This window comes from Bufo gargarizans, chromosome 7, assembly GCF_014858855.1.
Source record: "Bufo gargarizans isolate SCDJY-AF-19 chromosome 7, ASM1485885v1, whole genome shotgun sequence".
Taxonomy (NCBI): Eukaryota; Metazoa; Chordata; class Amphibia; order Anura; family Bufonidae; genus Bufo; species Bufo gargarizans.
In genome coordinates, this window is record NC_058086.1 from 116824798 (window position 1) to 116968976 (window position 144179).

Genomic DNA, 144179 nt, shown 5'->3' on the forward strand with positions numbered 1-144179 from the left:
GCCCCCTCCGCTACGTCATGTAATTTATTCACCCCACGGTCCTTGCGTCCTCCTTTCTTGCCCCTGAAATCTCGCGCAGCCGCAGTATCAACGACCTACTGCGCCTGTATGATCCTACGGCTCATGAGGCAACAGCGCTCTGATTACGTCACTGGGCTCGGGTCATTCCCAGTGACACTATTGAGGCTGTTGCCCTCAGGAGCCGTAGGATCGGACAGGCGCAGGCAGTCAGCGATACTGCGGCTGCGCAAGATTTCAGAGGCAAAAAGGAGGACGCAAGGATCGTGGGGTGAATAAATTAAATGACGTAGTGGAGGGGGCGACGCTGTTCGGCTCAGATGTGGGAGTAAAATTTATTTATGAGGAGGCGTGCTGGGCACTGTAGGGGCGTTACTAGGCACTAGAGGAGAGGTATAATGCCCCTCTGGGCACCTTGAAGGTTAATAGCATATCTGAAAAATCGCTTTTTTATCAAAATGAAAACTTGAATAAAAGAAAGAAGACCCATGCTGGAATGAAGGTACTTTATTGAACATTGCTATGTTAACAGTTTAATATGCTCAAACTAGGTGACAGATTCCCTTTAAGGTCTGGACTCTGTGGTGGCCAATCCATGTGTGAAAATGATGTCTCATGCTCCCTGAACCATTCTTTCGCAATTTGAGCCCGATGAATTCTGGTATTGTCATCTTGGAATATGCCCATGCCATCAGGGAAGAAAAATTCCATTGATGGAATAACCTGTTCATTCAGTATGTTCAGGTATTCAGCTGACCTCATTCTTGGAGCACATACTGTTGCTGAACCTAGACCTGACCAACTGCAGCAACCCTGATCATAGCACTGCCCCCACAGGCTTGTACAGTAGGCACTAGGCATGATGGGTGCATCACTTCATCTGACTCTCTTCTTACCCTGATGCGCTCATCACTCTGGTACAGGGTAAATCTGGACTCATCAGACCACATGACCTTCCATTGCTCCAGAGTCCAATCTTTATGCTCCCTAGCAAACTGAAGCTTTTTTTTCTGGTTTGCCTCACTGATTAGTGGTTTTCTTACGGCTACACAGCTGTTCGGTCCCAATCCCTTGAGTTCCCTTTGCACTGTGCGTGTGGAAATGCTCTTACTTTCACCATTAAACATAGCCCTGAGATCTACTGTTGTTTTTCCTTCGATTTGATTTCAACAAACGTTTAAGTGATCGCCGATCATGATCATTCAGGATTTCTTTCCCCGCCACATTTCTTCTTCGAGTACAATGGGTCCCCACTATACTTCCAGTTTTTAATAATGCATTGGACAGTTCTTAAGTTTCCTAACCCAATTTTTGTAGTTTCTGCAATCTCCTTAGATGTTTTCTCTGCTTGATGCATGCCAATGATTTGACCCTTCTCAAACAGACTAACATCTTTCCACGACCACGAGATGTATCTTTCGACATTGTTGTTTAAGAAATGAGAAGCAACTCATTGCACCAGTTGGAGTTAAATAACTTATTGCCAGCTGAAAGATAATCGCCCATAATAAATTTAATAAATGAGACACAAGAGTGAAACTATAAAATATGTATATTACACAGTGTGAGAATATTGATATTCCAAGTATTATTATTGATGAGTATATATGGAAGTATAAAAGAACAAAAATAAATTAATATCACATTATATAAATGTAAATTTTAAAAAGTATAAATCTGAAGGTGTCGGCCCCTTAAAGAGTAATGAGGGGGGAGTCGCAGAGAGCGATGAGGAGAAAGCAAAGCTGTTAAATATTTTTTTCTCTAATGTATTCACTGAGGAAAATAAACTTTCAGATGACATGCAGAATGTAAAAATAAATTGCCCATTAAAAGTGCCCTGTCTGACCCAGGCCCAGGAAGAAGTACATCAGCGACTTAAAAAGATTAAAATAGAAAAATCGCCAGGACCGGATGGCATACACCCCCGTATCCTAAAGGAATTAAGTAATGTCATAGCCAGACCCTTATTTCTGAAATTTGCAGACTCTATACTGACAGGGAATGTCACACAGGATTTTATAACAAGACACGGAGGCTCCTATTGCTTTGACCTTCTTTACTGAATCTACCATAGCAGCAAAGAAAAAAGTACAACAAAGTGGAAACCATAGTATCAGCTCCTCCCCTTATCCCAGTATATCAGTCCTTGTCTGCCTGGGATCCTCCTCTTTCTTTGCTGCTACCAGGCAGATAAGTACTCTCCAGTAGAGATGAGCGAACCTCTGTTTTAAGTTCGGCGTGTAAAGTTCGGGTTTGGATTAGCGGAGAATCCCGATCTGGAACCGGATATGGATTCCGACTTCCGTTGTGGTCCGTGGTAGCGGAATCAATAATGGCCGATTATTGATTCCGCTACCACGGACCACAACGGAAGTCGGAATCCATATCCGGTTCCAGATCGGGATTCTCCGCTAATCCAAACCCGAACTTTACACGCCGAACTTAAAACAGAAGTTCGCTCATCTCTACTCTCCAGCTCTGTAGCTCGGTTCAGGGTCTGGAATAGCTGTTAGCTAGATTGAGTTTTTCTTTCACCTTTTGGTGTTTAATTGTTCATATCTCAGGATTTACTGTTCATTCTTATTGCTGTCTGTTATTTTATTTTAGCCTTGTTCTAAAATTGTTTCCCTACAGGTGATATACCCTTATTCGTTCCCTGGGGTTGTTTTTTCTCCCTTCTGGTGGCCCCTGCGGCTCCTCTGCCCTCCAGGCGTTGGTCGCGTTCCCTCCGTGTCCCTTACGTTCCCCCCCTTGGATTACCTCAGATCGCGTCCGCCATCTTTGCGCGCTCCCCGTCTTCTTTCTTCTCCTCCTTTGCCCGAAGTCTCGCAATCCGAGATTTCGGGCGCCATTTTCTTTAGTTCAGGCGGCCTAAGTCTCGCGAGTTCGGGACTTTGGCCGTTTGTCCTGTTGCGGGCGCCGGAATCTCGCAAGATTTCGGCGTCTCTGTGAGTATTGCCATTACTGAGCGCACTGGACAGCACCGCTCTTGCCGGCCGTTTTCGCTGCTACTTGTTTTCCTCAGTATCCCTGTGAGTACCTGTGCCTGTATACCATTACTCCCCACTATAGATATATATATATATATATATATATATATATATTACTCTCTTTCTGGTGCTACATTGCTGTTCTTTTCTTTCTTTCTTTCTAGTGCAATTCCTGCTGCTTCCTGGCTGGGGTGACTAACTCCTGCCGTCCCTTCTGTTAAAATGTCAGTTAGAAAGAATTCCGTAGCTTCTGTGGCCCCTAATGATCCCCCCCCCTGCTGGACAGGTTTCCCCTACTCAGGATAGGAGGTCCGAGGTGCTTCACCCGGATGATCATAATTTGGCGCTGCAACAGTCTATTTCTAACGCCCTCATAGCTGCCATGGGTTCCATGTCCTCTGCATTGACCCATTCTATTTCTCAGGCCCTCATAGCTCATCCTAACACCGCTACTCAGGGCCTGGCCCCCCCTCCACTGTCATTAACTACTACCTTCAGAACGCTTCAGACTGATGGGCCGTCCCCATCCCAGGATAACGCGCTTCGTTCGCGTAAAAGAGCTTGCACCCGCCAGGCGGAAAAAACGCGGGCATGGAAGACTGCCAGGTCTCTACCTGAGCCAGTGTCAGACACTGATAGAGAGTCAGAGGAGGAGGCGCATGATAATGATAATGATTTGATTTATGATTTGGAGGAGGATTTGGCGGATATCGCTGTGGACCCAGCACTTAATGTATGCCCGGAGCCCCCTTTACAACACCAGGGGTCGTCAGTGGATCTCTTAAAGGATCCTTCCGGAGAACCATTATTTAACCCTGATGAGCTGCACCATCCCCGCTCTGCAGAATGGATGCCCGCCACGCATGTGGCACAATATTTGGAAGCTCGCATACGCAATCCTCTAAGCAAGGAATCGCGTAATAAACTACGGGCCGAATGCCCTCGACCCTTGATACCACACAAAGTGTGTGAAACCCCCTCAGTGGATCCGAAAATGGTCCAATTTTTAGCGAAGACGGGTTTTAATCCCCACAAAGGGCTGGACTCTGCTTTAAAGGCAGTCCAGGATAAATTGCTTGACATTACAGGTCCCTTAGCAAAAATTTTTGACATGGCTGAGTCCGCTAAGGCGGCAGATAGCCAAGTGGACCCAGAAGAGCTGAGAGGTTGGGCTAAAAAGGGCCATTTGCGTGGCTGGTAATGTGAATGCCCCGCTCGCCATTGAAAGGCGTAAAGCAATACTGATGAAAATCAAGCCAAAGTTGTCTAACTTAGCTTTGACTGAAGCGGGCAAGGATGCCCAAGGATTACTCTTTGGCGACTCTTATCAAAGAGTTGGGCAAATATGTAGGAGCCTTTACGGCTCTTGATAAGGCCCAAACATCGATGCAAAGTGTCTTTCAGAGTCGTTTTTCCAACAGGGCCGGCAGTTTTAGGGGCCGACTGTCCGGCCGCTCCAACGTTCATGCCCGGGGCTCCGGCAGAGGCTCCCTTACGGATAGAGCATCTCTCCAGGATAAGAGGCACCAGCCGGCCTTTTTCCCGTCGCGAGGCGCCCCATACCGGTCACGTGGTTTCAGAGGAAATTTCCGAACTCCCGACGGCCATTTGGTAAGTCCTGTTCTTCGTCCTTTACCTTTTTTAGACCAATGTGTCGGAGGTAGACTCCGGTTCTTTTCTCATGTGTGGTCAGGCGTAACCTCCGACCAGTGGGTTCTTTCTACTGTCCAGGGGTTCACGATAGATCTGATTGCCGATCAAAGTTCCATCCCGGCTCCCCCTCTAATACAGCTGTCCAATTTGGCACGATCCCTCTTTCAGAGGGAGCTGTCGGATCTGCTATAAAAAGGCGCGATCGAACGCGCACCCGAGAATCGAAGGGGAGTGGTCAGCAGTATATTTCTGGTGCAAAAGAAAGGGGGCCAGATGCGCCCCGTCATCAATCTGAAAGCCTTAAACGCTTTCGTACAGTATCGGCATTTCAAGATGGAGGACATCCATCTTTTGAGAGATTTGCTCCTTCCAGGCGATTGGATGGCCAAAATAGATCTCAAAGACGCTTACCTCACGGTTACAGTGTCTCCCTCTTCAAGAGACCTACTTCGGTTCCTATGGAATAGACAAACTTGGCGCTTCACTTGCCTTCCGTTTGGCCTCTCCTCCGCCCCCTGGTGCTTTACCAAGATCATGCGCCCAGTGGTGGCGTGGCTCCGCAGCAGAGCAGTCCGTCTAATCGTCTACTTGGACGATATCTTGATCATGGCCCGATCCCACTCTCTCCTGCTGAAACATCTTCACATGTCGGTGTCACTCATTTCCAATTTGGGGTTTATCGTCAACCAAGAGAAGTCTTGTCTGACCCCCGCCAGGTCGATGGAATTCGGTGGAGTTATCCCTCAGTCTCCCTCTCTCGAAAGTCAAGGCCATTCGCAAAGAGCTGCGGCATGCCCTTCTACTGCCCCAGATGTCATTGCGACATTTGGCGAGGGTAATTGGACTTCTGGCCGCCTCAATCCAAGCCATCTTTCCAGCCCCCCTCCATTATCGGGCGTTGCAACGCCTCAAAATCGCTCATCTTCGGAAGGGGGCTTCCTACGCCGATTTCATCACATTAGATGCGGAAACGAAAGATGAATTGAGATGGTGGATCCACAACCTATCGGTCTGGAATGGCAGGGCTATCGTGGGTCCCCGACCGGATCTGATCATAGAATCCGATGCGAGCCTGCACGGGTGGGGAGCACATTGCAGCAGAGTATCCACGGGTGGTCCGTGGTCACAAGAAGAATCCCGTCTCCATATCAACGCCCTGGAGCTTCTAGCAGGGTCGTTTGCCATTTGCAGTTTGGCCAATGGGGTTGTCAGTACAGCCATCAGACTCCGCATGGACAACATATCGGCTGTCCGATATGTCAACTGCATGGAGGGCGGAACACGTTCGGTTGTTCTGACCCATTTGGCAAAGGATTTTTGGGAATTCTGTCTCGACAAGAACATTTCAGTGGTGGCGGAGTATCTTCCAGGCCTTCACAATACGCTAGCGGACTGGAGCTCACGCTACATCTCGGACTCCAGCGACTGGAGGTTAGACGAGACGGTATTTTCTACCATCTCCTCTCTTTGGGGTCCTTTTTCAGTCGATCTGTTCGCTTCCCGGTTGAATACCCAGCTGCCCAGGTTCTTCAGCTGGAGACCAGATCCATTGGCGGAAGCTGTAGACGCTCTACTCCAACACTGGGGAGGCGCGCTGATGTATGCGTTCCCTCCTTTCTTGCTCATTCCGAGGGTACTCCTTCAAGTCCGTCAGCAGCTGGCGGACCTGGTTCTGATTGTGCCTTTTTGGAGGACACAGTCCTGGTTCCCTCAAATCCTGGAACTTCTGGTGGATTTTCCGCTTCTTCTTCCCGATCAGTTGTCGCTGCTTCAAGGGCCCTCAGGAGAATTTCATCTGCTCCTACAGAGCGGATCGTTACGTCTCCTGGCCTGCAAGACCTCAGGAGTCCAGGAGAAGGCGCTGGCCTTTCAGGAACGACTAGATTCTTATTGGACTGCGCTTGGGCACCCGGAACAAGGCGAGCTTATAGAGCCGCCTGGGACTCTTGGTCTCGCTGGTGCGTTGAGCGGACTTTGGATCCCGTTGAAGCACCTGTAAATTCCATTATGTCCAGTGGCTTGTTTACGGAAATATGAAGAAAGAACCCGTCCCTTACGGTCTCCTTCTTTCCCCCACTTATTTATATCTTTTCGCAGTCCGTTTGCTCCGGTTACCAGCGTTACCTTATCTCGCTGGGTTAAGTGAATTCTCTCCCTTTCCGGAATTGATACGACCGTTTTCACAGCACACTCGGTTCGCAGTTGCTCCATTCCAGTTATTATTTTAGTTGCCTCAATGACGGCTTAGGCTACTTTCACACTAGCGTTTGGGGCTCCGCTTGTGAGTTCCGTTTGAAGGCTCTCACAAGCGGCCCCAAACGCATGCATCAGTTTGGCACATTTTGGCCTCCGCTCCGCTCAGCAGGTGGACACCCGAACGCAGCTTGCAGCGTTTTCGTGTCCGCCTGGCCGTGCGGAGCCAAACGGATCCGTCCAGACTTACAATGCAAGTCAATGGGGATGGATCCGTTTGACGTTGACACAATATGGTGCAATTTCAAACGGATCCGTCACCCATTGACTTTCAATGTAAAGTCAGGAGTCCCTATTAATATACCATCAGATCGGAGTTTTCTCCGATCCGATGGTATATTTTAACTTGAAGCGTCCCCATCACCATGGGAACACCTCTATGTTAGAATATACCATCGGATTTGAGTTACATCGTAAAACTCAGATCCGACAGTATATTCTATCACAGAGGCGTTCCCATGGTGATGGGGACGCTTCATGTTAGAATATACTGAGAACTGTGTACATGACTGCCCCCTGCTGCCTGGTAGATGCTGCCAGGCAGCAGGGGGCAGACCCCCCCTCCTCCTGTAATTAACTTATTGGTGGCCAGTGCGGCCCCCCCTCCCTCCCCAGTATTAATTGTAGCCAGTGCGGCCCCCCTCCCTCTATATTCATCGGTGGCCAGTGCGGATTCCCAGTATTAAATATGACCAGTGCGGCCTCCCCCTCCCTCCCTCCCCAGTATTAAATATGACCAGTGCGGCCCCCCTCCCTCTATATTCATTGGTGGCCGGCCAGTGCGGATTCCAAGTATTATGACCAGTGCGGCCTCCCCTCTCCCCCCCCCCTAATTAAAATCCGCACTGGCCACCGATGAATATAGAGGGAGGGGGGCCGCACTGGCTACAATTAATACTGGGGAGGGAGGGGGGGCCGCACTGGCCACCAATAAGTTAAATACAGGAGGGGGGGGGGGGTCTGCCCCCTGCTGCCTGGCAGCATCTGCCAGGCAGCAGGGGGCAGTCATGTACACAGTTCTCAGTATATTCTAACTTGAAGCGTCCCCATCACCATGGGAACGCTTCTGTGTTTAGAATATACTGTCGGATCTGAATTTTCCGAAGTGAAAAATCAGATCTGAAATAAACAGTTATGCAAACGGATCCGTTCTGAACGGATGCAAGCGTTTGCATTATAGAAGCAGATCCATCTGTGCAGACACCAGACGGATCCGCTCCTAACGCAAGTGTGAAAGTAGCCTTAGAAGACGTGATGAGATTGGCGGATTGGTCCAGGGTGTCCACTTTTCTTGAGTTTTACTTTAGACCGGCACCACACGCATTTGATTCTTTAGTGGCTCAGCTTTAAACGAGCAATAGGAGCCACCGTGTCTTGTTATAAAATTGCAGGATTTTCCTAAAATATGACGTAAAGTCATGATTTTATCAAAGACACGGAGGTGAGTATTGCCCTCCCTGGACCCACCCTAAGTTTACGGCCTGGGTGAGTATGTAATGTCTGTTTACTCTATGGTCAAGATTTTGAGATTGTTAGTACTATTCTACAGGTAGGTCCTATGTTTTATGGTACACTGTATTGTTGTTATAGAATATTTTTCTTTATATCCTTCTTCCTAGGTTGAGAGGCTAAAGCTTCAATCACTGGTGTTCAACAGTTCATGATTGGTCAGATGTCCGATTGTTCTCCGCGGTCCAAGCCGACAGGTTTCAAGAGGTGTTTTTGTTACCCTATTGTTTCAACGTCAGTAGTTTCGGTTTTGATCAGTGCTGGTTGAGGCGCAAAGAAAGAGGAGGATCCCAGGCAGACAAGGACTGATATACTGGGATAAGGGGAGGAGCTGTTACTATGGTTTCCACTTTGTTGTACTTTTTTCTTTGCTGCTATGGTAGATTCATTAAAGAAGGTCAAAGCAATACTCGCCTCTGTGTCTTTAATAAAATCATGGCTTTACGTCATAATTTAGGAAAATCCTGCAATTGGCGCATGGCAAATGTGGTGCCAATATTCAAAAAGGGTCCAAAAACAGAGCCTGGAAACTATAGGCCGGTAAGTTTAACATCTGTTGTGGGTAAACTGTTTAAAGGTTTTCTGAGGGATGCTATCTTAGAGCACCTCAACGGAAATAAGCAAATAACGCCATATCAGCATGAGAGATCGGCCATGCCAAACTTATTTAATCAGTTTCTATGAGGAGGTAAGTTCTAGACTTGACAGCGGCGAATCAATGGATGTCGTATATCTGGACTTCTCCAAAGCATTTGACACTGTACCACATAAAAGGTTAGTATATAAAATGAGAATGCTCGGACTGGGAGAAAACGTCTGTATGTGGGTAAGTAACTGGCTAAATGATAGAAAACAGAGGGTGGTTATTAACGGTACATACTCAGATTGGGTCACTGTCACTAGTGGGGTACCTCAGGGGTCAGTATTGGGCCCTATTCTCTTCAATATATTTATTGATGATCTTGTAGAAGGCTTGCACAGTAAAGTATCAATTTTCACAGATGACACTAAACTGTGTAAAGTAATTAACACTGAAGAGGACAGTATACTACCACAGAGGGATCTGGATAGATTGGAGGCTTGGGCAGATAAGTGGCAGATGAGGTTTAACACTCACAAATGTAAAGTTATGCACATGGGAAGGAATAATGCAAGTCACCCGTACATACTAAATGTTAAAACACTCGGTAACACTAACATGGAAAAGGATCTAGGAATTTTAATAAACAGCAAACTAAGCTGCATAAACTATGTCAGATAGCTGCTGCCAAGGCCAATAAGATAATTGGTTGCATCAAAAGGGGCATAGATGCCCGTGATAAGAACATAGTCCTACCACTTTACAAGTCGCTAGTCAGACCACACATGGAGTACTGTGTACAGTTCTGGGCTCCTGTAAACAAGGCAGACATAGATGAGCTGGAGAGGGTCCAGAGGAGGGCAACTAAAATAATAACTGGAATGGAGCAACTACAGTACCCTGAAAGATTATCAAAATTAGGGTTATTCTCTTTAGAAAAAAGACGATTGAGGGGAGATCTAATTACTATGTATAAATATATCAGGGGTCAGTACAGAGATCTATCCCATCATCTATTTATCCCCGGGACTGTGACAAGGGGACATCCTCTGCGACTGGAGGAAAGAAGGTTTGTACACAAACATAGAAGAGGATTCTTTATGGTAAGAGCAGTGAGACTATGGAACTCTCTGTCTGAGAAGGTGGTGATGGGGAGTACAATAAAGGAATTCAAGAGGGGCTCGGATGTATTTCTGGACTGTAATAATATTACAGGCTATAGCTACTAGAGAGGGGTCGTTGTTCCAGGGAGTTAGTCTGATTGCCTGATTGGAGTTGGAAAGGAATTTTTTATTCCCCTAAAATGGGGAAAATTGGCATCTACCTCAGTTTTTTTTTTTGCCTTCCTCTGGATCAACTTGCAGGATAACAGGCCGAACTGGATGGACAAATGTCTTTTTTCGCCCTTATGTACTATGTTACTATGTTACATACGGAAATACTTTTACACAATAAGATTTACAATTACTTAGACTACAAAATAAAGATACTTCCAAGACCATTTGGTAACTAAACAAATACCGTATTTTTCGCCCCATAAGACTCACATTTTCACCCCAAAGTGGGGGAAAATGTCTCAGTGTGTTATGGGGTGAATACTAATAAGCACTTCCTTTATGAGGTATGGGGGTCCCATCTGAGGTCTTATTTATATTGGGGCTCTTATCTGAGGTCTGAATGGGGATCATTCACATTGGGGGTCTGATTTGAGGTCTGATTGTGGTTCTGATCTGAGATCTTCTTGGGGTCTGATTAACATTGGGCGTCTGATTAGGGGGTCTGATCTGAGGTCTAATGAAAAATATTTTTTTCTTATTGTCCTCCTCTAAAACCTAGGTGCGTCTTATGGGCGAAAAATACGGTAAATTCCTTAAAGGGGCTGTCTCACTTCAGCAAATGGCATTAATCATGTAGAGGAAGTTAATACAAGGCACTTACTAATGTATTGTTATTATCCATATTACTTCCTTTGCTGGCTGGATCCATTTTTTCATCACATTATACACTGCTCGTTTCCATGGTTACAGACAATCCTGCAATCCATCAGTGGTGGTTGTGCTTGCACACTATAGGAAAAAGCATCAGCCTGTCTGGTGGCCGGGACCATGGGAGCTCACATAGGCCAGTGCTTTTTCCTATATTGTGCAAGCACGACCACCACTGATTGATTGCAGGGTGGTCTGTAACCATGGAAACAAGCAGTTTATAATGTGATGGAAAAATGAATCCAGTGAGCAAAGGAAGCAATATGGACAATCACAATACAATAGTAAGTGGCTTGTAATAACTTCCTCTTCATGATAAATGCCACTTACTGAAGTGAGACAACCCCTTTAATCTTTACAGTATAGAGTAGATACCATGCATAATTTTTTTGGTGTCTCTCCAGTCCTTTTCTTTCCTTTAGCCCCTCCAGGTTTCTCTGGCACTTCTATTTTCATCTGTGTTCTCTTGTCTCTTCTGCCTCTCCTCTTCTTCCATCTTTCCTTACTCTTCCTCCTGTCTTTCTTCTTCTATCCCTCCTGTGTCTGTTTGGTCTCACATCCTGGCTTTTTATATGATTAACAGCCAGTTCTAGAATCTTCTAGAATTTTGCCTTGACACATCTGATTGGTTGTTCCCTATGGTTTTTAAGCAATATCTGGTTAACTGTTGAAGATTGATAGAAGTATCTGGAATGCCCAGCATTTACCTGCCCCACTAGCCACTGTACCACCTACTAGACAACTGTCACACATTCTTTAGGCAGTAGACAACCGTTTGCTGCCTTTGATGTGTTAATGGTCCTTTGTCCAGATAGACAGTACCTATTCATACTGGCTTGAGAAGTATAGGCACAATTTAACAGAAAGTTGCTGAAAACCTTACATACATACAGGATACCTATACAATATATGACTTACATTATTTTCCTATAAATTCCAAAAAATCTGTATTTCTTACAACGGGCAAATCAGAAAACCATAATAAATGATAGTGATTATACAGGTCTGCAGCTCAATATACTGATAAGAACTCATTACCAGCATCTACTGTAAGCTGTAAAATCATGATAATTATCACCAAAATAATGTAGTAATGTGCCACCAACCCCCAATAAATTACAGACACATGGAAAAATTGCCTATTTTTATGGAAACCCAGGGCGTGGCACCCAGCAGTCCGTGTGCCTGTCCTGACACCTACTCCTGCCCCTGCCTGGCATAGAGTTTAGTGTTCTTCAGGGAAGTGGCAAGGCTGGAGGAGAAACACCACTTGGCACAAAAAATGCGCGCTCCTGCCCGTATGCACTGCTGCTGCGGACCCATTCATAATATATACGCTCCTGCCCGTATGCACTGCTGCTGCGGACCCGTTCATAATATATACACTCCTGCCTGTACACACTGCTGCTGCGGCCCCATTCATAAAGTGTCTACAGTCTGTACTCCGCTGAGCAGCGCACAGGGAATGGTGCACTTTAGGGAGGGGAAACTATAATAAAAATACAAAATCCATTAATAAAGTATATTAGAAAAACTATTATTAGGGCATTAGGGACATCTTTTTAAAATTTTACTCAAAAGTTGAGTTACTCTTTAATGATAGATCTGGCCCATTGTGTCAGTCACTACTTATTGTGACATTCTCTTTCACTGTGTGTACATGTTGTCTCTTCTGCAGAATGCACACACGTGATGCATACATGTCTCTACGTGAACATATGAAATATATAATAGTAACCTGCTTATGAAAATGCTGTACCTACCCGAAAGCAGTGATTACTGGATTTATCCACATGTGCAGGATTCTGCCGTCTTAATATGAAATAATTAACTGTACGCTATTGTGAGAACTCTTATTATAACTGATAAATGCATGCCAATGGGGCATAGAACTACGAGCACATTTAAAGAAAGGTTAAAGAAAGCTTTGGCGGCACTAATTCCAACTGTAATTATTCATTAGCGTCTTCAATGAGTAATCTTCCTAAGCACTTTGCCTATTTAGCTACAAGCTGTGCAGGAAGTAGGCGTAAATACTGGATTTTCTTGTTCCAGTAGTCCCCAGCATCGCAGTGATCTGTATTGATGACATGCTGAAGAGATCTTTATCAAGTACTGCATGTTTTTATGGGTTTTTTTTTTAAAAAGCTCAGTTGAAAAAAAAAGAATTGTATATTCAAGAATTTTTTTTAGCAATATCCCCTTCCAATACGCCTCCCCCTCCCCAACCCACTTCTCTTCCCAACCAATGAAAAAAAGCAGAGGCAATACTTTATGCAATAATTAAAGGGGTATTACAAAATTTCAACATAGATGGCCTATCCTCGGGATAGTCCGTGAATCTCAGATTAATGGGGGTCTGGCACCTTGATCGGCACCGATCTGCTCTGGTGCCGTTAGCAGAACTACCCGCAGGAGAGCTGCCTTCTCTTCACAAAGCTGAGCAGCGGGGGTGCCAGGAGTCGGACCCCTGGCGATCTGATATTGATTACCTATCCTGAGTATGGGTCATCAGTTTAGGAAACGGGACAATTCCTGTAATGGCAGTGCTGTAGGCTACTGCACGTTGCAGGGCCGCACGGTTTTCACTGCAGCATGGCGGTGTACGCACAATGGTCTCAAAATGCTCTACAAGTCCCATTGCCGTCAGGCTGTCCTTCAGGTGCTATCATTTATTATTAAAACCTTTCCTTTGGTTTGAAACACATATGCGTCTTGTGCTTTTTAAAGGGAACCTGTCGCCAGTTATATTGCTGTCGTATTGAGCGGACTCAAGTGCTTGGCTCACGCTGGGGCTGCTCAATACAGATTTTAGCAAAACGAAAGCGACCCAGTATTTTACTCAGAGTCATTGTCACCAATTTTTATTGTCCTCAGATAGGACAGTATGAAACTGTTGACAGATTTCCTTTAAAATGAACTCATAAAAGTGCCATTCATTTAAAGTGCCGTTCACAGTATAGCGGCAGTGCTTGGTACTCCAGCTGCAATTAGACCAAGTGACCAATGGTGACATCCCTGGTCTAGGATGGAGCACACAGCTGATTGGCGGGAATCCCGGTTGTCAGACCCCCAATATTATTCTGCCGATATAATGCTTTAGCCCTAAAACAAAGTCTGAAATAAAGTCCTCGCCTCCGCCATTTATAATACTGGTGTTCTCTTATGTGGCAAAGGGGTCTTCGGCCTCCTGGTGTCCACCTTTTATTAAGGGGTGAGCTGTGTCCACTACAAAGCTGACAGAGGACCAGTGTGTCCCCTCAGTCTCAGAGCAGTGGGCTGCAGCCTGTGGGAACATACTGGTCCCCTCTGACTGTACCACATAGCACTTCCCCGTGGTGTCAGTCTATACTGCTTCTAGGGAACACGAATGCGGTAATACGGAGCCCAACACTAGCTGACTGCTGTGTACTCAGCTGCACAGCACACGCCTCCTACAGTGAAGGTGCCGGGAGCGGTCTGCAGCGGAGGTAAGTGGTCCTGCCAGGGGACGGCATTCCATAGAAGGGACGGGCTCGGCTATCCGCACTGCTGGGCTGTGTGCCAGTACGGTGGGCATTGCAGGTACACTTCTACAACTGGCAGTGGTGGGCATGGGGTGAAGCTGACAGCACGTCCCACAGACGGTGAGTAACTCCTTCCGTGCCTGCATGTGATGGCTGGAGGCAGGGCAGCATTCTCCAGTACCTGTCTTCAGAGGGGCTCTGACTAATGCCACTGACAGCAGGGGCACAACACGATGGACCCAATCCTGCAGTGTGACTTGTCACTGCTGGACATTACTGGTAGAGTGACACAGAAATGGTTCTTGCCATAGGATCCCTTCACAAGTGATAGGATATTTGTAAAAATCCCTTCTGGATAAATAACCCCATTCAGATGTGTGCAATGTATAATTGGTTGCTGAAATTTCCACATTAATTCTTCTATTATAGACGAAAATAGCCCAGCTTCTCAGAATACATAAATCAGTATAATCAAATAACAAGTGGATGCATAAAGATCCAAAGAAAGTCTATGCGCTTCGAGCTTTTTCGCTGTTTTTCATATTCCGAGATGCTGGTCTATGGGAGCTCAAGGGAGGGTGAGCTGGCTACAAACTGTGTTAGCTATTAATCCTATAATACATGATGAACATACCCTAACCCTAAGTTCAGACCTGAGCGTTTTACAGCGCGTTCCTACGCGCTGTAAAACGCTCAACAAGGAGAAACCAATGATTCCCTATGGGAATGGTTCTCACCTGGGCGTTTTACAGCACGTACGATCGCGCTGTAAAACGCCCGACGCTCAAACAAGTTCTTGAGCTTTTTTAGGGCGTTTTGTCGCGCGTTCCCGTACATTAGACTTTCGGGAACGCGCGACAATGTGTGTTCGCTTGTCTCTGTATGCGCGATTGTAAACGCCCGTACAATCGCGCATACGCTCAGGTCTGAACCCAGGGTTAGGTCCAGTTGGTTGGAATACACTCACATTTTAGCAGATGTATTAACCCCTTCAGGACACAGTCATTTTTCACCATCCCCACACAGTCAAATTTTGCTAATCTTTGTCACTTTGGAATGCTTTCTCATCCAAGCAATTCTGAGATTGTTTTCTCATGACACATCAAACTTCATGTTAGGGGTAAATTTGAGTTGATATGCTTTATCTTTACGAATAAAAAAAAATTTTTTTTACTGAGAATGTACAAATTAGCTATTTTCAAAATTTTTATTTCTCTGCCTTTAAGACAGAAAGTGATACCTCACAAAATAGTTATCAATTATTGTCTACTTTATATTGCTATCATTTTGTAAATGTCATTTTAGTTTTTTAGGACGTTAGAAGGCTTAGAATTTTAGAAGCAATTTTTAAAATTGTTATTTCTTTTTCCAAAACACACTTTTTAAGGACCAATTCAGTTACAAAGACACCTAGTGAGGCTTACATAGAAAAAAAAACGATAAATGATTTTACAAACTTTGTTAAACCATTACATATTTCACAAGAATTAAAGGAAAATGGAGGTGAAATTATTATTTTTTAGCAGATTTTCCATTTGAATCCATTTTTCCCGGAAGGCAGCAAGGGTTAACTGCAAAACATACCTCAATATTTATTACCCCGATTCTGCAGTTTACAGACACATCCCACATGCTCTATGGGGACACGGCAGCGGTCAGAAGCCAAGGAGCGCCTTATGGTTTTTGTAGGGCTGATTTTGGTGGACTGGTTTTTGGGTACCAAGTCACAAGGAACACTAAGGTACCCCTACAGTAGAAACCTCTAGGTAACCCCATTTTGGAATCTACACCCCACAAGGAATTTGTTGAGGCATCTACTGACATTCTTTAAACCCACAGGCATTTCATAGAATTTAGAAACACCTGGCTGTGAAAAATTAAAAATTTGATTTTTTCCATTGAAATGTTGCATAAGCCCTTTTTCAATTTCACATGGGGTAACAGGAGAAAAGGAAACTGCTGTTTTGGCACATGCCAGGGAACAGAAGGGAAGGAGCGCCATATGGTTGTTGAGTGCAAATTTTGTTGGAATGGTTTTTGGGCACCATGTCACATTCAAAGAGACCCTGACCCTATTTTGGAAACTACACCCCTCAACGATTTATTGAAGGGTGAAGTAAGTGCTTTGACCCCACAGGTGTTTCATAGAATTTAGAAATGGTGAAAATTTAGAAAATTAGAATTTTTTTATTTTCAAATGTTTTTATTTCAGGTTGACATAATAAAGGAGTACATACGGTGTGATATGATAAGTAGTACTTTACAGCATCATTTACAGCAAGTCTTCGTTAAAAGTCCCAACATAGACAATCGGAGTAATATATAGGTTCTATTATGTCAAACTTCCGACACATGGTTTTTAGAAGGGGAGTGAGGGGGAAAGGAGAGAGGAAAGGGTAAGAATGAGTTATGGGGGATTAGTAGTACAGAAACAATAACTTGACTCCTTGCAAACCGCAAGGTAAATAGAACATAACAGTAGCCCAACATGTTTACCTCTCCTCCTCAATTAGAGGAGTTAGAATCCAAGCAAGTTCATTTGAATTTAGATGGTCACTTGGACCTGAGCGTACCTTTGCAACCTCACTGACTAAATTTAAAACTTACACTTTTATTTCAATTCTCATTAAAAGTCCAAACAAACTTCTATAGAACATGTGTTAAAACTCTCAGGAATGGAATCAGGGGCATATGCTAATTTCATTGGTACATGTGTATATGTATTCACGTTCCGTACTACAGCTGATTAGCGGGGTTATCCCACCTCTAAATATCAAATTTTATAGTGAATACCCTGCCTCGATTCCTGCCTAAAAACTAACTCCTGTGTCCCTACATGTTTCGCCGAGCCTATCGGCGTCTTCAGGGGAAATTATACAGGTAATCACTGGGGGGCGGAGTCTAAGCTTTTAAATCCTAGTTTATTCTGGGTGAGGAATTCTGGACCAATCAGATGGCCATTAGGTTAAATGATAGACACAGCCTCCAATGGGCGGGTGCCTACACATACGTGGCATCTGTCCGCCCTCTGACGTCACCATCCTGAGTCGCAGGTTAACCACCGCATCCATCCTCGCTGATGCCGTTATCCCAAATGCGCCGCTCAACACTCCCTAGTCGGCGCACGAATACATCGTCTACTGATGGGCTTCTGCGCCTGCGCGCTAAAACCGTGTGCTTGGCTCGCCGATCTAGTGCGCGTGCGTGCGCACTTAGTATCTCTTTTACTCCTCTCTTTACATTGCGCATGCGTCCGCACTTAGAAAATCAGCCGTGGGAATCCTGCTGTTTCCAGTCCCGTTGCCACATTGGAGAAAAGTTATAAGTACTGTGCTAGCAATGGACCATAATGTATGCCTAACTACAATAGTGCTCATTTTATTATAGATGTTAAATCATATATATATTAGGGCTGCATGATATGGGAATTTTGTGCGATTGCGATTAGGGCCTTAAAAATTGCGATAACGATATGCGATGCGATATTTTAAGGGAATTGTGCTAGAGGTCTATTTGCTTGGATTTTCCCATATGAGCCGCTGACGCGGCTGGGTATGACATAGTTATGGGGGATCTGTGGATGACGCTGTGTTGTGGGGGATCTGTGGAGGGTGCTGTTATATGGGGGGATCTGTGGATGGCGCTGTGTTGTGGGGGATCTGTGGAGGGCGCTGTGTTGTGGGGGATCTGTGGAGGGCCCTGTGTTGTGGGGGATCTGTGGAGGGTGCTGTGTTGTGGGGGATCTGTGGAGGGCGCTGTGTTGTGGGGGATCTGTGGAGGGCGCTGTGCTGTGGGGGATCTGTGGAGGGCGCTGTGTTGTGGGGGATCTGTGGAGGGCGCTGTGTTGTGGCGGATCTGTGGATGACGCTGTGTTTGTGGGGGATCTGTGGATGGCGCTGTGTTGTGGGGATCTGTGGATGGCGCTGTGTTGTGGGGGGATCTGTGGAGGGCGCTGTGTTGTGGGGGATCTGTGGAGGGCGCTGTGTTGTGGGGGATCTGTGGAGGGCGCTGTGTTGTGGGGGATCTGTGGAGGGCGCTGTGTTGTGGGGGATCTGTGGAGGACGCTGTGTTGTGGGGATCTGTGGAGGACGCTGTGTTATGGGGGATCTGTGGAGGACGCTGTGTTATGGGGGATCTGTGGAGGACGCTGTGTCATGGGGGATCTGTGGAGGACACTGTGTTATGGGGGATCTGTGGAGGACGCTGTGTTATGGGGGATCTGTGGAGGACGCTGTGTTATGGGGGATCTGTGGAGGACGCTGTTATGGGGGATCTGTGGAGGACGCTGTTATGGGGGCTCTGTGGAGGACGCTGTTATGGGGGATCTGTGGAGGACGCTGTTATGGGGGATCTGTGGAGGACGCTGTTATGGGGGATCTGTGGAGGACGCTTATGGGGGACCTGTGGATGGCACTGTTATAGGGGATGTGTGCTGTGGGGGATCTGTGGAGGGCGCTGTGTTGTGGGGGATCTGTGGATGGCGCTGTGTTGTGGGGGGATCTGTGGAGGGCGCTGTGTTGTGGGGGATCTGTGGAGGGCGCTGTGTTGTGGGGGATCTGTGGAGGGCGCTGTGTTGTGGGGGATCTGTGGAGGACGTTGTGTTGTGGGGGATCTGTGGAGGGCGCTGTGTTGTGGGGGATCTGTGGAGGACGCTGTGTTGTGGGGGATCTGTGGAGGACGCTGTGTTATGGGGGATCTGTGGAGGACGCTGTGTTATGGGGGATCTGTGGAGGACGCTGTGTTATGGGGGATCTGTGGAGGACGCTGTTATGGGGGATCTGTGGAGGACGCTGTTATGGGGGCTCTGTGGAGGACGCTGTTATGGGGGATCTGTGGAGGACGCTGTTATGGGGGATCTGTGGAGGACGCTGTTATGGGGGATCTGTGGAGGACGCTTATGGGGGACCTGTGGATGGCACTGTTATAGGGGATGTGTGCTATGACACATAGGGCCATGAGGGGGGCCAGCATAAGACATATAGCATCTTATGCTAGTCCCCCTCATGGCCCTATGTGTCCTAAACGGCGCACATAACTGCCTTTGCGTGTAAAGTATTTTACTAGTGTGTGTGTGTGAAGCAATCTCTCTCCTATTGATAACAGGTCCGGCCTCTGTACTCACTCACTATGAATGCAATGCACTGCAGCGAGCGGCAGGCGGCAGCGAGCTGGCCGGCCGGCACGTGACTGACATCACTTAGTAACGCTCCTCCCACTTCAGGAAGCAGGAGCGTTACTAAGTGACGTCAGTCACGCGCCGGCCGGCCAGCTCGCTGCCGCTCGCTGTAGTGCATTGATCATGACAGTGAGTACAGAGGCCGGACCTGTTATCAATAGGAGAGAGATTGTTTCACACACACACACACTAGTAAAATACTTTACACGCAAAGGCAGTTATGTGCGCGGGGCCCCTTTATATATAATCGCTGCATTTTCGGGTCGGCCAAATCACAATATCGCATTTGCCGATTATCGCGATTCGATTATTTTTTCGATTTATCGTGCAGCACTAATATATATATATATATATATATGTATAAATATGCCTATGCCTCACTTGGCATTTATTCTACTCTTCTCCTTTTTACACCGCACTTATATCTATACTTAAAAGATCCTCCAAAGAGGTCTTACTGTATCCATTAACTGTATCAAGATGGAGAGGAGTTATGGGTACTGTACTCCAAATGGGACATAATATGTGCCTAGCTGGGCATCCATTATTATGCAGAGATGTTATTATTATTATAAATGGTGATTCACATATTTATGTATGTACTTATACCCATAATAGCTATTATTAGAGGGCTCATCAGATCTTCTACGGATCCTTCTTGTATTCACCAGTATCTATCAATATTTTTATTTTTATCCACAGAACCATCCACTCAGCGTTCCAGAACCTCACACAAGATCTGCACAGAGGAAGGCTTAGTACCCAAGGTAAGTTCTATATGAGGATGATTTACTTTCCTATATGTAGGGCTACTGAGAATAGATGTATAGTAACAGCCCATTACTGATATCCCCTTCCCCTCAGATATCCCTCCCATTTCTCTATAGTATGAGAACTAGTTTTGGGGGGAATTGTTCTACTCAAGTTCCTTATATTATTTATTATTTCTTCTCATTTCTATTAATATTTCTACAAACCAATAAACGCCGGATAATTTAAGCTCACAGAAATGAAGCAAAAATAAATCCTTCATTAAGCTCATTTGGGGCAAGAGAATGGAAACAATAGATCCATTTTGTCTCCTCTTGTTGTAATTTCCGGTCCATGCTGCCCTGTCTAGGAGATCCCCTAAGTCTCTGTATCCCCCAAATCTTTAAACCACTAGTTTTGCCACCTTGGCATATCTGTAAGTGTCTGGATAGTGATGTCTCCTCACTTGTATTCAGAACACTGAGATGTTTAGAAATCCTCCTCTTCAGTTCTTGAATCGTTTTTCCAATGAATAATTTCTCACATTCACATTGTATGCAATATACCACCCCGGTACTCTTGCAGTTAATAAACTCGTGTATTTTATATGTTTTACCATCTTGGTGATTCCTAAATTCTTTCTTAGGAATCATAAACTTACAAAAACTGCAGGCCCCGCACGGGTATGACCCTACTGTTTTCAGCCATGTTCCCTTACTTTTGGGGGTTCTTTGGGAGTGACTTCTAACCAGCATCTCTTTTAAATTGGTACCTCGTCTGTATGTGATACTCTGATTTTTGGGAAGGATCGGTCTCAAATCTTTGTCCACTTTCAGGATATGCCAGTGTCTCTGAAGAATCCTATAGATCTTTTTTTTCCACACATCAAAGGTCCCTATACATCTAATCACCACATCACCCTCCACTTTTTTCTTAGTGAGGAGTTCCTCTCGATTAGTGTTATTAGCTCTATTGTAGGCTCGGTGTAAGGCCTTCTTGGGGTATCCCCTCATTCTAAATCTCGAATATAGATTTTTACTTTCTTTTTGAAAGGTCTCATCGTCCCTGCAATTATGTCTGGCCCTCAAATACTGGCCTACGGGAATGCCTCTCTTTAACCACTTCAACCCCCCTAGCTGAAACACCCTTAATGACCAGGCCACTTTTTACACTTCTGCACTACACTACTTTCATCGTTTATTGCTCGGTCATACAACTTACCACCCAAATGAATTTTGCCTCCATTTCTTCTCACTAATAGAGCTTTCATTTGGTGGTATTTCATTGCTGCTAACATTTTTACTTTTTTTGTTATTAATTGAAATTTAACGATTTTTTTGCAAAAAAATGACATTTTTCACTTTCAGTTGTAAAATTTTGCAAAAAAAAACCCGACATCCATATATAAATTTTTCGCTAAATTTATTGTTCTACATGTCTTTGATTAAAAAAAAATGTTTGGGTAAAAAAAAAAAATGGTTTGGGTAAAAGTTATAGCGTTTACAAACTATGGTACAAAAATGTGAATTTCCGCTTTTTGAAGCAGCTCTGACTTTCTGAGCACCTGTCATGTTTCCTGAGGTTCTACAATGCCCAGACAGTACAAACACCCCACAAATGACCCCATTTCGGAAAGTAGACACCCTAAGGTATTCGCTGATGGGCATAGTGAGTTCATAGAACTTTTTATTTTTTGTCACAAGTTAGCGGAAAATTATGATTTATTTATTTATTTTTTTCTTACAAAGTCCCATATTCCACTAACTTGTGACAAAAAATAAAAACTTCCATGAACTCACTATGCCCATCACAAAATACCTTAGGGTGTCTTCTTTCCAAAATGGGGTCACTTGTGGGGTAGTTATACTGCCCTGGCATTTTAGGGGCCCATATGCGTGAGAAGTAGTTTGCAATCAAAATCTGTAAAAAATGACCGGTGAAATCCGAAAGGTGCTCTTTGGAATGTGTGCCCCTTTGCCCACCTAGGCTGCAATAAAGTGTCACACATCTGGTATCGCCGTACTCAGGAGAAGTTGGGGAATGTGTTTTGGGGTGTCATTTTACATATACCCATGCTGGGTGAGAGAAATATCTTGGCAAAAGACAACATTTCCCATTTTTTTATACAAAGTTGGCACTTGACCAAGATATTTCTCTCACCCAGCATGGGTATATGTAAAATGACACCCCAAAACACATTCCCCAACTACTCCTGAGTATGGCGATGCCACATGTGTGAAACTTTTATGCAGCCTAGATGCGCAAAGGTGCCCAAATTCCTTTTAGGAGGGCATTTTTAGACATTTGGATCCCAGACTTCTTCTCACGTTTTAGGGCCCCTAAAAAGTCAGGGCAGTATAAATACCCCACATGTGACCCCACTTTAGAAAGAAGACACCCCAAGGTATTCAATGAGGGGCCTGGCGAGTTCATAGAATTTATTTATTTTTGGCATAAGTTAGCGGAAATTGATTTTTTTTTGTTTTTTCCCACAAAGTCTCACTTTCCGCTAACTTGGGACAAAAATTTCAATCTTTCATGGACTCAATATGCCCCTCATTGAATACCTTGGGGTGTCTTCTTTCCAAAATGGGGTCATTTGTGGGGTGTTTGTACTGCCCTGGCATTTGAGGGTCTCCGCAATCATTACATGTATGGCCAGCATTAGGAGTTTCTGCTATTCTCCTTATATTGAGCATACAGATAATGAGATTTTTTTTTTCCGTTCAGCCTCTGGGCTAAAAGAAAAAAATCAACGGCACAGATTTCTTCATTCGCATCGATCAATGTGGATGAAAAAATCTCTGCCCAAAAAAAAAAAAAAAAAAAGAGGGGAAAGGCGTCTGCCAGGATATAGGAGCTCCGCCCAACATCCATACCCACTTAGGTCGTATGCAATGGCAAACCAGATTTCTCCATTCACATCAATCGATGTGGATGAATAAATCATTACCGGGATTTTTTATTTTTATATACAAAGTGTTTGCCAAAGCATATGAACACCACCACCTCCTCAGCTCATATGCCTCGGCAAACGTATCTTTTACTGCAGAGGAGAAATCTCGTCTTGCAGCGCCGCATACACCAACTTGTGTGCAATCTGACAGCAGCGCAATGCTTCTGTCAGAATGCACATCAGTGCTGCAGCTAGTCGATCGGTTGGTCCACCTGGAAGGTAAAAAAAAAAACAAAACAAAAAAACCAGGCCACAAACGCAATAATTTTATTAACTTTATAATAACTTTTGAACAGAACATATAAACTTTAACTTTTTGAACTGAACGTTAACCTTTTTGCTTACTGGTGATTTTTTTTTACCTTTATAGGACAAACCTCTCCTTCCCCATGGGACAATGTGCAAAGCGCAAATCGCCCAAAGATGTGGCGAAGTGCGTTATGCACTTTGTCCCAGGTGAAAGGAGAGGTTTGCAGCAGCTCTGTGTGACTGGGCCCTAATAGCCCTGTGTGCCTGTCCTGGTGAGATGTGATCCCTATGCTAGGTGTACCTGTGTGTGGTACTTCCGGAAACACTCCCCTAAGCATAGGGCAGGGTGGTCAGGGCAGTCAGGACAGAAATAGCGGGTGTCACGCCTTATTCCACTCCTGCTACAGACACGACATCTTTTTCGGGGTGACGGTTGGGTTGAGGTACCGGCAACGACATTGGGGAAATGTCGCTCGTGTAGACGGCTAACTACACTGGTGGATGGGGCCACGGAACCTCCTGGATACAGGAGGTTCTCGATGATCTCTTCCTGAAATTTGAGGAAGGATCCTGTTCTCCCAGCCTTACTGTAGAGAACAAAACTATTATACAGAGCGAATTGAATTAAATATACAGACACCTTATACCAGCGTCTAGTTCTGCGGGAAACTAAATACGGAGACAACATCTGGTCATTGAAGTCCACCCCTCCCATGTGAAGGTTATAGTCGTGGACTGAGAGGGGCTTTTCAATGACACGGGTTGCTCGCTCAATTTGGATTGTCGTGTCTGCGTGAATGGAGGAGAGCATGTAAACGTCATGCTTGTCTCTCCATTTCACCGCGAGCAGTTCTGCGTTACACAAGGCAGCCCTCTCCCCCCTTGCAAGACGGGTGGTAACGAGCCGTTGGGCGAAGCCCGCGCGACTAGTTTGCGCGGTGCCACAGCAGCCAATCTGTTCTAGAAACAAATGCCTGAAGAGGGCCACACTTGTGTAGAAATTGTCCACATAAAGATGGTACCCCTTGCCAAATAAGGGTGACACCAAGTCCCAGACTGTCTTCCCACTGCTCCCCAGGTAGTCAGGGCAACCGACCAGCTCCAGGGTCTGATCTTTTCCCTCATAGATCCAAAATTTGTGGGTATAGCCTGTGGCCCTTTCACAGAGCTTATACAATTTGACCCCATACCGGGCGCGCTTGCTTGGGATGTATTGTTTGAAGCCAAGGCGCCCGGTAAAATGTATTAGGGACTCGTCTACGCAGATGTTTTGCTCTGGGGTATACAAATCTGCAAATTTCAGGTTGAAGTGGTCTATGAGGGGCCGAATTTTGTGGAGCCGGTCAAAAGCTGGGTGGCCTCTGGGACGGGAGGTGGTGTTGTCGCTAAAGTGCAGGAAACGCAGGATGGCCTAAATTCGTGCCCTGGACATGGCAGCAGAGAACGTGGGCATGTGATGAATTGGGTTCGTGGACCAATATGACCGCAATTCATACTTTTTGGTTAGACCCATGTTGAGGAGAAGGCCCAGAAAAGTTTTAATTTCGGAAACTTGGACTGGGCATAATAGCTTCCCGGGTTGGCGGTTATAAATTGTGTGGCATACCGGTTTGTTTCTGCCACGACTATGTCCAAGAGCTCCGCAGTCAAGAACAGCTCAAAAAATCCCAGGGCCGAACCGATCTGAGCTGTCTCAACCTGAACTCCAGACTGGGCGGTGAAAGGGGGAACTAATGGTGCGGCTGAAGTTGGGGACTGCCAATCAGGATTTGCCAGCACCTCAGGGATTCTAGGGGGTCTACGGGCCTGTCTTTGCGGTGGCTGCGACGGGGTAACTACTGCATGTGCCACCGTACCAGCTTCAACTGCCCTTCTGGTGCTCGCCACTTCACCATGTTGTACGGCAGTGCTGGTACTAGGTCCAGGGAGGGCTGCGCTGCTGATGTATGCCTCACCACGTAATCTGACAGCGCCAGCCCCACTCTGCTGCCCTTGAAGCAGATCCTGCGCAACCTGTGGTCTAGCGACACAGGGCCGGGTACGCCTGGTGCTATCAGGGACCTCAACCTCCTCGTCTAAACTTTGGGTCAGACTGCCACTGCTTTCTACAGGTTCATATTCTGACCCGCTAGATTCATCAGATGAGGGTTCCCATTCCTCATCCGACTGGGTCAGAAGCCTGTAGGCCTCATCAGAAGAATACCCCTTGTTTGACATTTGGGCAACTAAATTTAGGGGTATTCCCTGAGACTACCCAAGAAAAAAAGCAAGCCTGTCTTACAAATGGGAGGCTAGCGAAGTACCGGAGGCCGCTACGGTTGATAAAAAATATCAAAACTGATTTTTTTATCGCCACAGCGCTTCTAAAGTGATTGTGCAGTGATCAAAAAATATATATTTTTTGTCACTGCGGCGGGGCAGGCGTGGGTGAACGCACGTGTGGGTGACCGATCAGGCCTGATCGGGCAAACACTGCGTTTTGGGTGGAGGGCGAGCTAAGGTGACACTAATACTATTATAGATCTGACTGTGATCAGTTTTGATCACTTACAGATACTATAAAAGTGCAAATGCTGATTAGCGATACGCTAATCAGCGAATCAGTGACTGCGGTGTGGTGGGCTGGGCGCTAACCGATCGCTAAACTACCTAACCAAGAGGCTTAAAAACTGTCCTAAAACCTAACAGTCAATACCAGTGAAAAAAAAAAGTGACAGTTTACACTGATCACTTTTTTCCTTTCACTAGGTGATTGACAGATGCGATCAAGGGGTGATCAAAGGGTTAATTGGGGTGCAGGGGGGTGATCTGGGGCTAAAATGTAGTGTTTGGTGTACTCACTGTGATGCCTGCTCCTCTGCTGGAACCAACCGACCAAAAGGACCAGCAGAGGAGCAGGGAAGCCATTTAACACATCATATTTACTAATCTGATGTGTTAGATGGCTTCTGATTGGATTTTTTAAAAATCATCAGCTTGCCAGCCACGATCATTGGCTGGCAAGCTGATGATGTGACCCCCCTCGAACAAATGCCGGCCCGCGATGCGCATGTGCGGGCCGGCTAATCGCGTCAACTCGCGTCTCGCGAAATGACGCATCCGCGCGTGACTCTGCCTGCAGCTTCCGCCTCCGGACCGCGATCCTGCGTTAGGCGGTTCGGAGGCGGTTAATGGTGGTGGGTGATAACTTTGCGAATGCAAAAAGCTATTTGATTCTGTATACCTCTGTTTTAATACCTCCTTTTCTGTCCAGTGTTATTTTTAAATCTAGGAAATTGATACTGTCTGGTTGAATTTCTACGGTAAAAATAAGACCCAATTGATTATTGTTCAGTCTATCCGCGAAATCTGAAAACGCTGCAATCATTCCATCCCCAAAAATTAATGTCATCTATATAACGGCCCCAAAACAAAATGTGATCAGTGAATTGTGTGCTCTCTTCCATGAATACGTGTTGGTCTTCCCACCACCCAAGATACAGGTTAGCGAAACTTGGTGCGCAAACCGTACCCATTGCTGTACCATGCGTCTGCAAATAATATGTGCCATCAAACATAAAATAATTGTGAGTGAGTAAAAAACGTAACAAGTGAATAACAAAATCATTATGATTATAGAAGTGTGTCCCCTTGGTATATAAATAATGCTTCACTGCTTCTATCCCCATTTCGTGTTCTATACTTGTGTATAAGGCCTCTACATCGAGGCTTGCTATCAAGGTATTGGGGCCTACTTGGATGTCATTAAATTTTTTGACCATGTCCAGTGTGTCTTTTATATACGAAGGCAGGATTTCAACAAAGGGTCTAAGAAATATATCCACATAAGTACTAGTTCCTTCACATAGACTGCCATTACCGGATACGATTGGTCTACCCGGAATGGGGTCCCGCTTTTTATGTGCTTTGGGCAAAGCATAAAAGGTTGCAATCGTGGGATATGTATTGAATAGAATTTTAAATTCATCTTTAGAATCCAAGCAAGCACACGGTGCGCAGGGACCCCCGCTGAGCCCTCAAATAGGATCATATCCCTGAGATATCCCTGAGATTGGCGGATCGTTTAGTAAGACACGCATCTGTTACCAGAAAGTGAATTGAAAACATTCCTGGATGCATCTTCTAACCTGGAGGGGCAGTATATCTATGAAGCTCTTCCAGCATGCAAAGATTTGCTTCACATGGATCTCCTTCCTGGAAAACGCCTCTACGGCATACATATTAGGACATCCTCAGACATCATCCACAACTCCCTCCTCCGTCAGGCAAAACTCCATCCTCAGTCAGCCCAAACTCCCTCCTACCTCAGACGTCAGCCAAAACTCCCTTCTCCCTCATCCAAAACCCCCTCCTCCGTCAGGCAAAACTGCATCAGTCCTCCTCCCTCAGACCAAACTCCCTCCTCGGTCAGGCTAAACTCCCTCCTACCTCAGACGTCAGCCAAAACTCCCTCATCCCTCAGACGTCAGTCAAAAAATACCTCCTCCATCAGCCCTTAGCCCAAATTCCACCAGCCGCCAGGTGTCAGCTCTCAGCCGTCAGGGGTCAGACATCAGTTGTCATCCCTCAGCCTAAACTCCATCAGCCGTCAGGGGTCAGACATCAGGTGTCAGCCCTCAGCCTAAACTCCATCAGCCGTAGTAATAGAATGTAAAATATGTTTACAGCAAGCGCTAGCACCGCAGACCATTGTTTTCACACATTATATATACATATATATTATGGACACTAATACCAGGCACCAGTACTGGATACAAGTTTCCTTGGTGTATAATGGAGGCACGCCGTGTTCAGCCGCTGACATACGCGGGCTTCTCTCCAGCACACGTTACATCAGCAGTCGCTAGAGACTGGTTTGCCTACAAGTGAATGAGATTTCTTTCCTAACAGCAGATGGTTCCATAGTTCAGGGGTTAGAGCGCTGGCTTTGTAAACCAGGGGTCACAGGTCCAAATCTTGCTGGCACCTTCCCATTTTTTTTTTTTGTCTGTTAATATTTTTACTATTACTTATTCCGTTTAGTAAGCAAAAAACATTTTAGTGCAATTTATTATATGAAATATGCTTTCCGTTATCAGCGGCTGAACACTGCGTGCCTCCATTATACACCAAGGAAACTTGTATCCAGTACTGGTGCCTGGTATTAGTGTCCATAATATATATATGTATAATGTGTTAAGACAATGGTCTGTGGTGCCAGCGCTTGCTGTAAACATATTTTACATTCTATTACTACGGCTGATGGAATTTAGGCTGAGGGCTGACACCTGATGTCTGACCCCTGATGGCTGCTGGAGTTTGGGCTGAGGGATGATGGAGGAGGTATTTTTTAACTGACGAGGGAGTTTTGAGTTAGGGGGAGGGAGTTTTGGCTGATGTCTGACGGAGGAGGGAGTTTTGGCTGACAGAGGAGGGAGTTTTGGCTGAGAGAGGAGGGAGTTTTGGCTGAGAGAGGAGGGAGTTTAGTCTGAGGGAGGAGGACTGATGGAGTTTTGTCTGACGGAGGAGGGAGTTGTGGATGATGTCTGAGGATGTCCTAATATGTATGCCGTATGCCTCTACCGAGTCCATCTTCATTAAGAAGGAGACTTTCTCAAGAAATAGCTTAAACGGTGGGGGTGTGGGGTCAATCCACGTATGGAGGATAGTCTTGATTCCTGCTATCAGACATAACAATTTCCTACTACCAGGGGTGCACCGTGTATTAGTCGGGTCAATGTATCCAAAGATGGCCCATATAGGATTCAGAGGTGCTGCTGATTTCAAATGGGTGGTGGTAAACGTGTGGATTTTATGCCAGAAAGATTGTATCACCGGGCACAGCCACAAACAATGGAAAATGTCTGCTCCTGTCTCTTTACACCGGAAGCAGTTGTCAGATTCAAAGATGCCCATACGGGCCCCGAACTGGAGAGATATATGCCCGGTGATAAATCAATAGGGTCATCTCCCTGTAGTGGCTGGATGGCAAATAATGAAGATTGCATTACAGAGCCTGATATAGGGTTGACATAGTTAACTGCGGGATGTCCTTGAGCCATTTACCTATTGCCCATTCACCCATACCATAGTCCAGAGGGGTGTGTAGAAATTTATAGTAGCTAGTGGTATGTCCCCTTAGGGTAGGGTTATGGTTGAGGGAAGCCTTTAGAGCTGGGCTCCATTCTTGGGGGGTTAAGTTGGGCAGTCATTTCTGGAGATATTTGTTGGCTTGTAAATAGGGATAGAAATTAAAACAAATGTTGGGGTATTTAGATTTAAGATCTTCAAATGGTAGAATGTTGTGTGTGGTGTGGTCCACCAAGTGACTGATCAGAGTTAGTCCTCCCTTATGCCAATCATAGAAATCCCTATGGGGTGACCCTGCTTGGAAATGTGGGTTTGCCAGGAGAGTCATTTGTAATGAGCAATGAGGGTATACGTTTTTGAGAAGCCTCATGTTTTGCCAAGCCCGCCAGGTCCATATCAGTAGGATGTTCTCTCTGGCCGGCTCTGGAATCTCACCATATGGGGGTATTGAGTAAATTGGTCAGAGCCAGTCTGGGTATAAAGGCCTGTTCCTGACACCCGTTTGAGAACATGGATGTATGATGTATCCAGTCTATTGCTTTTCTCATCAGAGCTGCGTTATTATAAGCCCTGATGTTGGGAAAGTTCAGCCCCCCGTTCAGCTTAGATTTTTGTAAATAATATAAGGTATCCTGGGGCGACAACCATGCCAGATAAATTTGCGGTGTAAGCAGTTCATTTTCATCTCGTGTCTGGGGCGTAAATATACTGGTAGGTAATGTTGAAGATATAGCAGGCAGAAAAATTCTACCATCTTAAGAAGGTATGCCCGCGCCATGTATGACCAGCCTGCTAGGGTGTCCTCCAGCGTACACACATAGGGTGCAATATTTGCATTATATAGCTTACCAAGTGATTTGGTGATCTGTACCTCCAGGTATGATATAGAGAGCGAGCGCCATTGAAAGGGGAAAGGAGCAGTCCATCTCGGTCTTGTGGACCCTTTAATGAGCAGAGCTTTGTATTTATCCAGGTTAAGGGTGTAACCCGAAAGCTGACCGATATCTATAAGGCCTTGTAGTGTTTGTGGGAGTGTGGTTTCTAGGCGTTTAACAATTAACAGTATATCATTGGCAAATGCGGACACGGCGACTGGAAAGAGGGTCGTCTTGCAGAGAGGTGTTGAGTGGTTGTAGATAATGTAGAAAGGGGTCTAAAGAGATATTAAAAAGTAGAGGGGAAAGAGGGTATACCAGTCTGGTACCCCTAAAAATGTCTAGATAGGGGGTGTTGTAGCCTTTTCGGCATCTAGACTTAGTAGTAGGGTGGGGGGGCCATTATTATCTTGTGTCTCAAGGGTAGCAGCTATGGCTGCCCTGATGTTTTTGACTGATTGTCTTGATTTAATGAATCCTCTCTGGGAGGGGTGTATGATTCTGGGGAGAATGTTGTGTAGTCTGTTAGATAGAATTTTCACCAAGAATTTGTAATCACTATTCAAAAGGGATATGGGTCTATAAGATTGTGGCAGTGACACATCCTTGTCGGGCTTGGGAATCAGTATTGTCCTGGAGTCTAGAAACAAGTACTATAGCATGTTGTGTATATATTGCATTATACAGCTGATATATAGGGATGATTTCAGGGTTGAGCATTTTGTAATATTCATTACAGAGCCTGTCAGGACCTGGGGCCTTGTTATTGGGCGAGAAGGGGATCACATTTTGCACCTCAGTTTCCATGCCAAACTGCCTGGCTTTGGACAAATTATTCTAGTACCTGTTTGGTTTCTTCATATACTCGTTTGGTATAAGAGGAAGGGGAATGTTTATATGACTGTTAAGCATTGAGTAGATCTCTGTGTAGGGAGGAAAACATTTTCAGCGTTTTTGCGTTTCAGGCGTATGTAGTTTATGATATGACCTCTGATGAACCTCTTAGAGGTTGCCCATAAAAGTGGCAGGTTATCTAAATATTCGGTATTATCATCCACAAAATTGGCCCAAATTTCATTTTTTTTAAATATTTAGCCCCATATTTTTAATTTTCACAAGGGGTAACATGACCCTACAATTTGTTATGCAATTTCTACTAAATATGGCAACACCCCATATGTGGTTGTAAACTTCTGTATGGGCACGCCTGAGGACTGAGTAGGGAAGGTGCGCCATATGCTTTTTGCAGGGCAGATTTTACTGGAATGGTTTTCGGGCACCGTGTTGCATTTTGAAGATACCCTGAGGTACTGCTACAGTAAAAAACACCACAAAGGACCCCATTTTGGAAACTGAACCCCCCAATTAAGTTTTCAAGGGGTATGGTGAGAACTTTGTAAAAGTTCTATTAAATGCCTAGGCTAGGAGCATGAAACGAGAAAATATTGTTTTAGACCAAGATTTTCTATTTTTAAGGGGTTATAGGAGAAAAAGAACTCCACAATTTGTTGCCTATTTATTCCTGAACACAACAACACCTCATATGTGGTCGTAAACTGCTGGTAGGGTAGATAATGTGATATTTTTAATTGCTCGTTGAAAGATGCAATCTAAAACACTGCATGTTCAAGATCCCTGGAGAAAGGCAGGGTTAAAAAAGTAAAAATAAATAAAAATTCTAATTTCTGCCTCTTTCCCCATAATAAAAAAAAACAATAAAAAAAATAAAGATCATAGGCATCACCGCAGCCCAAAATACCTAATTTATTAAACTAAAACACATCAGAAAAAGAAAAAAAAATTACCAATTTTTTTTATCACTACACCTCTCCCGAAAAATTGATCATAAACATTCCAAAATGATATCAATGAAAAAGTACAGATGGCCATGTTAAAAATGAGCTCTAATAAAGCTCCGTAAACATAAAAGTAAAAAGGTTATGGAGATTAGAATACGGAGATGTAAAAAAAACTAATTCCAATGTTTTCATAATTTTTTTTAAGTATTAAAACCTATAAAACTTTAGTGGAATTGCATTTTTTTTCCCATTTCCACCCGATTTGAATTTTTTCCAGCTTCCCAATATATTGTATGCAAATTGGAAAAAAAATTGGCAGCGGGAAGACCGGGAGCCCAAAATAATAAAAAAATGGTCCCAGAGGTTTTTATGTTAAAAGGGAGTCTGTCACCAACCTGACTGGTTTTAAACAGATCATAGAGTTCAGTGGGACACAAAGCCATGACACAGATGGTACCTTTGTTTAATTTTTCAGATCATCCAAATTGCCCAAAAAGTAGTTTTTATGATATGCTAATGAGAAGTCGCAAGTGCCCAGGGGTGGAAAGTTTGCTGAAAGTGCCCAAGTTCCCCAGCCTCACTCGCGCCTAACTCCGCCCCTCAGTAAACTCCGGCCAGCCCTGTGGCTCTGTGACATCATATTTCCCTATAGGCCTTCGCGCATTGCTGCCGGGCCCGGGCATGCACAGTGATCTGCCCACTGCGGGCAGAGGCAAAGAGATATGCATTGTGCATGATCTGAAAATTGAAACAAAGGTGCCATTTGTGTCATGTCTTTGTGTCCCACTAAACTATGTGATCGGTTTAAAACCGGTCAGGTTGGTGACTGACTCCCTTTAATATTTTAAGTAATTTTTGGCGATGTTATTTTAAAATTTTCCATGTCATCCATTAAGCCTAACTTTCTATCATTATCATCATAAGCAGAATTACAATGACAGATAAACACCTCTATAATATACACTTCTCAACATTGAAAGTGCAGCACCAAGAAGGACAAGCGGTAGGGTTATGCAAATCGAGTAAGTAACAATTTTCTCTAAGATCTGCAAATGATCAAATCTTCAAGCACCTAATTACAATCTGTGGCATGTGGGACCTAAAAATTGGATCAAGTCATGGGATGATTGTGCGATGCTAGTTATCACCACTTATCACAAACTGGGAGGGACAGAATCATTGAAATGAGAGGCCTTAGTATATCACTTTGGCAGGTCGTTATGTGCCTATGCTTAAATGTCAGCATTGTTTGATGTTGCATGTCCTGGTGGTTGGGAGAACAATGAACTGGAATGACAAGCAAGAGTTGCACAGAGGAGAATTTCTGCACAGACGAATCATCTGATTAGAATGATGATCGATCCTGTACTACAAGTGAAATTGGATGTCACATCCGAAGCCTAGGGTGGCAAATATTTTCTACACAAATCATCAGAAGCCGTTTTCATGACATTGTGCTACATGCCATGTGTTCAGCTTACAGGTGTTTCATTTACCTTATGCCACCACTCTAAAAGGCTATCATAGTGCATTGCAGGATTGCAATGGAGACTAAAATGGAGGTCTATCCTCTTCAGCGATGAATCCTTCTTTTGTCACAGATGCAAAGAAAGCTGAAGATTGGTCAAGTAGTGAAATCAGTGTACGGCCATTTCTTTAAAGTGTTCCAGAAACCGTTTTTAATTTAATAAATGTTTTTATTGGTTATAGACATCTGAGTATACACCAATAGGCATAATAAAGTTAACAATTCACAATGCAAAAACACCTCAGCACGCCTTTACAGCATTATAAATGTTGGAGACATATATAGAAATACAGCCTGTAGAATACAGTTACTGGAGGTATTCCCGGACTGGAGAACAACTCCTCAGTGAGGTGTAGAAAAGCATAGAGACAGAAAACAAAAACAAAAACAAAAACAATGGGGTGGGGGGGAAGGAAAGTCTGAGGGGATGAGGGTAAAGGGTACTATCTTTCCATACTCTTGCATTATCTCATATCAAGTTTGAGGCCTCAAACTCCTTCACAGAACTACTAGTTATTCTGCGAACCCTCTAAACAACTTCCACGGTCCCCATATGTCATTGAAACGTTGGGGTGACCTAGAGTCCCAGTGTGCGATTTGTTCCAATCTATAAATCTGATCACCTTTCATAAACCAGTGCTGCAAAGGAGGGGGATCTGTCTTTCGCCAGTATACTGCTACTAGTAAGCGGGCCGCCGCTAACAATATTCCACATAAAGTAGAAGATGTTTTCGATCTCAAAGTCGTTGACTCTTTCACCATACCAAATAAGCACAATTTTGGTGATGCTTTAATAGTTATTTTATATACCTTGGATAGCGTTTCACAAATTCCTTGCCAATACAGTTGTATTTTAGGACATGACCACCATATATGGCTTTGCATCCCTAAAGTAACCTCACACCGCCAACAGACGGAGCTGACCTCTGGGTACATAATGTTTAATCGTTGCGGTGTATAATACCAGCGAGTAAGCACTTTGTAACTATTCTCCTGCAATTTTACACATCTAGAGACCTTCACTGGATTTGTTAGTAATTTTGGCAATTCTCTGCTGTCGAATTTAATGCCTAGCTCCTCTTCCCACTTATCTATAAATTTGCATCTACTTGGACCGCTGGAGGAATTAATCAAAGAATAAAGTAGGGATATCTTCTTTTTGGGTTCTTGCCTTTGTAGTGCCATCTTCTCAAACGTCGTGTGATCGGTGCCCCATATTGATGCCCTGGTTAACTTCTTCCAGAAACCGTTTTTCAACACGACAATGCTAGGCTGTATGTTGCTGAGCTGCCTGTGTGGCCTAAATGTACTACCATGACCTGCAGACTTGTCTCCTATTGAGCACATTTGGGATGTCATTGGTAGGCAATTGCAAAGGGAGCTGCTAGTAGCAGATCTTTATGATTTGCATACCCAAGTGCATTCATTCCTCAGACAACTATTAATAACCTCACTAATAGCATGCCAAGGAGTGCAAGTGCATGTATTTCTGTGGCTGGTGCTCATATGCAATACTGAGTAAATCAGGATGTTTTTGTGTCCATTTTTTAGCATTTCCATATCATTAACATGTCTATTAATCCTGTGATTTCCATAACTCCACACCTTTTCCTTTTTGGTGTTGCAATTTGAATGTTCAGGATTGTAGGTAACACAGGGTCCCGCTATACACAACAGGTTATTGTCAAATCTTATCAATTCTCTCCTTGCACTGTGACATCTACATAGCTCACACAGCATGTCTAGAAAACTGTTCCATAGAATCAATGAGGTCCCCTACACATTTTTGTCTATAGCCCATGGTGGCTGCTGTAAAGCATATCTCTAAATACTGTTAAGAATAGCTCAGGAAAGATGCCTGACCCCATAAGTTTCCTGAAATCTACAAACAGAAAATGAAAACAGAATAGAAAAACATTATGTGTTACTTTTTTGTTTTAACTGGCAGAAAAAAAATATAGGTGACATATTCCTTTTAAAAGATGCAGGCGATACATGTAAAATAGGTGTTAGTAAGCAGCTGTCATCCTGAAAAAGAAGTAATAACAATGAAAGTATATATATGCATATATATATATATATATATATATATATATATATAAAAACCCCAAAAACGGGTCCCAGCAGCACAAGACAAGGAATACAGGTGCAGGTCCTCATCCTCTCAGCCGCAGGCTCAAACGGCCACAGGTAAATAAATATCCAAAGATGAGGCAGCACTCCAGGTAAAGTGAAAAAAGGTGGATCTTTTATTCCCTCTGCAACGTTTCAACCGTCTCAATGCGGTCTTTCACACACATACATTTGTATATATCTCATCAGCAGCATTCTGATAGTTATGATATTTATCAATGTAAAGCGTTTATTACACGTAATCGTGGATTTTATCCAGTACAATCTGCGTCTCCCTCCCTTGAGCACTTTCAGGAGTTAGAGGGTAATCTACCTTTTCCTAATCGTTTATCACACAGTGAGAGACAGGCCCTTGAAGAGTTAAAGCAGTTAGATGAAATTGTTATTTGTCAAGCGGACAAGGGGGGGCTGCTCTTCTGTTAGATAAATATTGCATATATTTTTGAATGAAAAAAATGCTCAGTGATGAGGATACCTCTACTTGCAGATCCAACATCTATATATAGTCTCACTGTCTAGTTTAGATGGTTAAAAAGAAAAGAAAACATCTTTATTGTTCTTGTAAATAAAAATAAAAAGACGTCACTCTTTTTGTTCAGATAAACACAGACAGTGGAAAGTCCGATCATGGTGTGCTGGTGTGCTGAATAAATGTTTGCACATATACGAAATTACCAGACCCACTTGTATGGTGTATACCTACCTATTAGTCTAGAAACATCGGACATTAATAATCATGGTAACAGAAGGAGGCAGTTTAGCCAGTATACTGTATACCAATCAAGCTACTACAGGTGAAACTCAAAAAATTTGAATATTGTGCAAACATTCATTTATTTCAGTAATGCAATTTAAAAGGAGTTGCATTAATGCAAATAATATTAAGATATTGTGAAAATATTCAATATTTTAGGCTCAAAGTGTCAGCCAATTAATCCATACCCCCTGAGCTAAGGGGACCTGAGATTGTGACTTTGGGGTTTCATAAGCTATAAGCCATAATCATCCAAATTATAACAAATAAAGGCTTGAAGTATCTCGCTGTGCATGTAATGAGTCCATCTCATGTGTTAGTTTCACCTTTTAAGTCGCATTACTGAAATAAATGAACTTTGCACGATATTCAAATTTTTCGAGTTTCACCTGTATTGCAGAGAAGTTGGACACTATCTATTTGCCAATTACGCTGCTATTGCAAATGTTTCCAAAACTGCCCCTTGTAAAAAGAAAATATATCTATAGATGTCAGGGGTTCGTTTAGCAACACTTGTTGCATTCCCTGACTATGCAAGGAACACTGGATGCACTCAAACGTGCCCCCTTCAATTAACAGCGCATCGGCTCTGTATCTGATTCACTACACACAGGTCGATGCACGTGGGGAGCCACATCTCTAACCGCTCCTAAGCTAAGTCCTAATTAGCCTACTCTAGGATCCTGCTCGATGCGTTTCATGTGTGCGTTGAGCGGACACCTCATCAGGATCAGGGGTAAAGGAGCCGACACTAGTATCGCTGGTGCTGCGCGCCACAGTGCAGCCCACGCCGCCCGTTCCTACTGTATCTTTAGGCAGCTTACAATTATCCTGCAATAGTAGCTTGATTGGTATACAGTATACCGATGTTTCCAGACTAATAGGTATACACCATACAAGGGGGTCTGCTAATCTGGTATATGTGCAAACATTTATTCAGCACACCAAGATCGGATTTTGCACTGTCTGTGTTTAACTAAACATAAAGAGTGATGCCTTTTTCTTTTCTTTTTATTTACAAGCACAATAAAGATTTTTAGTTTTCTTTTTAACCGTCTAAGGCTCCTTTCACACTAGCGTTCGCTGGTCCGCTCGTGAGCTCCGTTTGAAGGAGCTCACGAGCGGACCCGAACGCAGCCGTCCAGCCCTGATGCAGTCTGAATGGAGCGGATCCGCTCAGACTGCATCAGTCTGGCGGCGTTCAGCCTCCGCTCCGCTCGCCTCCGCACGGACAGGCGGACAGCTGAACGCTGCTTGCAGCGTTCGGGTGTCCGCCTGGCCGTGCGGAGGCGTGCGGATCCGTGCGGATCCGTCCAGACTTACAATGTAAGTCAATGGGGACGGATCAGTTTGAAGATGCCACAATGTGGCTCAATCTTCAAGCGGATCCGTCCCCCATTGACTTTACATTGAAAGTCTGGACGGATCCGTACGAGGCTATTTTCACACTTAGCTGTTATATGCTAAAAATAATGCAGACGGATCCGTTCTGAACGGAGCCTCCGTCTGCATTATTATGAGCGGATCCGTTCAGAACGGATCCGCCCGAACGCTAGTGTGAAAGTAGCCTAAACTAGACAGTGAGACAATTCAGACTAATTTGACGGCAAAATTATTATTCTTTATCAGTCAATATCTATATATAATTATGAGTTATGTGAATTAGTATAATGAGATTCGATATTGTAAACAAAGGAAAAGAGAAGCGCGCATAGGGAGTATCGCTAAGTGCTTTTTGAGAGTGTCAGGAGAGTGGGGCTCACCTACTGGAGGCAAAACACTCTGAGAAGGCATCTGGTTACACTCACCATGGCTGCTGCTTGTACTGTCTCGGTCCGTTCACTGGCCGGGCTGCGTTTCCAGGAACACAGAAGGAAGAGTGAAACCAGAAGTCTTCTAACGTCATAAAAAATAAAATGACATTTTCAAAATGATGCCAAAATAATATAGAAATATGTTGAATGTTAATAACTATTTTTGAGGTATCTTTAGCGGTCTTAAAAGCAGAGAAATTCAAATGTAGGAAATTGCACATTTTTCCAAATTCTCAGTAAACATTTTTTATAAATAAAGCTAAAACATATCAACTCAAATTTACCACTCACATGAGGTACTGTGTGTCATGAGTAAAGATTCTCAGAATCAATTGGATAAGTAAAAATATTCCAAAGTTATTACCACATAAAGTAACACGTGGCAAAATTATTCTTTAAAGTGTAACTGTATTTTTTTTTGTAATGTGTAGGGACAGTTAAGTAATAATGAACATTTTTGTTATATAGTAAAATTGACCTGTTGCTTTAATTCACCAGGTCAGTACGATTATGGAGATATCATGTATGTATAGTTTTTCTTGTGTTCTAATACTGAAAAAAAAAACTATTAGAAATTATTATTTTCTTTTCATCGTCGTATTCTGATCCTTTTTGTAGTTTAGTGTCCTGATAACTTTTTGTAGTTTAGTGTACAGAGCTGTGTGGGTTGATCCATACTTTTCATTGATACCATTTGGGGGTGTGTATGACTTTTTCATAAATTTTTATTAAATTTTTTTGTGGGAGGTGAAGCGACCAAAAATCGTGCATTTTGACTTTCCATTTTGCCATTTACTGTATGACATACATATTTTTATATTTTAATAGTACAGCGTTTTGGCATGTGGCATTGCCCATTATGTGTATTTTTTATTGTTTACATTTTTTTCATTTTGGGGAAAGGTGGGAGACTGATTAGAATTTTTATATAAATATATAAAAAAAAACATTATTATTTTTTCCACAGGAAACTATAAACAAGCAATAATTAGATTTCTTCTGTCATACACTACTTAAAAGTCCTCGATCGGTGTTACATGAGCCGGCACCATCTTTAAAGTCCCAACCAGCGCTGTACAGTACTTATCAGGAAAGGGTTAAAGAATAATACAAAAATGGTCATTATCAATGCCCCTATACATTCCAAAAAAAGACAGTTTCACTTTAAGGTGAAAACTGGCTTGGTCCTGAAGGACTTAAACATGGGTCTCCTGTTCTTGCTCTGTTACACTTTGTTTAACCATTGTGTGATTTTATGTATGTTGTGTTGTTGGGTCTGGTGGGTCACCAGTTATTACTTGGCTGTACCCATTCAGTTTTGTGTTGGGGAATTTTGGCCCCAGGTACCATTATTGATTAGGAAGACCGTGATGGCAACCCCAGTTGCCAGCGTTGGGAGTTCATTGCATTACTTGTGCTCTAAAGGGATCCTTTAGATTGGGCAGAGTTGCCCGTCCAATCTAAAGGATCCCTGGTGGTAGGGAGCAAGGTATTGGCACATTGACTAGCGGACCTTGTCTGCTTTTGTGCTACCAAAGACAGTAGAATCTCACTCAGTAGAGTGCAGTTTGAAGGACTAAATAAGCTTGCTTAGTCTTAGAAGCTGACTGACAGATTGCCCCAAGAACCACAAGCTAATTCTCATGCAGATGGATACCTATTGAAAAATTGGTGCCGCCATTGCTTTAGCAACAAACTATTCATGACAATGTGCCTGTACCCAGGATAAGAACCTATTTTGCCTAAGACTATGCAATTTCCTGAAAAGGCCAAATTGTTGCTGTTCCAGTTTTGAAAAATATAAAATTTACTGCCACAATTTCTGTTATGTTTCTTACCACACCATCAAACAAGTTACATTTTGGCAGAAATGGGCAGGATTGCTGTGGGGAAAATATCTTGGTGTCTGCTGGATCCATTTAGGGAGAGGAGCCATACTTGTTCGCAGAGAGATAGCCATGAGCAAGAATTCCACCCTAATGAGAAAGAACCAGAACCAGTCCAATGCCTGATTCAAGTAGCTGACGAGCAACACATGTATTTGGAGCAGTGGGTGCAGGGGCTGCTGGGGGGCATCTGGCAGCATTGAAAACTGGGACTGTTATGTAGTTTAATGCCCAAAAAGAGTATTAATGCCCCAAAAGGGTACAGGTTCATCTTGGAGGATCTGACAGATGAGACCCTATTTGTACATTGCAGGTCAATTAAGACTTCAAATATGCCTGAGGGGCTGAAAAGTCTTTAGCACTGTGAATTTATAAGATACAACTTTATGTGTGGTCCTATTGCTGGGGAGTAGTGGTGACTTCCGCTGATAAGCCAAAATGATGGTGAGATCAAGAGCAATGGGTGATATGGATGATGAGGTTTAATTGTCAGTCCCTGTCCTGCTGCAACTGGAAGGAGCACCAGTTCTCCAGTGGTCACTCAGCTAGAACCACCCATTTTTTCTCCTGTTGAAAGGGAAGTGTCTACACAGGCTCTGCAGTCTTTCCAAGTGGGGTTGAGCCCAGAGTAAGGGTGTGCATTCTGTGTCCGTACATTTGTATGGCTGTTTCGCAAAAATATAGAATATGTCCCATTATTGTCCGCATTACGGACAAGGACAGGACTGTTCTTTTAGGGGCCGGCCGTTCCATTCTGCAAAATGCAGAACACACATGGTCAGCATCTGTGTTTTACGTATCCACAGTTTAAGGACCAGAAAGCATCCAACTGTCGTGTGCATGAGCCCTAATCCTCAGAGTCTCTTTGTGCAGCAGCAGCAACTGCTGATAATGGAGATTGTGGTCCGAAAAAATTCCCAGCTACTCAGGGCACAGGAAGAACATCACAGGAGAAAGGGAGACTGTATATTGTTCAACCATGATTGTGAAGTTTGGGCGACCATTTCTGTTAGTATACAGGGGAAATTTGGACATTTTTAAATTATAATTATTATTTTTTTTACATTTTTGCAAAAACCCTGCTATACAAAATATAGCAAAAAAAAAAATAGATTTTAAAAATAAACAAATGTGCGTTTCCAGATTGTCCTTGGTAGCACATAACGAAAAGTCCCCTAGGTACAACCTGGATAGACACACATTAGAAAGCAGTAGACTTGATTAATTGGCAATTAGCAGGCTATATAGGATAACACATGACACCAGAGCCTTGTATTCTTTTTTTCTCTAGGTATCAGATGGACACTTTAAACATCCTGCTACCATCCTGCAAAAAGACCCGATCCCTGCCCGTTTGTATACAGGCTCCCTGTCCCTCAGCCTGAAGGTGGAACGAGTGCACCTCCCCTGTGTAAAAACTTACAGTGCCTCGTTCCACAGCCGATGTATATTCCGGCTTGGTGTCTTACTATGTGCACGTGCGGCTGGGGGGAGCTAGAGCCGTGCACGTGACACCCGACGGGCGCGTCCCGGAAGTTAGGCTTTTAAGCTTACTCCGGCAGGACGCCTGTGCGCTCAGCCAGAACGTCTCACCCGCTGCTTACTGCGGTAAGTATGGTGACTCTTGGGATCCGGGGGTCGACTGCTTGAAGTAAGGTATTGTTTGCAGGCTGCAGGATGGATGTCTTGGATTTCTTGGATGTTATGTTCCTCCTCTAGCTTAGAGTAGAGGATTTTTATCCAGTATGTTCTGCCTCTGCTACAACTATTAAGCATGTATTTGGCTGTGTTTTAACTCAAAGCTATCTAGGTCACTAAGTGTGCCTGTTTTTTCCTGCTATTAAGCTGTTGACTCTTTTTGAGTTAGGAGTGATCCATTCTTTTATTGCTCTGCATCTCTATGGTTACTCTGCAGAATTACATTCCCTATATGTTGCTTTTGTCCTTGCATATATCAGGGATCTGGCTGTATACATCCTAATTGGCTTTTTTGTATGTTTAACTATAGATGTCTGCCTCACAGGAGGAATCCAGCAAAAGGAAAATAAAAACTAGGCATCGTTTATGTCAGAAATGTGAACAGCCTCTTCCTGACGAAATACACACTAATGTCTGCACGGATTGCCTGTCACCTACTACGTCTATCCAGTCAGGGAACTTTCTTATGTGGTTTAAGGAGCAGCTTACTTCAGTATTTGATGAAGTCAGGTCTATAAATAAAAAGCCTAGACATACAAACAAATCTCCACCTCCACAGTTAATTTCTTCCTCCTCTGAAGACGAGTATCTGTCTGAAGGAGAAATCTATTCTGACAAGTCTTCTAATGATTCTGATGATTTTTTTTATATTTCATAGAGAAAAAAATACATGAATTAATTAAAGCAGTAAAACATACATTAGAGTCTGATAAAGACACCTCAGTAAAATCCAAATCAGATAGACTTTTTTTATTTCCCCAAGACTAAAAGGGAATGTGTTTCCAGGGCATCCAGTCCTGGATGAATGGATTAAACAGGACTGGGATACACCTAATAAAAATCAAATCCAGGATCCAGACAAAATTCCATTTATAAATTGGATGAAAATGTTTCTGCGCAATGGGTTTCCGTGCCCAAAGTAGATTTAGCAGTCTAAAAAAGCAATTTTTCCAGCGGCGGAAGCATCCCTTATAAAAGATCCCATGGATAGAAAAATAGAAACCTTATTAAAAAGAGATTATGCTTCTTCTTCAGCAGCCTGTGTAGCTGACCTATCTTCAGTACTAATGGCCAGAGCTTTAAGAATCTGGTTATCCCAGCTATCCCATGATCTGGAAGATGGGGTGTCTAGAGAAGAGATTTAAAACAATGTTTTCCAGTAATGAAAGCTGATTTTTTGTGTGATGCTCCTCTGGATATTGTAAAATCCTCAGCAAGCTCCATGAGCCTCTCCAATACTGCAAGGAGAGCACTCTGGATTAAACAATGGCCAGGGGATATATTATCCAAAAATCACTTCTGTAGTCTTCCCTTTCAGCCAACATCTCTGTTTGGTCCGCAACTTGAAAAAATTATTGAATCCTTGAACGAATGGAAAGGTTCAGATCTCCTAGATTCAGAAACAGACAACAGTTTTCTAAACAAAGAAGATTTCGGGGCAGACAAGAAAGGTCTGAATATAAGAGGAAATCGAAACTAAAAAACCTCTGAATTATGACGCCACCCTAAAGCCAAAAGTTGGCGCAAGACTAAACTATTCTATCCCGTCTGGTCTTTCACATCCACAGACGATTGGGTCATGTCCACGGTCAAAATCGGACTAGAGTTCGCACATTTTCCCCCAGATCGATACTACATAAATCATTCCAGGGATCAAGTTGTCTTCCATCTACTTCAAGAATTCATCCAAAAGGGAGCATTAGAACCAGAACCCCAGAAGAGTATTTCAGCGGGGTATATTCCAAAGTATTTCCCGTACCCAAACCAGGGAAGAAATGGAAGCTAATCATCGATTTCAAAATGGAATCTTTAAAATCTAAAGAAATTCATAATGGAATCTTTAAAATCAGTTCTAATGGTTCTGGAAAAGGGAGATTATATAGTGTCAATAGACCTGGCAGACGCTTATTTACATATTCAGATTCACCCCAGCCACAGAAAATTCTTGAGAATAGCAGTTTAGATGACAACTTGTATTACAAATCTCCAGTTTACATGCCTCCCCTTCGGCATAACTTCTGCTCCGAGAGTATTCACGAAGGTGTCAATTGTCTTAACAGCAGCACTAAGGTTGGAAGGTATAAGGTGTATCCCATATCTGGACGATTGGCTTTTAATAGCAAGTGCCAGCCAACAACTGAACCTCCATCTACAATCCAGCATACAAATGCTCCAGTCTCATGGATTCCTAATAAACAAAGAAAAATCTTCTCTAATACCATCTCAACAAATAAAATTTCTAGGCTATGTTCTGAATTCGAATCAAATGACAATCAAACTATCTCCGCAAAGAATATCATCTGTTCACAGGGGAGTACATAAACTTCTGTCCAATCACAAGATCTCTTTCCGTCATGCAATGAAGGTGTTAGGTCTTCTAACGTCATCTATAGAAGCTGTCCCTTGGGCCAAAGCTCACATGAAAAGTTTACAAAACAATATTCTAACCAAAAATTACAGCTCCCTGGACAAGAAGATGGTAATAACAACCGCAAACACGCAAGGACCTAAAGTGGTGGATTTCGTCTCCTCATCTAAAGCAAGGCAGGGGTCTGAATCGCCATTCCCAAAAAATCCTCACGGTCGGATCCCTCCTCTTGGGGCTGGGGTGCTCATGTAGACAATTTATGGGTACAGAAGAAGTGGACAAACAAAGGAGCATTAATGTCCTCCAATTGGAGGGAGTTGAGAGCAGTGAGGCTAGCCCTTCTGCATTTTCAAAACACATCTTTCGGGGTTCAAAATATTGATTCAGTCAGACAATCTACCAACTGTCTATTATATCAACAAACAGGGGGGCACAAGGAGTCACAGTCTCTCCAAGGAATGTGCTATCCTCATGGTCTGGGCAGAGAAGTTCACGAAAGACATCTCAGCTATCCATATAAGGGGAATTTTGAATTGCTCTGCAGATCTACTTAGCCTCACCCCTCTATATCCAGGGGAATGGAGCTTAAATCTGACAGTCTTCAACAGCATTGTATCTTGCTGGGGGAAACCCTGTCACGACGCCATGGCAACAGATCAGAACAAGAAACTCAACCAATTCTGTTCCATTCATCGGTCCTGCCAAGCATTATCAATAGACTGTCAACCAGTTGGAAGAAGGGCCTGATTTATGTATTTCCTCCAATTCCCCTTATAACAAAAGTCCTAAAAAAGATAAGGGAAGATCATGCAGAAGTCATAGCAGTTCTTCCTTTTTGGCCCCGAAGAACATGGTTCGCTCTAGCCCTATCTGTCTCCAAAGGCAGAATCTGGAAAATCAGAGAAGATTTCTTCACCACAATCCCAACAGCCTACAGCTTGCGGCTTGGAGGCTGAGCGGCAGTCATTAACATCATTTGGTTTTTCTTCTGAGCTAGTTAATACCAACAACTATTAAAATATACAATAGAGTATGGAAGACCTTTAACAACTGGTGCCAAAGAACTTCTTCTCTTCCTGAAGATTTAAAATCTGTTCTGCAGTTCCTTCAAGAAGGTTTTAGTAAAGGTTTAAATAAAAAACACATTGAAAGTACAGTTCAATGCCCAGTTATAGGGGAAATTTTCAAATAATCAAATAATGGGTATATTTTTTAAAGCTTTGAAAAATCTAAGACCTTCTGCCAGTGTGCCGTTCCCTTCCTGGGATTTGTCTGTGGTATTGTCTGCTATGTGAAAAGAACCCTTTGAGCCAATAGAATCCTCTTCTCTGAAGCATGTATTTATGAAGGCCCTCTTTCTGGTCGCAATCACTTCGGCCAGACGCGTTAGTGAACTTCAAGCTCTGTCACATAAAGAACCATATTTTAGAGATATAGGCAACTGTATTATTCTACGAACCATGCCAGGTTTTCTCCCGAAAGTAGCATCAGTAGTAAACATTAACCAAGAGATTTATCTTCCAGTTCTTCACTCAGATCCTTTTATTGGATGTCAAAAGAGCTTTGTAGGCATATCTTCAAAGTACTGCCTCCTTCAGAAAATCAGAAGGATTATTCTTACAGATTCAAGGACCAAATAAAGGAAAGAGAGCTAGTAAAGCAACACTAGCAAGATGGATCAAGCGTGCAATTGAAGAGTCCTATAGGGCTGCCGGCCTAGAGTGCCCTATCTGGTTAAAAGCACACTCTACGAGATCTACAGCTTCATCTTGGGCAGAATTGGCACAGGTTTCTCTTGATCAGTTCTGTAAAGCGGCTACGTGGTCTTCTGTGTCCACATTTATGAGGCATTACAGACTTGACATATTAGCAGCTAAAGGGTCAACATTTGGCAAAAGAGTGCTTCAAGTGGCGGCCAGTGCTCCCTCCCAATGAGTACTGCTTATCAAGTCCCTTTCGTTATGTGCTGCCAAGGACGATCAGGAAAATGAAAATTTACTCACCATAATCTTTTGTTTCCTGGAGTCCGTAGGCAGCACAACTCTTCCCCCCTTTTAATAAATTTATTGCTGCATACAAATACAAGGCTCTGGTGTAATGTGTTAGCCTATATAGCCTGCAAATTGCCAATTAGTCAAGTCTACTGCTTTCTAATGTGTCTCTATCCTGGTTGTACCTAGGGGACTTAACCCTTTCGTTATGTGCTGCCTACAGACTCCAGGAAACAAAAATTTCAGTGAGTAAATTTTCATTATGTTTGCATATATTACACATACAAATTTCACTATACTATTGCTAAAGCTAATAAATATATATAAATATAATAAATATATATTTTTCTTTTTTTAAGAACAAAAAAGGGGCGGGATGTTTTAATGGATATGTACGTAATCTAATTACTATTGCTAATACAAACCAGATTCCAAAAAAGTTGGGACACTATACAAATCGTGAATAAAAACTGAATGCAATGATGTGGAGGTGCCAACTTCTAATATTTTTTTCAGAATAGAACATAAATCACGGAACAAAAGTTTAAACTGAGAAAATGTACTTTTTTAAAGGGAAAAATATGTTGAATCAGAATTTCATGGTGTCAACAAATCCCCAAAAAGTTGGGACAAGGCCATTTTCACCACTGTGTGGCATCTCCCCTTCTTCTTACAACACTCAACAGACGTCTGGGGACCGAGGAGACCAGTTTCTCAAGTTTAGAAATAGGAATGCTCTCCCATTCTTGTCTAATACAGGCCTCTAACTGTTCAATCGTCTTGGGCCTTCTTTGTTGCACCTTCCTCTTTATGATGCGCCAAATGTTCTCTATAGGTGAAAGATCTGGACTGCAGACTGGCCATTTCAGTACCCGGATCCTTCTCCTACGCAGCGCCATGATGTTGTGATTGATGCAGAATGTGGTCTGGCATTATCTTGTTGAAAAATGCAGGGTCTTCCCTGAAAGAGATGACGTCTGGATGGGAGCATATGTTGTTCTAGAACCTGAATATATTTTTCTGCATTGATGGTGCCTTTCCAGACATGCAAGCTGCCCATGCCACACGCACTCATGCAACCTCATACCATCAGAGATGCAGGCTTCTGAACTGAGCGTTGATAACAACTTGGGTTGTCCTTGTCCTCTTTGGTCCGGATGACATGTTGGGTTTTTATATGTTGGGTTACAGATAAGAGCCTACCACAACGACATAGAAAGTCATGCAGCTGTAGGCAAGTGGTTAAAGAAGTTGTCCTATCAAAACGATGTGGTCTCATATGATATATAATGTCCAAAATTCACTTACCTATTGGATTACTATTTTCCTTGTCTGAGAATGATTCTTTTTCTATCAGCTTTGTTTACGGCTCGTTGCCAGGGGTTACAGCCACCTCTGCGATCTTCGTGCCTTCAGGAGGTTCCCATCCCCAGCAGAAGCAGGAAGTAGGGAGCTGCTTGGCTGAAGTGCAAGTGAAAGAGCAAGATTATGGAATCTTTTTAACTCTTTCTAGAGTAGGATAGGAAAAACAGCAATATTGCCACTAAATCTTTACATTACAAATTTTGCAGCGTTCATTTTTCAGCATAAATATCATGATAACTTTGTTCTCTAGGTCAGTAAGATTACAGGAAGGTTTACTTTTAAATCTCGCTAAAATGTAACTTTTATTAGGTATGTATTAAAATAATTTGGGGAAAAATCTCTAAAAATAGATTGTCCAATCCCACTTATTCCTAAGCGATAATTCACCGGGGGGGGGGGGGGGGGGGGCAGCCAGCCAACATGCAGGCACCGCAATCCCCCTGGGGACAAGGTTGATGTGGGGGAGGAGGAATATATGAACAGTTCAGAGGGCAAAACAAATAAAAGGGTGACCAATAATTCCTCACCACACCATAGCATTACACTGTTGCCTAATATGTGCACCTGGACCTCAGTTTATCACTGATCCTATTCACATTTAGTCAGTGAACAATGGCCTCTCACACATTCTTCCTTTCCGGATGTTCACCTCCAAGGATTTCCCCCCACCAACTATCCTATTGTCAGTATGGGATCTGCGTTGCCACTGCAGGGTTGCAGATCGCTGTCTGCACATCGCAGCACTATGGGTCCCAGTACTGGCTTACCTTGTAGGAGACGCAGGTGCCCGCCAGCATACCGCCACATCCGTCCTCTCTGTCAGGAGTCATCTGATGCGCTATAGCACGCGCGGGCGCACCTCTCCCTTTCTTATAGGAGTAGGCAGCTGGTTCCTGATTACCATCCCCACCCGGAGGCGGGACTATTTGTATTTAAGGCAGCTTCACTCATCATGAAGTGCCCAATCGTGGTTGTACCTCTTGACTCCCGCTGAAGCGTCCCACTGTGTCCGTTTATTGGATTTCCTGGATTCTGACCTCCGCTTCATTTAACTACGCATCTGCCTGCTGTCTGTTTATTGGATCACCTGATCAGCTGACACAGAGGATTCATATCCTCTGGTTATAACAGTACGCTTGAGCCATGGATCCCGCTGGCTCTAAACCAGGAATGTCTGAAGTACTACATGAACTTGAACAACAGTGTACCACCCAGGAACAAGTGATAAAATACTTGCAGCATGTAGCTGCTCGCCTGGACTCCCTTTCTACAGCACAGTCTGCACAGGCTCCTACTGCTCTTGTTGTTCCTGTTGCGGCCGCAGCATAGCCAAGCGTTTCCGGACCACGATTATCTGCTCTGCCCCATTACAGCGGCAACCCGAAAGCCTGTCGTGGGTTTCTTAACCAGTGTACAATTCACTTTGAACTGCTTCCTCATCAGACCGCGCTAAAGTGGCGTTCATTATCTCATCTCGAGGGTGAGGCTCTAGCCTGGGCGAATCCAATATGGGAGAGATCTGGTCCTATCACCAGTAATGTGTCACTATTTAGGACTCTTAAGAGGATGTTTGAGGAGCCAGGTCGAGCTTCTTCTGCGGCCTCCTCTCTGCTGCACGTCCGTCAAGGAAGCTGGTCGGTGGGCCAATATGCGATTCAGTTCCGCACCTTAGCATCTGAAGTTTCGTGGAATGAGGAGGCTTTTGTGGCGGCCTTTTGGGAAGGTTTGTCTGGAAGTATTAAGGATGAACTTGCAGGTCGTGATGTGCCTACCTCCCTTTAGGTTCTGATCTCTCTGGTTATTAAAATCGACATACGGTTTTCGGAGCGAGCTCCGGAGGCCCGTCGGGAAAAAAAAGATTTTCACAACACTTGTTTAAGTCTAATATGTCTCAACCTCCATTACGCACCTCCTTTTCTGATCCTGAACCCATGCAGGTGAATTCCACTCAGAGGAGGAACGTCGTCTTCGCATGTCTTCTGGACTCTGCCTCTACTGTGGTGGTCTGGGTTACCGTGTCCGCAACTGTCCCCAGAAGTCGGGAAACTCCAATGCTTAGGGTTTTTGGGAGAGGCCCTAGGTGAAAACTGTTCCACTCTCCAAATTCCTGTGACTCTGGTTCTTGGGGGCATCAAGGTCTCCATATCCGCTTCCTTGGATTCCGGGTCTGTGGGGAACTTCATACACCAAGCTATGGTGAGTCAATACCACATTCCTGTACGCCTGCTTAAAAATCCCCTGCTGGTGACTGCTGTCAGTGGACAAGTACTGACGGATCCAGTGCGGTTCGTCACTGAGCCGTTGGAACTGCGGGTAGGGTGGTTATATGTTGAAAAGATTTCTCTATATGTGCTCCCTGAACTGTCCCATTCTCTTTTGCTGGGGTTGCCCTGGCTTAGGATGCACAATCCAGTAATCAAGTGGAGCTCTGGAGAGGTTCTTCAATGGGGACAGCTGTGCCAAGGCAAGTGCTTATGTTCTATTCAACAAAGGGTCTCTATATCCCTCCCTAAAAACCTGGAGGCCTTGCCGGTGGTCTATAATTCCTTTGCAGATGTGTTTGATAAAAAAAAGAGTCTGAGACACTACCTCCCCATTGCCCCTATGACTGCCCAATTGATAAACTACCTGGGATATCTCCTTCTCGGGGTCATGTTTATCCTCTGTCTCCTGCTGAATCGCAGGCAACAGCAGATTACATTAAGGAGAACCTTGACGGGGTCATCAGGAAGTCTTCCTCACCTGCAGGGGCAGGATTCTTTTTTGTGAAAAAGAAAGATGGGTCTCTTCGCCCCTGTATAGACTACCGTGGTCTGAATAAGATCACCATCAAGAATAAATACCCTTTACCGTTAATTTCTGAATTATTTGATAGACTCCGTGGGGCTCGGATCTTCTCTAAGCTGGACTTGCGGGGGGGCAAATCATTTAATACGGATTCGTGAAGGTGACGAATGGAAGACAGCTTTTAATACCGGGGATGGCCACTATGAATACCTTGTGATGCCCTTCGGACTCAGTAATGCCCCTGCTGTCTTCCAGGAGTTTGTCAATGACATTTTTCGAGATCTGCTCTATTCTTGTGTTGTCTATTTGGAGGATATTCATTTTTTTTCCAGAGACATCAGAACTCATCGCAGGCATGTGCAGATGGTCTTACAACGCTTACGAGAGAATCGTCTGTACGCTGAATTGGAAAAGTGTCTTTGAAAAGTCGACCCTGCCCTTCCTGGGGTACATAATCTCAGATCATGGTCTCAAAATGGATCCTGGAAAGGTGGCAGCAGTGCTCGACTGGCCCAGTCCCTCCGGCCTGAAGGCAATACAGAGGTTCTTGGGTTTTGCCAATTACTATCATCAATTCATCCGTAATTTTTCTACCCTGACAGCTGTTTCCGGTCTGACCAAGAAGGGTGCCAATCCCAAACAATGGTCCCCTGAAGCAGAGACAGCATTTTCCTCCCTCAAGCAAGCCTTTTCTTCAGCTCCAGTCCTTAGACGCCCAGAACCCAAATGTCATGGACGGTGTACAGGAAACAAGACAATGCAACATGCATATATGACTCACTGGATCCAAAGCTAAGGAACCAAAAGGGAGAACCCTGCACAAGAGCTGGCACTTTCCCTGGCTGCTCAGCCTATGCAAAAATCCCAAAGGTGGATAGTTACATATCCACGTACCTTGACTATATAACACCTGAACACCCTACAATAGTGAGGGGACACGACCACCGGCTCCCTACACCAGACACGGAGGGAGTCAGGGTCACCTGGGATCCAGCAAACAGAAAATAACAGATAAATGTACAGCACTTAACTTAGTAGCAGACTGGGAAATAGGATCAGCATGCACACACACTCCAGGAAGAAGTATAAGCCGCCCAGTAAAGCATTATGGGGAGGAATTTAAAGGGAAGCAATCAGTCCAACTACATGACAGCTGAGAGAGGCTAACGAGATGAGGAACTGAATACCACAACAAAGAAAACTCAAGGAGGAGGTTCTGAAAGGCCTCTGTAAGAGCTTCTCAGCTGTCTGGTTGTGACAGTACCCCTCCCTCTACGAGTGGACTCCGGACACTCAGAACCCACCTTCTCAGGATGGGACCTATGGAAAGCCCTGATGAGACGAGAGGCCTTAATGTCCGTCACTGGGACCCACATCCTCTCCTCAGGACCATAACCCTCCCAATGAAAAAGGTACTGAAGAGAACCGCGGACAAGACGAGAATCCACAATCCTAGAGACCTGAAATTCAAGATTCCCATCAACCATAATCAGAGGAGGAGGCAAAGGCGAGGGTACAATGGGTTGAACATAAGGTTTCAATAAGGACTTATGAAAAACATTATGGATCTTCCAAGTCTGAGGAAGATCAAGACGGTAGGCAACAGGATTGATGACAGACAGGATTTTGTAAGGCCCAATAAACCTAGGACCCAACTTCCAGGAGGGAACCTTCAATTTGATATTCTTGGTAGACAACCACACCAGATCACCAACATTCAGGTCCGGACCAAGCACACGTCTCTTATCTGCCACACGCTTATATCTCTCACTCATGCTCTTTAGATTATCCTGAATCTTTTGCCAAATAGATGACAAAGACGAGGAGAATCTGTCCTCATCAGGTAAACCAGAAGACCCCTCTCCCGAGAAAGTCCCAAACTGCGGATAAAACCCATATGCACCAAAAAATTGTGACTTATCAGAGGACTCCTGACGACGGTTATTTAAAGCAAACTCAGCAAGGGACAAAAAAGAACACCAATCCTCTTGATTCTCCGCCACAAAACAGCGCAGATATGTCTCCAGATTCTGATTGACGCGCTCTGTCTGGCCATTCGACTGCGGGTGGAAAGCAGAAGAGAATGACAACCGAACCCCCAAGCTAGAACAGAAAGCCTTCCAGATCCTGGAAACAAACTGCGTGCCCCTATCAGAGACTATGTCTGAAGGAATACCGTGCAGTTTGACAATGTGATCAATAAATGCCTGCGCCAGCGTCTTAGCATTGGGCAAACCAGGAAAAGGGATGAAATGCACCATTTTGCTAAAACGGTCCACCACCACCAGAATCACAGTCTTCCCCGAGGAACGAGGCAGGTCCGTTATGAACTCCATGGACAGATGTGTTCAAGGACGGGAAGGAATGGGTAAGGGAAGGAGAGGACCTGATGGCCGTGAATGAGGGACTTTGGCATGAGCGCAAGTCTCGCAGGCTGCCACAAAACCCTCAACCGACTTACGAAGCGCAGGCCACCAGAATCTCCGAGCGATGAGATCCAGTGTGGCTCTTGCCCCCGGGTGCCCAGCAAGGACCGTATCGTGGTGCTCCTTAAAAATCTTGTGTCTTAAAGCGAGAGGCACAAACAACCTCCCAGGAGGACAAAGATCAGGAGCCTCTGACTGGGCTGCCTGCACCTCTGCCTCCAATTCAGAAAAAAGAGCAGAGACCACCACACCTTCAGCCAAAATGGGACCCGGGTCTTCAAAATTCCCGCCTCCCGGAAAACAACGTGACAGGGCATCTGCCTTCACATTCTTAACTCCAGGGCGGAACGTGACAACAAAATTAAACCTAGAAAAGAACAAAGACCATCTGGCCTGTCTCGGGTTCAGACGCTTGGCTGACTCCAAGTAGGCCAGATTTTTATGGTCAGTAAACACAGTAATATGGTGTCTGGCTCCCTCTAGCCAATGGCGCCATTCCTCAAAAGCCAACTTGATGGCCAACAATTCCCTATCTCCCACATCGTAATTTCTCTCTGCGGAGGAGAGTTTTTTCGAGAAAAAGGCACACGGTCGCCATTTGGCAGGAGAGGAACCCTGAGACAAGACCGCCCCCACACCCACCTCAGAAGCATCAACCTCAACTATGAAGGGTAAAGAAATATCAGGTTGCACCAAGATGGGAGCGGAAGCAAAACTCTCCGTGATATTAGAAAAAGCCTTACGCGCCTCTACTGACCAAGAAGAAAAATCTACCCCCTTTCTGGTCATATCAGTGAGTGGTTTAACAATAGAGGAATAATTCAAAATAAACTTCCTGTAATAATTGGCAAAGCCAAAAAAACGCATCAGCACCTTCTGATTCTCAGGAAGCTCCCACTCAAGCACAGCGCGGACCTTCTCGGGGTCCATGCGAAAACCAGAAGCGGAGAGAAGAAACCCCAGAAATTGAATTTCTGGAACCGCAAACACACATTTTTCCAGTTTCGCATATAATTAATTCTCCCGCAGGATGAGCAAGACCTGACGTAAATGTTCCTTATGAGTTTTGAAATCAGGAGAAAAAAATCAAAATGTCATCCAAATACACTAATACAAATTATCCCATCAAATGATAAAAAATGCTGTTCACGAAATGCTGAAAACGGCTGGGGCATTCAACAAACCAAAAGGCATAACCAAATTCTCAAAATGGCCCTAAGGGGTATTGAAGGCAGTCTTCCATTCGTCTCCTTCTCTAACCCTGACCAGGTTGTATGCCCCCCTGGTTAAACAGGTCCGGGATCAGAGGAAGCGGATAAGGGTCACGAATAGTGATACTGTTCAGCTCCCTGAAATCCAGACAAGGTCTTAAACTACCATCTTTTTTCTTAAAGAAAAAACCAGCGGCAACAGGTGACTTCGAGGGTCGTATGTGTCCTTTTCTCAGACTCTCAGAGATATAAGCACGCATAGCGATCCTCTCAGGTTGGGAAAGATTGTATAAACAAGATTTAGGCAGCTTGGCGCCTGGGATGAGATTAATAGGGCAATCGTACTCCCTGTGCGGGGGCAAATCCTGAACTCAACTCTCAGAGAAGACATCCGAAAATTCAGAGAGAAAAGATGGTACAGTCTTAGTAGCAACCTCAGAAACAGATTTCGTGAGGCAATTCTCTCTGCAAAAGTCACTCCAACTATTTATTTGCCTCGCTTGCCAATCAGTGGTGGGGTTATGTTTAGTGAGCCAGGGTAGCCCCAACACTAGAGGAGTAGGCAAACCGCTAAGGACGAAACATGACATCCTCAACATGAGCATCACTCACAATTAAACGGATATTGTGAACTATGCCCTTTAATGATTTCTGAGAAAGTGGAGCGGAATCAATAGCAAAAACAGGAATATCCTTTCCCAAAGTGCGCACCTGGAAACCATTAGTTATTGCAAATTGATTATCAATGAGATTGACAGCTGCTCCACTATCCACAAAAATCTCACAAAAAATGCTCTTGCTCAGGCAGGACAAAACGGGAACTACAAGCAAACGGAAAACCTACAATTTCCGCCTCAACCCTGCCAATAGTAACAGACGGAACATTTTTAAAAGATTTTTTCCTGTTTGTTTCTTTATTACTCCCAGAAAACTGCCTGAATCTCCTAGAGGGACAAACATTTGCCAAATGATTTATACCTCCACAACAAAAACAAACCCTCCCATGCGGGCTGAATCTTCTATTGTCAGAGGCAATCAACCCCAGCTGCATGGGCTCCTGCTCAGAAGGGTCTGACAGCGACCGAGACCCCTGCGCACAGAATGAGACCGCTGCACTGTCCTGGGACTGAGTATGACAGGAAGGAGATATCTCTCCTCTCTCTCTAAGACGCCTGTCAATACGAACGGCCTGAGACATAGCAGAGTCCAAGGAAATAGGCCTCTCATGAAAGGCAAATGCATCTTTCAATCCCTCTGAAAGACCATGGCAAAATTGACTTCGGAGTGCAGCATCATTCCAACCAGTATCAGCTGCCCATCTCCGAAATTCTGAGCAGTATATCTCTGCGGATTGTTTACCCTGGCATAATAGAGCAATACGATCCGGATCATCATATATCTGACCCAGGGCTAATAAGAATTCATCCACTGAACGGAGAGGCCGTGCCCCCTCCGGCAGCGAAAAGGCCCAAGACTGAGCGTTACCCCTGAGCAGCGATATAATGATCCCCACCCTCCGTTCCTCATCACCAGAGGAATGGGGAAGAAGGCGAAAATGGAGTTTGCAAGCCTCTCTAAAACGCACAAAATTCTCACTACCCCCGGAGAACGTATCCGGGAGCGAGATCTTAGGCTCAGAACAAACTCCATGAATGCAAGCTGAACCGGTCACTTGAAGCTGAGAAAAAGTCTCGGAGATCAGCTACCTCTAATGAAAGACCCTGGAAGCGTTCAGCCAAAAGTGAAACCGGATCCATGCTTGAGACGGTTTTGGCGGCTTATAATGTCACGGACGGTGTACAGGAAACAAGACAATGCAACATGCATATATGACTCACTGGATCCAAAGCTAAGGAACCAAAAGGGAGACCCCTGCACAAGAGCTGGCACTTTCCCTGGCTGCTCAGCCTATGCAAAAATCCCAAAGGTGGATGGTTGCATATCCACGTACCTTGACTATATAACACCTGAACACCCTACAATAGTGAGGGGACACGACCACCGGCTCCCTACACCAGACACGGAGGGAGTCAGGGTCACCTGGGATCCAGCAAACAGAAAATGACAGATAAATGTACAGCACTTAACTTAGTAGCAGACTGGGAAATAGGATCAGCATGCACACACACTCCAGGAAGAAGTATAAGCCGCCCAGTAAAGCATTATGGGGAGGAATTTAAAGGGAAGCAATCAGTCCAACTACATGACAGCTGAAAGAGGCTAACGAGATGAGGAACTGAATACCACAACAAAGAAAACTCAAGGAGGAGGTTCTGAAAGGCCTCTGTCAGAGCTTCTCAGCTGTCTGGTTGTGACACCAACAAACAGTTCTTCTTGGAGGTGGACGCATCCTCCGTGGGAGCCGGGGTGGTCCTGTCACAGAAGAATGCCTCAGGTCATATGTCTCCTTGTGGTTTTTTTTCTAAGTTATTTTCCACTGCCGAAAAAAAACTATTCTATTGGGGACAGGGAACTCCTAGCAATTAAGTTGGCTCCAGAGGAATGGAGATATCTTCTGGAAGGTTCTAGCCTACCGGTCATAATTTACACGGATCATAAGAACCTCACCTATTTGCGGACAGCTCAACGACTTAATCCTCGTCAGGCCTGTTGGTCTCTCTTCTTTGCCCGATTTAATTTTCAATTGCATTTTTGGTCTGCTGACAAAAATATCAAAGTGGAGTTCCTTTGAAACCACAGATTCAGAAGATGAACCCCAGTTCATAATTGAACCAACTAAAGTAGTATCAGTGGCTCCAGTTAACCTGTCCAAGGTTCCCCCAGGTAAGATCTTTGTTCTGGAATCTAAACGATGGATGGTTTTACGGTGGGGGCATGCATCCAAGATTGCTGGCAATCCAGGTCAACGGGGGACCTTGAATCTCATCTCCAGACATTACTGGTGGCCATCCATAACCACGGATATTGTAGACTTTGTGGCTTCCTGTACCTTGTGTGCCCAGAATAAGTCTCCCAGACTGAAACCTGCAGGTTTATTATTGCCTCTTCCGGTGCCTGAGGTCCCCTGGCAGCATATTGGTATGGACTTTATAACCGATTTACCTGTCTCAGAGGGCTAATACAGTCATTTGGGTTGTCGTTGACCGTTTTTCTAAGATGTCGCACTTTATTCCGCTTCCAGGTCCGCCATCTGCTCCTCGTCTGGCTGAGCTATTCATTTTACATATCTTCCGCCTTCATGGATTTCCTCTCCATATCGTCTCGGATAGAGAAGTACAATTCACCTCCCAGTTCTGGAGATCTTTATGTAATTCTCTGAATGTCTCTTTGGACTTTTCTTCTGCATATCATCCACAGTCTAACGGGCAGGTGGAACGCATGAACCACATATTGGTCAGCTTCCTGCCACATTTCACCAATGCCTATCAGGACGACTGGGTGAAGCATCTTCCCTGGGCGGAATTTGCTCATAACAATAGAGTCAACCAAGCCACAGGTAAATCTCCATTTTTTGGGTCTATGGACAACATCCAAGTGTTCCTCTTCCCGTGCGACCTTCTTCTGGACTTCCTATGGCAGATTCCTGTGTGGAGCAGCTGTCTCGGGTCTGGTCTGACACTAAAGTATCGCTTCGGAGAACAGTGGACTAGATGAAAAGGTCTGCAGATAAGAGGCGCGGACCTCCTCCTCAGTTTGCCATTTGAGACGAGGTATGGCTTTCTTCTAAGAATATCCATCTCAGACTTCCGTCTTACAAACTGGCTCCGCGATTCTTGGGACCTTTTTCTGTGATCAAGAAAATTAATCCTGTTGCCTATAAGCTCAAACTACCTGCTACCTTGCGGATTCCCAACTCATTTGATGTTTTGTTACTTAACCAGCTCCCGACCGCCTAACACAGCAATGCGTCCTGCGGGCGGTCGGTTTGTTCCTCCTTGACGCATCTACGCGTCATCTCGTGAGACACGAGATTTCCTGTGAACACGCTCACAGGAGCGTGCGTTCACAGGATCGCAAGGTAAACGAGTTGATCTATAGCCTGCCAGTGGCGATCATTCGCTGGCAGGCTGTAGATGCGATTTTTTTTTACCCCAAAAAGGTATATTAGACGCTGTTGTTAACAGCATCTAATATACCTGCTACCTGGTCCTATGGTGGTCCCTTTTGCTTGGATCGACCACCAGAGGACACAGGCAGCTCTGTAAGTAGCACCAATCACCACACTACACTACACCCCCCCTGTCACTTATTAACCCCTGATAACCCCATATAGACTCCCTGATCACCCCCCTGTCATTGATCACCCCCCTGTAAGGCTCCATTCAGACGTCTATGTGTTTTGCAGATCCGCGGATCCGCAAAACACGGACACCGGCAATGTGCTTTCCGCATTTTACGGATCCGCACATTGCCAGAACTTTATAGAAAATGCCTTTTCTTGTCCATAATTGCGGACAAGAATAGGACATGCTCTATAGGCTATACAAAAAACGCAGTGTTCGCCCGATCAGGCCTTATCTTGTGCACCCACTTGCGTTCAGTCCGCCCCACCGCAGTGACAGATTATTTTTTTTTCCTGATCACTGCAAAAACACTGTAAAATCGCTGCGGCACTATAAAGATAACTTTTGAGGGGCATGGCGAGTTCTTCGAAGATTTGTTTTTTTGGCACAAGTTAGCGGAAATTTTTTATTTATTTATTTTTTCTTACAAAGTCTCATATTCCACTAACTTGTGACAAAAAATAAAATCTCACATGAACTCACCATACCCCTCACGGAATCCAAATGCGTAATTTATTTTTTGACATTTATATTCCAGACTTCTTCTCATGCTTTATAATGCCAGGGCAGTATAAATACCCCACATGTGAACCAATTTTGGAAAGAAGACACCCCAAGGTATGTTGTGAGGGGCATGGTGAGTTCATGTGAAATTTTATTTTTTGTCACAAGTTAGTGGAATATGAGACTTTGTAAGAGAAAAATAAATCATTTTCCGCCAACTTGTGCCCCAAAAAAAAAAATATTCTAGGAACTAGTCATGCCGCTCACGGAATACCTTCTTTCCAAAATGGGGTCACTTGTGAGGTATTTATACTGCCCTGGTATTTTAGGGGCCCTAAAGCGTGAGAAGTAGTTTGGAATCCAAATGCGTACAAAATGCCCTGTGAAATCAGCAGTGTCAATAAGAGAAGCTACAAGATCAGATCCTTTATAAACTGTAAAACTATTGGAGTAGTGTGTGTTGCAACATGCACATGCAGCCTACAATACGTAGGAAAAACAAAGCGAGACTTCAGATGACGGATAGACGAGCATTTACGCGACATCAAAAATAAAGCCGACACTCCTGTAGCCCAGCATGTGGCCTCATGTCATCAGGACATGGCAAATTGCATCAGTTTTCAGGGCATAGAAGACAGAGCGTCTCCCAGAGAGGGGGAAGGAGTAAGGAGGCCCAGTGGATGTTCACCCTCCAAAGGGTGAAAGCACTGGGGCTCAATGAATTTATATCCTATGCCTGTTTTATTTAATGATGTGGGCCTTGTTCTGAGTGGTCCCGTGCAGAATAGGACCGTGTTGATATATGGATGAGGCCTCAGTATGAATACATTTATATCTCGTCATTTGCGACACATATAAAACTATAGTAGTCATGTATCCATCTTTTTGACGTCCTTATACTTTATCAGATTGGTGTTCTCCTTGCCTGCTGGGAATGTGTCAATGGATCCCCCTTGATAAGGTGTTGACATACACAGCATGCTAGATTTCTCCAGACCTTGTCAATGATTGACATCTCCTTTAATGCTAACCCTGATTACTTATATAATTTTGTCCCTCTGTATCCACAGGAGTATTGTTCAGCTGCTACAGTTTTATGAGTTGGATATATGTACAGAGCCCCCTGGTAATTCTACAGCTGCCTTGGGTAGGGTGGGGGGGGGGGGGACATCGCCACTGAACTAAGTATAAGCCGCCTTGAGCCACTTCAATTACTTACCTACCCTCTGGCGCTCCAGCGATGAAGAGGCGGGGCAGGGGAGTGCCGAACATGACACTCCCCCACGCTGATAGGATCTCGCGATGCCTGCACAGCCCAGAGGGGCGGGAATTGGTCTTCATAAACAGGCACATGGAGCGACCGCGCTATGGCCGTGCCAGTGCTGCAGGCTATGTCTCTATGTGCTGTACGTGCGATACTAATGGCGTGCATCATCTTTCTATGTTGGTCTGTCTGTTGCCACAACTAGCATTCATGATGAAGAGGCTGATGTTTATGAGAAGCCTCAGAAATGCGTTGAGTGCAGAATGACAGTAATAACAGTCAGATTCAATAATAGCAAGAGCAGTCAGCTTACGTGAGACAGCAAGATTCAATGTGTTCATAGCCAGCACTATAGGAGAGTTGGTGGGAGGGAAATCCTTGGAGGTGAACATCCAGAAAGGAAGAATGTGTGACAGGCCATTGTTCACTGACTAAATGTGAATAGGATCAGTGATAAACTGAGGTCCAGGTGCACATATTAGGCAACAGTGTAATGATATACACAATGTGGTGAGGATTTATTGGTCACCCTTTATTTGTTTTGCCCTCTTATAGTAGGCATATTTCTGGTGTAGAGTGTGGCGCGAAGGTTATTTGTGGAAAAAAATAATAATAATAATAAAACAAAACATCCTGCACGGTATGAAATATAAATGTGCAGATATCCCTGGCCATATTATTAAAGAAAATCACAGACATAAGATAATAATGCACTGTAGGGATTTTCTCTGGTAGGCAGGGTAAGCGTACACGGTACAGAGGCAAGAACACGGTAGTAAAGCAAAAGTTCTGTGTTTATTCACACAAAAAGCAATAAAGCAAAAACACTGTACAGAGTCCTGGTGTTAATTCACACCACATAAAGTTCACAGCACAAACCTGTCAGCTGGCAGACTGTTTTGTCCATGCCAATTCAGAGCCGTCCACAGAAGACTTTAGGGCGCCTGATTTTCAGCATGTGGCTCTCCAGCACGCTACCAACTGGTTGGAAACCAAGACCACAGTGCTTCACAGCTCCACTATGAAAATGCAAGGTAATCCACACACAGCTGTGACTGCTGTCTGGATTTTAATTCCCAGCCCCAAACCTGGCTTGGAACGTGGGGAACAGCCACCCTGCCCTTTGGCTGTTCCCAATAAGAACCGGCCCGGATCAGCTTTACAGCCACACTAAGTAAAAAACAGTGTCAGCCAGCCTAGCTGCTGCTGACACACTAAGCTACCGGTTCCTATCTCACAGAGGCCAGGAACTTCGGTGACACGTACCTTCCGTCAATGACGGACCTCTGCACCTTCCTACAACACTTAGTAAAGTAGATACAAGTATTATATATGGACAAAGTCCTCACTCTGATATGATAAAATCTGAGACACTTAGCCAATATATTTTGATCAAAACACATCTGTGCCCGCCTACCAAGCGCCAAGGTGGACTTAGGTCAGGCGGGTCCTACGCTAAACTTACCTAAGCCGTTGGGCTTCTATGTTCAGGAGCGCAGACGCCGCACATATGGTGTGCTGCTCCTAGTCACCTCCATATGCATCAAGCAACCTATATGTACCACCTAATCAAGGCACTCTTTTGGATAAGAAGAACAAAATCCCGCAGATTTATATATTCATACCGTGCAGGATACTTTTAACTTTGTTTTTTCAATGATTTTTTTTTTTCTGTATGTAGTGTATGCTTGAGGGAGTGGCACCTTCAAGTGTGAATGCACTCCTATTTTATCTTGGGAGTAGCACTTCTTTGCACTTTTGCCCTTCCTATCCAACCCTTCCTGGTTTCTACAGTTTAGTTTGCTGTTCACTAAAATTCCTTTTCCATGTCAGTGTTACCCAGTGTTTTACCATTTAGTATTTACTGGTGAGTGGTGACATGTATTTTTCCTTCCCTTGTGTATAACCTTACATTTGTCAGTGTTAAACCTCATCTGCCACTTTTCTGCCCAAGCCTCCAATCTATCCAGATCTCTCTGTAGCAGTATCCTGTCCTCTTCAGTGTTAATTACTGTACATAGTTTAGTGTCATCTGCAAAAATGTATATTTTAGGCCTCCTGCACACGACCGTTGTGTGCACCCGTGGCCGTTGTCCCGTTTAATGTGTTTTTCTGCGGTCCCATTGACTTTCAATGGGTCCGTGGAAAAATCGGAAACTGCACCGTTTTGCAGCCGCATCTGTGATCCGTGTTTCCTGGCCGTGAAAAAAATATGACCTGTCCTATTTTTTTCACGGCCAACGGTTCACGGACCCATTCAAGTCAATGGGTTTGTGAAAATCACGGATGCACACAAGATTGTCATCCGTGTCCGTGATCCGTGTCCGTGATCCGTGTCCGTTTTTTCCTATCATTTCAATGGCAAACTTGACTTAGATTTTTTTTTCATTTTTCATGTCTGTGGATCCTCCAAAAATCACGGAAGACCTATGGAAGAAAAAACGGACACGGATCACGGTACAACGGAACCACGTTTTGCGGGCCGTTAAAAAATACTGTCGTGTGCAGGAGGCCTTACTGTGCAAGCCTTCTACAGGATAATTAATAAATATATTGAGGAGAATAGGGCCCAATACTGATCCCTCAAGTTCTTATCAGCTGAATTCAGAATCATTATACAGTACCTGACAAGTAGGAGATTAAGCCGAGGCAGGTCTTTAGCTCAGTGTTGTGAAGGAACTTGTCCTGCTATGTGATTAGGACAGGTTTTATGTGCGCTAATAGAATGGCAGCCAATTTATTTCTCCTAATGATTGCTCCCTAGACAAAACAAACCATTATAACTAATGAAAGGTATTTGGGGAATGGATTTATAATAAAGTAATATTTAAGTATTAAAATTTTCTTAATTCCTGGAGAACTCCTTTAAGCCTAATGAGGATAAGGCCTTTTTGTCGTCTCGAGCACATGGTTATTATACTATACAACAAGCATGTCAAACTCAAAGGCAAACTCAAACTCAAAGGCAAAAACAAAATTTAAGTTTATGTGGGCCGCATCAAAAAAATAATATTTTTTTTTTACAATATAATGCAGACGGATCCGTTCTGAACGGATCCACCGTCTGCATTATATGAGCGGATCCGTCTCAGACGGATCCGCTCTGAACGCAAGTGTGAAAGTAGCCTTAGGGGCGAGAACCTGGGATCTTTCATCCCTTGTCCTATTCAGTTCTATCAGGGTGAATAGGACTTCACACTGTCCCTGCTGCTCTCTGCCTTGTGCACACAGCATCAGGGATGTTACCATGGCAACCAGGGCTTCTGTAGCGTCCTGGCTGCCATGGTAACTGATCGGAGCCCCAGGCTTACACAGCTGGGGCTCCGATCAGAAGCTGCCACTGCACCACCAATGAGGGGGAGGGGAGAGGTCCCTGTGGCCACTGCCACCAATGATTTTAATACTGGGGGGGTTGAGAGGGGATGGCGCACTGTGCCACCAATGATTTTAATGGGATGGGGGGTTGAGGGGGGGGGCACACTGCACCACCAATGATAAATGACCTCTTTATACAGGAGGCCGGTACTGGCAGATCAGCAGTTAACCCCTCAGGTGCGGCACCTAAGGGGTTAACTGCCTCTGATCGCAGCTCCCTGTCAGCGGCAGGGTGCCGGCAATGCGATTCTGCTGCCGGCACCCGCCTCCTGTATTGTGTTAAAGACTGACTTTCACTATCAGGCCACACAGAGCGGAGCCCAGCGATGTCTCAGCACTCACCATTAGTCCTGGGCGCCGCTCCGTTCGCCTGCAGTGCTCCATTACTGTCTCCTCTCCTGCTCCACATGCTGCTGATTACTATCGGAGCGATGGGAGGAGACATCAGATTCACTAGTGGGCGTTCCTTCTTCCTGGCTGTAGCGCTGTCCAATCGCAGCGCAGGGAGAAGGAACGCCCACTAGTGAAGCTGATTTCTCCTCCCATCGCTCCGATAGTAATCAGCAGCATGTGGAGCAGGAGAGGAGACAGTAATGGGGCACTGCGGGCGAACGGAGCGGCGCCCAGGACTAATGGTGAGTGCTGAGACATCGCTGGGCGCCGCTCTGTGTGGGAAATGGGAATAGTCCTATCATTGGTGGCGCAGTGTGCCTGCCCCTCCTCCCCCCCCTCTCGGCAGCAGCACAGGGGGAGGGAGGACAGCTTCCTTCTCCCTGTGCTGCTGAGAGAACATGAGCACGCCGATAGCAGCGCGCTCATGTTCAGAGATACTAGACTGCCGGGCCGCAAAGATATTCATTGCGGGCCGCATGTTTGACACCCATGCTGTACAACAACTAATGCACTACTTAAAAGGACTCTATAAGTATACCTGAAGTAAAAGTGCCCAGGTAGTCCACTGACGGGTTTAACAGCCTAGTGTTTATTCAGGGGTTGTCCTTAATACTTTCACATCAGAGTTTTCCTTTCCGCCAGAATGCATTCTGTTCTTTTTCATTGCAAGCAGCGTTTTTGAGTGCGTCATGGGAGACTGTGTTTCATGAAAAGATCCATCTTGATCAATGTAAGTCAATGGTGATGAATCTGTTTTTTTGGACACAAAAAAAACCGGATCAGGTGCCCATTTACTTACAATAGTTTTAGTGACGGATCTGGCTTGTTCATTTGGGATACAATACAAACGTTTCAGTTCTGAACTGATGCAGACAGTTGTATTATATACTGGATGCATTTTTGCTGAACCCATGATGGATCCAGCAAAAACGCAGATGTGAAAGTAGCCTAACCTCCTCCCAACATCCAGAGTTCGTGTACATCTTTAAAGGGCATCTGTCAGCAGATTTGTACGTATAAACCTGGCTGACGTATTGCATGTGCATTTGGCAGCTAAAGCCTTCTGATATGCGAGTTGTGAAGTATAATAGATGTAGTGTGTACAGGTATATACAGATGTGTACTGATATGTGGGGTATGAGGTATAATAGATGCAGTGTGTACAGGTATATACAGCAGTGTACTGATGTAAGAGGTATAATAGATGCAGTGTGTACAAGTATATAGTATACACATCAGTATACTGATATATGAGGTATAGTACGTGCAGTGAGTACAGATACAGTATATATTTGGTCAGTTATACATTATGGTCACTGTATGAGGTACATGAGGTATTGGGGTTTTACTTGTTTGCAGTACTATATACACTCTCCTAAAGAACTACAGACGTGGACAAAATTGTTGGTACCCTTTGGTCAATGAAAGAAAAAGTCACAATGGTCACAGAAATAACTTTAATCTGACAAAAGTAATAATAAATTAAAATTCTATAAATGTTAACCAATGAAAGTCAGACATTGTTTTTCAACCATGCTTCAACAGAATTATGTAAAAAAATAAACTCATGAAACAGGCATGGACAAAAATGATGGTACCCCTAGAAAACACAGAACATAATGTGACCAAAGGGACATGTTAATTCAAGGTGTGTCCACTAATTAGCATCACAGGTGTCTACAACCTTGTAATCAGCCATTGGGCCTATATATATGGCTCCAGGTAATCACTGTGTTGTTTGGTGATATGGTGTGTACCACACTCGACATGGACCAGAGGAAGCAAAGGAAAGAGCTGTCTCAAGAGATCAGAAAGAAAATTATAGACAAGCATGTTAAAGGTAAAGGCTATAAGACCATCTCCAAGCAACTAGATGTTCCTGTGAGTACAGTTGCACATATTATTCATAAGTTTAAGATCCATGGGACTGTAGCCAACCTCCCTGGACGTGGCCGCAGGAGGAAAATTGATGACAAATCTAAGAGACGGATAATCCGAATGGTAACAAAAGAGCCTAGAAAGACTTCTAAAGAGATTCAAGGTGAACTTCATGCTCAAGGAACATCAGTGTCAGATCGCACCATCCGTCGTTGTTTGAGCCAAAGTGGACTACATGGGAGACGACCAAGGAGGACACCATTGTTGAAAACGAATCATAAAAAAGCAAGACTGGAATATGCCAAACTACATGTTGACAAGCCACAAAGCTTCTGGGAGAATGTCCTGTGGACAGATGAGACAAAAATCGAAGTTTTTGCCAAGGCACATCAGCTGTATGTTCACAGACGAAAAAATGAAGCATATCAAGAAAAGAACACTGTCCCTACTGTGAAACATGGAGGAGGCTCTGTTATGTTCTGGGGCTGCTTTGCTGCGTCTGGCACAGGGTGTCTTGAATCTGTGCAGGGTACAATGAAATCTCAAGACTATCAAGGAATTCTAGAGAGAAATGTACTAGCCAGTGTCAGAAAGCTTGGTCTCAGTCGCAGGTCATGGGTCTTGCAACAGGACAATGACCCAAAACACACCGCTAAAAACACCCAAGAATGGCTAAGAGGAAAAAATTGGACTATTCTAAAGTGGCCTTCTATGAGCCCTGACCTCAATCCTATTGAGCATCTTTGGAAGGAGCTGAAACATGCAGTCTGGAAAAGGCACCCTTCAAACCGGACACAACTGGAGCAGTTTGCTCATGAGGAGTGGGCCAAAATACCTGCTGAGAGGTGCAGATGTCTCATTGACAGTTACAGGAAGCGTTTGATTGCAGTGATTGCCTCAAAAGGTTGCGCAACAAAATATTAAGTTAGGGGTACCATCATTTTTGTCCATGCCTGTTTCATGAGTTTATTTTTTTACATAATTCTGTTGAAGCATGGTTGAAAAACAATGTCTGACTTTCATTGGTTAACATTTATAGAATTTTAATTTATTATTACTTTTGTCAGATTAAAGTTATTTCTGTGACCATTGTGACTTTTTCTTTCATTGACCAAAGGGTACCAACAATTTTGTCCACGTCTGTATTAGGAACACTTGTTCTATTTCTCATTAATGCGATTATCTAGTCAACCAATCACATGGCAATTGCTTCAATGCATGTAGGGTTGTGGTCCTGGTCAAGACAATCTCCTGAACTCCAAACTGAATGTCAGAATGGGAATGAAAGGCGATTTAAGCAATTTTGAGCGTGGCATGGTTGTTGGTGCCAGACGGGCCGGTCTGAGTATTTCACAATCTGCTCAGTTACTGGGATTTTCACGCACAACCATTTCTAGGGTTTATAAAGAATGGTGTGAAAAGGGAAAAACATCCAGTATGCGGCAGTCCTGTGGGCGAAAATGCCTTGTTGATGCTAGAGGTCAGAGGAGAATGGGCCGACTGATTCAAGCCAATAGAAGAGCAACGTTGACTGAAATAACCACTCGTTACAACCGAGGTATGCAGCAAAGCATTTGTGAATTCACAACACGCACAACCTTGAGGCGGATGGGCTACAACAGCAGAAGACCCCACCGGGTACCACTCATCGCCACTACAAATAGGAAAAAAGAGGCTACAATTTGCACGAGCTCACCAAAATTGGACTGTTGAAGACTGGAAAAATGTTGCCTGGTCTGATGAATCTCGATTTCTGTTGAGACATTGAAATGGTAGAGTCCGAATTTGGCGTAAACAGAATGAGAACATGTATCCATCATTCCTTGTTACCACTGTGCAGGCTGGTGGTGGTGAAGTAATGGTGTGGGGGATGTTTTCTGGGCACACTTTAGGCCCCTTAGTGCCAATTGGCCATCGTTTAAGTGCCACGGGCTACCTGAGCATTGTTTCTGACCATGTCCATCCCTTCATGAACACCATGTACCCATCCTCTGATGGCTACTTCCAGCAGGATAATGCACCATGTCACAAAGCTCAAATAATTTAAAATGGGTTTCGTGAACATGACAATGAGTTCACTGGACTAAAATGGCCCCAACAGTCACCAGATCTCAACCCAATAGAGCATCTTTGGGATGTGGTGGAACGGGAGCTTCGTGCCCTGGATGTGCATCACTCAAATCTCTATCAACTGCAAGATGTTATCCTATCAATATGGGCCAACATTTCTAAAGAATGCTATCAGCACCTTGTTGAATCAATGCCACGTAGAATTAAAGCAGTTCTGAAGGCAAAAGGGGGTCCAACACCGTATTAGTATGGTGTTCCTAATAATTCTTTAGGTGAGTGTATAGAAGTGAGGCATGAGTTACTTCTCAGTTATATTGTATATGTGTCATTTTTGAGGTGTGAGAATCAATGAGGCATGCGGTACTACATGTGAATAAAAAGGACTGGGGAGACACATGAAGAGAAAAAGACAACCTATTTTTCCCACTCTATTCTAGACTCAATAGAGAGCTTTTCTTGAAGTTGAGTTGTTCCCTGTGATGATGTCCTGACAGCTGCACCTTCCTAATATTGGGAACTTCACTATTCTCTCTGCAGTTCCTTTACTAGATGGTGCAGGACATTTCTGAGACTTCGGACTGCACTGATGACAGGGACTCTGGGCGGGACCCTGTACTGAATGTAATTATGGGTCTGGGCCTTTTGTCCATTGAAGGTGCCCCCGCTCCCCAGGGGGCGCCATAGCAGCTGCATTGTCTGCCTCCATTGGAGGTACGCCACTGGGTTACAGGGGTTGTGAAGTTAAATGAATACTTTTCTAAGGGCAGTAAATGTAATAAAATAAAGTTATACTTACCAAATTCTCCACTGCCCAATCCAATTTGGGTCCTGCAATGCTGTCGTCATCTTCCTGGCTGGAGTGGCAACGTTCCGTACGCACCTTTTTACAGTGCAGCCAATTCCTGGCCCAAGCAGTTACAGCTTGTGACTAATGAAGCTACTGAATGGCTGCAGTGGTGATGTCTTGTATGTGGGACAGCACCACTGTGGCCAGGAAAACAAATAGTGGTAGAGAGCACAGCAGCACAATGCAGGAAGCAGCAGGGTGAAAAAAAATAATCTATGAATATAACTTTCTTTTGTTATTTTAGCATATTTACTGCTCCTGTGAAAGTAATCATTTAACTGGAACAACCCCTTTAACACTTTCCTGACCACCTCACATAAATTAACGTCAGCGGTTAGGTATACGCAAGTTTAGCGGGCGCCATAGCCACCAGCTGCCTGCTGTTTTATACAGCAGGCACCCAAGTTCAAATTAGGCAATCGATGATAACGTTGACACACACATTAAACTGCTCAGATGCCATGGTCAATTGTGACCACAGCATCTGGGAGGTCAAAGACCGGGAGTGCGCAGCAAGGATCGAGGGAGCCTGATGCAATGTGCGGAAGTCTCTGTCCTCCTCAGTGACAAGAGGCTGCCACACATTAGTATCTAAGTAAAGTCTGCCTGTGACAGGGTGTCACGGCTGAGGATGGGGGAAATCCTCAGCCGTGCGATGATGGTGGATGTCCGGTCGCTACTTGGCCAGGACCACAGAATTAGGGAGCAGGTCACCTCCTATTGCGTCAGTATGAGCCGACCTTGATGGTAGGAGGGCTCATACGCTGGAACCTTAGAGTCCCTACAAGCCCTCAAGTCAGCCCTGAACTAGAGAACAGAGTAAGACAACCCACTCCTCCTAGACATGGAGGAGCAGGAGTCTCACTGGCCAAGCAGCATGAAGAAGGGAACATCAACAGGCCTATGGATATGGCAGGTGCTGCACTAGTTCCAGCCACCTGCCACAGCCTTGCTGACTGGGTCCGTGTGCAGGCAAGCTGGAATCCACAAACAATACAATTAGTACTCAGCACACGCACATCCACACACAGGAACCCAGATCCATAGCTGCACAGAGTAGTAAAGGAAAACATAAACTGAACATCACACAAACTTAACCTATGACTGGAAGGGTGGCCCTTACAAGAAGGAGGAAATTACAGGAGGCTGCTACAGCAAAGCATGACTGAAGCAACCTCCTGAGCCATGGTAAAGTGAGAGGCTTTAAAGGCCTAAGAGGCCACACCCAAGGGTCAGACACACCCAGTGTCTCAGACACACACACTGGGAAGGGAGTTAACCCTTCCAGCACCAGAGAAGGGAAACACCACTTAAAGGAAAAGTGTCCAACAGTACCAACACACTGTGGTTGTCGCCACTGGCAATGACATGGGTGGCAACCGTGTCCTGGGAGATAGCCCGGAGGCCGGGACACTGCTACCACATGTACAGACAGCCAAACGTTGCCACGGGCAACCACAGTGCAGGAAAAGTGTCAGAGTGCACACAGACAACACAGTGAACACAATACACACACACACCTAACAAAGAGGTTGCTAGGTGCAACCACATGCACAGCAGGAAAGCTGCCACATACATAGCGTTGTCAGCGGCAACCACAGGTGAGGCAAATACCACTACCCTCGCCTGTGATTGACAACAAAACAAAACCGCTGACAATCTCATGCGGTAGAAGAGTCACGCATAGCTATGGCCATGACACAGGGCTCCATAGGAACATGGGGGGTCAATTATGATTAGATATACACCACTTTTTGGCGTATATCTGTCACAGATTGACCGCAAAATCTGATACTTTTGACCATTATACGCCGTTCATGCCAGTCCAGAAAAAAAGTGAGCATGGTGTGGGGGCGTGTAAGAGGGCGGGCTGGCAGGTCCATCTCATTTATCATTTTCCTTTTTCCTTCTTCAGGTGGATCATTTCCTTTTTCAATAAAGTTAAATAATAAAGTTAACTGAAGTGTTAACTCAGCCTAAGGGGCACAGATCGAGCAGGCACAGCAGCTGTAACAGCCAGGCATGCTCCTAAGGAATTCTGGAAGGAAAGGGATGAAAATGAGCTCTTCGCAAGCTCTGGCTCTAATGCCACCAGATCCTATAAGTCAATGTTCAACCCTTTAAAATAGGCTTGAGACATGACTTGGATAATAAATAATGCAGCACTTCATCTGCAGACAGCTGTTTCGGGGGTGATTGCTCCTTTTCAGTGCAGTGCCGAGAGTACTGGCTTAACTGGGTGAGAGGCCTAAGTCAGGATTTGGGGGGGTACGGCACACGCTGGCAGAAACTCCCTGCTGAGCCATGCTCCCCTCCTTAGTTACAGGACACAATGCTCTGCTTCCTCCCCGCAATACGCATGCGCTAGGCGAGACAGGCAGTGGGTCGCTGGACCAATCAGGTTCTGGTCTGGGGTCCTGGCTCTCTTTTTAAATCCCCTATTGTCATGTAACCATTGCCAGTGATAGCCCTACTTGGCTCACCAGTGTTGTTCCAGGTTCCCTATTCCTGATTGCTTCTTGATATCCCGTGTTTCTGACCTTGGCTTGTTTCCTGACCTCCCTCTGTCTCACATTTTGGAACTGGACTTTCCTCCAGCAGTGGTTTTGCCACCTAGGGCTTATACTGCAAGCTCAGGGACTCACTGTCCACGTATGTCCCTATCTACAGTTATTACAGATTGCTAGTATGCAGGAGGTGCGAGGAGCTGTGAGTTTAGCAATGTTTTGGCTGACTGTACTAACCTCTCAGTTTTCTTCTCCTGGCTTGCGCTGCAATGTCCTGACTACTCACAGCGTCAGGACCCAATACGTGCGACGTCAGGTCACAGTGCAGGGCAGACCTGGAGGATATCAGGGAATGGTGAATACAGGAAGAGCGGCTGGTGTGCTGAGTGATCTGATGTCTGATATGGGGGTATGATATTGGGATCTGATCTGAGGTCTGATATGGAGGTCTGATCTGAGGTCTGATATGGAGGTCTGATCTGAGGTCTGGAATATGGGTTTGATCTAAAGTCTGATACTGGGTCTGATGTGGGGGACTGATCTGAGGTCTGATATAGGAGTGTGATATTGGGGTCTGATATGAGGTCTAATGAAGGTGGGGGGGGGGGGGTTCAGATCTCAGGTCTGATGAAGATTGGAGGTATGATATGAGGTCTCATGAATTTTTTTTTCAATATGTTTGGTTCAAACCCAAATAGATTGGTCACAAATTGAATTTGATCCTATTGCTCTGAAAATTGGTATTTATTACACATTATAGTCTGCTAGGATTCAGATCTCTTTCTTTGTACATTTTTTCTCTCTCTTCTCTGTCCCTTTAATCTTTTGAACGCAATGACAGCAATAGCAAATAATGTCACAGTGACACTGACATATATAGCTGTGGGTAAACTTGGTTGACGGGGTTAATAAGCAGCATGTTTAAAAACACACTGCACCATTATTGGGGGCAGAGGGTGTTTCAACACACAGTATTATGGGGAAAAAAGATGTGGCTTGTTGGGACCAAGTGTCCAAAAATTATGCCTCAGATCACACGTCATAAGAAACAGTGTATTTTTCTGCAACCAAAGAATCCAAATATTATGAGTTAACAGGAGCAATATGCCTTCTTGCATTCATACACGCACAAGTGTTAATTTTCAGGAGAACGTGTTCTGCTCAAGTGTTTAAAAATGTTGCCGTATTTATATGTGCATATGTGTTAATTTGTCAGAACAAAGATTCACTTGTTCTGAACAAGTCTGGAAAAATTCTTCCTTTTAATTGGGAGCAGCAACAATACAGTATAGATGTGGAAAGGAAAGGTTAAGGCCTCTTTCACATGGGCGTCAGTTTTTTTGCCCGGATAAGAGGCGGGTGCGTTGTGGGAAAACGCGAGTGCAAAACATTGTCATGCGTTTTGCACTCGCGTGAGAAAAATCACGCATGTTTGGTACCCAAACCCGAACTTCTTCACAGAAGTTCGGGCTTGGGATTGATGTTCTGAAGATTGTATTATTTTCCCTTATAACATGGTTATAAGGGAAAATAATAGCATTCTGAATACAGAATGCAGAGTATAATAGTGCTGGAAGGGTTAAAAAATAAAATAAAAAAAGTTAACTCCCCTTCTCCTCTTGATCGCGTAGTTCCCGGTCTCTTTACTTCTTGAATGAGCTGTGGGCTAAATGACCTGTGGTGATGCGAGATCACATGCTCCGTGGTGATGGAGCATGTGATCTGACGTCACCACAGGTCCTTTAGCCCACAGCTGATTCAAGAAGTAAAGAGACCGGGAACTACGCGATCAAGAGGAGAAGGGGAGTTAACATTTTTTTATTTATTTTTTTAACCCTTCCAGCACCATTATACTATGCATTCTGTATTGAGAATGCTATTATTTTCCCTTATAACCATGTTATAAGGGAAAATAATACAGTGAATAGACTGTCACCTAGCAACCATGCGTGAAAAATCGCATAGCATCCGGACTTGCTGGCTGATGCTATGCGATTTTCACGCACCCCATTCACTTCTATGGGGCCTGCGTCGCGTGAAAATCGCACAATATAGAGCATGCTGCGATTTTCACTCAACGCACAAGTGAGGCGTGAAAATCACAGCTCATGTGCACAGCCCCATAGAAATGAATGGGTCAGGATTCAGTGCGGGTGCAATACGTTCACCGCACGCATCGCACCCGCACGGAAAACTCGCCGGTGTGAAAGGGGCCTAATAGTGGCATGTGGCTGCACAGCATGGAACAGACAAGGTAGTAGATGAAAGTGCATTTAGGGGTAGTAATATTAGCAGTGACAGCTGTGTAGGGGTAATGGAAGTGGCAGTAGGGGATTAGCAGCAGGGAGCCATATAGTACTGTGCAGTGGCTGGGTTTGGGGTGGCCTCAGCGCTACTCTGGGTCCCCCGGACACCGTTGAGGTGCCACCACATATTGCTGCTCTCTGGAAGGGATAGTAAGGCGTGGTGCACCCCAATGGTAAATAAGTCCAGAGAGTCAGGGTATCCAGCTAACCAGTGTGCTTCTTTACTGGAGGAATTCAGGTGCAAAACAATATAGGCAAGGCATAGGGTTGGCTTCTCCAATCTCCTTCCTCACAGAAGGGTTTGATGCTTAGGAAAGGCCTGAGCTAACCTCCCCTCTCTCGTCAGAAGGCTGGTACCCTGGTCAAGGGCTGGTGATCCAGGGTCTGTGGCAGCGTATCCCCATCTCAGTATCTTCTTCTGGTCACTCATGCAGCCTGACGGAGTCTTCCCCTCGAAGCATTGGTCCCTAACTGCAGAACAGTAGAGTCTCTGACTGCTCTCCTAATCTACAGTTTCTAGCTAGGCTGGAAGCTTCTAGTAGGAGGGGTGGAGTGGATAAACTTAGCACAAACAATTTAAAAGTTAACACTTCTGTGTGTCATAGACTTACATTACAGCTTTAATGATACTCAAAGGCAATGACACAGCAGTTTTTTCAGACAAAAACAAGCTTCCAGACATTATAACATAGCTAAAACCAGACAGTCAAAAGTTCAGTCTGTCTGGTTTTGGTGGTAAACAAGTCTGTCTTTTACCTCCAAAACATGCTCTTCTTTAAACCCTATGGCAGCTGTGGAAAATTGCCAGTTTCTTCTTCAAAGTCCCAAAAGTCTCCCAGTATTCATTAACCCTTTCCACAGAGCCTCACAAATGCAGTGCATATTAACAGGATATATATCACAACATACATATAAAATGTAATTACACAGTATTAAACAGTATAAGTTAACCCTTTCATGTGAAATAAAGAAGTTTAGTACTTTGCATAGGGGAAATCGGCAAATGTCCAAAACTGTCGAGACTTAACAGTAACCCCGCTCCAGGGCACTACAGTTGGACATAATGGTAGCAGCAGCCATACTGTCCAGAATATGATGTGATGATGGGGTAGTAAGTCTTAACCTAATAAAGGGGACTGGAGTTTACTCACAACATATTGTTCCTTTTATGCTGATGTACTTTTATTAAAGAAGATCCATCTATTATCCGTTTGATGCTGGTTTCATTGCGCCAAGCAGTTAACCCTCTGTACCGTATTGCATCTTTTGAGAGATTGGGCCTCTCGTACAAAGGCACCTTCCCTTCGGCAACATACCTGGCATTTGAATTATAGTCTGTATAAGTCTACAACAGAGTTGTCCCTATGCCTAGCACAACTCTACAAGGTGAGCCTCCTATTCGGAGATCCTTTGTCTTTGGGATGTATTTACCCTATGTTGCGCTGTCTTTCTGTTTCCACAGTCATTTTGTGCCTCTGTTTTTGAAGAATATGATGTTAGGCAGGTAGTGGCAGTGGCATGATGGGATGTCATCAACAAGGGCAGATCTATTCATTGGCTCTTCATGGATCCATACCTTGTTCATTTTGACAAATGTAATGTATTGTACACTGGAGGAGGACAACTTTGTCTGTTTAGGTGTCACAGCATCTCTAGGCATGCTGAAAACCTTCTCTGAAATGACACTGGAGGCTGAGCAAGAGAGAACAGAGAAAGCATATTGGGCTAGTATGTGCTATTGTTACAGTTTGCCTGCCCAGAAGTTCATTTGGTCTGGGAACATGGTATGCACCAGAGAAAGGTCATAGTCCAGGTAGGACTGAACCTGGATGTTAAGGCTGTACATCTACATTTGAGGATTTGCCTCATGGCACATGAAAAAAATTGCTCCATCATGTTGACAATACTGAATTGGGTGCTGCAGCTTGGGATTCCTATAAATGGAAAGTCACTGGTTTCCTATAAATAAAAAGTCACGGTTTTAAGTCACTGATTTGGTACACACAGAATATTGAACGGTACTAGTAAAATTTTAAGTGTGTTTACTGTAATTTAAAGACAGAGCTGCAATTAAATGTTTCCCCCTTCTACAAGCACACTGCATGCTGTAATTGACAATTTACTGCAGTGTTTGAGTCGAAATGTCTTTGAACTATGTATGCGTTTAATAGCTGATTCAGCAACTACATTTTTGTACTATCAAACACTAGGTGTGATGCAGTAATGCATCTGCTACTACCAATATAACAATGCAGTGTTGTCAGTGAAATGTCTGAATGCTGCATTTAATATTACTGGTATAAAAATTGTGCTATTACCGTAAAATGCTTTTTCTATAATGCAGTGTGGTTAATAACAGATGCATATAATGCACCGAAAAATGTGCAGTTGCTCAGCATTTGCAGAAGGATGCTATTGAAGCTTTCCCTGATCAAATTCCCTAAAATCTACACAATTATACCTTTCTATTTTTTCCTTATATTGTTCCTATAACACTATAATAGTTGCTTGTGACTTTGTATACTCTGTATACAATCTTTGAGGGCAGCTGGTGAATACACACTATGGCCCTTTTGGTTCAGCATAGGCATCTCCCTGCCTACTGCACCCCTGAGTGGCTGATTGGCTGATCCAGGCTGTCTGCCTGATTCAGTCAGGGCAAGACCCACCCACTGTCATGTGATCTGCCATGGTTTTTCTCCACCAATATTAACAGCAAAATAGCTCTGTGCACAGATTTTATGTAATTCATCTGAAGCAAATCACAAAAGCTTTAGATTCATTTGTCGAACAAATTTCTCGACCAACCTTACATTCCATGTAGGATAAAATAAGACAAAGAATCAAGAAGCATCATGCTGACCAAATGTGAAACACTGAGGAGCTCTCTTTATGTAGTTCTGTTTTGGATGGCATATTATTATAACCCCTTCAACACACAACTTAAGAACCAAGTGTAATTTTGTAAATTTGACATGTCACTTTATGTGATAATAGCTTTGGAATGCTTTTACTTATCCATCCGATTCTGAGATTGTTTTCTCGCAACACACTATTTTATTATAGTGTTAATTTTGGGTTGATATGTTTTACCTTTATAAAAAAAAAAAATCCAAAGTTTACAGAAAATGTGGAAAAATGTCACAATTTTTTAAATTCTTATTTCTCTACCTTTAAAAGGGGTTATCCAAGAGTATAAAAAGGTCCACCATATGCCGGGCCCCTCACAATGAATATACTTACCCCACTCCCTACGCCGCTCCTGGTCCCTGCACCTCCACTGCAGCTTAACCCGATGTGTGGATGAAAACAGCTGGTGTCGGGGAGGAGCAGCCAATGGCAGACGGGGACGAGCCTCCCTAGCATCGCGGGAGACACTAGGGAGACTCGTCCCTGTCCCTGCCTGCCATTGGCTGTTCCCTCTGACACCGGATGTGTTCATCCGCTTATGGGGAGAAGCTTCAGCGGCGGTGCGGGGGCCAGAAGCGGCACGGGGGGAGGGGTAAGTATATTCATTGTGAGGGGCCCGGCATATGAGGGACATTTTCATACTCTTGGATAACCCCTTTAAGGCAGATAGTGATAGTTCACAAAATAGTTATTAATTAATATTCATCATATGTCTACTTTATGTTGGCATGATTTTGCAAATGTCATTAATTTTTTTTTAAAGATATTAGAAAGCTTATAAATTAAGAAGCAGTTTTTCAAGCAAATTTCCTAAACTTTAAGGACCAAATCAGGTCTGAAGTGACTTTGATGGGCTTACATAATAGTAACCACCCATAAATAACCCATTTTAGAAAGTAAACTCAAATTATTCAAAACTGTCAGAAACTTTGTTAACCCTTCAGGTGTTCTACAGAAATGAAAGCAAAAAGGAGGAGAGATTTTAAAAATTCACTTTATTGCACATTTTTCCTATAATACACCAAGGATTACCAGCCAAAAACTCTGTATTACCCTAACCCAGTTTTCAGAAACACGCCACATGTGGTCAAACTACTTTATGGGTACGCCACAGGTCTCAGAAGGGAAAGAGTGCCATATGGATTTTGGAGATCAAATTTTGCTGGATTGTTTTTTAGAGGTCAAATTTTGCTGGAAAAAGGCCCGAGGTTCACCTACATTAGAAACACCCCAAAGGAGACCCATATTTTCGAAACTACACACCTCAAGAATTTTTTTTCAGGGGTGCAGTGAACACTCTGACCCAACAGGCATTTCATACAATTTAGAGACACTTAGCTGTGAAAATGAAAAATATAATTTCTTTCAATAACATTTGCTTAATCCCCATTTTTTTCATTTTTACAAGCAGTAACAAGGGAAAAAGCACTCCACAATTTATTTAAAAAAATCCCTAAATATGGCAACAGCCTTTATAATGTTGTAAACTGCTGTTTAGGCACACACACCAGAGTTCAGAAGGGAAGGAGTGCCATTTGGCGTTTTGAGGGCAGATTTTTTTGGAATTATTTTTTAGCTCCATGTCGCATTTGAAGAGACCCTGAGGTATGTGTTAAGTAGAACCCCCTCCCAAACAAGTAACCTCATTTTGAAAAGTACACCCTCGCAAGCAAAATTGGTTACCCATTTTCTCGTGAATACATAAACATGTGGTAAACAGCTGTATATGCACACCGTAGGGCTCAGAAGGGAAGGAGCACCATTTGGCTCTTGGAGGATAGATTTTGATGGAACAATTCTCAGGTTGCAATGTCAGATTTGCAGGGCCCCTCAGCTATCAGTATAGTGTAAAAACCCCAAAACATACACCATTTTGGAAAATAACCTCTTTAGGGAATTCACATAGGGGTATAGTATAGTGAATGGCTTGACCTCACAAATGCTTTTTATAATTTTTCAAGATTGGTACATGAAAAATGCATTTTAGCCTCTAAGGTTTCATTTTTACAAGTGGTAATAGGAGAAAAAGCACCCAAAATATTGCATAAATGTTCTTGAGTACAGCAATACTGCCTCAATGGTTGTAAACTGCTGTTTGGGCATACTGCAGGGCTCAAAATAGAGAGTGCATTTTTTGGCCTGGTGATTTATACAGCACTGGACACCAACTGCAGAGGCTCCAATGTTAAATAAAAAAAGAAAGTAGTGACCTAATTTTAAAAACCACACCCCTCACTCTACCGGTGTTTTGCAATTGTGTGTGAAAATTGCAATTTTTATACAGATATGCCATTTAAGTGCCCAGTTTTGTATCCAGCTTGCACCAGTGTGAAAATCCAGCCCTTTTATTATTATCTAATTTTTCCTGGTTTTTGATATGCTCTACAAGTGGCCCTATGTTTTTGCCTGAGTGTATGAGAGGGTTAAGAGGATAAGAGTACCACGTGTATTTTGAGCCCAATGTGGTGATTTACACTGCTTGTGCTGACAACTGTAGTGTCTGTTGGGTGAAATAATAAAGTCAAACCATTTTGAGTGCTAAATATGTTGTGCCGGGATCATGCTGAATTTTACACCACACTATTTAAAAAGGGAACCTGTCACGTTGAACATGGTGTGTGAGCTGACGGCAGCATGTTGTAGCGCAAGAGTAGCTGAGCAGATTGATATATAGTTTTATGGGAAAAGATTCTGTATAGCTTGTTATTTATATCTGTGCTCATTCTGGGCTTTGAAGTCAAGGAGGCAGTCCTATCTGTGATTAACAGCTATCTCTGTATACATAGTCATAAAGGGAGGGCTGAGAACAGAAAGAGCACCATTTGACATTTAGAGCATGGATTTTTCTGAAATTGTTTTAGGGTGCTACATCATATTTGCAGAGACCCTGAGAAACCCATACAGTGAAAAACCCCAATAAGTCACCCAATTTTGGAAACTGCACCCATCAACTTATCAGTGAGAATTTTGACACGATGGATATCGTGCAGAAATAAATGAGCATGTAACTGAGCAAAATGAAATTTTTTTAGTGCCCAGTAGAACCAGCCTTTGAATTCAAGTAGTGTGGTGTGAAACTCATAGCATGATCTGGGCACAACATACAGATGTAGCAGCGCTAGTGATCACTGTTTTCGCATAGCGTCACTAACGAATCGCGACTTCTCTTTCACTCCAAACGAAACAACTGTAACAGCAATACACAACAAGGCCAGTAGATGACAATGTTAACCTAAAGTACGTACAGTAATGAAGCTTAACAATCTCTTTCACGGCAGAAGGCCCATTGTAAGCCTCCTAAGAGATCGTAAGCCTTCTGCCGTGAAAGAGGTACAGTGTAACATTATCCGCACCAGACATAGCCTTTTGGCTATTGAACAATTTGCTATCTAATACCTGTTGTTGGTCATTTTCATATTATTTAAAACATAACATTTATTACTTTCTTTAAAAACTTCAAACTGCTTAACAAAAAAATAAACTAATTTAAAAGATGAAATTGTCCCTATGATGTAATAAAGATAGATACTTTATATATTCCTATCTCAGTATGTTTGATTTTATTTATTCAATTTGAGATTTTATAATATCGGAGATTTCATTGGGATATTGACTTCATATCCCCTTGATCTGTTCTGCTGTGGCAATATTAATTCTTATTGTATGTAGGTGTGCTGCCCCACCCTAGCTAAAGAAAGTATGCACTACGCCCTTTATTATATTATTTCCTTGGTGAACAATAGATGGAGAATATGGGAGTTGGGTGCACCAATTTTACTGCAGAACATTTAGCAGATAATATTTTTTTTTAAAACAAAACATACAAAATAAATGAGAAAAATGATCAAAAGTAACCAAAGGAAAGTGAAATTAGGTCTGAAACGAAATCCAATGGAAAAAAAATTGAATATGTGTTTAATTCTGTGTTCTTTACACTTTTTACATAGCTATATAGGCCATTCTATTGAGGTTGGATGGTTAAATGATGATGCCAGGTTATCAAAACAAAGTTTCATATTTGTTAGCAAGGTAATTAACCTTAATTGTCTGGGAACTTTTCTCTGATTGGATCTCATGACCATGGGAACTTTTTTCTGATTGGCTGACTATGCTGTATTCTGTGAATGAATCCTAGTTTTTAATGTGATTGGGCAGGGGAGCGCATGTGACTTGTGGAACCCGGTATAAAAGGATTAGTCAAAAAAGAAAACTGGCATTCCAATTTTGTTGGGGAGCAGGGATGTTGCTTTTCTTTTGTTAAATTCACCCTGGTTGCTCTGGAGCATCCCCCTGACCTCCGGTCATACTGCCCCATTAAACCTTTCATCCATCATTGCTCTAGTTCCTCAAGGCTTAAAGTGGTGATGGAGAAAGGAGCAGTGATTTATATGGAGTGCTGAGTAGCAACTACAGTATGAAGTGCTGCTCAGCGCTCCTGCTCCAGGCTTCCTCCCTGAAAGGGTAGATATTAAGCCTTTCATCCTCTTGCTTCCATCACTGCTCCAGCTGAAGCAGTGATGGAGAAGGGGGCAATGATTTATATGGAGCACTGAGCGGCAACTACAGTATGAAGTGCTGCTCAGCGCTCCTGCTCCAGGCTCACTTCCTGAAAGTGTAGATATTGACCCTTTCCTCCCCTTTTTTCTTCATCCAAATTATAAACAAATAAAAGGCTTGAAATATCTCACTTTGCTTGTAATGAGTCTCTCATATATTAGTTTCACCTTTTAAGTTGCAAAACTGAAATAAATGAACTTTGCACGATATTCTAATTTTTTGAGTTTCATCTGTATGCATAAAATCCAAAACCCAAAGAAAAAAAACTTAGAAAGAAAAAAGTTGAGGTTGTATTATACGGTGAAGGTACGATCTATGTCAGACATCCAGCCACCCCATTGATATTACTTTATAATACTGATAGTTATATAGGCTGTATCTTGATATTCTCAGTATGGTGCGATGATATACTGTATGCTTCACAGACAAAAGTGTGATTAGTTGATCAAATAGCTGTATCTATACAGTACTAATAGTTGTTCACTCTAACCACAATATGGATCAATGTATATAACAGTATATATGTATATCCTAGTATGCTAAGTTGCACAGAGACATATATATTCCATAAAATGAATGGCACTCCGGTAGGTTCAGAACAAATGATTCCTTAATCACCCGTGCGGCGCAATGTTTCGGCTCAGAACTAGAGCCTTTTTCAAGCAGAGAATTAATACAAGTGATGGTAAACATATAAGTGAAGCAATCAAGATACAAGTCATGTGACCACACTCCACCCAGTGGGTGTGTTACAATAAAATATGAAATAAATGCAGTGAGAATACAGTGAAAAAAGATACAATGTGCAAAAAGGGACATAATTATACATGTTAATCATAGTTCATGCTATACATACTGTGTTGATCTTGTGATATAAACTTGTAGTTCAGATACAAAGAATTGATCATGTCATACAACAAGCGAAAAAAAAAAAAAACGGGGAGAGCAGAAGAACAATAACGCAGGCATACCAATCAGGCAGGAGACATATTCCATGTGGCTTGTCGGCGTTGTACACATTGCTCTGCGCCTGCTCGGTACTGCGTCAATCAGGGAGCTCCTGCGGCCGAGAACGTCATGCGTCGCAGGCACTTACTCATGCTTATACGTTCCCCAAGCGCCACTCCCATAGACAGCCTCGGTGTGTCATTCGGCGCATGCCCAGTGGAAAAAAAATTAAATAAATAAATCAGGCATAGTCGCGCCATCTTGGTCACTGGAAAGCCACCGTGGGTCTGCAAATCCACACTGCCCAGCACCCAAACCCGCTCTGTAGCTGAGTATTAAGGTAGGGATGATCCCCATCACAGGGTTCCAACTCCCACAACCTTGACAAATCCCAAGGACCGCCACGGAACCCGCGGTTATCAGAGGGTTATTGTCCAGGATGTCGTGACATAATTTTACTCATGAGGGTTCTCCTCCAGCCGGTATACAGGTGACACAGGGGGCAAACCCATAAGAGGTGAAACGATAAAATATAGAGACCACACCATCAAGGCTAATATAACAATACAGTGTATATCCCATGGCGCTCGCCGAGCAGGGCAGTGCAAGCTATAATAGACACTACATATAGAAATGTACACTACATATAGGAATGACCCACATGCTCCGTCCCTCCTGTTAAAGTAGTGCAAATGATCTACAAGTAAAAAAGGAGGGGAAAAAAATAAAAATAAAATACTAATTACTAATAGGGCAAGAAATATTTTGATATTTAAATTCTCATTGTGTACCCACCAGTCACTGAGAGGCAAACCATGCGCCCAAGGAGGCAAACCACATTTCACAGAATGCCCCCAAAAATATATTCTACTGTACATTCAACCCCTTGGGTCTCAAACTGCCCAACCTGTGTATCCAGTGTAGCTCCTTACGCTCAAGTAACCTAGATCTATTACCACCATGTCTAGGTTGAGGTATATGATCAAGGATCCAGCACCTCAGATCACCCTCCCTGTGTCTGGCCTCAACAAAATGTTTGGATACCGGCAAATCAAGACGTTTTTTCCGAATACTATACCGGTAGTTGTTGAAGCGAGTTTTTAACTCAGTGGATGTCTCACCCACGTAAAGTAAATTGATTGGGCAAGACAACACATATATAACGAAACTCGAGTCACAGGTTAAATGAAAAATGATATAAGACACACCTGTGCTGGGATGCACAAATGTTTTCCCTTTGCGAATATATCTACAGTTGATGCAACCCAGACAGGCAAAACAACCCAGCCCGGGCTGCGTCAACGTAGTCTGTCTAGAAGTCCCCTTGGAACCAATATCAGCCTTAACCAACTGATCTCGCAGGTTCCTAGAGCGTCTGTTCTTTTACCGACGCTGTAGGAACCTGCGAGATCAGTTGGTTAGGCAGATATTGGTTCCAAGGGGACTTCTAGACAGACTACGTTGACGCAGCCCAGAGTGCCGTTCATTTTCTCGATTATTTACTCTGGTAAGAAGTCTATTCCCTTGGAACGTGCACCCGATTTTTCTCATAGTTGCCAGTGCTGCCATTTTATTTTGACAGAAATATATATATATATATATTTTCTATCTCTGTTTATTTATTGATAGACGGACGTCCGCAACTGTCAGTTCTGAAACAGCTTGCAGAGGTCCGCCATGACCTTCGACATAATTGGGGTGCCCTGGTCCATCAGGATCTCCTTGGGCAGCCCCGTGCGGGAGAAGATCTGAAACAATTCCCGAGCTATGGCCTTCGAGGAGGTGTCCCTTAATGGGACCACCTCTGGGTACCTGGTTGTTTAATCTACCACAACTAGTATGTGCTGATGTCCCCGTGCTGATTTTTACCAACTGCCCCACCAGGTCCATGGCAATCCGCTCAAACGGTACCTCGGTTATGGGCAAAGGTACCAGGGGGTTCCGATAGTGTGACACTGTGGCTGTTAGCTGGCACGTGGGGCAGGACGCACAATACCTCTTCACCTCTGCCTTTACCCCAGGCCAGTAGAACCTGTCTGTTATCCTGGCCTCCGTCTTCTCTGCTCCCAGGTGTCCGCCTAATGCATCATTATGCACCAATAGAGGAGCTGTCTCCAATACGAGTGGGGCTCCAGTAGCTGTTCAATAATTTACCCTAGGATTTCCATCACTTGGCACAGCAAGTCCCTTTTTAGCGCAAAATGAGGGAACCTGAGTTCTGCCCCGGGTACCTGTGAGACTCCGTTAATAACCACCACCTGCTCTCTAGCATGTGTTAAGGAGGGGTCCTGTTACCAGCCGCAGTCCAAGAGGGCTTTGGCCGGGAGATGGTTCACCCAAATTTCACACTCAAATTGATCATCAGTTAGGTCAAGATGCGTGACGCATGCTCTCTGTGCGTACAGGGAGACTCTACGTTCTGTCCCACATTCCATGGGCTCGTCCTGAAGAGGGCATTGGTCCAGGTATGGCCATAGGCTCTTCAACGCCAACACTGTATGTCCCCCATCCTTCTTACAGTGGTTAGCCTCCGCAGTTCTGAGGGTACTGTTGTAGGGACATCTGGTCCAGAATCTGGGATGGCTCCCCTCCTTGGTGCGGTAACTGGTCGTACTGCCCTCAACGTGGTTTCCTCCACTACAGTGTACTGCTCTACTAGTTCCACCAAATGATTCACCGTCGCAGGGTCCCCATGGCTTACCCAGCACTGCAGGTCATGCGGGAGCGATCGCAGGTACCGGTCCATGGCCACCCGTTCCACAATTTGCAGGCCCGTCAATTTCTCAGGCTGCAACCACTTTTTTACTAGCTGCACCAGGTCATGCATTTGGGCTCTTTGTGGATGGCCAGCCTCGTAACCCAGGTGGTGCACTCCTTGGGCCCAAACAGCCGTAGTTACCCTCAGTCGAGCCAGGATCTCCACCTTTAGCTGCTTATGGGTTTTAACCCCTTAAGGACTCAGCCCCTATTTCACCTTAAGGACATGGCCATTTTTTGCAAATCTGACCAGTGTCATTTTAAGGGCTGATAACTTTAAAACGCTTAGACTTATCCAGGCCATTCTGAGATAGTTTTTTCGTCACATATTGTACTTCATGACACTGGTAAAATGAAGTAAAAAAAAAAATTTAAAAAAATGTTTTATTTATTAATAAAAAATGTAAATTTCCAAGTTTCAATTTCTCTACTTCTATAATACATAGTAATACCTAAAAAAAATAATTACTTTACATTCCCCATATGTCTACTTCATGTTACCCCATTCTATAAACTACACCCCTCAAGGTATTCAAAACTGATTTTACAAACTTTGTTAACCTTTTAGTTGTTCCACAAGAATGGAAAATAGAGATACAATTTTAAAATTTCACCCCATATGTGGTCATAAACTGCTTTTTTTTTTTTTTTTACCCCATGTCCCATTTGAAGCCCCCCTAGAGTAGAAACTCCCAAAAAGTTACCCCATTTTAGAAACTACGGGATAGGGTGGCAGTATTGTTGGTACTAGTTTAGGGTACATATGATTTTTGGTTGCTCTATATTACACTTTTTGTGAGGCAAGGTAACAAGTAATAGCCATTTTGGCACAGTTTAAATTTTTTGTTATTTACAACATTCATCTGACAGGTTAGATCATGTGATATTTTTATAGACCAGGTTGTCACGGATGCGGCGATACCTAATATGTATACTTTTTTATTTATGTAAGTATTGCACAATGATTTCTTTTTTTAAACAAAAAATAAAATAAAAATCATGTTTTAGTGTTTCCATAGTCTGAGAGCCATAATTTTTTCCGTTTTTTGGCGATTACCTTGGGTAGGGTATGATTTTTGCGGGATGAGATGACGGTTAGATTGGTACTATTTTGGTGGGCAAACGCCTTTTTGATCGCTTGCTGTTACACCATTTTTATGGTATTCACCTGAGGGGTTAGGTCATGTGATATTTTTATAGAGCAAGTTATTACGGACGCTGCGATACCTAATATGTATACTTTTTTATTTTATTTATGTAAGTTTTACACAATGATTTAATTTTTGAAGCAAAAAAAAATAAAATCATGTTTTAGTGTTTCCATAGTCTGAGAGCCATCATTTTTTCAGTTTTTGGGCGATTACCTTTTTGATCGCTTGCTGTTGTAATTTTTGTGATGTGAGGTGACAAAAAAATTGTTTATTTATCACAGTTTTTATGGTGTTCATCTGAGGGGTTAGGTCATGTGATATGTTTATAGAGCCAGTCGATACGGATGCGGCGATACCTAAACCTTTTTTTTTCTTCCCTATTTTTTACCAATTTTTTTTACTTTATTTGGGGAAAATGACGTTTTACTTGAAACTTAAAATTTTTGGGGGTAAAACTTTATTTTTTCAACTTTCTTTCACTTTATTTTTTGTCTCACTTTGGGACTTCAACTTTTGGGGGTCTAATCCCTTTAACAATGCATTCCGATACTTCTGTATTGGAATGCATTGGCTGTATGAGTAATACAGTGTGTATTACTCATACAGCTTCCAGCCTGTTAGATCCAGGGGGCTGGATCTCACAGGCTCCTCACCGGACGGCATCTCGCTGCCATCGGGTCCCCACTACAGATGCATGGGGACCCGATGACACCGGTAAAGGTGATCGCCGATGTGCGGGGGGGGGGGTCATGACCCCCCCGATGTTGTGATAGGATGCCCGCTGAATTCAGTGGACATCCTGCACCAATTAACCCCCGCCGCAATGTAATTTTAAACTTAGGATGTACTGGTCCGCCCTAAGTCCTTAAGGACTCAGCAAACATGGCGTACTGGTATGTCCTAAGGGTTGTTTCACACGAGCGAGTCCATTGCGGGAATAACGCTCTGTGTGCGAGTGTGATCCTCCTCTCTGGACTTGCAGGAGCGCACGGCATTATCAGGATTTATAATGCTATGTGTCTCTGCATGGCCTTTTTTCTACAGAATCCTAGTGACATAAAGCTGTCAGTATGATTCTGTAGAAATAAGGTCAAGCAGAGGCACATAGCATTATAAATCCTGATAATGCCATGTGCTTCTGCAAGTCCAGAGCAGAGATTCCCGCAATGGACTCGCTCGTGTGAAACAGCCCTAAGTCCTTAAGGGGTTAACGTGTTCGACTGGCAGGTCACCTGTAAGAAAGGGCACGATGATGCTGGCCCATTGGTCCTGAGGCCACCCATCTCTTTCTGCTACTTTCTCGAAAGTCAATAGGAAGGCCTCGACGTCATCATCGGATGTCAGTTTTTGTAATAGGTGGTTGGCTCTTACAGCAACTTGGGGCCCAGGGGCATTGTTTTCTTGCACTTGTCCTTGAGCCAACTGTTGTACCTTTTAATGCAGCTACCTGAACTTGTGTAGCTTCCTGATGTGCCGTAAGATGAGCAATCAGCACACAGTTTGTCTCTTGCTGCGCCACCATTGCTTCCTCATGGCGGCGAGTTGCCTCTACTGTGGCCTGCTGCTGGACCACCGAAGCTTGCTGCTGAGTTGCAGTGGCTTGCAGCAGGGCTTTCATAACCTCCTCCATGTCTTTTCCTGCAACTTGCAGAGATTTCACCCAAGACATGCCAAACAGGGTACTGTCTCTTTAAATGTCACTTTTTATGATTTAAACAGCTTTTGTGGCTTTCATGCCCTGTCCGCATCCGACACTAACGGATACGGATGTAATACGGGGCAAGATCGCTCCAATAAACCAGGTGCATGAGCCAGCCCATGGTTAAAGAAAACAGATGTTTATTTTCCAAACAAACCAAAAATAGGTCCAGCTTCCAGCAGCCAAGGTCAAAACCCAACTTAAAGTCTGCTTAGTTCAGCATAACATAAACAGTAGAACAGTACGTTGTTATCCTGGGTTCTTTTTAGTCCGTGGTAGTTTTCAGTCAGCTTTCCTGCAAAGCTTTCCACATGTCCTCAGATTCCAGCTCTGCTCACAGCCACCCACAGCAGTGTCTCCACTCCACCACCCAGTCTCACTCACTTCCTTTTCCTCTTATTAGGAAAGTGAGTTAAACACTGTGGGTACCGGATCCCAGGAAGTGCTTTCTTAAAGGCACCACAACCCAAATAGTGGCGATATATATCTGTCACTGAGGACCCAACCTTGGCATCCTCTACAATAGTTATATCAAATATTATTTTATATCGATCAGGCACTGCAGCTCAAATTCCTCAGGCACGTGGCCATATGATAACTCTGGGGGCTTTGTGATATGGTGCCTATAGGGGCCCATACTGTAGGTGTGCCTATGATTTGCTAATGAGGAAAATTGTGAAAATTGCTCTTTTGGGAGAAAATAGTTGCTCACAATGACCTCTTTCAGACAAGCGTGTCCAGTGCTAAAACACATTCTGTGCGTGAGCATGGTTTCCCTATGCGGACACTATGGATGACTATAGTAATATGATACAATATAATACAGTTTCTGCACACAGCAATACAGTTTTTTTTCCATAATTTGTAATTTTTTTAATTTTGCAGGGTGGTTTAAATAACATGTTATCTATATTGTTATCTTTATTGTATAGCTTGCAGCAAACACAGTGCCGATATCGTGCAAGTGTGTATTTTAGCACCTTTACTAAAAGAAAAAACTCTTTTTTAAATAAACTTTTTTTTTTTCACATGGAAATATTTATTATATAAAGTACATATTTACATTCCAGGGGCATACTTGCATGCAATTTAGTACAAAAATAGAAATATTCTTACACAGTATCAAACTATTCAGTGTGATATATACATTTTTGATTCTAACATCAAAGAGCCCGCATCACTTTCAACCAAGTGAGTCTCCACTACCCGCCCTGGAACGTCCATCTCACCCGCCCACACCAACCACCTGGAGGAGCCGGGGGACACTAGCCTTCCATTTGTCCTGAAATATATCCACTTAGCATAAGTCAGCAGCGATAAATCCTAGTTCCTGAATGTTTTTCCAGGAACCCTATCATGGCTATGGCCAGAATGACCAAGTTTGTTCCCATTCCTTTTTTTTCCGCAAGCTCTGTCCTATAATTTTTTTCAAGTCTTTTTACACTCGTAACCAGATTTTTCCATTCCTCAAAGTCCGTCTTGGACTCTGACCCCCATTTCCGCACTATAATTACTCTGGCCAGGAGAAGAGTTTTAAGCTAGAATTTGTTAATTTTGCAGGTTATTTCCCCAGACCATGGGGTAGAACCCAGTATCACGAATGAAACGTCAATAGTAGGTCTAGTGGCCGATCTACTAGAGAGTTCATCGAGCACTCTACTCCAAAAACGTGTGATCCGTCGACATGTCCAAATAATATGTATAAAATCTGCCCGTTCTGTCTTACACTTCCAGCAGCAATATTTTGAGTTTTTATATATCTTAGCTAGGGTAGCAGGAGTATAATACAACCGATGTAAAATGTTTAATTGAATCAGCCTATGATCATTAGAAAGGGACAATTGTTTTATATTTTTGTAAATTTGTTTCCAATTTAGTGCCACCCTAATATTTTGACGCCATTTCACTTCACTGTTAAACCTACATACAATATTTAATCCATTTATAATTTTTTTTATATACCTGTGAGATAGAAACCTTGTTTGCTCTATAACAGAAACAAAAATCTGTGAAGTCATGTGAATCTACAATAAAATATTTCTGATTCTGTGTGTTTAAAAACCCACTGCAATGGGTTTATCTAGGGGAATCGATTCCCCAATCCCTCTTATATTTCCAGTGGAAACTGTTTGTGACACATTTATTATCTTTAGGTTTATCCAATATCTTTGGTCTTCCATAGTGAAAAATTCCTGTAGTTTATTATTATATCAAAGTGGTGTGAAAGGTAGAGTGTGCGTAATCCCTAATATATCTTTTTTTTTTGTTCCATACTATGTGCATTCCCCTACTAATTATACATTTTTCCCCTCGTTTACCCAAATATCCTGCCTCAAGAATACTAAAGATGTCACGCTGAGGGCCCCAGAAGTCTATTATAAAATATTGTAAAATTTTACCGGTATCATTCATAAGCCACTGAATTTAGGCTGCTAGGTAGTATCCCTGAAGGTATGGGATGGACAATCCTCCATCACCTTCTGGAAGCCAGAGATATTTCTGCTTTATCCTAACTCTTTTCCTTTCCCAGATCAAATTGTTTAACACAACTTCAATTAGCCTAAAAAACATTTCATCAATCCAAATAGGGCAAGCTGAGACTTTATACAGAATTTGTGGAAGAAGAACCATCTTTATCAAAGCTGTCCATTTGACTGAGGGGAAGCTTTTGCCATGCCCTCACTTTATTTTTAACCCTAGTGATTAATGGTACAATTTTTAACTTACAGTAGTCTTGAACCCGTGCACTAATTTTAATTCTCAGGTATTCAAACGACTGATCTGGGGAGAGGAACCGAACCCCGACTTCTATCTGAGGGGGTTGAAACAACGGTAGTAAGATGGATTTTGTCCAGTTCACCTCATACCCTGAGATACTCCCAAATTGATTAATCAGTTGCATTACATATGGGAGCAGCTTATGACCTTCTTGTAAAAAGATTAATACATTGTCCGCATAAAGGCTTATTTTATCTTGTGTACCCAGTTCACCAAATCCCTGCACCTGATTATCATCCCTTATCCTACTTGCCAATGGTTCTAAGAAAATAGCAAATAAAAGAGGAGAAAGGGGACACCCCTGTCTAGTTCCTTGGGACAGGGTAATCTGATCGGTGCATACTCCATTAATTTGTATTCTTGCCATTGGTGAAGAGTAGAGCAATTTCACCTAACGGATAAATTTAGACCCCAAGTTCATTCTGTCCATGGTGTACCATAGGAACTCCCACTCTACCCTGTCGAACACTTTTTCAGCGTCAAGAGACAGGATGGAGTGGTCCTCCCCCCTTCCCAGCTGTATATTAAGTATCGTGCTTCGAATATTTTGTTGGGCCTGTCTTTTAGGCATGAATCCGGCTTGATGGCTATGAACGATTTTATCAATGATCTTTTTTAATCTATTAGCTAATATCTTAGCATATATTTTATAGTCTGTATTGAGCAGTGAAATAGGACGATACGAGCTAATCTCGCATTCATTCTTATCCTTCTTCAATATCAATGTAATGATATCCTCGGCCAATGATGGAGGTAGTTCACCCTCCTCCCATGCCCTCTCCAATACCTGCAGGAGACAGGGGAGCAGCACATCGCTATATCTCCTATACAGTTCAAATAGAAAACCATCCGAACCCGGAGATGAAGTTCCACTTATTGTATTCAGGGCCTCCTGTAATTCACCTATTTGTATAGGGAGCTTTAACATATTGCTATCCTCTTTATATAAAGATGTTAGTGTTAATTTAGTGAAAAAAAAAATCTATATCCTGCTCCTTCTGTCTCCCTCCAGTCTAATACAGAGAGGTAAAATAGGCAACAAATTATTGTTGAATATTTTCCCAGTTAGAGGAGAGCACTCCATTTCTTAACCTAATAAGATTAATTTGTGAGGACGGTCTTTGATTCTGTATGATAAGAGCCAAAAGCTGTCCTGGTTTCCCCCTTTCACAAAAGTTTTTCTGCCCAATAAATAAGGACTTCTGCTGGGCTTTCTCCTGTAAATGTACCCTATATTCTTCGACTGCCGACCCAAGCGCATTTTTTTTCCCATGCAGTCCGGAGAACCTCCGGACACACCTTGTAGTACTGTAACCCTTTCTTTCAATCGCTTTTCTTTTTTTACAAACATGATTTGATATTTTTAATCCTATACCATAGAAGACCTAATTTTGCATATTAACAGTATAGGGGTGTGGTCAGAGATACTCTGAGCTTCATATCTCATACATGCAACCTGGTGAAGAAAATCGGGGCTAGCCAATGCTAAATCTATTCTAGACATAGCTGAGAACGAGCGACTAAAACACGAATAAGCTTTTTTTTCACCGTATAAATATCTCCAGATATCAGCGCCAATTCCTGACAGATCCAATATAAATTTGTCTCTCCCCTTTTTTCCTTGTTCTTACCTCTAAATCCCTTGACCTTCTATCCTTCTCCTGATTCATGACATTATTAAATCACCTATTACCAATATTGGACATTTTCCCCTCTAAGGGCTCTTTCACACTTGTGTTGTCCGGATCCGTCGTGTACTCCATTTGCCGGAATTACACGCCGGATCCGGAAAAACGCAAGAGAACTGAAAGCATTTGAAGACGGATCAGTCTTCAAAATGCGTTCAGTGTTACTATGGCAGCCAGGACACTATTAAAGTTCTGGTTGCCATAGTAGTAGTGGGGAGCGGGGGAGCAGTATAATTACCATGCGATCACGTCATCCATGCGCGTGGGGCGGCCTGACATCACTCTGAAGTGCCCCGGGACGGTAAGTATGCTGCTCCCCCGCTCCCCACTACACTTTACCATGGCAAACAGGACTTTAGCGTCCATGCAGCCATGGTAACCATTCAGAAAAAGCTAAACGTTGGATGCGGTAATGCGCCGAAACGACGTTTAGCTTAAGGCCCGATCCGGATTAATGCCTTTCAATGGGCATTAATTCCAGATCCGGCCTTGCGGCAAGTGTTCAGGATTTTTGGCAGGAGCAAAAAGCGCAGCATGCTGCGGTATTTTCTCCGGCCAAAAAACGTTCCGGTCCTGAACTGAAGACATCCTGATGCATCCTGAACAGATTTCTCTCCATTCAGAATGCATGGGGATAATCATGATCAGGATTTTTCCGGCATGGAGCCCCGACGACGGAACTCTATGCCGGAAAAGAACAACGCAAGTGTGAAAGAGCCCTTATGCGTAAAATCTGCAAGGCAGGACATAACATCAACTGAGAAGGGGGGAGGTATTGTCACGGACTATAGTGTGTTTTGTGACACTTTCCTTCACTTGGTTGCCCGTGGCAACGTGTGGTGTTGTGTGCATGTGGTGGCAGTGTCACCCCCCTGTAAGGCTCCATTCAGACGTCCGTATGTGTTTTGCGGATCCGATCCATGTATCCGTGGAGCCGTAAAAATCATACGGACGTCTGAACGGAGCCTGACTGGGGGGTGATCAATGACAGGGGGGTGATCAATGACAGGGGGGTGATCAGGGAGTCTATATGGGGTGATCAGGGGTTCATAAGGGGTTAATAAGTGACAGGGGGGGTGTAGTGTAGTGTAGTGTTTTGTGGTACTTTACACAGCTACCTGTATCCTCTGGTGGTCGATCCAAACAAAAGGGACCACCAGAGGACCAGGTAGCAGGTATATTAGACACTGTTATCAAAACAGCTAATATACCTGTTAGGGGTTAAAAAAATCACATCTCCAGCCTGCCAGCGAGCGATCGCCGCTGGCAGGCTGGAGATCCACTCGCTTACCTTCCGTTCCTGTGAATGCGCGCGCCTGTGTGCGCGCGTTCACAGGAAATCTCGGCTCTCGCGAGATGACGCGTATATGCGTCACTCTGCGCAGAGCTGCCGCCTCCGGACCGCACATCTGCGTTAGGCGGTCCGGAAGCAGTTAAAGGGGTTATCCCATCTTAGACAATGGGGGCATATCGCTAGGCTATGCCTCCATTGTCTGATAGGTGCGGGTCCCACTGCTGGGACCCGCACCTACAAGGAGAACGGAGCGGAGAAAGTGGAGGAGGGCGCACTGCGCATGCGCAGCCGCCCTTCATTCATTTCATTGGAGCCGCCGAAAATAGCCGAGCCAGCTTCCATTGGCCCCATAGAAATGAATGGGAGCGGTGGCCGCGCATGTGCGGTGCGCTCCCATTCACTTCAATGGGAGAGGTGGGGAGTTGCACCTGGTGGTGGACGGACCCTGGGAGATGAAGCTGTTGCATTGTATGTCTTGTTTAACAGTCTTGTTCTCAGCCATAGCAACGTGCTCCTGCGCTTTTGGATGTGATGACTGACCCCCTTTTTCCTGGGAGATGAAGACTTTGAAGAATGATTTGGAAGAAGTAAGGCCAGCAAAAGATAAGGATAGTCATCATAAAGACCTGGCCCCCCAGGTCTAGGTGACATTGGTTGGCATGCTGGCAGTAGAGTAATAACGGCTTATAGTGATGGACGAACATCGGCCGGGACGATTCTAATGTTCGCTAACTGGCATGTGAAAATTCAATTATACGTGGTCATCACAGGTGTTGAATTCCTCCTAGATCCATGCCTTATTCATTAAAAAAAATGTGAGGTAGTCCACACTTTCGTGAGCTACTAGGCGAGTGTGCTTATTGGTCACGATCCCCCCTGCTGCGCTGACAGGACACTCGATGAGGGACAAGCCAAGAGTTCCATGGCAAATTGTGGCAGCTCTGGCCACAGGTCAAGCCTGCATACCCAGTAGTCAAGGGATTCCTCGCTTCTCAGAGTGTCCACATCAGTTGTTAGGGTCTATTTACACGTCCGTATGTATTTTGCAGATCTGCAAAACACGGACACCGGCAATGTGCGTTCCGCATTTTGCGGAGCACACATCGCCGGCACTCTCATAGAAAATGCCTTTTCTTGTCTGCAATTGCGGAATTTTTTTGCAGATTGGAAGTGCGGATCCGGAAGTGCGGATCTGCATATGCAGATGCGGACAGCACATTCGGGCACCATTGAAAATGAATAGGTCCGAACCTGTTCCGCAAAATTGAGGACTGGATGCAGACCCATTTTTTGGATGTGTAAATTGACCCTTAACCCGATGTAGTCGGACACCTGTCGGTCTAGGCGTTCCCTGAGGCTGGATACGGAGTGCGGCTGTCAATGAGTTGGCTGCAAGAATGATCTCCTATCCAAAGTGACCAACACATCTTCAAACCACCCTCTTTTTGCAGGCCTGGTAGGATTGGTACCCGCACCTGTTTTGCTGTGGGTGGAAATTCCTCTGCCAGTGTCCGCAACAGCAGAATGCAGCATCTCTTGCAGCAAGGCCTGGAAATGCTGTATTATGACAGCCCTCTGTGATGCTGGTAACATGTTCACCATTTTGTGTTTGTACCGGGGGTCTAAGTACGTTGCCACCCAGTACCAGTCATTGACCTTTTATGATTGAAAAGAAACCAAGCTCCCAAGAACCTGTCCTGCCACAGCGTTCGTACAGGTAGTCATTAATGGCACGTTTCTGCTGGAGCAGCCTATCAAGCATATACAAGGTGGAGTTCCAGCGTGTCCGGCAGTCACAAATCAGACGTATGACGGGCAAATGTTGTCGCCGCTGAACGTCAGCAAGGCAAGCCATGACCATATAAGATCTTCTAAAATGGCCAGAGATTTTCCTGGCCTGCTGCAAGATGTCCTGGACCCCGGGGTATTTGACAACGAATCCCTGCACGACTAAGTTCAGTACATGTGCCATGCACGGCACATCTGTCATTTTGCCCTATTTCAGCGCGCTCAGCAGATTGGCACCGTTGTCGCACACCACTTTGACAACTGTCAAATTGAGCGGGGTTAGCCACTGATTGGCCTGTGACCGCAGAGCTGAAAGGAGTGCAGGACCGGTGTGGTTCTTGGCTTCCAGGCACAACAGCTGCAGCACAGCATGGCAACGTCTTACCTGGCACATCAAATAGGTTCTGGGGCGCATGGGGGGTGTCCATCGACACATCATCATAGTCATCTTCACCACTACTGGCATTAGAGATCTCGGAGTAGGCAGCAACAGTGGGGACCACCCTCCTTGGCCTGATCTGGGTACTGTCGTCAGACCACTGGGTGGCGGCTGTTCCTACCTCCTCTTCCTCATTCGATGCCAATGGCTGCACATTGGTAAGGTATGGGAATGGATGGGAAAATAATTCCTCTGACTCGAGTGGAGGGGCTATGGTGGTGGTGGTGTTTTTGTGGGTGCACATAGCAGAGAGTGAGGAGGGTGCAGATACAGAGAATGAGGAGGGTGCAGAAGCGGAAGGCTGAGTAAGCCACTTAGGCTCCGGCCTAGAGCACCTGCCCGACCCCCTACCACCCCTGCGGAATGGCCTGCCTCCTCCTCTGCCAGTCATTTTCAAAATGACCCTGTGCCAAAGTCCCTAGAGAAGAGCATTATTTATGGAAGCTGATATATGGCAGGCCTCAATCAGTTGTTAGTTGAAGCTGATATATCACCTTCAAGCAGTAATTTTGTGGACGCAGGTATATGGAAAACCTCTATCACTATTTTGTGGAAGCTGATATATGGCAGGCCTCAATCAGTTGTTAGTTGAAGCAGGTATATCACACTTAAGCAGTAATTTTGTGGAAGCAGGTATATGGAAAACCTCTATCACTATTTTGTGGAAGCTGATATATGGAAGGTTTTAATTAGCTGTTAGTTGAAGCTGGTATATCACCCTTAAGCAGTAATTTTGTGGAAGCAGGTATATGGAAAACCTCTATCACTATTTTGTGGAAGCTGATAGATCGCAGCCCTCAATCAGTTGTTAGTTGAAGCTGGCATATCACCCTCAAGCAGTAATTTTGTGGACGCAGGTGTATGGAAAACCTCTATCACTACTTTGTGGAAGCTAACTTATGACAGGCCTCAATCAGTTGTTAGTTGTTGAAGCTGGTATATCACCCTCAAGCAGTCATTTTGTGGACGCAGGTATATGGAAAACCTCAATCACTATTTTTTGGAAGCTGATGGATCGCAGCCCTCAATCAGTATTTTCTGGAAGCATACAAATGCACTATAATATACTTTCTATGTTATAAAGTATATTATAACTATATATCACAATCCTCTGTGTATCACACCTATCAATAGCACAATGTTGCCAATCCTTAAAATTACTTTTGTGGCCCTATTAGCTAGTGTTTGGTGTCCCTAAATTCCTAACAGCCTGTCCCTGCTCCGAAATGCAACCTCTCCCTACACTGGCAAAACACATAATGTAAAATTGCTGCCAGATCGGGTTCTGTTATAGGGTTGGGGGGGGTGTCCATGTGCTGAAACATCTCAATTGGCTTTCCTGTCTCACCGGATGAATGTGTCATGGGTCAAAGTTCGGCGCAATGCAAAAGGATATGGCGCGCGCGTACATCGCCATATATTTGCATGTTGGATCGCGAGTGCGCAAAGCTCACCTCGAACCGACAGCCGGGCAAACTTCAAGGCCATCACTAACGGCTTACACCATATTGGTATTGAATAACATATCCTAGTTTATGGCTGATATAGGAATAAGTAAATGTATGAACAAATTAATAAATCTGACTATGGGTGACCTTGAGTTCCTGGGCTTGTCTCCTCTACACTTAATTTTGCTATGTAACACTGCAGCCACCATTTTAGGAAAACCTGATTTGTTACCACGAAGTGTGAGAAATTTCGGATTTGGTTCAAGGCAACAAGTTTTCCTAAACTTTAGACCAAATTCTGCTTTGATTGCTTCGCTTTGCTCAACACTAGTAGGGACCTACTCATAAGAGGACACCTTGATGTGGTGAGTGGGCCTATACATTTTGATCAAAACGTATACTAAGTGCATCAATGTAGATGTTTATAAACTATGCTAAGTAGCATATCTATGCATGGCATGTGGATGTGCGATCTATGGGGCACATTTATTACTACAGGCATTTTAGACGCTGGTCTTAATAAAGGCCCATAGCTGGTGGTTCCACTGAAGTTATGAAGAGGTGCAAAGAAAAAATTATTTTAGCTCAAAATAAGTACAATGCAATAATTAAAAAAAATTTCCCCAAAGGTGTACATAGCCTTTAACCCCTTGGTGACATATAACATACTAATACATCACAATGCAAAGTGACTTCCCGCAAACTGACGTACTTGTACGTCATGATGATCAGGAGGGCACAGGAGCTGTGTGTGCCTGACCATTGCAGGGGCCGGCTGGGACTGTATCCGCCTGCATTGCTATAAACACCGGTTCATTAACCCCTTATATGCCACGATCAATGCTGAGCATGGCATACAAGAGGATCATAGAAGAACGGGGCTCCCTCTGCCTCTCCATCAGCCCCCCGCGCTGTGGTGACAGGAAGCAGATGACCTTTGCAATGGTCTCTGCAAAGGCCTCTGTCATATATGGAAGCCTGTCAGACCCTGCCCCCAGGCTGGGTCTCACAGGCACACTAAATTGGAGCAGGGATCATATTTTGAAATATTGAAGTCCCTGTAATGGGACAAAAAAAAAAGTTCAAAAAAGTTTAAAAAATAGTGTGTTATAAAAATAAAACAAAATAACATTTTACAATAAATTGCCTTTACAATGATTGCCTTCATCATGCAATTTTAAATAAATGTTATTTTTTTACAAAATAGACATATTAGATATCTCCGCGTCTGTAACTAGCAGCTGTATTAAAATATGACATGACCTACCCCCTCAGGTGAACGCTGTGAAAAAAAACTCAAATAAAAATGGTGTAAATTTTTTTATTCACTTTTCCCCCAAAAAGTGTAATATTCAACCATCACTAAATCTTATATACCCAAAAATGGTACTAGTAAAAACGTCAACCCGTAAAAAAAGAGCCCCTACACAAGATGATCAGCTGAAAAATTTAAAAAATATGGCTTTCAGAAAATGGATACACAAAAATTGCTTTTTATTGTGTAAAACTGAAATAAATAAAAAATTGACGTATTAGATATAGAGATGTCGCAAACATAAAATTTTCCGTTCGCGAATGACGAACGCAAATTTCCGCAAATGTTCGCGAACGGGCGAACCGCCATTGACTTTAATAGGCAGGCGAATTTTAAAACCCACAGGGACTCTTTCTGGCCACAATAGTGATGGAAACGTTGTTTCAAGGGGACTAACACCTGGACTGTGGCATGCCGGAGGGGGATCCATGGCAAAACTCCCATGGAAAATTACGTCGTTGATGTAGAGTCGGGTTTTAATCCATAAAGGGCATAAATCACCTAACATTCCTAAATTGTTTGGAATAACATGTTTTAAAACATCAGGTATGATGTATCGATCAGGTAGTGTAAGGGTTACGCCCGCTTCACAGTGACAGACCAAACTCTGACAGACCAAACTCCCCGTTTAACACACCGCAAACAACCGCAAACAGTCCATTTGCACAACCGCAAACTCCCCATTTGCACAAGCTTGGATACCAAGCTAGCCATGTCCCGTTCCTTGTTCTCACTGACGTAATTGAAGGTCTCTTCCTCCACCCTGCCACGTACAACACCAAGGGTTCCCGAAAGCTGACAAAAGGCCCCTGGGACGCCTGCTGTGGTTGGTCTTCCACCTCCTCAAACCACCTTCCTCCTCTGACTCCTCTTCTTCAGACTCCTCTCCTCTGCGTTGCTGCAGGTCCAGCAATCGATGACGACAAGGCTGCTTCTGGTGGTGATGGTGACCACAACTCTTCCTCTTCATGCTCATCTACGGCCTGATCCAGCACTCTTTGCAGGGCACGCTCCAGAAAAAACGCATATGGGCTGAGGTCGATGATGTTGCCTTGGGTTTGACTGACCAGGTTTGTCACCTCCGCAAAAGGACGCATGAGCCTACAGCCATTGTGCATGAGCGTTGAGTAACGCGGTCAAAAAATACCCAGCTCCGCAGAGGCTGTCCTCTTTTTTTTAAATAAAAAAAATCTGTTCTTGCCAGTTTAATCTCAGTTGTGTCCCCTATCCAGTGTGGTGTATGGAATAGATTTTAGGAACCGGGAGATGGAAAAAGATGCTTAGTCGGTCCTCTTACTTCCAATTTGGGGCACTGCGTGTGCGCCTTGCAATGTACTGTGCTACCCGATATGAGTGGTATGTTAAGTAGTACTATTCCTATCAGTTTAATCCCTGTTACGTCCCCTATCAGGGGACATGTATCGAGTAGATTTTAGACAACCGCAAAGAGTTGTCAATAGTTGACACACTCATGATATAAATTTTATTCCTCTATGCGTCAATCTTGGTGTAATGATGACTGTGCTTGTGCACATGTTTGGGAGATTACAGGCGATGGGGTTTTTTGAAAGCCTATGGTCGTGCTGAGGTAGTTCAGTGAAAGTTAAGTGACCCAGAAAACAATGATTCTGGAGTGTGGGCCCATTGTTGGCCTAGTAGGCTTTAATGATCACATTAGATTATCACAAAGAAAATTAATGTTTTTTCTATGCAAAATTATCCAGCTGATCGCTTTTGGTCTGTTCACAATGAAGCAATGACCTTATCATCTGGCGTGTGCCAACATTGCTATTTCCAACACACTCATAGAGGTGATCGCTTCATTGTGATACGCAAGCCCCTTCACCACAACAAGGTAACGATCACGAAGGGGAATTGACACATGTATGTGCCTTTTTTTGGTTTTGTTTTTGCAGCCACAGTGCAGCACCGGAGGCCAGAAAAATTAGGCATGTACACATGCCTGAAAAATTTTGTATTGTTGCAGGAAAATTATGTTTTCCAGGCAGAAAGTGCACTAAAACATTGCGGCTTGAACCCTAGTTGTGGCGGAGAAGTCACACAAGTCATCCGTCATGCAGAGATAAAATACAGCAGCGTGTGGACCATTTTTAGCCCAAGGCATCTCATCTCATCAGGCCTTTTTTAGTCAAATGTATCGCCAACTGTCAGTCCCTTCGGTATCCATGCCTCATTCATCTTAATAAAGGTGAGGCAATCTAGACTTTTTTTACCTAGGCAACTTCTCTTCTCAGTGACAATACCACCTGCTGCACTGAAGGTCCTTTCTGACAGGACACTTGAAGCGGGGCAGGCCAGAAGTTCTATCGCAAATTGGGATAGCTCAGGCCACAGGTCAAGCCTGCACACCCAGTAGTCAAGGGGTTCATCGCTCCTCAGAGTGTCAATATCTGCAGTTAAGAAGAGGTAGTCTGCTACCTGTCGAGTCGTTCTCTGAGGTTGGACGCCTAAGGGATGTGGCGATGCGTGGGACTTAAAAGCTCTGCATGTCCTCCATCAACAACACGTCTGTAAAGCGTCCTGTCCTTGCCGGAGTGGTCGTGGTAGGAGGAGGATTACTTTCACCTCTTCCCCTGTTAGATTCCCATTGTGCTGTGACATCACCCTTATACGCTGTGTAAAGCATACTTTTTAACTTGTTTTGGAACTGCTGCATCCTTTCCGACTTCCGGTAATTCGATAACATTTCAGCCACTTTTTGCTTTTACCGGGAGTCTAGTAGCGTGGCCACCCAGTACAGGTCGTTCTCCTTCAGCCTTTTTATACGAGGGTCCCTCAACAGGCATGATAGCATGAAAGACCTCAGAGTTCCGACAAGCCAGCTGTCAGACGCCGGGCAAGGGGGTGACTCTGTGACATTGTCTTCTTACGCTCAAATATTTCCTTGACAGACACCTGACTGTGGGCAGATGAGCAGGAACTGCTCAAGACGAGAGGCGGAGTGGCGGGTGGTTGAGAGGGGGCAAGGAGGACAGCAGTGGTTGACGTGGCTGAAGATGCTGGACCAGGAGGAGGATGGTGGCTTTGAGTTTGTGTGCTGCTTCTACTCGTCATCATGTGTTGATCCCATAGGCGCTTGTGATGTGAGATCATGTGCCTTCGCAAAGCAGTTGTACCTAGGTGGGTGTTGGACGTCCCACGACTCCGTTTCTTTTGGCACAGGTTGCAAATGGCATCGCTGTTATCAGAGGCAGACACACAAAAAAAATGCCACACTACTGAGCTTTGCAATGACGGCATTCTGTCCTGTGTTAGCCAGTCAACTATGTCCTCAGAACTTTCAGAGTTTAGGGTACGTGGCCTCTGAACACTGGGCATTATTCTAGGGCCAAAGGAAATCGCAGCACCATGACCACGACGGCCCCTGCGGGGTGGCCTGCCTCTGCATGTAATTTTTTTTCCAATTAGTTGTACTATGCGCGCAAGCTACTGTGACACCAGATATGAGTGGTGCAACTGGGCACTGGCAGTAGTGGGCGCAGTACACGCTGTAGACCTGACACACACGCTTGCAGGCTACTTCAATTATATTACAGTGAAAAAAATATATATATTTTTTTAAATGCAAGCTACTGTGACACCAGATATGAGTGGTGCAACTGGGCACTGGCAGTAGTGGGCACAGTACGCACTGTAGGCCTGACACACACGCTTGCAGGCAACTGCAATTATATTACAGTGAAAAAAAAATTGTTGTTTTTTTAAATGCAAGCTACTGTGACACCAAATATTAGTGGCTGCACTGGGCACTGGCAGTAGTGGGCACAGTACACGCTGTAGGCATGACACACACGCTTGCAGGCAACTGCAATTATATTACAGTGAAAAAATCTACACACCCCTGTTAAAATATCAGGTTTCTGTGATGTAAAAAAAATTAGACAAAGATAAATCATTTCAGAACTTTTTCCACCTTTAATGTGACCTATAAACTGTACCACTCAATTGAAAAACAAACTGAAATATTTTAGGAGGGAAGACATAAAATAAAACTAAAATAATGTGGTTGCATATAACTGGGGATGTAGCTGTGTTCAGAATTAAGCAATCACATTCAAAATCATGTTAAATAGGAGTCAGCATACACCTGCCATCATTTAAAGTGCCTCTGATTAACCCCAAATAAAGTTCAGCTGCTCTATTTGGTATTTCCTGAAATTTTCTTAGTCGCATCCCATAACAAAAGCCATGGTCCACAGAGAGCTTCCAAAGCATCAGAAGGATCTCATTGTTAAAAGGTATCAGTCAGCATACACCTGCCATCATTTAAAGTGCCTGTGATTAACCCCAAATAAAGTTTAGCTGCTCTAGTTGGTATTTCCTGAAATTTTCTTAGTCGCATCCCATAGCAAAAGCCATGGTCCACAGAGAGCTTCCAAAGCATCATAATGATCTCATTGTTAAAAGGCATCAGTCAGGAGAAGGGTACAAAAGAATTTCCAAGACATTAGCTATACCATGGAACACAGTGAAGTCATCATCAAGTAGAGAAACTATGGCACAACAGTGACATTATCAAGAACTGGACGTCCCTCCAAAGTTGATGAAAAGACGAGAAGAAAACTGGTCTGGGAGGCTACCAAGAGGCCTACAGCAATATTAAAGGAGCTGCAGGAATATCTGGCAAGTACTGGCTGTGTGGTACATGTGACAACAATCTGCCGTATTCTTCATATGTCTGGGCTATGGGGTAGAGTGGCAAGACAAAAGCCTTTTCCTACAAAGAACAACATCCAAGCCAGGCTACATTTTGCAAACACACATCTGAAGTCTCCCAAAAGCATGTGGGAAAAGGTGTTATGGTCTGATGAAACCAAGGTTGAACTTTTTGGCCATAATTCCAAAAGATATGTTTGGCGCAAAAACAACACTGCACATCACAAAAAAAACACCATACCCACAGTGAAGCATGGTGGTGGCAGCATCATGTTTAGGGGAGTTTTTCTTCAGCTGGAACTGGGGCCTTAGTTAAGCTAGAGGGAATTATGAACAGTTCCAAATACAAGTCAATATTGGCACAAAACCTTCAGGCTTCTGTTAGTAAGCTGAACATGAAGAGGAACTTCATCTTTCAGCATGACATCGACCCAAGGCATAAATGCAAATCAACAAAGGAATGGCTTCACCAGAGGAAGATTAAAGTTTTGGAATGGCCCAGACCTGAATCCGATTGAAAATCTGTGGTGTGATCTGAAGAGGGCTGAGCACAGGAGATGCCCTCGCAATCTGACAGATTTGGAGTGTTTTTGCAAAGAAGAGTGGGCAAATCTTGCCAAGTCAAAATGTGCCATGCTGATAGACTCATACCCCAAAAGACCGAGTGCTGTAATAAAATCAAAAGGTGCTTCAACAAAGTATTAGTTTAAGGGTGTGCACACTTATGCAGCCATATTATTTTATTTATATATATTTTTCTTCCCTCTACCTAAAAGATTTCAGTTTGTTTTTCAATTGAGTTGTACATTTTATAGGTCACATTAAAGGTGGAAAAAATTCTGAAAAGATTTATCTTTGTCTTATCACAGAAACCTGACATTTTTATATCCACTGTATCTGGTCATAAACTGCTGTATGGGCACACAGGGGTGTGTAGACTTTTATATACGCTGTTTGGGCTGTTTCTGTAAACTGCATAATCAGGGTAATAAATATTGAGTTTGTTTTGCTGTTAACCGTTAAAGCCTTAATGTATTAAAATGGGAAATATGCAAAAAAAAAAAGAAATTTGTCTTTTATTTTCATAATTTTTTTTGGGAACATCTAAAGAGTTAACAAAGTTTATAAAATCATATTTGAATAATTTAAGGGGTGTAGTTTCTAAAATGGGTTTATTTATGTGTAGTTTCTACTAAGTAAACCTAACATAGTGACTTCATAATTGAATTGGTTCTTCAAAAAGCGGGTTTTGGAAATTTTCTTAAAGATTTTAAAAAGTGCATCTAAAATTGTACGCCATCTAACATCCAAAAAATAAAATTACATTTACAAGATGATGCCAACATAAAGTAGACATATGGGAAATGTAATAGTTATTGTATGAGGTATAACTATCTGTCTTAAAAGCGGAGAAATTGAAATTTCCAAAGGTGAAATATATTGACTTAAATTTACCACTGTCATGAAGTACAATGTGTCAGGAGAAAATATTCTCAGAATGGGCTTGGATAAGTAAAAGCATTCCAAAATTATTACCACATAAAGTGACGCATGTAACTTGGTCCGGAAGGGGCTAATGTCAGCAAAGCTATGTTTGCATTTCATCACTTAGGCCCCTTGCAGACGAGCATGTCCGGATTAGGTCCAGATGCGTTGCAAATTCTTTCAGTGAAAAATGCGCTATTTCACAGGCAAAGTCTTTCAGTTTTGCCTGCGATCCCGTTCAGTTCAACTTTTATCACGCAGGTACAATGCGTGTTGATGCGTTTTGCACGCGCGGGATAAAAAAACTGAATGTATACAAACAACATCTCTTAGCAACCATCCATGAAAAACGCATCACATCCACACTTGCTTGCGGATGTGATGCGATTTTCACGCAGCTCCATTCACTTCTGTGGTGCCATCATTGCGTAAAAAACACAGAATATAGAACATGCTGCAATTTTCACACAATGCACAAGTGATGCGTGAAAACCAACGCATATGTACACAGCCCCATTCAATGAATGGGTCTGGATTCCGTTCGTTCCGTTCGCATCACGCATTGCACCCGTGCAGAATATCCGCTCAGAATTAAGAAGGCTAGGAGAAAAAGACTAAGGCCCCTTTCACATGGGCGAGAATTCTGCACTGAATCTAGACCCATTCACTTCAATGGGGCTATGCACATGAGCGGTGATTTTCATACATCATTTGTGCGTTGCGTGAAAATCACAGCATGCTCTATATTGTGTGTGTTTCACCAACGCAGGCCCCATAGAAGTGAATGAGGCTGCGTGAAAATCGCAAGCATCTGCAAGTGCGGATGCGGTGCGATTTTCACACATGGTTGCTAGGTGACAATTGGGATGGGGACCTGATCTTTCTTATTTTCCCTTATAACATGGTTATAAGGGAAAATAATTGCATTCTTAGTACAGAATGCTAAGTAAATTAGGGATGGAGAGGTTAAAAAATAAATAAATAATTATTACTAAATTAAACTCACCTCATCCACTTGTTCGCGCAGCCCGGCTTGTCTTCTTTCTTCTTCTTTGAGGACCCGGGAGAAAAGGACCTTTGGTGACGTCACTGCGCTCATCACATGGTCCATCATGGACCATGTGATGAGCTCAGTGATGTCACTCAGTGATGTCACCAAAGGTCCTTTTCTCCCAGGTCTTCAAAGAAGAAGAAAGAATACAAGCCGGGCTGCGCGAACAAGTGGATGACTTGAGTTCAATTATTTATTTTTTAACCCCTCCATCCCTAATTTACTTAGCATTCTGTATTAAGAATGCTAATATTTTCTCTTATAACCATAAGGGAAAATATTAAAATCTACAGAATACCTAACCCAAACCCGAACTTCAGTGAAGAAGTCCAGATTTGGGTACCACATTCAGTTTTTTCTCACGCGCGTGCAAAATGCTTTGCACTCCCGTGGAAAAAACTGAAGAGCGCAACGCAATCGCATACAATAATCACCCCACTCGCCGGCAAAATCGCATGATTTTCATGTGACGCGCCCGCATTCTATCCGGCCCTCACACGCGACGCCCGTGTGAAAGAAGCCTAATAGAATATTTATCAGAGAACATTGACTTGTTAAATGTGGAAAAAAAAAATACATATCTTAAATCTTTTAACCATAGGGAACCTGTAGATATTGCAAATAAATCTGGAAACACACAGGTGTTAAAAGGTGTTCTTTATGAGACTTAGGCCCCTTTTACACGGGCGAGAATTCCGTGCAGGTGCAATGCGTGAGGTGAACGCATTGCATCCGCACTGAATCCGGACCCATTCACTTCAGTGGGGCTGTTCAGATGATTTTCACGCATCACTTGTGCGTTGCGTGAAAATCGCAGCATGTTCTATATTCTGCGTTTTTCACGCAACGCAGGCCCCATAGAAATTAAAATGGGTCTGGGTAAAAAGCAAGTGCGGATGCGGTGTGATTTTCACGCATGGTTGCTAGGATATGATGTAAGTAAATTGATAAGTCAATTTATTGTATTATTTTCCCTTATAACGTGGTTATAAGGGAAAATAATAGCATTCTTAATACAGAATGCTTACTAAAATGTGGCTTTAGGGGTTAAAAAAAATGTGTAATTAACTTCATCTTGTTGTTTGCGCAGCCGGCATCTTTTTCTTTCAGGACCTGCCAAAGGATCTTTGACGTAATCGTGCTTACCACGTGGTGAGCGATGTGACATCAGCGCAGGTCCTGCTGAATGGAGATAGAAATCTTCTATCTTCATTCAGAAGGACCTGCGCTGACGTCACCGTACTCACCACGTGGTAAGCGTGATTACGTCATCAAAGGTCCTTTGGCAGGTCCTGAAAGAAAAAGATGCCGGCTGCGCAAATAACAGTATGAGGTAATTTAATTATATATTTTTTTTAACCTCTAAACCCACATTTTAGTAAGCATTCTGTATTAAGAATGCTATTATTTTCCCTTAAAACCACGTGAAACCAAGGGAAAATAATACAGTAAATTGACTTTTATCAATTTACTTACACAGAAATTCCTTCCCGACTCCAATCAGGCAATCAGAATAACTCCCTGGATCAACGACCCATCCCTAATAGCTATCACTCCAGAAATATATCCAGGCCGCTCTTGAACTCTTTTAGTGAACTCACTATCACCACCTTCTCAGGCAGAGAGTTCCATAGTCTCACTGCTCTTACTGTAAAAAATCCTCTTCTGTGTTTGTGCACAAACCTTTGCTCCAGAGGCAGAGGTTGTCTCCTTGTCACAGTCCTGGGTATAAATAGATGATGGGAGAGATTTCTGTACTATCCCCTGATATATTTATACATACTAATTAGATCTCCCCTCAGTCGTCTTTTTTCTAAAGTGAATAACCCTAATGTTGATAATCTTTCAGCCCCCCATTCCCCCCCCATTCCAGTTATTACTTTAGTTGCCCTCCTCTATACCCTCTCTAGCTCTCCTATGTCTGCCTTGTTCACAGGAGCCCAGAACTGTACACAGTACTCCATGTGTGGTCTGACTAGTGATTTGTAAAGTGGTAGAACTATGTTCTCATCAGGGGCATCTATGCCCCTTTTGTGCAACCCATTATCTTATTGGCCTTGGCAGCAGCTGCCTGACACTGGTTTTTACAGCTTAGTTTGCTGTTCACTAAAATTCCTAGGTCCTTTTGCATATTATTGTTACCCAGTGTTTTACCATTGTGAGGGGTAGCTTTCTTTCTGGGGATCATCCTCACAGGTACAGCTTTAGGACACCAGGTTTCAGGTCCAAACTGTTCATTTATTGTGATACACCAGCACAAGCAACATGACAAAAATAATAAACACCCGCCCGTCCAGGCTCTAACTAAACATAGTATTTCTGACTCACCTAAGTCCCTGTTCACACCGTGTGAACATATGCAGCTTTCTCAGCCAATGTCCCACAGCCTCCTGGCTGTACAGAGCACAGTACGCCTACTTTCTCCAGTCCAGTGTCTCTTGGGGAATATTGGTCTCTTAGACCTCCTGGCTTGGACCACACAGAGCCTCCAGGCTTCTTTTCACAGGTAACAAACCCCCCCTTGCTGACACCCTGGGAGGTGCTTTATGCCAGCCTAATTACTTCCAGCTGGTCTCACCTGTGGTGGAACAGGGGTGTGGACCGCACTATCCACCCCTTCCTTTCCTCTACCCTGTGTGTGACCTGTCACTGTCTCACACCATTTAGTATGTACAGGTGACTTGCATTATTCCTTTCCATGTGGATAACCTTACATTTGTCAGTGTTAAACCTCATCTGCCACTTCTCTGCCCAAGCCTCCAATCTATCCAGATCCATCTGTAGCAGTATACTGTGAGTATGTACCGTTAATAAGCACTCTCTGTTTTATCACTGAGCCAGTTGTTTACCCACATACAGACATTTTCCCGCAGTCGAAGCATTCTCATTTTATATACTAACCTTTTATGTGTTACAGTATCAAATGGAGAAGTCAAGATATGACATGTATTGACTCGTCACGTCTAGAACTTACCTCCTCATACAAACGAATTAAATAAGTTTGACATGACCGATCCCTCATGAAGCCATGCTGATTTGGCATTATTTGCTAAACTTAGCTATCTATAGTTTCCAGGCTCTGTTTTTTACCCCTTTTTGTATATTGGCACCACATTTGTTATGCGCCAATCCTGTGGAACACTCCCTGCCAATATAAAGTCCTTAAATATCAGAAATAAGGGTCTACCTATAACATTACTTAATTCTCTGAGGATACGGGGGCATATGCCATCTGATTCCTGCAATTTGTCTATTTTAATATTTTTAAGACGTAGCTGCACTTATTCCTGGGATAGACTGGCCATTTTTAATGGGAAATTTACTTTTACTGTCACCACCAGATCTTTGAGAAGTTCTGATAGACGCTCTTCAGTACCTCCTGCATGATCTTCTTTTGTTTTGCTTTCGTTTTGACATCTCTCCTCCCTCTCCCAGCTGTCATCTATTAGCAGTGATTGCCTCCCTATATATCTCCTCCCCATACTACCTCACCTTGCGGTTTTTGCAACTTCCTGGAATGTGCTCATGCTGCAAACTGCAACTATTGCTTCCACAGATAAGTCTGTTCATTTATTTGTGTTTTCCTGTTGCCTTGATCTTAGGTGACCCTGACTCCCTCCGTATTAAGTGTAGGGATTCGGTGGTCGTGTCCCCTCACTATTATAGGGTGTTCGGGTGTCATACAGTCGAGGCACGAGGGCATGCAATTTTCTATCATAGAGATCTTTGCATGGGCTGAGAAGACAGGGAGAGTTTCAGGACTAAAATAGGGGTCACCCTTTTGTTCCTTAGTTTCGGATCAAGCCAGTCGGATCCTTATTTGTAACTTCTTGTTTTCTGTTACACCATCCGTGACATTTACATTCTGCATTTCATCTGACAGTTTATTTTCCTCAGTTAATACAGTGGAGAATTTTTTTTTATAGCTTTGCTTTCACCTCATCGCTCTCTGCAATTCCCCTCTCATCACTCTTTAAAGGGCCAAAACCTTCAGATTTATACATTTTACCATTCATATAATTGAATAACATTGTAGGGTTAATTTTACTCTCTTTGGCAATGAGTCTCTAGTTTGGCTGCTTTTATTTGTCTTTTACATATTCTATTTTTTTCCTTATAGTTTTTCAGTGCTTCTTTGCTACCCTCCAGTGATTTAAAATGTTCTATTTTTGTCATTTATTGCTTTCTTTATAGTTCTATTTATCCACATAGTTTTTTTTTCTTGTTCCTTACTCGTTTATTCCCATAAGGTATGTACCTCTCCCAATTAGATTTGAGGATGCTTTTAAAAATATTCAATTTTGTGGCTGTATTTTTATTTGAGAGGACTTTGTCCTAGTTGGTTAGGACAATGGCCTCTCTTAGTTGGCTAAATTTTGCTTTTTAGAAGTTTGGTATTTTTGTTCCTCCCTGAAGAAACACTCATTTGAATGACAATTGGAAGGTTATTATTTTATAGTCACTATTTCCCAGGTGTCTCTTGCACATCTGTTCTTCTATCAGGTCTATTGGTTAGTACTAAGTCCAGTATGGCCGTTCCTCTAGTCGGGTCCTGAACCAGTTCAGAAAGGTAGTGGTCTTTGGTAAATAATTATTATTATTACAATGTGTTTAATGGCCCAGGCTCCTTGACATTGACCAGACCTTGCTCATGAGATTAAAGATGTGCCTATAGCTGTAGAAATGCAATGTTCAACAGAATGGATGTGTTTTGTCATCTTGCAATATTTAAAAATACTTACAGCTTAATGGGAAAAACATATTTTGCATGCAGGTAAAAGCTAATCTGGAAATTATCTGTATATTTAATACTCAACTTTTCTTTTTCTTTTTGATTTACAGTATGGGTTTCCAAATATAAAGATATTGATGTGAAACTGGAAAGAAATACTTGACAATTCCATCATGTTTCTGAGAAAACAATACTTCTGCTGTTCATTGATGAAGCTGAACATTAAACGCTTAGTGGTCCATTGCATTGTGGCAGGATTTGTGACTGTGGCATTCTTTTTCTTCATGTTGACTGTGAACAATTATAGGTTGCTTCCAAATAGGTTTGATAATCATTACCTGAAAGGTGAAAAAAAAGAATCAGGACAAGGAGAGACCCTTGAAATATCAGAACAGGCTTTAGAACCTGCCAATATGTTTCCCGGCATGTACCACTTCAAATATATTATTAATGAACCGAATAAATGCCAGGAGAACCGTCCTTTTCTTGTTCTGCTAATAGCAGTACAAACATGGCAGAGTGAAGCTCGTCAAGCCATCAGGCAAACATGGGGAAAGGTAGACCTTATTCCTGGTGTTCGAACCCTGAGATTATTCTTAATAGGGAAAGATACTGCATCTGCTAATGAAACAGAACAAGCTCTTGTGGATGAAAGTCAAAAGTATCATGACATCATACAGCAGGATTATAAGGACACCTACAACAACCTAGTGCTGAAAACCTTGATGGGCTTGAAATGGGTAGCAACATACTGTCCACAAATTCCTTATGTAATGAAGACAGATAGTGACATGTTTGTTAATACAGAGTATTTAATCACTAAACTGCTACTACCCGATCAACCACCTCGCAGAAACTACTTCACAGGTTATTTAATGAAAGGCTATTTGCCCAATCGTGATACAAAGAGTAAATGGTACATGTCACCGACACTGTATCCAGGTGAACAATATCCTGTATTTTGCTCAGGAACTGGCTATGTGTTCTCTGGAGACCTGGCAGAGAAGATTTTGAAAGTGTCTGCAACTATCAAATTGCTTCACTTAGAAGATGTATTTGTTGGGGTTTGTCTAGACAAACTGGGGATTTCACCTGTACCCCCACCTAAGGATTCTGATTTCAACCACTGGAAAGTTTCATATTCTCATTGCCTGTACAACCAAATAGTCACTTCTCACCAATTTGAGCCCAGTGAACTGATCCAGTGTTGGGAGAGTTTACAGCAAAATAAACACACCTGTGTCTATGATAATATATGACTATGACTGCAATACCATTTTTATGTTCATACTAAACATACTGTTATTTTATACGGGTTAAAAGGATATAAATATAGGCACTTTTTAAATGTATTGTCTTTCAGTTGTGGTTTTGTGATACACATATTTATTTTCTAACAAAGTTGGGACCAGCCATGTACCTCTCATGGATCGAGAGATCTCCTCATTAAATGTTCTTCTAGATTTAGGGTATATCAAGCTGACAGGTGATGTGTTGGAAAGCTTACCTTGCTTCCGATCAGGGCCCCGAGCCTGTCTTCAGTTATCTCCAACAGGCTGTGCCTCTCTGGCGCAGCCTGCTGGTCAATGTTTGAATAGCATTGCTATTGAAATGTAATGCATTATAGAGATAATGCATTACATTTTAAAAGCAATCAAAATACTGTATATTATAGTCCCCTTGTGGGACTATTAAGTAGTAAAAAAAATTGAAAAAAAATACACATTTATTAAACAAAAAAATTCCATAAAAAAATATATGCTTTATTCCCCATTGAAAATACGCTTTTCAACGAAAAAAATTGCAAAAAGAAAATATCCCCCATATGTTTGGTATTCCCTCGTCCGTAATGACCCGGACTACATAAATATTACATAAATTATCCCCTATGGTGAACGCCGTAAAAATAAAATAAAAAAAAAGACAGAATTTCTCATTTATTCTCAGTTTCAAACCCTCACACAACTCCATAGAAAAAAAAAAAAAAAAGTTATGGGTCTTCTGAAGTGGCAATGCAAAATATTTTTTGGGGTTAATAAAAGGGGTTTTATTGCAAAAAAGTAGTAAAACGCAAAAAAAATTATAAGTATTTAGTATCACTGTAATCGTACTGACCCAGAAAATAAAGATATTATGTTATTTGTACCGAAAAATGAACGCCATAAAATTTGTAACGTAAAAACGCAGTGGCAGTATTGCTATTTTTCCACATCTCCCTATTTTTCCACATCTCCCGCCGCCTTTATTGACACGCCGGATCTCAGTGCCATAAAATGAACGCCATAAAATTTATAACGTAAAAACGCAGTGGCAGTATTGCTATTTTTCCACATCTCCCTCCCAGAAAGAGTTAATAAAAGTTAATCAGAAAGTTATGTGTACCCCAAAATGGCGCCATTAAAAACTACAACTTGTCCCGTAAAAAACAAGCCCTCATAAAGCTATATAGACGAAAAATAAAAAAAGTTAGAGCTCTTGGAACGAGACCATGAAAAAAGAAAGAAAAACGCTTGGTCATAAAGGCCCAAACGGGCTGGGAGTGCGGTCCCGGCACTGAGATCCGGCGTGTCAATAAAGGCGGCGGGGAGAGCAGGATTGGAGACACCTAGGCCGCTGCCCCCTTGACTTCAAACTTGACTTGAAGCACGGGGTAGCGGCTGAATAAAACATCGATTTGTCAAGGAGGCTAAATGCGATTAAATGAAGAAAAAGTGCATTAGGACACTACTATGCAGCACTATAAGGTACTATTAACAGCTTAATAAGCGATTTTTTGGTGACAGGTTCCCTTTAATGACCAGCGCCGTATATGTACGGCAGGCTGATCAGGCGGGTACAGGAGCTGTGCCTTCTCGATCAGCGGCAGGGGTCTGGCAGTCATTGATAGCCAGACCCCTGCTGTGTGCGCCGGCAGCTGTGAAAGCACAGATGCTGGCGCATTAACCCTCGCACTGCCGCGGTCACCGCTGACTGCGGCACATACGGGATCCTGCCGAGTGTGGGGTGGCTATCGGGTCCCTGCTCTGCTGTGACGGGTACCCGATGGCAGTGAAGGCAGCCCGATGCCTTCCTTAGGCATGGTGGCTGCCTTCCGTGACAGCCTGTGAGATCCAGCCCCCTGGATCTCACAGGCAGGAAGCTGTAAGTGTATTACAGTGTGTAATACACTTACAACTAGGGATGAGCGAACCCGAACTGTATAGTTCGGGATCGTACCGAATTTTGGGGTGTCCGTTACACGGACTCGAACCCGGACATTTTTGTAAAAGTCCGGGTTCGGGTTCGGTGTTCGTCGCTTTCTTGGTGCTTTTTGAAAGGCTGCAAAGCAGCCAATCAACAAGCGTCATACTACTTGCCCCAAGAGGCCGTCACAGCCATGCCTACTATTGGCATGGCTGTGATTGGCCAGAGCACCATGTGACCCAGCCTCTATTTAAGCTGGAGTCACATAGCGCCGCCCATCACTCTGCTCTGATTAGCGTAGGGAGAGGTTGCAGCTGCGACAGTAGGGCGAGGTTAGGCTGATTAACTCCTCCAAAAGACTCCATCCATTGATCGATCTGCAGCTGTGGATGATTGAACTGCTGCTATTGAATTGCTCACTGTTTTTAGGCTGCCCAGAGCGTTTGTCACTTTTTTCTGGGGTGATCGGCGGCCATTTTGTGTCTTGTGTTGCGCCAGCACAAGCTGCCATCAAGTGCATTTAACCTTGTGGTTGTTTTTTGGCTAAAGCCTACATCAGGGTCAAGCTGTCACACCAAGTGCATTTAACCAGCAATAGTCTGTTTATTTTTTGGCCATATACTGCATCAGGGGCAAGCTGCGCCTGTCACTAAGTGCATTTAACCCTCAATGGTGTGGTTGTTTTTTGGCTAAAGCCTACATCAGGGTCAAGCAGCTGTCACACCAAGTGAATTTAACCAGCAATAGTCTGTTTATTTTTTGGCCATATACTACATCAGGGGCAAGCTGAGCCTGTCACCAAGTGCCTTTAACACTGAATGGTGTGGTTGTTTTTTGGCTAAATCCTACATCAGGGTGAAGCTGTCACACCAAGTGCATTTAACCAGCAATAGTCAGTTTATTTTTTGGCCATATACTACATCAGGGGCAAGCTGTCACCAAGTGCATTTAACCCTCAATGGTGTGGTTGTTTTTTGGCTAAATCCTACATCAGGGTGAAGCTGTCACACCAAGTACATTTAACCAGCAATAGTCTGTTTATTTTTAGGCCATATACTACATCAGGGGCAAGCTGCGCCTGTCACCAAGTGCATTTAACCCTCAGTAGTGTGGTTGGTCAAGCTGTCACACCAAGTGCATTTAACCAGCAATAGTCTGTTTATTTTTTGGCCATATACTACATCAGGGGCAAGCTGCGCCTGTCACCAAGTGCATTTAACCCTCAGTAGTGTGGTTGGTCAAGCTGTCACACCAAGTGCATTTAACCAGCAATAGTCTGTTTATTTTTTGGCCATATACTACATCAGGGGCAAGCTGCGCCTGTCACCAAGTGCATTTAACCCTCAGTAGTGTGGTTGGTCAAGCTGTCACACCAAGTGCATTTAACCATCAATAGTGTGGTTATTTTTTGTCCATATCCCAGTCTAATTCTGTCAGTAAACGTATACCTGTCACCCAGCGCCTAAATACTAGGCCTCAAGTTTATATCCAGCTAAATCTGTCGTTACTGGTGTGGCTGGTCAAGTTATTTAGTGTCCGTCAAAGCACAGTTTTTTTTCTGGGTTGAAATACAATTCCCAATTTAGCAATTTCCTAATTTAGTGGTTTCTGCTGTATCAGAGCTATTTTAAATCTATCCCTAAAAGGGTATATCAGATTCAAGGTGCACATAGGGTCATTCTGAATAACTTCACACACACGCTACTGTGCATTTCCAAGTCTAATTCTGTCAGTAAACCTATACCTGTCACCCAGCGCCTAAATACTAGGCCTCAAATTTATATCCAGCTACATCTGTCGTTACTGCTGTACTGTTGCGGCTGGGCAAGTTATTTAGTGTCCGTCAAAGCGCATTTTTTGTTCTGGGTTGAAATACAATTCCCAATTTAGCAATTTCCTAATTTAGTGGTTTCTGCTGTATCAGAGCTATTTGAAATCTATCCCTAAAAGGGTATATCAGATTCAAGGTGCACATAGGGTCATTCTGAATAACTTCACACACACGCTACTGTGCATTTCCAAGTCTAATTCTGTCAGTAAACCTATACCTGTCACAAAGCGCCTAAATACTAGGCCTCAAATTTATATCCAGCTACATCTGTCGTTACTGCTGTACTGTTGTGGCTGGGCAAGTTATTTAGTGTCCTTCAAAGCACATTTTTTGTTCTGGGTTGAAATACAATTCCCAATTTAGCAATTTCCTAATTTAGTGGTTTCTGCTGTATCAGGCCTACTTTAAATACATCCCTAAAAGGGTATATCAGAATCTAGGTGCTGATAGCTTCATTCTCAATAACTTCACACAAACGCTACTGTGCATATCCCAGTCTAATTCTGTCCGTAAAACGTATACCTGTCACCCAGCGCCTAAATACTAGGCCTCAAATTTATATCCAGCTAAATCTGTCGTTACTGCTGCACTGTTGTGGCTGGGCAAGTTATTTAGTGTCCGTCAAAGCACAGTTTTTGTTCTGGGTTGAAATACAATTCCCAATTTAGCAATTTCCTAATTTATTGGTTTCTGCTGTATCAGAGCTATTTGAAATCTATCCCTAAAAGGGTATATCAGATTCAAGGTGCACATAGGGTCATTCTGAATAACTTCACACACACGCTACTGTGCATTTCCAAGTCTAATTCTGTCAGTAAACCTATACCTGTCACCCAGCGCCTAAATACTAGGCCTCAAATTTATATCTAGCTAAATCTGTCGTTACTGCTGTACTGTTGTGGCTGGACAAGTTATTTAGTGTCCGTCAACGCACATTTTTTGTTCTGGGTTGAAATACAATTCCCAATTTAGCAATTTCCTAATTTAGTAATTTCTGCTGTATCAGAGCTATTTGAAATCTATCCCTAAAAGGGTATATCAGATTCAAGGTGCACATAGGGTCATTCTGAATAACTTCACACACACGCTACTGTGCATTTCCAAGTCTAATTCTGTCAGTAAACCTATACCTGTCACCCAGCGCCTAAATACTAGGCCTCAAATTTATATCCAGCTACATCTGTCGTTACTGCTGTACTGTTGCGGCTGGGCAAGTTATTTAGTGTCCGTCAAAGCGCATTTTTTGTTCTGGGTTGAAATACAATTCCCAATTTAGCAATTTCCTAATTTAGTGGTTTCTGCTGTATCAGAGCTATTTCAAATCTATCCCTAAAAGGGTATATCAGATTCAAGGTGCACATAGGGTCATTCTGAATAACTTCACACACACGCTACTGTGCATTTCCAAGTCTAATTCTGTCAGTAAACCTATACCTGTCACAAAGCGCCTAAATACTAGGCCTCAAATTTATATCCAGCTACATCTGTCGTTACTGCTGTACTGTTGTGGCTGGGCAAGTTATTTAGTGTCCTTCAAAGCACATTTTTTGTTCTGGGTTGAAATACAATTCCCAATTTAGCAATTTCCTAATTTAGTGGTTTCTGCTGTATCAGGCCTACTTTAAATACATCCCTAAAAGGGTATATCAGAATCTAGGTGCTGATAGCTTCATTCTCAATAACTTCACACAAACGCTACTGTGCATATCCCAGTCTAATTCTGTCCGTAAAACGTATACCTGTCACCCAGCGCCTAAATACTAGGCCTCAAATTTATATCCAGCTAAATCTGTCGTTACTGCTGCACTGTTGTGGCTGGGCAAGTTATTTAGTGTCCGTCAAAGCACAGTTTTTGTTCTGGGTTGAAATACAATTCCCAATTTAGCAATTTCCTAATTTATTGGTTTCTGCTGTATCAGAGCTATTTGAAATCTATCCCTAAAAGGGTATATCAGATTCAAGGTGCACATAGGGTCATTCTGAATAACTTCACACACACGCTACTGTGCATTTCCAAGTCTAATTCTGTCAGTAAACCTATACCTGTCACCCAGCGCCTAAATACTAGGCCTCAAATTTATATCTAGCTAAATCTGTCGTTACTGCTGTACTGTTGTGGCTGGACAAGTTATTTAGTGTCCGTCAACGCACATTTTTTGTTCTGGGTTGAAATACAATTCCCAATTTAGCAATTTCCTAATTTAGTAATTTCTGCTGTATCAGAGCTATTTGAAATCTATCCCTAAAAGGGTATATCAGATTCAAGGTGCACATAGGGTCATTCTGAATAACTTCACACACACGCTACTGTGCATTTCCAAGTCAAATTCTGTCAGTAAACCTATACCTGTCACCCAGCGCCTAAATACTAGGCCTCAAATTTATATCCAGCTAAATCTGTCGTTACTGCTGTACTGTTGTGGCTGGGCAAGTTATTTAGTGTCCGTCAAAGCACATTTTTTGTTCTGGGTTGAAATACAATTCCCAATTTAGCAATTTCCTAATTTAGTGGTTTCTGCTGTATCAGGCCTACTTTAAATACATCCCTGAAAGGGTATATCAGAATCAAGGTGCACATAGGGTCATTCTCAATAACTTCACACACACGCTACTGTGCATATCCCAGTCTAATTCCTTCCGTAAAACGTATACCTGTCACCCAGCGCCTAAATACTAGGCCTCAAATTCATAGTCAGCTAAATCGGTGGTTACTGCTGTGCCTGTATTAGTGTAATGCAGTACCTAAATAGATAGCCAGATAGTGTTAGGTGTCTGTAAAAAAAAGGCCTGAATTTGAATTCAATACATTGGGCCAAATAATATTTTTGTTGTTGTGGTGAACGATAACAATGAGGAAAACATCTAGTAAGGGACGCGGACGTGGACATGGTCGTGGTGGTGTTAGTGGACCCTCTGGTGCTGGGAGAGGACGTGGCCGTTCTGCCACATCCACACGTCCTAGTGTACCAACTACCTTAGGTCCCAGTAGCCGCCAGAATTTACAGCGATATATGGTGGGGCCCAATGCCGTTCTAAGGATGGTAAGGCCTGAGCAGGTACAGGCATTAGTCAATTGGGTGGCCGACAGTGGATCCAGCACGTTCACATTATCTCCCACCCAGTCTTCTGCAGAAAGCGCACAGATGGCGCCTGAAAACCAACCCCATCAGTCTGTCACATCACCCCCATGCATATCAGGGAAACTGTCTGAGCCTCAAGTTATGCAGCAGTCTCTTATGCTGTTTGAAGACTCTGCTGGCAGGTTTTCCCAAGGGCATCCACCTAGCCCTTCCCCAGCGGTGGAAGACATAGAATGCACTGACGCACAACCACTTATGTTTCCTGATGATGAGGACATGGGAATACCACCTCAGCAAGTCTCTGATGATGACGAAACACAGGTGCCAACTGCTGCGTCTTTCTGCAGTGTGCAAACTGAACAGGAGGTCAGGGATCAAGACTGGGTGGAAGACGATGCAGGGGACGATGAGGTCCTAGACCCCACATGGAATGAAGGTCGTGCCACTGACTTTCACAGTTCGGAGGAAGAGACAGTGGTGAGACCGAGCCAACAGCGTAGCAAAAGAGGGAGCAGTGGGCAAAAGCAGAACACCCGCCGCCAAGAGACTCCGCCTGCTACTGACTGCCGCCATCTGGGACCGAGCACCCCAAAGGCAGCTTCAAGGAGTTCCCTGGCATGGCACTTCTTCAAACAATGTGCTGACGACAAGACCCGAGTGGTTTGCACGCTGTGCCATCAGAGCCTGAAGCGAGGCATTAACGTTCTGAACCTTAGCACAACCTGCATGACCAGGCACCTGCATGCAAAGCATGAACTGCAGTGGAGTAAACACCTTAAAAACAAGGAAGTCACTCAGGCTCCCCCTGCTACCTCTTCTGCTGCTGCCGCCTCGGCATCTTCTGCTGCTGCCGCCTCGGCCTCTTCTGCTGCTGCCGCCTCGGCCTCTTCCTCCGCCTCTGGAGGAACGTTGGCACCTGCCGCCCAGCAAACAGGGGATGTACCACCAACACCACCACCACCTCCGTCACCAAGCATCTCAACCATGTCACATGGCAGCGTTCAGCTCTCCATCTCACAAACATTTGAGAGAAAGCGTAAATTCCCACCTAGCCACTGTCGATCCCTGGCCCTGAATGCCAGCATTTCTAAACTACTGGCCTATGAAATGCTGTCATTTAGGCTGGTGGACAGAGACAGCTTCAAACAGCTCATGTCGCTTGCTGTCCCACAGTATGTTGTTCCCAGCCGCCACTACTTCTCCAAGAGAGCCGTGCCTTCCCTGCACAACCAAGTATCCGATAAAATCAAGTGTGCACTGCGCAACGCCATCTGTAGCAAGGTCCACCTAACCACAGATACATGGACCAGTAAGCACGGCCAGGGACGCTATATCTCCCTAACTGCACACTAGGTAAATGTAGTGGCAGCTGGGCCCCAGGCGGAGAGCTGTTTGGCGCACGTCCTTCCACCGCCAAGGATCGCAGGGCAACATTCTTTGCCTCCTGTTGCCACCTCCTCCTTCTCGGCTTCCTCCTCCTCTTCTTCCACCTGCTCATCCAGTCAGCCACACACCTTCACCACCAACTTCAGCACAGCCCGGGGTAAACATCAGCAGGCTATTCTGAAACTCATATGTTTGGGGGACAGGCCCCACACCGCACAGGAGTTGTGGCGGGGTATAGAACAACAGACCGACGAGTGGTTGCTGCCGGTGAGCCTCAAGCCCGGCCTGGTGGTGTGCTATAATGGGCGAAATCTCGTTGCAGCTCTGGGACTAGCCGGTTTGACGCACATCCCTTGCCTGGCGCATGTGCTGAATTTGGTGGTGCAGAAGTTCATTCACAACTACCCCGACATGTCAGAGCTGCTGCATAAAGTGCGGGCCGTCTGTTCGCGCTTCCAGCGTTCACATCCTGCCGCTGCTCGCCTGTCTGCGCTACAGTGTAACTTCGGCCTTCCCGCTCACCGCCTCATATGCGCCGTGCCCACCAGGTGGAACTCCACCTTGCACATGCTGGACAGACTGTGCGAGCAGCAGCAGGCCATAGTGGAGTTTCAGCTGCAGCACGCACGGGTCAGTCGCACTACAGAACAGCACCACTTCACCACCAATGACTGGGCCTCCATGCGAGACCTGTGTGCCCTGTTGCGCTGTTTCGAGTACTCCACCAACATGGCCAGTGGCGATGACGCCGTTATCAGCGTTACAATACCACTTCTATGTCTCCTTGAGAAAACACTTAGGGCGATGATGGAAGAGGAGGTGGCCCAGGAGGAGGAGGAGGAGGAGGAAGAGGGGTCATTTTTAGCACTTTCAGGCCAGTCTCTTCGAAGTGACTCAGAGGGAGGTTTTTTGCAACAGCAGAGGCCAGGTACAAATGTGGCCAGCCAGGGCCCACTACTGGAGGACGAGCAGAACGAGGATGAGGAGGAGGTGGAGGAGGATGAGGATGAAGCATGGTCACAGTGGGGTGGCACCCAACGCAACTCGGGCCCATCACTGGTGCGTGGCTGGGGGGAAAGGCAGGGCGATGACGATACGCCTCCCACAGAGGACAGCTTGCCCTTACCCCTGGGCAGCCTGGCACACATGAGCGACTACATGCTGCAGTGCCTGCGCAACGACAGCAGAGTTGCCCACATTTTAACGTGTGCGGACTACTGGGTTGCCACCCTGCTGGATCCACGGTACAAAGACAATGAGCCCACCTTACTTCCTTCACTGGAGCGTGATTGGAAGATGCGCGAGTACAAGCGCACGTTGGTAGACGCGCTACTGAGAGCATTCCCAAATGTCACAGGGGAACAAGTGGAAGCCCAAGGCCAAGGCAGAGGAGGAGCAAGAGGTCGCCAAGGCAGCTGTGTCACTGCTAGCTCCTCTGAGGGCAGGGTTAGCATGGCAGAGATGTGGAAAAGTTTTGTCAACACGCCACAGCTAACTGCACCACCAACTGATACGCAACGTGTTAGCAGGAGGCAACATTTCACTAACATGGTGGAACAGTACGTGTGCACACCCCTCCACATACTGACTGATGGTTCGGCCCATTCAACTTCTGGGTCTCTAAATTGTCCACGTGGCCAGAGCTAGCCTTTTATGCCTTGGAGGTGCTGGCCTGCCCGGCGGCCAGCGTTTTGTCTGAACGTGTATTCAGCACGGCAGGGAGCGTCATTACAGACAAACGCAGCCGCCTGTCTACAGCCAATGTGGACAAGCTGACGTTCATAAAAATAAACAAGGCATGGATCCCACAGGACCTGTCCATCCCTTGTGCAGATTAGACATTAACTACCTCACCTTAACCATATATTATTGTACTCCAGGGCACTTCCTCATTCAATCCTATTTTTATTTTCCTTTTACCATTATATTGCGAGGCTACCCAAAGTTGAATGAACCTCTCCTCTGTCTGGGTGCCGGGTCCTAAATATATGACAATGGACTGTTGCACTGGTGGCTGAAGTGAAGCCTGATTCTCTGCTATGACATGCAGACTGATTCTCTGCTGACATGAAGCCAGATTCTCTGTTACGGGACCTCTCTCCTCTGCCTGGGTGCTGGGCCTAAATATCTGACAATGGACTGTTGCAGTAGTGGCTGATGTGAAGCCTGATTCTCTGCTATGACATGCAGACTAATTCTCTGCTGACATGAAGACAGATTCTCTGTTATGGGACCTCTCTCCTCTGCCTGGGTGCTGGGCCTAAATATATGCCAATGGACTGTTGCAGTGATGGCTGACGTGAAGCCTGATTCTCTGCTATGACATGCAGACTGATTCTCTGCTGACTTGAAGCCAGATCCTCTGTTACGGGACCTCTCTCCTCTGCCTGGGTGCTGGGTCTAAATATATGACAATGGACTGTTGCACTGGTGGCTGACGTGAAGCCTGATTCTCTGCTATGACATGCAGACTGATTCTCTGCTGGCATGAAGACAGATTCTCTGTTACGGGACCTCTCTCCTCTGCCTGGGTGCTGGGCCTAAATATCTGACAATGGACTGTTGCAGTGGTGGCTGACGTGAAGCCTGATTCTCTGCTATGACATGCAGACTAATTCTCTGCTGACATGAAGACAGATTCTCTGTTACGGGACATCTCTCCTCTGCCTGTGTGCTGGGCCTAAATATCTGACAATGGACTGTTGCAGTAGTGGCTGATGTGAAGCCTGATTCTCTGCTATGACATGCAGACTAATTCTCTGCTGACATGAAGACAGATTCTCTGTTATGGGACCTCTCTCCTCTGCCTGGGTGCTGGGCCTAAATATATGCCAATGGACTGTTGCAGTGATGGCTGACGTGAAGCCTGATTCTCTGCTATGACATGCAGACTGATTCTCTGCTGACTTGAAGCCAGATCCTCTGTTACGGGACCTCTCTCCTCTGCCTGGGTGCTGGGTCTAAATATATGACAATGGACTGTTGCACTGGTGGCTGACGTGAAGCCTGATTCTCTGCTATGACATGCAGACTGATTCTCTGCTGGCATGAAGACAGATTCTCTGTTACGGGACCTCTCTCCTCTGCCTGGGTGCTGGGCCTAAATATCTGACAATGGACTGTTGCAGTGGTGGCTGACGTGAAGCCTGATTCTCTGCTATGACATGCAGACTAATTCTCTGCTGACATGAAGACAGATTCTCTGTTACGGGACATCTCTCCTCTGCCTGTGTGCTGGGCCTAAATATATGACAATGGACTGTTGCAGTGGTGGCTGACATGAAGCCTGATTCTCTGCTATGACATGCAAACTGATTCTCTGCTGACATGAAGACAGATTCTCTGTTACGGGACCTCTCTCCTCTGCCTGGGTGCCTGGGCCTAAATATATGCCAATGGACTGTTCCATTTTTGGGTTACGTGAAGCCTGATTCTCTGCTATGACATGCAGACTGATTCTCTGCTGACATGAAGCCAGATCCTCTGTTACGGGACCTCTCTCCTCTGCCTGGGTGCTGGGCCTAAATATATGACAATGGACTGTTGCACTGGTGGCTGACGTGAAGCCTGATTCTCTGCTATGACATGCAGACTGATTCTCTGCTGACATGAAGCCAGATCCTCTGTTACGGGACCTCTCTCCTTTGCCTGGGTGCTGGGCCTAAATATATGACAATGGACTGTTGCACTGGTGGCTGACGTGAAGCCTGATTCTCTGCTATGACATGCAAACTGATTCTCTGCTGACATGAAGACAGATTCTCTGTTACGGGACCTCTCTCCTCTGCCTGGGTGCCTGGGCCTAAATATATGCCAATGGACTGTTCCAATGTTGGGTGACGTGAAGCCTGATTCTCTGCTATGACATGCAGAATGAATCTCTGCTGACATGAAGCCAGATCCTCTGTTACGGGACCTCTCTCCTCTGCCTGGGTGCTGGGCCTTAATATATGACAATGGACTGTTGCACTGGTGGCTGACGTGAAGCCTGATTCTCTGCTATGACATGCAGACTGATTCTCTGCTGACATGAAGACAGATTCTCTGTTACGGGACCTCTCTCCTCTGCCTGGGTGCTGGGCCTAAATATCTGACAATGGACTGTTGCAGTGGTGGCTGACGTGAAGCCTGATTCTCTGCTATGACATGCAGAATGAATCTCTGCTGACATGAAGCCAGATCCTCTGTTACGGGACCTCTCTCCTCTGCCTGGGTGCTGGGCCTTAATATATGACAATGGACTGTTGCACTGGTGGCGACGTGAAGCCTGATTCTCTGCTATGACATGCAGACTGATTCTCTTCTGACATGAAGATAGATTCTCTGTTACGGGACCTCTCTCCTCTGCCTGGGTGCTGGGCCTAAATATCTGACAATGGACTGTTGCAGTGGTGGCTGACGTGAAGCCTGATTCTCTGCTATGACATGCAGACTGATTCTCTGCTGACATGAAGCCAGATCCTCTGTTACGGGACCTCTCTCCTCTGCCTGGGTGCTGGGCCTAAATATATGCCAATGGACTGTTGCAGTAGTGGCTGACATGAAGCCTGATTCTCTGCTATGACATGCAGACTGATTCTCTGCTGACATGAAGCCAGATCCTCTGTTATGGGACCTCTCTCCTCTGCCTGGGTGCTGGGCCTAAATATATGACAATGGACTGTTGCAGTGGTGGCTGACGTGAAGCCTGATTCTCTGCTATGACATGCAGACTGATTCTCTGCTGACATGAAGCCAGATCCTCTGTTATGGGACCTCTCTCCTCTGCCTGGGTGCTGGGCCTAAATATATGACAATGGACTGTTGCAGTGGTGGCTGACGTGAAGCCTGATTCTCTGCTATGACATGCAGACTGATTCTCTGCTGACATGAAGACAGATTCTCTGTTACGGGACCTCTCTCCTCTGCCTGGGTGCTGGGCCTAAATATATGACAATAGACTGTTGCACTGGTGGCTGACGTGAAGCCTGATTCTCTGCTATGACATGCAGACTGATTCTCTGCTGACATGAAGACAGATTCTCTGTTACGGGACCTCTCTCCTCTGCCTGGGTGCTGGGCCTAAATATATGACAATGGACTGTTGCAGTGGTGGCTGACGTGAAGCCTGATTCTCTGCTATGACATGCAGACTGATTCTCTGCTGATATGAAGCCAGATCCTCTGTTACGGGACCTCTCTCCTCTGCTTGGGTGCTGGGCCTAAATATATGACAATGGACTGTTGCACTGGTGGCTGACGTGAAGCCTGATTCTCTGCTATGACATGCAGACTGATTCTCTGCTGACATGAAGACAGATTCTCTGTTACGGGACCTCTCTCCTCTGCCTGGGTGCTGGGCCTAAATATCTGACAATGGACTGTTGCACTGGTGGCTGACGTGAAGCCTGATTCTCTGCTATGACATGCAGACTGATTCTCTGCTGACATGAAGCCAGATCCTCTGTTACGGGACCTCTCTCCTCTGCCTGGGTGCTGGGCCTAAATATATGACAATGGACTGTTGCACTGGTGGCTGAAGTGAAGCCTGATTCTCTGCTATGACATGCAGACTGATTCTCTGCTGACATGAAGACAGATTGTCTGTTACGGGACCTCTCTCCTCTGCCTGTGTGCTGGGCCTAAATATCTGACAATGGACTGTTGCAGTGGTGGCTGACGTGAAGCCTGATTCTCTGCTATGACATGCAGACTGATTCTCTGCTGACATGAAGCCAGATCCTCTTGTAAAAAATAGGGAAAAAATAAAAGTAGACATATTAGGTATCACCGCATCTGTATCGACCGGCTCTATAAAAATATCACATGACCTAGCTCCTGAGGTGAACACTGTAAAAAAGATAAAATAAAAATGGTGTAAAAAAAGCAATTTTTTGTCACCTTACATCACTAAAAGTACAGTATAATAGCAAGCGATCAAAAAGTCATATGCACCCCAAAATAGTACTAATCAAACCGTCATCTCATCCTGCAAAATTGATATCGCTCCTAAGATAATTGCCCAAAAAATAAAAATAAACTATGGCTCTCAGACTATGGAGACACTAAAACATGATTTATTTATTTTTGTTTCAAAAATGATATTATTGTGTACAACTTAAATACATTTAAATAAGTATACATATTAGGTATTGCCGTGTCCATAACAACCTGCTCTATAAAAATATCACATGGCCTAACCCCTCAGGTGAACACCGTAAAAAAAATCTAATAAAAACAAATGTCAAAAAAGCCATTTTTTGTCACCTTACATCACAAAAAGTGGAATAGCAAGCGATCAAAAAGTCATATGCACCCCAAAATAGTGCCAATCAAACCGTCATCTCATCCCGCAAAAAATGAGACCCTACTTAAGACAATCACCTAAAAAATAAAAAATAAATGGCTCTCAGAATATGGAGACACTAAGGCCTCTTTCACACGACCATGCTTTATTTTCGTTTTGCAGGCTGTTTTTTGCGTTCTGTATATGGCCCATATACGGAACCATTCAAGTCAATGGGTCCGCAAAAAAAAAAATGGAATGCATAAGGAACGCATCCGTATGTCATCCATTTTTTGGGGATCTATCATTTACAAATGCTAGGCCAAACTTATCTCTTTGATCCAAGAGCGTCTCCAGCTATGGGACACATGCTCGGATAGCTACCACGACAAAATATTTAAGGAGTGTGGCTGGGATGAGGTGACACAGGAGATGCTGGCCCATGAGTGGGAGAAGGCCAATTCCGCAAAACGTCTCAAATTAGTTACGCTAACCCATGCATATGTGTATTCCTTTTCAATAGTATGCATTAATTTTAAGAATGTTTTTATGTCCTTGTATGTGGTATTTTGAATATTTTTTTGTGGACAACAGATATATTTTAATGCATCATAAAAAATACATGTAAATGATTGATTCAATCACCGTTTTTTAAATAAAGCAACCTTTTTTTCTGTATGAATTTTAAAGGCTTATTACTGGTCACTTACTGATTCATGACAGCAGCCTTGACCACCGTAGTATGTCCTGCTGTAGTGATAGTATAATTTCCATCATGCCCTTCTGTAGGCAGGTCGCTTTATTATGTCTGGACATGCTTTGAGTTGTAGATTCTAAACAGCAGTATATCTGCATATATTTTGTCCCTGTATGTAAATGTAAAACTTTGGATAAACTTTTAAATCCCTGTCACGTTTCCATGGTTACAACAACCCTGCTATCCATCAGTAGTGCACATGCTTGGGTAGTATTGTGAAAACGTGCCACCCTATCATTTGGCTGGGAACACAATTGCTTGGATAAATCAGCTAATGTACCCGTACTGTGCAAGCATGGTCACTGTAGATGGATTGCATGGGTGTAGGGATTGCCATAGCAGCCATAGCAATGGCTATGGGGCCCTACGCCACTGGGGGCCCAGGCCACAGGCTGAGGATAAAAAAAAAAGAGTTCATGTGGCATAGCTACAGGGGTCGCAGGCCCCTCTAGGACAGACAGAGAAAGCGCTATCTGCAGGGCCTGCAGGCTGTGGGCAGTGCGGCTGAGAGATGTACCTGCAGTGAGGAGAGGGTATAGTCCCGCTCCCAGTCTGGGCAGCAGTCCTACTGGCTGGAAGTGGAGGAGGCAGAGCGTACAGCGAAGCTGCTGGGCCTGGCAGCACTGCTGGAGTGTGGGCCGACGGACGTTCAAGTGTCTGTGAGGTGAGGCCTGGCTGACTCTGAGACTGGTCCAGGACCATTATATTTGGGGAGGAGGGGGGAGCAGGACCCTGGAGGTCTGGACCAGAACATTTAAGGAGAAGGGGGAAGCAGGACCCTGGAGGTCTGGACCAGTACATTTAAGGAGAAGGGGGGAGCGGGTCCCTGGAGGTCTGGTCTGGACCATTATATAGGGGGAACAGGACACTAGTGGTCTGGACCATTATATCTTGGGAGGAGTGGGGAGTGGGATCCCCGAGGTCTGGACCATTATATCTGGGGAGGAGGGGGGATCAGGACCCTGGAGGTCTGGACCATTATATAGGGGGGAACAGGACACTGGAGGTCTGGACCATTCTATTTAGGGGGGGAGCAGGACCCTGGAGGTCTGGACCATTATATATGGGGTGTAGGGGGAAGGAGGAACCTGGAGGTCTGGACGATTATATAGGCAGGAGGGGGAGCAGGACACTTGATGTCTGGACCATTATATCTGGGGACTGGTGGTGAGAGATTTAGGATGGGTGTGGGGGTGGGAGGTCTAGGAGGGGTATGGGGATGTTGGGGTGGGAGTTCCTGGAGGGGTATTTGGGTGGTAGCTCTGGAAGGGGTGGGAGGTCTGAGAGGTATGTGGGGGTAGGAGATCCGGGAGGGGGGGGCCCATAATTTTTTTTTTTGCTATGGGGCCCAGTCATTTCTAGCTACGCCCCTGATGGATTGTATGGTTTTATTTTAAACATGCAGACAATAACTGTATGACATTATGTAAAAATGTCGGTAACAAGATTATTGGGAAATATATTGAAACAATATATATTATAAAAAGTATTTTATTAATGTCCTATACTTAATAAATGGTAGCTACCGACTTTTGCAATAAGCCCTTTATAATCAAAATCATTGCTAATATTGTTTATTTTTTGGGGGTTTTTCCATGTGCAGTTATCATTGTGTATGTATATAATCCTATTGAAAGGTTATTATGTCATATTTCTACAGTCAAACGTGTGAAGACCCGCTGGCAGTCCTGCCGAGATCAGTACCGGCGAGAATGCATGCAGGCAATAGGACATAGTGGCGAGGGTGGCCGCCAGAAGAAGCCCTATATATACATCCGCCAACTCAACTTCTTGAGACCAGTGCTGGATGTGAGGACGTGAGTATGCTTTTTTTTTATGGTTATAATTTATACTCTGCAAGAAAAATAAAACCTAGCTTCTGGCTTTGATTTTAGTAGGATTTAGAACATTTTACAAAGTAATGCATTAAAAGGGGATTCCCATCGAAAGGATATGCCACCATTGTCTGATAGGACCCGCACCTATATCGAGAATGGAGCTGGGAGCGCTGTGGCTGGAGGAGCCCAGATTTCCTGGGCACCGTCCACCACCAAGCGCTAATCCCCTCTTCTTCCATAGAAGTTGAATGGGAGCGTGCCTGTCACCGCCAATTCTGTGAGACGATCTGGCAGACGTTCTTCTCTACCTGTTGTATGATGTTCTTTGTTTTGGTTTCACTTTCTAATCTCCTTTCCTTCTCCCAGCTGTCACCTATTGTACTGATTGTCTCCCTTTATATTCCCTCCCATACTGCCTCACTTTGCGATTTATACTTCTTCCTGGATTGTGTTCACTGCTGGAGGCTGCTTCTCCTGATTCCTCAGATAAGTCTGTTTCCTTTATTTGTGTTTTCTTGCTGGCTTATTGTAGGTGACCCTGACTCCGTCCGTATTAAGTGCAGGGATCCGGTGGTCGTGTCCCCTCACTATTGTAGGGTTTTCAGGTGTCACATAGTATAAGGTACGAGGGCATGCATTCGTCTACCATTAAGACCTTTGCATGGGCATAGCAGTCTGGGAGAGCTCTAGGGGTTTTATAGGGCTCACCCATATCCTCCTTAGTTTGGGATCAAGCCAGTCGGATGTTTATTTATAAGTTCCAGCTTTCTGCAACACCATCCGTGACATTATAAACCTGAAAGAGTTGCTATGCGTACTTATATCTCTGAGAGCCTGAGAAAGGGACACATCCGACCCTCCAAGTCACCTGTTGCCGCAGTTTTTTTTTTTTGTTAAGACAAAAGATGGTTCTTTAAGACCTTGTCTGGATTTCAGGGAGCTAAACCTTATCACGGTTTGTGACCCATATCCGCTTCCTCTGATCCCAGACCTGTTTAACCAGATTGTTGGGGCTAAGGTTTTTTCTAAGTTGGATTTAAGAGGGGCATACAACCTAGTCAGGGTCAGGGAAGGGGACGAACGGAAGACAGCCTTCAATACCCCTGAGGGTCATTTTGATGTCTCTCTACCTTTTATTGTTGAGGTGGACGCTTCTGAGGTGGGTGTGGGTGCGGTCTTATTTTAGGGTCCCTCTCCTGCCAAATGGCGACCGTGTGCCTTTTTCTCAAGAAAACTCTCCTCTGCAGAGAGAAATTACGATGTGGGAGATAGGGAGTTGTTGGCCATCAAATTAGCTTTTGAGGAATGGCGCCATTGGTCAGAGGGAGCCAGACACCCTATTACCGTGTTTACAGACCATAAGAATCTGGCCTACTTGGAATTGGCCAAGCGTCTGAACCCGAGACAGGCCAGATGGTCTTTGTTCTTTTCTAGGTTTAATTTTGCTGTTACTTTCCGCCCTGGGGTTAAAAATGTGAAGGCAGATGCCCTGTCACGTTGTTTTCTGGGAGGGGGGAACTTTGAAGACCCGAGTCCCATTTTGGCTGAAGGGGTGGTCGTCTCTGCTCTTTATCCTGATTTGGAGGCAGAGGTTCAGGCAGCCCAGGCAGAGGCTCCTGATCTTTGTCCCCCTGGGAGGTTGTTTGTTCCTCTCGTTTTATGACACAAGGTTTTTAAGGAGCACCACGATACTGTCCTTGCTGGGCACCCGGGGAGCAGAGCCACAGTGGATCTCATTGCTCTGAGATTCTGGTGGCCGGCTCTTCGTAAGACGGCTGAGGGTCTTGTGGCAGCCTGTGAGACCTGTACTCGTGCCAGGGTCCCTCATTCACGGCCATCGGGTTCTCTCCTCCTGTTACCCATTCCTTCCCGTCCTTGGACGCTTCTGTCCATGGACTTCATTACGGACCTGCCTCGTTCCTCAGGGAAGACTGTGATTCTGGTAGTAGTGGACCGTTTTAGCAAAATGGCACATTTCATTCCCTTTCCTGGATTACCCAATGCTAAGACGCTGACGCAAGCGTTTGTTGATCACATTGTTAAATTGCATGCATTCCTTCAGACTTCATTTCTGATAGGGGCACGCAATTTGTTTCCAGATTCTGGGAGGCCTTCTGTTCTCACTTGGGGGTTCGGTTGTCGTTCTCTTCTGCTTTTCACCCGCAGTCGAATGGTCAGACCGAACGCGTCAATCAGAATCTGGAGACATATCTGCGCTGTTTTGTGGCGGAGAATCAGGATGATTGGTGTTTTGTCCCTTGCTGAGTTTGCTTTAAATAACCGTTGCCAGGAGTCCTCTGATAAGTCACCATTTTTTTGGTGCATATGGGTTTCATCCGCAGTTTGGGACATTCTCTAGAGAGGGGTCTTCTGGTTTACCTGATGAGGAGAGATTTTCCTCGTCTTTGTCATTTATTTGGCAAAAGATTCAGGGTAATCTGAAGAGGATGAGTGAGAGATATAAGCGTGTGGAGGATAAGAGACGTGTGCCTGGTCCGGACCTGAATGTGGGTGATCTGGTGTGGTTGTCTACAAAGAATATCAAACTGAAGGTTCCCTCCTGGAAGTTAGGTCCTAGGTTTATTGGGCCTTACAAGATCTTATCTGTCATTAATCCCGTTGCCTTCCATCTTGATCTTCCGCAGACTTGGAAGATCCATAATGTTTTTCACAGGTCCCTATTAAAACCTTATGTCCAACCCACTGTACCCTCCTCTTTGCCTCCTTCTCTGATTGTTGTTGATAGTAATCTTGAATTTCAGGTCTCTAGGATTGTGGATTCTTGCATTATCTGCGGTTCTTTCCAGTACCGTGGGAGGGTTATGGTCCTGAGGAGAGGATGTGGGTCCCAGTGGCGGACATTAAGGCCACTCGTCTCATCACGGCTTTCCATAGGTCTCATCCTGAGAAGGTGGGCTCTGAGTGTCCGGAGTCCACCCGTAGAGGGAGGGGTACTGTCACCGCCAGCTCTGTGAGAGGATCTGGCAGACGTTCTCCTCTACCTTTTGTTGTATGATGTTCTTTGTTTTGGTTTCACTTTCTAATCTCCTTTCCTTCTCCCAGCTGTCACCTATTTGCACTGATTGTCTCCCTTTATATTCCCTTCCATACTGCCTCACTTTGCGGTTTATACTTCTTCCTGGATTGTGTTCACTGCTGGAGGCTGCTTCTCCTGATTCCTTAGATAAGTCTGTTTCCTTTATTTGTGTTTTCTTGCTGGCTTGATTGTAGGTGACCCTGACTCCGTCCGTATTAAGTGCAGGGAGCCGGTGGTCGTGTGCCCTCACTATTGTAGGGTTTTCAGGTGTCACATAGTATAGGGTACAAGGGCATGCATTTGTCTACCATTAAGACCTTTGCATGGGCATAGCAGTCTGGGAGAGCTCTAGGGGTTTTATAGGGCTCACCCATATGCTCCTTAGTTTGGGATCAAGCCAGTCGGATGTTTATTTATAAGTTCCAGCTTTCTGCAACACCATCCGTGACAGTGCCGCCCATGTGCGCCTCATGCTCCTATTCATCTACAAACCTATTACAACATTACTTATTTAAGAGGTATTAGAGGGTTATTGTAGTCCAAAAAATTAATTATATAATCACTAACATGTTATCATTGAACATGATTGACAATATAGATATTAATTTTTTATGGGGCTACATTTTAACCCCAGCCCACAAGCCCACGTCAAGGGTCCGCTTTGTCTTGTGAGTCCCTACACTATCTACATATAACCCCCCCAAAAAAAAAATAATAACTCACTAGAAAACAACAAATACTAAGTCCAGACACTTCATAGTCTGCCATGAACTACGTCTATCTGCCACGGCAATGCACCCTTAGAACTTGAAAAATATTGCTCATAGAGGGCCCGAACTGCAAGCCCTGCTGTTCCAGGTCGTCCATATAGGGTCCAACCCTCCAGATGAAGAAGAAGTACCAAGTGTAACATCATCAATTTCTGACGGAGCATCATGAATCCTGACGAAGTTATGCAGGATCACACATGCTTTAATAACCAGTGTGGCATTGTCCAGCGACATCTGTATGGATGACAGTAATACTCTCCACTTGTGTGAGAGTATTCCAAACGCACATTTAATATACCTACGGGCTCTACTCAGCTAGATAGTTAAATATACATCTGCTGTCATCCAGGTTGCGTCTGCGGAAGGGCTGTATGACCAGGGCCGGCCTTTCGGGTGTGCGAGCTGTGCGGTCGCACAGGGCGCCATGGCAACAGGGGCGCCTGGTGGCCGACAGCTCGTAGTCAGTCTCTTATAGCAGGCCGGCCAGAGATTGTGTGAGGCGAGCCTGGAGAGCTGAGCCGCTGCAGCTGCCAGGTCAGGTTCCGGAGCGTGGAGGAGGAGCTTAGGGGCGCAGGCTCAGTGTCCAAGGGCTGCGCCTTCACAGAGAGCCGCGGAAGGATCCGCTCAATGTGTGAGGGTGGCTGCCGGTGCTCTGCAGACAGGGAGGGAGCAGAAGACTTCAAATAGTGAGTACCTGTTCTTATTTTTTTATTTTTATTTTTTACCAAATATCTTTCATTAAATAGGGGTAGTGTCTAATTAAGGGGGGCAGGGGACTAGATAAGGGTGACAGACACTGGGTATGATTAAGGGGGCAGCGGACTGGATAACGGTGACACTTGGCATGACTAAGGGGCAGGGGACTGGCTTTGGTTGACACTGGGTATGATTAAGGGGGGCAGGGGACTGGGTAAAGGTGACAGGATATTATTAAGGGGGCAAAGGACTGGCTATGGGTGACACTGGGTATGATTAAGGGGGGCATAGTCTAATTGAGGTGGCAAAGGACTGGGTAAGGGTGACACTGGGTATGATTAAGAAGGGCAGGGGACTGGGTAAAGGTGACAGGGTATGATTAAGGGGGCAGGGGACTGGCTCTGGGTGACACTGGGTATGATTAAGGGGGGCAGGGGACTGGGCAAAGGTGACAGGGTATGATTAAGTGGGGCAGGAGACTGGCTATGGGTGACACTGGGTATGATTGTACTTGTTTGCACTTAAATTATCTGCAATAAAAAAAAAAGTTTTCCTCTTTGTGTAGGTTTCCGTGAACGGGGGTGGGGGGGGGCACAAGATTATCTCGCACAGGGCGCCTGAACACCTAAGGCAGCCCTGCGCATGACATGTGGTGTCAAAGCAAACCCTTCATCAGCTACAATAACAAATGGAGCCAGTGGTCCCGCAGAACCTGGCAGCAATCTGGGCTCTGGTAGGGCAAGCTGGTTGACTCGAAGTCTCTCACACATTCTAGAAGTACTGAAAATGCGCAAATCTGCAGTGCTCCCATAGGCCCCAATATCCACAATGATACACTTGTAAGTACTGTCAGCCAAGGACATTAGCACGACAGAAAAACACTGTTTATAATTGTAGTACCAGGACCCTGAGTAAGGTGGCTTCTTAACACGTATGTGTTTGCCATCCAGTGCCCCAATACAGTTAGGAAAATGTGCATTGACATGAAAACCCTCAGCAATTCAGATCCAATCCTCTGCCTTGGGCTCTGGCATTACCGCTTCCCGGAGTCGCTGCCAAATCAAATCACAGGTTTGACTAACTATCCGAGAAATCCTTGAGACTCCCAGCAGGAACTCATAATGCAGAGATGAAAATTAATTCCCAGTTGCCAAAAATCTGAAAGACACAATAAAAAAAAGTAATGCAACACACATATACTGTAACTACTAACGCCCCACATTTTACATTTATCGTTATACATTTATCGTTATATGCACATTATCACATTGCATCTACACTATCACATACATATATAAATAATACTAAATATATATACCTCAACGTGACGAGCCGTTCCTCCGGAGAAATGTAGCGCCTCATATTTGTGTCCTGGTATGTGAGGCCATGGCGTAGAGACGTTAACAACAAGTCAAAGCTGTTCACAGACATACGACCCATGAATACCTATGAAATTTCTCAGGATGCTGTTGCAGATCCATGTACATCATTTGGAAATGACCCTTCCTGCGCCACTGACAGAGAATTGGGTGAACCCAATGCCTCCTCCTCGGTTCCACGTGCACCATAGTAAGCTGATATCCGTGTTCCTGAGAAATCAGCCAGCACAAGAGAACCATTTCCTCCTCAGCCATGATGCAACAGAAAATTGTAGCCAGAAACCAATGTTTGCCAAACACAGGATTCTAAGTACGCTCTCAATGCTGCAAGTAGCTGCATAAAATGGAGTCACAACTATCACATGACCAAGTTAAATAGGGGGAGTGAAAAAAGGGATGTGTCCGAAATTATGTCAATTTTTTTTCTTCCATTTTGGATCCGTAAAAAACAGATCGTATATTGAAACCATACAGGTAGGTTTTTGCTGACATAGGGAATGGAAACGGAAACACAACGGAGACACAATGGAAACAAAAAATGGAACAATAGATCCGTAAAAAACGGACCGCAAAACACTGAAAAAGCCACATGGTCATGTGAAAGAGGCCTAAAACATTTTTTGTTTCAAAAATGCTGTTATTGTGTAAAACTTAAATAAATAAAAAAAAGTACACATATTAGGTATCGCCGCGTCCGTAGCAACCTGCTGTATAAAAATATCACATTACCTAACCCCTCAGGTGAACACTGTAAAAAAAAAAATGATAATTGTGCCAAAAAAGCCATTTTTTTCACCTAACATCACAAAAAGTGTAATACCAAGCGATCAAAAAGTCATATGTACCCTAAAATAGTACCAATCAAACCATCATCTCACACAAAAAAAATGAGCCCCTACATAAGACAGTCGCACAAAAAATAAAAATAACTATGGCTTTCAGAATATGAAGACACTAAAAAATTGTCATATTTGGTATGGTCATGTCCGTAACAACCTGCGCTATAAAAAATACCACATGATCTAATCTTTCAGATGAACATTGTAAATAATAAAAACAATGCCAAAAGAGCTATTTATTGTTACCTTGCTCGACAAAAAGTGTAATATAGAGTATCCAAAAATCATATGTATCCTAAAATAGTACCAATAAAACTGCCACCTTATCCTGTAGTTTCCAAAATGACGTCATTTTTTTGGAGCTTCTACTCTAGGGGTGCATCAGGGGGTCGTCAAATGTGACATGGCAACTTAAAATTATAACCAGTGAAATCTGCCTTCCAAAAACCATATGGCGTTCCTTTCCTTCTGTGCCCTGCCATGTGCAGAATCAGGGCAATAAATATTGAGTTTTGTTTGGCTGTTAATCCTTGCTTTGTTCTGGAAAAAATGGATTAAAATGGAAAATCTGACAAAAAGTGAAATTAATTTTACTTTAATTCATGTGGAACAGCTAAAGGGTTACCAAAGTTTGTAAAATCAGTTTTGAATACCTTGAGGGATCTAGTTTCTATTCAAGGGTGGTTTCTATTATGTAAGCCTCACAAAGTGACTTCAGACCTGAACTGGTCCTTAAAAAGTGGGTTTTGGAAATTTTCTAATAAATTTCAAGATTTGCTTCTAAACTTCTAAGGCCTCTTTCACACTTGCGTTGTCCGGATCCGGCGTGTACTCCACTTGCCGGAATTACACGCCGGATCCGGAAAAACGCAAGTGTACTGAAAGCATTTGAAGACGGATCCGTCTTCAAAATGCTTTCAGTGTTACTATGGCACCCAGGACGCTATTAAAGTCCTGGGTGCCATAGTAGTAGTGGGGAGCGGGGGAGCAGCATACTTACCATCCGTGCGGCTCCCGGGGCGCTCCAGAATGACGTCAGAGCGCCCCATGCGCATGGATCATGTGATCCATGCGATCACGTCATCCATGCGCCTGGGGCGCCCTGACGTCACTCTGGAGCGCCCCGGGAGCCGCACGGATGGTAAGTATGCTGCTCCCCGCTCCCCACTACACTTTACCATGGCTGCCAGGACTTTAGCGTCCCGGCAGCCATGGTAACCATTGAGAAAAAGCTAAACGTCGCATCCGGCAATGCGCCGAAACGACGTTTAGCTTAAGGCCGGATCCGGATCAATGCCTTTCAATGGGCATTCATTCCGGATCCGGCCTTGCGGCAAGTGTTCCGGATTTTTGGCCGGAGCAAAAAGCGCAGCATGCTGCGCTATTTGCTGCGGCCAAAAAACGTTCCGTTCCGGAACTGAAGACATCCTGATGCATCCTGAAGGACGGACTGTCCATTCAGAATGCATTAGGAAAATCCTGATCAGTATTCTTCCGGCATAGAGCCCCGACGACGGAACTCTATGCCGGAAGACTATAACGCAGGTGTGAAAGGGCCCTAAGGCTACTTTGACACTTGCGGCAGAGTGATCCAGCAAGCAGTTCCGTTGCTGGAACTGCCTGCCAGATCCGGCAAAATGCATTTTACGGTACATATTTTCATACACCGTTTTCGCCGGATCAGTCTGCCGGATCAGTCAAAATACCGGATCAGTCGCATCCGTTATCATCAGGTTTCAAACGGAAAGACGGATTTGGTATTCAAATTTAAAAGATCAAAAAGATTAAATTACTTATGCAAATAGTACAGTGGCTATAAAAGACAAGCGAAGGTCACTTACCCCTCAGATACTCCCTCTGAAGATTGCAAAGATGATGCTGGACCATATTCGTTTTGGATTTCAGGCTCTAATCCTTGTTTCCCGCTGGAGAAGACGTCTTAGAGCCAGACTGCGTCGTCAGCGTCGCTACTGGGTGTATGAAATAACCTCTGCAAGAATAAGAAGGAGAGCTTTTGAAACTGTTTCCTGACTTGAGGGATTATCCAGAAAAGTTTTTTCATTACTTACGGATGAGCGTTGAAAGTTTTAATGATCTCTTACAACAGGTGTCACCTCACATCCAAAGACAGGACACCACTTTCCGCCGCAGTGTTTCCCCAGCAGAACAACCAATGCTGACCATAAGGTAAATAAAAAAAATGCATTATTATATATTGTTAACTTTATTTTTAGTATAATGTTTTTAAGGTTGATTTTTATGGTTTTAAGGTGACACCATAAATCTTTCAGAACCAAAATGAAATTTTTTCAAGCATCACTGTACAAAGTGCAGAATTGCGCATTCCAATAAGGCTCTGCATTAGTATTGTTAACTGTGACTTCAACATCTTGTATGGTCACGATTTTACCCATATATTGGTCATTACCGATGTTGAAAGCACTGTGAGCAATATTGTTCGCCATGGAGAGTCCGTTCTATCATTGCATTTTCCCAAAAATTTGTTTGGCTGGAGAAAATTACAACAGAACAAATGAGTGGCCATAAGATCCCAAAGAATTGCGTACAATTGATGTACCTTATATTGTATTTTTTCTTTAAGTATTTTACTAGTATTTACCCTATATATTATTATTATTTTTTTAGATTTATGGCAACTGGCAAAAGTTTCACATCACTCCATTTTCAATTTTCGGCTTGGGATATAACAGTTTTCATTATTGTGAAGGAGACATGCCGTGTTTTGTGGGAACAACTGCATGATGAATTTATCCCACATCCAACTCGCCAAAATTGGACAGTAATTGCTGAAAACTTTGGGAGGTTTGGCATTAGTGCATTAGACGGGAAACATATTAGGATTATTAAGCCCCAAGGCATCGGATCCGAGTTTTTCAACTACAAGAAACGTTTCTCTATCATCCTAATGGCCATCGCTGATGCCCAATATCGTTTTGTTGCCTTCGACGTAGGGGCCTATGGATGCACCAAAGATTCAATGGTTTTTTAAAAATTCTTATATGGGCCGCAGTCTATATAACAGACAATTTGATTTTCCTCCGCCTCAACCACTGCCAGGTACAGATGCCCCACCCATGCCATTTGTGTTGGTTGATGAGGCCTTCCAAATGTGTGGAAATCTTCTGAAACCATATTCCAGCCATGGATTAAATTTAAAAAAGTGCACATTCAACTAACGCTTGACCAGGGCTTGAAGGATGGTGGAATGCACATTCGGGATTTTGGGTGCAAAATGGAGGATTTTCACTAAACCTATTGATATGAAAGTTGAAACGGTCGATGAGGTAGTAAAGTCTGCTGTTGTATTAAACAACTACCTCCTTAAAAAAGAATCCCTAAATGTGGAGCATATACCGGAGGACAGCGAGATGGCCAGCATTCAAAATTTTGGACCGCGGTCAAGTGTAGCGGTTGCAAGGATGAGAGACTCTTTTGCAGATTATTTCTGCTCTGATGCAGGAAGGGTGGACTGGCAGGACCGATTTGTATAAACAATTTGTGATTAATTTTCCAGGAACCGTTAATGTGATTATGTTTGGTTGCCCAATAGTTGTATATTTAATTTTATGTTCATAAAATTTTGTTTATCACCGTACATTGAGTCTTGTTTCGTATATTTATGTCACCATGCTGGGGGAGTGACACATTCTTGTGTCGCTCCACTGGTGCTGGGAGATTATGGCCTGTTCTACACACTACTTGTCAATCTATTCTCCCCATGCTGGAGGAGTGACAAATACTTGTGTCGCTCCACTGGTGCTGGGAGATTATGTCAGGCCTTGTGCTGCTATTCAGTTAAATTTATATAGTTTAATTCGTTGAACCATTCATATATTCTATATTTGGTCATATGCTCCCATCTAGTGGTCGTTTTTTGGTATTGCACTTTGTTTTTCTGTTCATGATCTGTCATTCATTTCTTTGCTCCACCCCTTCTTCTGTGTACCTCATTTCCTGTATCTTCATTCTGCTCCAGGCATTTGCACAAGGTACACATGTATTCTCATGCAAGTTTGCAAAAGCATCATCTTTTGACCGAACAACACCACAATCCATCTGTTCTGCTGTACTCTGTTATAAAGCAACGGATAAACTCAGTGTTGGTGAGTTCAAGCTATCTGATAAGTATTGTCCACAGTGATTATATATGCTATACAGGCCAGGCATAGAGGTCTCAGTAGGGATGAATCGCTATTACAACAATCTGTCACGACCATGGTCATGGTCGTGACTCCTAAACTGCAGGCTGTTGCCTGCTGTCTGGTTTGGTTGTTCAACCACAGGTGAGGGCCGCTAGTATGTTGCCTCACTTGTGGTAAGGTATGTGGCAGTAGAGCAGCTGGAGCTGGTTGCTAGGCTGCTCGCTGTCATAGCATGTGGTTGTCTCAGACAACTTGTGTGTATGTATGCACTTTCTATGTCTGGTGTGCATGGGGTTTAAGTTATGTGTGCACTTTCCCCTTTAAGTGGCTTTCTTTCCTTGCCTGGTATTGGAAGGGTTAATTCCCTTCCTAGTGTGTGAGCACTGGCTGTGTCTGTGTGGGTGTGGCTACATGGACTATTTAGCCTCAGTTGAGACCTGAAGTCTGAGGGGTACTCCAGGCATGTTGCTGGAGTCATCCTCCTGGTCTTTTACCATCTTCCAATGAGGGCCACCCTTGTGGTCATATGTAAATGTTGTTATGTGATGTTAAGTTATGTTACATGGTGTTATGAAGGTGTATGTTTGGTCTCCTTGTTATTGCAGCTTATGGTCCTGGGTTCCTGTGTGATGTGTGGTGTGTGCTGTGTCCGCCATATCTTGTGGACAGCAGCGCTTCTGCATGGGTTCCAGGCTTTGTGTCTGTGGCAGGTAGGTGTTACTTGTTGCATTTACCTGCAATTGCCATAAGCTGTTCATGTTTCCCTTTTTATGTAGCTTGGCCAGTGAGACTCCTGTTCCTACGTGTTTAGGAGTTACAGGTCGTCTTACCCTGCTCCTAGTCCAGGGCCACCCTGAGGGCTAGTAGGAATATTAGGTTCCGGAGTATGATCCCTCCTACCATCAGGGTCGGCTCATACGGCTAGGAAACATGGTCAGAATTAAGGATTGATAGGAGGTGACCTGTTCCCTGATTCCTGTCCTGGCCTTGCATCGACCATCCACCTTCTGGCATCGCACGGCTGAGGGTTTTCCCCATCCTCAGCCGTGACACAATCTGAGTCAGAATAGTCAAAAGATGCATAGAATTCCTACAGCCTGCTGTGTATATACAATATGTGTGCCTAATCTGCAATCAAGCTCAATGCCATCTGCCATCTTGTGAAAGCACATAGTCCCACAAGCTTACTGCACTTCAAGTGAATGTTGAAAACTGTTTCTCTACATTGCACTGTGTTACCTCACCTGTCTAAGCTGCTGTTTGTCTTCTTAAAGAAACAGTCCCATTTTTAGCTGTTCGTCTTCTTAAAGAGACAGTACCATTTTTCGCAAAACCGTTAAAAATGTCTAGACAAGGCTATAAACACTCTTTTATGGATGAACCAACGCAGATACATCATGCCTCTGAACCGGCAGACGTACAGACAGCAGATTCTGCAGATATTACCGAACAGAGTGTAAGACCAAAACGTACAATAAAACCAACACAGAAACTCAGAGAAAACGATCAAGCCATTAGAGATGAGTTCTCCAGTAATCTTTCAGACCTCCTGGGACAGATTCATCACTGGCACCACTGACACTGTATGTCAGTATTGTCAAACTCTAATGATCAACCAGCTGAAATAAGAGACTCTATAAATCACCTATTTGCTGTGTATTTGCGCTACCAGCAGCTGTCTGCAAAATACTCAGCCTTCTTGCAGGACCCTAATATATAGTATTCTTTCACAGAACTGACTAGGACTGATGCACTGAACCAACAAAGGGATCTCGCAGTGCAAAGTGCTAAGTTTAAGGCAGAACTCCACATTACTCAACTGCAGGAGACCAGATCTTACAGATCCACCACAACCAAGCGCATTGCACTTTCTTCCAGATCCTCTCATTCCAGAAGATCAACATTAAGCGGCAAGTTAATAGAGGCCCACGCTGATGCCGAATCAAAAAAGGCGCAAAGCTCCTTTACCAGAAAGCAAGCAGAGATGGAAGCTCAAACGGCAGCTAAACAAGCAGAGATGGCAGCTCATCAAGCAGAGATGACAGCTCGTCAAGCAGAGATGGAAGCTCAAAGGGCAGCTCAACAGGCAGAGATGGCAGCTCAACAAGCAGAGATGGCAGCTCATCAAGCCAAGATGGAAGCGCAAAGCAAAGCTCTCCAAGCAGAGGCAGATTCACAAATAAAGATTCTGCAAATGGAAGGGGAAGAAGCAGCTTCCCTAGCAAGGCTGAAAGTCCTTGAACAAGCAATGGGAAAAAGTACTAATTCAGACTGCCTTATCCCAGCAGAACTGGAAGATCCAGCTGAACGCACCAGTGAATACGTTCTAAAGCAAATCATCTGTAAAGATTCAGAGTCATCTCCTGTACCTCCTAATAACAACACTGTTCTGAGTCTCAATGCAGAGACCTCTTAGCTCTATATGCCTGAGCCTTTTCAAGTCTGCAACGCAAGTACATCTATACAGCAAACTGGATCAACTCATGTCACCAACAAGGTGACTTCCGGTGATAAGCAGCACCTCAAACTAAAGCCAGCACAAGCCTTAGAGGCTATACCACAGTTAAACGCTCATGCAACATAATTTTACCCTGGTAAACCTCACCCTATATCACCAGAGAACTTTCACACCCAAGGGGTTCCACAAGTTACTTTGACACCAAGGAGTGAGAGACCAGACATGAATGACTTTGCCAGATACATGGTACGCTGTGAGCTCATTAACACCAGCCTCTCAAGGTTTGACGACTGTTCAGAGAGCTACAGGGCCTGGAGATCAACCTTCAAGACTACTATTGCCGATCTCAACCTTACAGCTAAGGAAGAAATTGATTTGCTGATAAAGTGGCTGGGACCAGAACCTGCAGGTCGTGTTAAAAGACTCAGAACAGTACATGTTGATCACCCAGATGCAGGTCTTGTTGCTGCATAGGCAAGACTTGAGCAAGCCTATGGTAGCTCTGAAGCCATATAAAGAGCTCTACTCAAGAGACTGCAAAACTTCCCAAAAATAGGGAACAAAGACTATCGCAAGCTCCAAGATCTAAGTGACCTCCTCATGGAGCTAGAGTTGGCAAAGACTGACCCACGTCTTCCTGGACTAAGTTTCCTTGACACCACTCATGGTGTCAACCCAGTGGTGTCTAAACTGCCATATTGCCTACAAGAGAAATACGCACAACAGGGCTCAAGATGCAAAAGAGACTATAATGTATGCTTTCCTCCATTCTCTTATTTCTGCAGGTTCATCAGTGATCAAGCCTGGATTAAAAACGATCCCAGCTTCAGCTTCAGTGAACCCAACATGCCTGCTTCATCCTCACTATCATCAATGTATGATAATACAGCAGCTAAATGTAGAGACTTAAATAGAGCTATATCTGTTAAAAGGACAGACATCTCACCCTCCACAACCTCACCTACTGATCAGGGCATTGTGGATGACAGAGATAAAAACCGTAATCGTCAGTGTCCTATTTACAAGATGCCTCACCCTCTTAAGAAATGTTGTGGGCTTAGGGCAAAGACTTTGCAAAAGCGCAGGGAGATTCTCCGGAAACTTGGCATATGCTACAATTGCTGTGCTCCTTATAGCCATTTTGCTAAAGACTGTAAAGTTGTCATCAAGTGCACAGAATGTGGTAGCGAAAGACATGTTACAGTCATGCATCCTACTCCACTTACAGGCAACCCACAACAGCTTCCTACCTCCACTCCCATCTCAAATCATGGCGGGGAGCAACAAGGTCATGCTCCAACCAAAGATAATGTCTCTTCTTCATGTACAGAAGTCTGCGGAGAAGGCAAGGACCACAAATGCTGTGCTAAGATATGCCTAGTTAAGATATACCCAAGAGATCATCCTGAGAAAGCTGCTAGGATGTATGCCATAATAGATGAACAGAGCAACAGATCCCTGGTTAAGCCTAAATTCTTTGAGATCTTTGACATAGAGGGTCACCATATACTCTCAGAACCTGTTCTGGTCAAATAGAGACCTTCGGCAGAAGGGTTGATGGATTCATGATCTCTCATATCAACGAGAAAGAGGGCATACCCCTACCAACGTTAGTCGAGTGTGATCAGATACCAGACGAAAGGGAAGAGATTCCCACTTCAGAAGCTGCGTATCAACATCCTCATTTAAGGTACCATGTTGATGAGATTCCTGCAATGGACAAGAGAGCTGAAATCTTTGTCCTGTTAGGAAGGGACATTCTCAGAGTACATAAAGTACGCGATCAGTGCGATGGGCCTGACAACGCCCCTTATGCACAAAGACTTGACCTAGGCTGGGTAACAGTGGGCGATGAATGCTTGGACAGGATGTGTACGCCATCTGAGATCCACTCCTTCAAGACTTACGTGTCGGGAAACAGACGTGCATCCCACTTCAAACAGTGCCCTCACCATTATGAAGTAAAGCAGAAGCTTCTTGACATCATCCAAGTACCTCATATTACTCCTGTCCTTTGTGATGACAACCTAGGTACCACCGTGTTTTGTACTACAAGTGAG

The 144179-nt window shown here is 44.1% G+C and overlaps 1 protein-coding gene across 2 annotated transcripts; it reads left to right on the top strand.

The window, feature by feature from the left end:
• The first annotated feature begins 14337 nt into the window (after positions 1 to 14337).
• LOC122943678 (beta-1,3-galactosyltransferase 2-like) lies at positions 14338 to 111787 on the top strand. Of its 2 annotated transcripts, none has more exons than XM_044301597.1 (3): positions 14338 to 14461; positions 20376 to 20440; positions 110548 to 111787. In XM_044301597.1, the coding sequence occupies exon 3, from the start codon at positions 110611 to 110613 to the stop codon at positions 111694 to 111696; it is 1086 nt and encodes a 361-aa protein (XP_044157532.1). In that variant the 5' UTR covers positions 14338 to 14461; positions 20376 to 20440; positions 110548 to 110610; the 3' UTR covers positions 111697 to 111787. The 2 variants fall into 2 exon arrangements, with proteins under 2 accessions (XP_044157532.1, XP_044157533.1); XM_044301598.1 differs by lacking the exon at positions 14338 to 14461 and adding an exon at positions 14474 to 14617.
• The last annotated feature ends 32392 nt before the right edge of the window (positions 111788 to 144179 follow it).

Excerpts from the sequence above, each read along its gene's own strand:
- LOC122943678 (XM_044301597.1), top strand. The coding sequence starts at position 110,611 with ATGTTTCTGAGAAAACAATACTTCTGCTGTTCATTGATGAAGCTGAAC.